Source organism: Microcebus murinus, chromosome 4, assembly GCF_040939455.1.
Source record: "Microcebus murinus isolate Inina chromosome 4, M.murinus_Inina_mat1.0, whole genome shotgun sequence".
Classification (NCBI taxonomy): Eukaryota; Metazoa; Chordata; class Mammalia; order Primates; family Cheirogaleidae; genus Microcebus; species Microcebus murinus.
In genome coordinates, this window is record NC_134107.1 from 60,969,513 (window position 1) to 61,091,408 (window position 121,896).

Sequence of the window (121,896 nt, forward strand, 5' to 3'; positions counted from 1 at the left end):
GTGGGAACAGTTGTGTGGCAATCCCAGGAGAGGTGATGGTGCTCAGAGCAGCATGACAGCAGGAGCCCTGCACACGTGGTTGGATTCTGGGTGTCTGCCGGAGGGAGAATAATAGGATTCTCTGATGAATTAAGGGTAGGTTGTGAGAGCAAGACAAGAGTCAAGGGTGACCCCAAGGTTTTGGCTGATCACCTAGAAGGACGGCATCGCCACTACCTGATGTGGGCATGTGTGCCTCAGACATCCAAGTGAAGGTGTCAGGCACACAGCTGGAGTGTGTGGTCTACACACTCCATATACCAGTCTAGGGTCTGGGAGAGGTCCAGAAACTTAGGGGTTTTGGGCAATACTTAAAGCCTTACCATTGGATGAGATTATCAAGGCCATGGTTGTTCCTGGAGAAGAGAAGGGGACCAAAGACTGAGCTCTGGGGCCCCTACATCAGGGGAGGAGGAAGAGCCAGCAACAAAGACTGAGCAGGATCCTCCAGGAATGATCCTCCCTAGAGGTGGGACAGCCACAGTGTGGTGTCCTGGAAGTCAAGTGAGGAAAGGTGCCCCAGGAGGGGCCGGCAGGCAGGTCAGATGCCACTGACTGGCAAGCGGGGGGGAAGACGGAGAATCGGCCACGGGATCTAGCACCATGGGGTTTCAGTGACCTTGGGAAGCAGCATTTCTGTGGGGTGACGAGGCAAAGCACGGTCAGGGTGGGCATAAGAGAGACAGGAGGAAGGACCTGAAGACAGACACAGACCACTCTTTGGGGGGAGTTTTGATGGAAAGGGAAGGAAGGCAAGAGGCCGGAGAGAAAAATAGGGTTTTTGTAAACTAGGAGGTGTGTGCTGATAGGAAAGATCTGGACGGGAGAGTGAGCGGGTTGTGGGAGTGATGTCGGGGCAGCTGGGGTGGGAGCAGTGTGGCTCCCCCCCCCAGGAGCACCACGGGAGGGAGGCGGGAGAGGGGGACACGGGACATAGACGCAGGGGCGTCGGTGGTGGAGCCTGTGCAGTCCATTTCCAGTTGTTTAACCCTTTGCACTCGCTTGCTTTTTTCTCGATTCCTTTATTCTACTCGGAATTTAATTTTTTAATTACCCCAGATTTTACAAAGCGCAGCAGTACAATAAAAAACTGGAGTTTCTTTTCATACAAACTTATTTATTTGAATTTCTTTATATTTCAAATTATTGATACATTCAAAGAGTAATTTTAACCTCTATAATTTTTGCTAACCGTGTGGAGTCACACTCGACATCTGAGTGCAAAGGGTTAACTTTCCTCAGTGAGTCAGGAAGCAAGGCCGAGAGCAGGGGCAGGGTGGGTGGGAGTCTGGGAGATGGGAGAGCAGGGTGTGGTTGTCTAGGAGGACGGGAGAGCCAGTGACCAGGGGCATCTGGTGTGACTGCATGGAAACGTGCAGACGCCTGTTGGTGGAGGTGATTAGGCACCAGCCCCTTCCCCAGGGCCTGTGGGGCTCTTCCCTGCTGGCGAGGGGCCAGGCAGCAGTGTGGACATCCGCCCCTGGGACTGATCGCCAGAGCTGCTGGCCGGGGCTGAGGGGAAGGAACATGCCTAGGAAGTCCCAGCCCTCCAGGACCAGATGTACATATTTAGGCAAAGCCACCCGCTCCCTGTTCCATATTGGAACAAAGTGTGTGTGGACCCGGGGGCGTTTAGCAACACCTCTTTGGGGTGGTCTCACAACGCCCCCTTATGCCAGGACCATGCTATGACACTATCACACGGTTAGAGCACTAGGAAGCCCATCTCCCTGGAGAGAGCCGGGGAGGGCTGCCTGTCTGTTTTCTTGTCTTTGGTTCCTGCTTTTTGGCAGAGCCTGCATTTCCTAGATTACTTTTAACATCTGTTCACTTGCTTCTAAAATAAAACAGGACAAGTTGGGCTCTGATGTTTCCTTTTTCTCTGAGGCGGTCTTCAGGGACGGCCTGGGCTCTGATCCAGGTGCCTGGCTGGTGCCTCCCGCTCCCACACGCACTGCGCATGGGTGGGCTTTGGTGCCCTGCCTGTCGCCGGCCAGACCCCCTCCCCTCACTGATCCTCTCTCGCCTGCAGCTCCTGGCCTGGCTCCTGGGGGCTGCCTGCACCCCAGGGCCCCATTGCTGAGCCCCCTGGGCTGAGGGCCCGGAACTACCGTCCTTGGATGGAGGAGGCACATGCTAAGCCCTGGGGTATCCAGGGACGTCCCTGCCTCTTACCTCCGTCAGTCCCGCCCCCATTGTCCCCTCCTCACACACCATGGAGGCTCACAGGATGCCATTTCTCAGGCTGGGGAAAGTCAGCAAATAGTACAGGGAGACGGAGCCACATCTCCTGAGCTCTTCTGGTATTCCCTGCCAGTTCCCCAGCATCCACGCCCTCCTCCTCCCGCAGCAATAGCACGCCTGGGTTTCCCCGGCTTATGGACCCTCCGAATAAAGAATACGTTTCACAGACTCTCTTGCAGCTCTCTGTGGCCCTGGGACTAAAGTCATGACGAATGGAAGGTCAGCAGAATTGCTGTGTACAACTTCTGGGATGTGACCTTTGGGAGACGGACATGCCCTTCTTTAGTCCTTCTTCCATCTGCTGCCTGGAACACAGATGTGATGCCGGGGCTCTGGCTGCCCTCGTGGTCTTTGGAGACAAGGGCCACACCCTAGGGATGGAGGAGCCTGAATGCCCGAGGACTCAACGTGGCAGAGCCCCCAGGGGCCATCTACGTCCAGACTTCTGTCTGAGTGAGAAGCAAACTCTCTTGTTTAAGCCACTGTAATTCTGGGGGTTTGTTACCACAACTGACCCTAATCCTAGGGTGATACCTCACTTTTCATGAGTTATCTCACTTTCATCCTCACAATAGTTCTGTCACGTGGATGTTACCTCATTTTAGACAGAGAAAAGGAAGCTCCGTGATTTTAAGCAAGTGGCCCAAGGCCACCCAGCCAGTGCAAGGCTGCAGTGGGCTGAGGCCCTGCTCTCTCTGTGATCCCCTGGGGTTGCACCCGGGCTGACCCACCTGTGTGTATGGGCCTGGGTTGACCAACAGCCTCTGGTCTCCTCGTGTGTCCTTCATCCAGGTACCAAAACATCTAATGAGCAGGAGGAGCTATTGCAGGTTCAGAGCTATTGCAGGGTGACTGGCTGCTGCTGTTTACCTCTGTTTTAGCACTGAAAGTCCCACATCCCTTATTCTTGGGCCAACCAAGACAGTCACCCTAGAGCTGTAGTCTAGCCAACCTGTCACTCCCCCTGTGGGCACCCAGACCCCAAGCCCTCACAACCTGCTGGTTTCCAGGCATTTGTGCCCTCTCCTCCCACAGCCCTGGGAGCCTATAGGCAATGGTTAGGGGCTGTGGCAGAGGCTAAGGCATTTAGGAAATGAGGTTCATCGTGCCAGCAAGAAGCAACAGCCCAATGACACCTTGATTTGACTTTCCAATGGCCTCCAAAGATAGCAGCCCCCATGCCCAGCTTGCCTCTTCTTTATCCGAACTCTCTGCATATCCTGTACCCCCCAAGAAAACAGAGGCCCTGCCTGCTGGGGCCTGAGGCAATTGGGCTGATCTGCGGGGCTGTCCATCCCACCTTCACTCAGGTGCCCGCAAGCACTTCCAGACTCTACCATAAGGCCCCTGCACTCAGGCTCATGCCACCCTCCACCCGTGTGACCTTGGCCAGGTGATTTCACCTTCTGAGCCTCAGTTTTCTCATCTGTAAAACAGGAATAATATCTGCCTCAGCAGTGGCTCATGCCTGCAGTCTCAGCTTCTTGGGAGGCTGAGGTAAGAGGATCACCTGAGCCCAGGAGTTCGAGGTATATTGAGCTATGTTTGTGCCACTGCACTGCAGCCTGGGTGACAGAGCAAGACCCCTGCCTCAGAAGATTGTAGCAAGAGTTACTGAGATAATGCACCATGAAGTTTGGCACAGGACTGGGGACAGAGCACTTGATGCAGGTTGTCATTGTTGCTGTTATTCTGTTGCTGCTCTTCTGTGCCAGGCAGCCCTCATGCTGATACCAGGGATCTGACAATAGAGAAGCCATTCAGGGACTCCTCAAGGAACTCACAATCTGATGGGGAAATGTGACACAAAGATAATTTTTAAAATAAAATAATTGGGCTGGGCATGGTGGCTCACATCTGTAATCCCAGCACTTTGGGAGGCCAAGGCAGGAGGATTGTTTGAGGCCAGGAGTTGGAGACCAGCCTGGACAACACATCAAGACCCCATCTCTTAAAAATTGGCAGGGCATGGGAGAGCACACCTGTGGTCCCAGCTATCCAGAAGGCTGAGGTAGGAGGATTGTTGAGCCCAAGAGTTCAAGGTTGCAGTAAGCTATGATGGTGCCACTGCACTCTAGTCCAGGCAACAGAGTGAGTCCCTGTTTCAAAAAATAAATAAATAAATAAATAGACAAATATTCTAATGGGGGAGTGAACGAGGTGTGGTGGGAGCAACAGGGAGGAGAGGAATGCTGCACAGCAGTCAGGGAGGTCGTCCTGGAGGAGGCAGAGCTTGAGTGGAGGCTCACAGAGAGTAGAATTTTGCCAGGTGGACCCAGGGGACTAGGGGAAGGAAGCCTCTTGCAACTCTCCAAGTCTAGGATTCTCCAGTTGTGTGTGGGAGGCAGGGATGAGGCTCTTCCCCTTGGCTGGCATCTCAGCAGGAGCTCTAGAGGCTGAGGACTGGAGGACAAGCTCCTTTCTTCCTACATGGAGTGTCAGCCCATCCGCTGCCCCTCCCAGACCTGGCGCGCCAGCCCCCGCCCATCACCCTTTGTGTTGAAAGGCTGTTTTGGAGAGCATTGTCATTGGGTCTGAGCTTCCCCTCCCTGCTTTAAGCCAAGTGAGGGGCAAGTCTTGACTTGGGGGGACTGGGGACCAGAACTGTCCCCACACACTGCAGAGTCTACAGGCCGCCTGGTGGTGTGATGGGGAGAGCCGGGCCACACCATGGTGCTCACACTGCCAGTCTGGACCAGACAGAGGGTGCCTAATTTTCTGGTGGCCCGGATGAGGGCCTGTGGAAGGAGCTGGGTGGGGAGGTGAGGGGATCGCAACAGAGGGGGAACTGCTGGAACCATGCCTGCAGGGAGAGGCTACAAACCAGAGTGGGCAGCCTTGTTTCTATCGGGGAAATCTAGGCGAGAAGTCCCCAGAAGAGGTTCCCTGAAAAATCTCTTAGAGAATCCTGGGGGGTTAGAGTCCACTTTGGACTCTGTCGTGTCCCAGAGGGTCCCCAGGCCAGGTTCCAACCGTTTCAGGCAAGGAGGGCCCTTTCTGCCCCGTGTCCCACTCTGCACTCCACCCATAGGTAGCAGCCAGGGACGGCCATGGCGGGAGAGCAAAGACATGGTCAGTGCCCCCTTGTTTCTGAGGTGAGCCCAGCCCCAGAGAAGGGTCTCCTATGATGGGTGAGATTTTGGAGTTTTAATATTACTTTGAACTGTACTTTAAAAAAATAAATGTATGGATGATTTCAAACATACACGAAATCAGATTAGTATAATGCACCCCCACTCAGTACTTAGTCTAATGGGTACTTAGTATGATGTACCCATCACTCAGCTTCAGCAACGGTCGGGTCACGTCAATCTTGTTCCATCTGTAATGGCAGCTACCAGTTGGATAAAAGCAGGGGTGAGGAGACACCCATTTGAGCAGGAGGGTGACATGGGTAGACATTTTTGGAACTTTATGTTACTGCGGAAAGTGGAATAGAAGGGGAGAGAACGGAGGCAGGAGACAGGGAGGAGACAGGGCCTGCAATGTGGGGAGAAGGATGAAGGTCCAACCCACGGGGCACGTGGAAGAGGGAGGCGCTGGGAAGACTCAGCGGCACCGCTCAGCTGCTGTAGGTCCCACCCTCCCCCTGTTGGGCTCTGGATCCCGAATGTCCCCAGTGAGGCTTTGCAAGGGTCCTTCCTAGGACCAGCTGCATTTCACAGGACCCAGTACAAGACGAAAACACAGGGCTCCTTGTGTAAAATTACTAAAAATTTCAAGATGGCAACAGCAGAGCATTAAATGAAGAGCAGAGTCCTTTTGCACAGAGCTGCCAGATTTAGAAAGAAAAAAAAATAGGAGATCAAGTTACAATTGAATGTCAGATAAACAATGAATTATTATTATTTTTTAGTTTAAGTATATCTCATGTGCTATTTTCAATAAAAATTTTCTTTTTTGAAAAATAACTTCTTATTTCTTTTTCCACTCTTAGGTAAATACTCCTTAAATTTTCCAGCAGGGGGAGGGTGGGACCTACAGTAGCTGAGCGGTGCCCCTGAGTCTTCCCAGCAACTAAAAGTCAAAGGTAACTGAGAATCTTGTATTTTATCTGGCAACTCTACCAGGTGAGTCTTGTCTCCTCCATTACTTGGTGCTCCTGGGAGTGGCTCAGGCTCAAGGTTCTCCTAGCAGGATGGTTCTCAACCACCAGCCTGCATCAGAAACACCTGCAAGGCCTGTTAAAACACAGATTGCTGGGCCCATCCCTGGAGTTTCTGATTCATGTCTAGGGTGGAGCCCAAGCACTTTTCATTTCTAAAACTCCTGCCTCCAGCGATCCTCCCGCCTCAGCCTCCCACAGTGCTAGGGTTACAGGCATGAGCCACCCCGCCCTGCCCAAGCACTTTCATCTCTTACAAGTTCCAAGGTGATGCTGATACTACCCATCTTGGAACCATACGCTGAGAATCACCGCCTGGCTTCCTCACCCTAGTGAGCCCATGACAGACACAGAAAAGCGTAGTGACCCAAAGTGGACACCAGAGGGCAGAAGCGCCCGCTAGTCCGGCTGTAGGACTCGACCACTCTCGCTGGGCTGGGCTCACACCTTTGCTCAGTGTTTGTTCTGTGCCTGACTACGCCCAGGGCCCTGGAGATGACAATGTCATGGGGTCAGAATCAGTCCCTGCCCTTGAGGGGCCCAGGGTATGGGAAGGGAGACAGATGTGTTAAGTGACAATCACAACTGGTGCTGAGATGAGGGAAGCACAGGGGCCGTGGGAGCCCCAGGAGTCTGGGGGTGGTCAGGGCAGGCTTCTTGCAGGAGCTGGTCGCCCAAACCATGTGTAGGAATCATCCGTATGGGGAGACAAGGGGGAAGGGCATTCTGGGCATGGGAATAGGCACGTACCAGGGCACACGGGCTGGAAAATGCCGGGTGAGCTCCAGGAGTGGTGCAGCGGTAGAGGAGAGAATTGGCGGTAGGGTAGCGGGTGAGGATGCCGGGGCCAGGAAGGGCTTTGACTCCAGGCTAGGGGCTTGGCTGGGTCCTGGGATTGCAGGAAGCCCCAGGAGGGTTTTAACTAGATGCTGTGCTGGAATGATCCCCCTGGCAACAGTGTGGAGGAGGAGAGACCAGGGGCAGGGAGGCTAGTGAGCAGATGGGTGCAGTGGTTAAAGAAAGAGACCAGGAGAAGCAACAGTGACAGCAGCCTCTCATTCCACCAATCTGCCATGCAGCTGTTCACCACACGCTTATATGGAACACCTTCTCTGAGCCACCCTGGGCTGGGTGCTGGGATTCCTTGGTGATCAAGATGGAGTTCCTGGGTGGCACAGGGATGCAGCCAGTTACAGCTGTGGGCCCTGAGGGGTGGGTACAAGAGATGCCAAGGAAACCACATGGCAAGGTCTGGGAAGAGTTGGGGTAGGATGGGGGGTGGAAGGCATCTCCCAGGAGAGCCCCTGACCTGGGCATCCTGACCTTGCAAACACAGATGCCTCATTCAGCCCTGCCCTGGTGCCTCCCGGCCACAGCCCACAGCTAACAATATGGCCATTGAAGGCTTTCTGCCACTGCCTGAGGTCCAGCTTTCCTGCTCCCATCCTCCCTCAGCCACACAATCCTGGCCTTCAGCGGGGAAGAAAGAGCAGGATTATACTCAGGTACCAGGGGCAGGACCTGCTCCTCCATCAGAGCCAGCCTGGCCCGGCCCAGGTGAGTGCCCAGGCAGGCACTTTTTCAAACACCCAGGGCTCTTGTTCTAAGCGTGTGAAGAGCCCAACAGCTAGAAGCAGAGGGATGCAGGAGATGACCTGAAATGCCAAGGGCATGCCGTGGTGGGGTTGTCCTGGACTTGCAGGGCTCCTGGAGCATACTGTGGACATTTGTCTACAGAGATGGCATTGGCCTCATGGCTGATGACTAAAATCAAGCCAACTGGAGCATCACTTTCAAGGCAGCTGAGCTTGCTGTTCCTAGAACATGCCTAGTTCATTCTAGCCTCAGGGCCTTTGCACATGCAGCTCCCTCTGCTTGAGATGCTCCCCTCCCACCATGAGGTCTTCATAGGCTGGCTTCTTTGGTAGGAAGAAGAATGGCTCCCCAAAGATGTCCACACCCTAATCCCTGAGCCTGTGGATGTGTTACCTTGCATGGTACAAGGAACGTTGCAGCTGTGATTAAATTATGAATCTCAAGATAGGGAAATTTTACTGGTGGCCCAGTGTCATCAGGAGGGTCCTTATAAGAGGGAGGCCGGGAGGCCAGAGTCAGAGAAAGAGAGATGTGATAGAAGCAGAAGTCAGGGAGAGAGGAAGATTGCAAGCTGCTGTGCTGCTGGTGTTGAAAGTGGGGGCGGGGGCCATGGGCCAAGGCATGCAGGTGACCCCAAGAAGCTGGAAAGAGAAGGAAGCAGATTTGCCCCTAGAGCCTCCAGAAGGAACTGCCAGCCCATTTAAGTCTTCTGACTTCCAGAGCCATGAGAATAAATATGCCTTGGTCATTGTCACAGTAGCCGTAGGAAATGAACAGCTTCTCACATTCAGGTCTCAGGCTACCTGGTGTAATGTAGTCCTCTCCCATCTCCTCCACCCGTGTTTGTTCCTTCCTAGCCCTTATTATTATCTGAAATGATCATATCTGCTTTGTGGTTTCCTGCCTGTCTCTCCTAGCCAGCATGCCAGGCTCCTGGAGGCCTGGTTTTGTTCACTCTTGTGTCCCAGCACCTAGAACAGCACCTGGCACATAGAAGGTTCTCAATAAATATTTGCTACATAAAAGAGAATGAAGGAGTAAATTCATGGTGGCTCATGACTGTAATCCAAGTGCTTTGGGAGGCCAAGATGGGAGGATCACTTGAGGCCAGGAGTTCAAGACCAGCCTGGGCACCTGTCACAGAATGTGAGCATGCACTGTCCAGTTTATAAGGCTGCTTCAAACCCAGTGTCGTTGTCTTTTTCTCCTCTTCTTCTTCTGTATTTGTCCCTCAGAACTACCTGTAAGACAGGGTGTTGAAAGGAATCACCATATCTCGCCACTTGCAGATAGGCACTGAGGCTTAGGGAGTGATTTGGGGGGTGGGTGGGACAGCTGGTGCCTCTCTAGCAAGGGTCACTGGGACCAGGGAGGTGCCTGAAGGCTCTGCCTGCTCCCCAAACCCTCCCAACTGTCCAGCCTCCCAGGCCTGTGCTGTGCCCTGCCCAGGTGCCCACCTTCCTCTCCTTGCCTTCCCTCGGGCCTGGGATGAGGAGGACAAGCAAGGCATTCACCTCGGGTGCAAATTTAAAGGGGCACCGAAAACCTCAGTAATCAAGATAAAGAATATTTCCACGTAACACTTTTTTTTTTTGAGACAGAGTCTCACTCTGTTGCCCAGGCTAGAGTGAGTGCCATGGCAACAGCCTAGCTCACAGCAACCTCAGACTCCTGGGCTCAAGCAATCCTCCTGCCTCAGCCTCCTGAGTAGCTGGGACTACAGGCACGCACCACCATGCTCGGCTAATTTTTTCTATAAATATTTTTAATTGGCCAATTAATTTCTTTCTATTTTTAGTAGAGATGGCGTCTCACTCTTGCTCAGGCTGGTTTTGAACTCCTGACCTCGAGCAATCTGCCCACCTCGGCCTCCCAGAGTGCTAAGATTACAGGCGTGAGCCACCGCGCCCGGTTTCCACGTAACACTTTTAAAAATCAAAGTTAATGCAAAAAAATATCAAAATTTAAATAAAGACTTCTTATTTTTCCTTTTGCCTTGGGCTCCGATAAGGCCGGACACAGCTCTGCCTTGCCGCTCCTGTCTGAGAATGGCCACGGGAATTGCAGGATGGCAACAGCGCAGCACTGGCCCACTCGGGAGGCCTGCGAGGCTGCACGGGCTGTACGTCCACGAAGCCCGCCCTGATCCTGCCTTTATTAAAGATTTTGATATTTTGTTCATCAGGGAAAATTTGCATTGAGTTTGGTTGTTTAAAATATTTCATGAAACGTTATTTATTGTGATTACTGAGGGATTGATGCTCCCGTTAATTGTGCCCCCAAGGCAAGTGCCTCTCCTACTCCCAGTCAGTCTTCTCTGCTTGGTGTGAACTTATGGACCTCCGGCAGCCTCCTCCAGGAAGTCTTCCCCGACCCCAAGCCCCGCACTGGCTCAGGTAGTTCTGGGCTTGGCTGCTTCCTCACCTCTGACACACTCCTGAGCACCTTGTGTGAGCCCCGTTGCTTAACGACAGGGGGTGAATTTGGTTTGCTTCTGTCTTCCCAGAACAGGGCCTGGCTCAGAGCAGTTGCCCAGAAAAAGTTGGTTTTGAGTGAAAATGAGTAGTCTGCCACTGGTTGGAATTGTGTGCCAACATGGTGTTTTGAGGGTCAAGTCCTTCTGTATCTGGAAAGGGTAAAGCCCCTACGGGGTAAACCCTTGAGCAAGGCTCCATCTCTGAAAACGCCCAGTGGTGGCAGAGCCAGCTCTGTGGGCGCTGGACCTGCTCATCCCCCAGCCCAGGGCCCCATGGCAGCCCAGCCCTACTCCAGGTGGCAGGGCAGGCATCTGGCATGACGTGGGGGTGGGCCAGCGCAGTGCACCTCTGATGGTGGCGCTGCCCCAGCCCACAGCCTGCAGTTGAGCCACTCACTCGCTGCGATACCTTGCTAAGCTCCCTCTCCTAGCCAAGCCCTGTGCTGGGGGCTCCTAACCCCAGGGACTCACAGTCCTGTTCCAATAACCTGGCTCCCTGCCTGTTCCTGGGGCAGCAATTGGTGTCTAGATTTGCACCTGCACAGACCCCTTCTGGCACTCAGGACTGCCCTTGCTGGTTTTCCAGGGACCCCGTGTCGGGAAGCTTGAGGAAGCTGCCTGTGGTTCCTGAGCCTCAGCCTATGGTCTGATCAGTCCCTTTAGCCCCCAGCTGTGTCCTGGGGCTCCCTCTAAACTGGCACCATTTGTGCAGCTCCCCTGCCTTTATTGCTCCCACACTTCACGGCCCCTGCCTATGGCCTGGGCAGGGGAACAAAGGAATCAGCTTTGGGCAGTGCCCAAAATGTGCCCAGAGTCCTTGGAGACACCGGTGCCAGCGTGAGTCACCTGACGCCCTCTCAGGCATGGCCCAGTGACTGCAGAGGACAGAGCCCCAGACCCCAAGCCAGGAGACTCGGCTTTAAACCTAGCTCTGTCGTTCCTGGCTGTCTGAGGCACAGTTTCCCCATCTGGAAACGGGATTGAAATGCCTACCTCCTGGCAGCATCAAGGGAATTCATAGAGGATGCGAGAACTCCCGGCACATAGTGGGGATCAGAACGTGCTAGTTCCCTTTCTGCAATGCTTGCTTTGGTGCTCAGACTGGTCAGCTGTGCCCCCTCGGGGGGCCTTCCCAATCCAGCCCCAGACTCCTAGTTCTTTTTGCCAACTCTCTGTCCCAGCTAAGAGATGGGGAAAGTGAGGCTCAAAGGGATCAGGGACTTTCCCAAAGTCACATTGCGTCAGAGGCCAAGTGCATACTGGAACCCAGGAACTGCCCTGAGGGCTGTGTGGATGCCCAGCTCCTCCCCACTCCCTTCCCCATCTGGCCCTGGGAATGCCGAGCCTGAGAGGATGTGTGTGCCCTGCCCCCATCACACATGCGCACGCACGCACACAGACAGACAGACAAACAGACACACACACACACACACACACACACACACACACACACAGAGGCTCTGGTGCTTCCATGAAAGGCGTGTTTCCCTCCTGAGTCAGAGCAGACCCAGAACAGACGGCCTTTGGGCTGGCTGGGCTGCAGTCCCAGAGCCCCAGCCTGCCCTGGGAGCCAGGCCCCCTCCCTGCTGGAACCTCTGGGCAGCGGCCAGCACAGCTGCATCCCCTCCGCAGGGCCCGCAATGATAGGCCCACGTTGCATCAGCCCGGCCTGTCTCTGTGCCGGCTCCAGCCCCAACAGCCAATGGGGCCCGGCCGAGTGTACAGACCCCAGCCCTGGCCCGGCCCACCCGCCACGGAATCAGTCTGCGCAGCCTGGTCCTCCCTCAGCATTCTCAGCAAGGGAGGGGGAGGGGACTGCTGCTCCATGGCATCCAGCATGGCCTTCCCTCTCTGCCCTGCCCCCGCCAGTGGCCCTGCCAGCTCAGCCTTGGTTTCCCGTCCTGGAGGGGCAAGGTCTCCCTTTTGCCTGCTGTGGGCCTATTTCTCCCCAGCCTCTGTTCTCAGGCGCTATACTTGCTCTGATCCACATCTCGCACCCTTGGTGTCTATCACTGTCCTGTGCCAGGACTCCCAGGTTGGCATCCCCAGACTGCCCTCTTCTGAGTGCCAGACGCATGGTGCTACAGCCTTCTGGATGTCTCCACCTGCAGACAGTGGAGCTCACCACCTTCCCCTCCAAGCTCATTGCCTTCCCCTAGCCTAGAGTCTCTGGCTCAGGAAAGGGACTGTCTGTCACCTGTTCGTGAGGCCAGACGCCAAAGACTCCTCCTTCCCTCCTTCTCCCAGGGCCTCCTTCCACCGCCACTGGGCCCGCTCCAGCCCCTGCCCGGTCCGGGCACCGGCACCTTGCTCTGGGTCACTGTGCAATTCTCTTCTTTAGCCTCCCTCTCTTACTCCCCACTCAGCAGGCAAGAGAACTCTTAAAAACACCAAGTCCCAAGTGGCTGGGACTACAAGTGGGGGCCATCACGCCTGGCTAATTTTTCTATTTTTAGTAGAGATAGGGTCTCACTCTTGCTCAGCCTAGTCCTGAACTCCTGGCCTCAAGCAATCCTCCCACCTCAGCCTCCCAGAGCGCTAGGATTACAGGCGTGAGCCACCCAGCCTGGCCTTAATAATACACATTCATTAAAAAAAATAAACCCAGGCTGGGCGAGGTGGCTCATGCCCGTAATCCTAGCACTCTGGGAGGCCAAGGCAGGAGGTTCGCTCAAGGTCAGGAGTTCGAAACCAGCCTGAACAAGAGCGAGACCCCCATCTCTACTAAAAATAGAAAGAAATTAATTGGCCAACTAGAAATTTATAGAAAAAATTAGCCGGGCATGGTGGCGCATGTCTGTAGCCCCAGCTACTGGGGAGGCTGAGGCAGGAGGATCTCTTGAGCCCAGGACTTTGAGGTTGCTGTGAGCTAGGCTGACGCCACGGCACTCTAGCCTAGGCAACAGAGTGAGACTCTGTCTCAAAAAGATAAAAATAAATAAAAATAACCCAAACCTCTTAACAGCAGAAATGTCTTAAAAATTAAGTGAAAATTACCCAAAAACCAGCGTGGACTTTTTGTTGAAATGTGAGCATCCTTCCAGATATCTATAGCTCTGCACATAGAATTTTCATTAATATGCTGTTTTATAACTGCTTTATTTTTTACCCAACAATCCATCAAGCTATTTTTCTCTGCCTGAAGGTTATAACAGCTTCCCCATTTTCGATGTTTTCCAATATTCCAGCTCTTGTTGACTTTGTCTCCAATTTCTTTTGCCATTACAAAGAAAGCTCTGATGAACGTTCTTCTGCATGTATCTATGCTCATAGTTTTAAAAGTCATTTCCTTAAGCTAAATTCCTAAAAATTGATTTTTTTCTCAAAAAGAACATACATAATTTCAAATACCAAAAGTGTGTGAATAGGTAATGTACATATATAGTCAAAAAATTCATAAGGGATGAAAGATAAGTCTCTCTCCGCACCTCTGGCTCCCATCCACTTCTTCCCCTGCCCTGCGACCAATGTTACCAGCTTCTCGTGTGACCTTCCCGAGTCGGTTTGGGTACACAAGCCATGGCAGCACACCACACATACGGCTCTTCACTCCGCACTTGCACTCTAAGAGCAAATCAGTATCAAGACATAAAGAACTTCCTTCCTTTTTGTTTTCTCCAGCTTCATGGTATTCCCACCTCCTACAGATAGACAGTTAGGTTGTTTCCAATTTTTGCTATTATAAACAATGTCGCAGGGAATTATTCAACAACACATTTTTAAAGCCTGCAGTGCAAACTGCCTTCTAGGAAGAGCGTACCAATTTCTCCTCCTGCCAGGAGTGTATATGAATCCTTCTTCCTGTTTAAAAATATTAATAAATCCCTCAGATCCTCTAGATCCTGCTCAAATCCCCCATTACAGAAAAGGAAACTGAGGTAAAGTGACCTTCCAAGGTTACTGATGAGTGGTGGCCAGGATGGGTCCCCACCCAGACTTCCCGACTCCCAGGCTAGGTTCTTCCCCGTTGCCAGGCTGCCATCACCTGTGCCTCCCCAGGGAGGGCCCACTGCAGCCCCTTTGCTAGCCTCGTGTACGTGCAAGGCCAGGTGTGCCGCGACCGACAGCACGGTGCTCAGAGGCGGCTTCTTCAGGTTAGGTAGGATTTGACCAACTGGTGAAGAGGTGAGCAGGGGTATGGAGTGGAGACTCTAACATCATTTAGGGCACACAAAGTCCTTTCCCATTCATTATTCTATCTGTGCTTCTCATCATCCCTATCTTACAGAGAGACACATAGCTAAGAAGTGGCAGAGCTGGGGCAGGATCCTGGGTCTCCTGACCCCCAAGTGAGAGCATTTTGCATTCCATAACACTGGGGGTGCCACACTGGGCTGAAGCACATTAGAGCTGGGGGTAGTCAGAGCTCAGGAGCACCTTCTCTGAGAGTCAGAGATGCTAAGACAGGGAGGACAGCCCTCTGGCCAACGTGGGCATGACGATTATCATGACGTCAGCAGCACCTGGGGGGGAGGAGAGTGAACAGGGGAAGGGAAATTGCAGGCAGCAGTGACTGGCCACCCTCCCAACCTGCAGCATTGGAGCCGGTCCCACGGGTTGCCAGAGGCCTGGGAGGGGGAGGCTGGAAGGAGGTAGGGAGCCTGTGCCTATGTACATGTAATGTCCAGCACACGCATGTGCGCCGTGTGTGCTGCATTTGGGTCGCTGGAGAGTTACACAGCCATATTGTACGTGGACTGCCCAAAGGGACTGCCCCTGAGTATCATGTGTGTGCACGCACAGCGGTGGGTAGACACACACGTGTGTATACATCGCGCCAATGGGCTGTGTCTCCTGGGTGTTGTGTCAGGCGTGTGAGTGAAGTCACTAGAGTCCTATGTGGCTTCCCACAGCGCCAGGACTGCAGAGGATGGGGGTTGGGGGCAGGGCTGCTCCTCCCCCACCCTCCAACGTGGCAGCATGCAGGACAGCCCTTTTGGATAGAAGGTTCTGAGAGAGAGAGAGAGAGAGAGAGATAGAGAGAATCAGAGATTGCAGAAGTCGTGTTTTCCTGACTCATGCCTTGGGGTGAGAGCACATTCTTGGCTCCTGGACAGCATCTCACAGAAGAGCTGCCGGAGGGAGGGGGCCAGCCCTGGACCGGTTGCCAGAGCCTTTCTGGGCCCCAGTTTTATCCCATGTAAAAAGAAGGAGGGACTTAAACCTTCTTCCAAATAATGTTCTATAATTAAAAGTGAGATCCTGTGAGGGTCCCCAGCACAGGGCTTGGCAACAGCAAAATGCCCCATAAATGTCACTGTCCTCTCCTCCACTCCCTCCTTGTTCATATGGCACAGACAGACCTGATTCCAATCCAGCACTGTGTGCCCTTGAACGTGCTGCTTAGTGTCCCTGATCCTCAGTTTCTTCATTCTAAAATTCCTACTTACCTGGAAGGACTAAATATGACCATAAATGTGACCATGCTGGGCACTGAAATCCCAGGCTAGTTTCCGTCCTAGGACTCTCTGGGGTGGGTACAGAGTGAATCTAGCTACTGGGGCTAGAAAGCTCTTTCTGCAGCGCCTGGCAGAATGGGCCTGCCTACCTGGCTGAGCTGGTTGGAGTGTGGTACTGGGGGAAGAGGGCTGGGATCCTGAGCATAGGCTGTGGCCCAGCTCCACCTCTGATATGCTGTGTGGCCTGGGGTAACATCCTGCCCCTCTCTGGGCCTCAGCTTTCCTCTCTGCAGAGTATGGATGCCATTGGACTTGGTGGTTTTCTATTTCCTGCTGCAGACCACACCTCTCAGGACCTAGAGGATTTCCAGCCAGGCTCCTGTAGCAGGGCAGCAGGACCACCTCCTGCAGGAAGCCAAGGCACTGGACCAATCCAGACGAGAAATGTTGGAGAGTTTCTCTGCACTTCAGAGCCTCCTCCCCCACCCCTCCAAAAGAGTGCTTTTTCCAAAAAGTGCAGCCTGGAATGTGGGGGAAGGGCCACGGCCAGCGCCAGGGCTGGGTTCAGCACTAAGAATAATGTGGCAGAGGCTCTTGAAATTTTTTTGCCGATCTTGGAAATTTAAAGGAGCCGTTGCCTTTCTTCCCTCAGGAAGGCCAGGCTTGGAGCACAGTAGACTCAGGCAGCCACATCCCGTCACTCACTTGCTGGCCATGTGTACCAAGTGCCTCCTCTGTGCCATACCCTGTGCTGGGAGCTGGGGACTGGGAGTGAGAAGGAAAAGGCCCTGCCCTTCCAAAGTCTCCAGTGACAATACAGGGTGATAACACAGAGATAAGGCAGATGATAGGCCAGGGAGGAGGCTTCTGACCCAGCCTGAGCGACAGCAGGCCCTTCAGACTCAGCCCCCTCCCCAGGCCTCTCTACTCTGACCTCCTAAGATTCCGGGCTTATCTAACAGCACTAGCCTTAGTTTACCCATTTGCAAAATGGGACAATAATAGAACTCTCAGCTTCCTGCCAAGGTGTTGGTGAGGCCTACGAGAGCTAGGAGATGTAAGAGCATGGAGGGAAGGATGCTTCTGTGGGATTTTGGCATCTGGACCTGTTAAAAGCCAAGGCAAACATCTCCATCCTGCCGGCCTTGATGCGTCTTTGCTTCTGCCCAGGCTGTTGGCTCACTGATCACGTTAGGAAGGAAGCCTAGGAGCCAATGTGGGGGTGTGGAGGCTGGAAAGTGGGGTCTGGCCTGGGACCCAGGAGGTGTCTTGGATAGAGGACCTATCCTTAAAAGCAATACACAGTTGAGGCAGGAGGAAGCACACAAGAACCAGGACGGCCACCACAAAGACCTGGACACCACTAGAAAGCTGGAAGATTTTTCTTTTTTTTTTTGAGACAGAGTCTCACTTTGTTGCCCAGGCTAGAGTGAGTGCTGTGGCGTCAGCCTAGCTCACAGCAACCTCAAACTCCTGGGCTCAAGTGATCCTCCTGCCTCAGCCTCCTGAGTAGCTGGGACTACAGGCATGCGCCACCATGCCCGGCTAATTTTTTCTATATATATTAGTTGGCCAACTAATTTATTTCTATTTATAGTAGAGACAGGGTCTCACTCTTGCTCAGGCTGGTTTCGAACTCCTGACCTTGAGCAATCCGCCCGTCTTAGCCTCCCAGAGTGCTAGGATTACAGGCCATGAGCCACCTCGCCCGACCACACTGGAAGATTTTGTTAATGATCAGACCTGTCCCAAAAAAGAACCCTGGGCTGCCTCTGAAGGAGGGAGCTCCCTGGTCTTAGACGGCCCTGGGTGTTGCCTTTGGGGATACTAAAGAGAGGACTTCTGCCCTGGGCTGCAGGCAGAAATCTATGACCTCTGAGATGTCTTGTAGCCCAGAGACTTCAATACTTTTATTCTAAGATCCTTTGACACTAAGATTTTAACATGCTAAGACACCTTAGTTGGATTCAAAGATTCCATGAGGGCTTTGAGTGTAAGATCATCATAGACTATAGTGATCGCTTTAAGATTCAAGTAATCTCTGATTCTTCGACACTGATTTGAAAAGTCTGAAGCTTTTGGAATCTACAATTTCCCAAAGTCCTTGTAATCAAAAGAATTTGAACAGCAGCACCCTGACCCAGACTGACAAGTTAGTCACCATCACTGAGGCCAGGGACTCAGATGATTGATGCATTTGCTGGGTGCTGGGATTCATTTGCTCCCCAAGCATGTACCAAGAAGAAAGATAATGTACAACACAGTTTGTTGACTGAATGAATGAATGGGTGAGTAAATAAGGTGTCTCTCTACTCTGTCCCTTCCTCTCCATATTGTGTATAACTGTTATCTATTATTTCACTATTGAAGAAGGTTTTGCCTCAGCCTCCCGAGTAGCTGGGACTACAGTCATGCGCCACCATGCCCGGCTAATTTTTTCTATAAATTTTTAGTTGGCCAATTAATTTCTTTCTATTTTTAGTAGAGACAGGTCTTGCTCTTGCTCAGGCTGGTTTTGAACCTCTGACCTTGAGTGATCCTCCTACCCCGGCTTTCCAGGGTGCTTGGATTACAGGAGTGAGCCACCGTGCTGGCCTTGAAGAAGGTTTGAAAGGATGTCCTAAGTGATTGGCCTTACTGAGCTGCCCACTAGCACGCGAATGCATAACCCTCAGAGTGTACATCCCTGAGGGCAAGGACTTTGTTCACTTCTCAAGGGGGTCCTCAGCACCTACAACAGCTGAACTCAGAGCTCAAGGAGCTATCAGTTGTGGAAGGGTGGGGTGGGAGACCTGGAGCCTGTGGGAGGGGACCCAGACAGGGAGGAGACCCAGTCAGGGAGGGGGCAAGGATGACCAAGGATTGAGAAAGGGAGAGAGAGAGATGAGAGGGAAGCAAGGAATACCTTAGCATCATATTTTACAGCCAAGGAAACCGAGGTCCAGAAAAGGAAAGCAACTTGCTGAGGGTCACACTGCACACTGCTGAGTGGAGAGCCGGGGTTTTCCTTCCTGTGCACCTCTCCCTGCCCAGCCAGACCACCTGATGCTCCCAGGAGTCTCTGCCTCTATCACTCCAAGTCTTGGGCTTTGCAGGTGGGGTCAGGTACTGGGTCTGGTCTGACTCCTCTCACTCTCCCCTCTGGCTGGGCTGTCACTAAGGTCGAGCTCGACTGAGGTTGCGGTTTTCAGGATGACCCCCACATGTAGAATGGCCATGCCGCCCAAAGTCTGACCACCTCCCCTGAGACGAAGGGAGGGGTCCAGGCTGAGGAGGGAGGTGTGTGTAGGAGGATTCAATTAAGTTTCAGCTCTGAAACTGGGGGTGTGTGGGGGAAGATCCACTCGTGGCCGAGCCCCTGCAGGGAAAGCGTGCCCCAAGTGATGTGCGGCGACCAGGAGTGGGCCGGCCAGTGCAGACAGCAGGGTCGAAGGGGGCTCCAGTCCTGGGGAGCGGGACCCTGGAGCCCGGTGTCCCCTCCAGCTCAGGGGTCCGAAGCCCAGCCCACCCAGGTCCACTCACCTCCAGGACCGCAAGGGTCCTGAGTCTCGGCGGAGGGAAAGGACGCCCGCGCTCGGGGACGCGCTGTCCGGGCGGGGGCTGCCCGGCGCCCGCAGCCGGCCGCTGAGGGCGGCAGTAGGACCCAGGGGCGGGGAGCGCCCGCGGAGGGAGGGGGCAGGGGCCGGGGAGATTTAGGGGAGGTCTCTGGCTTTTTTTGGCGGAGCTGGGGCGCCCTCCGGAAGCCTTTCCAACTTTCCAGAAGTTTCTCGGGACAGGCGGGAGGGGGTGGGGCCGCCATATATAGATCCCGGGAGCGGGCGGGCGAGCGGAGAGTGGAATCGGTTCGCGGCTCGAGAGCGACGGTCCCGTCCGGCGCCAGCCAGCGCGGCGCAGGTGAGGGGCGGGGGCGGCCCGCGGGGCGCCGCGCAATCGAGGGGTGTTCAGGGAGTGAGGGGGGCAGATGGCCCTCGGGAGGGGTTGCAGGCCCGGCCAGAGCACGCATACTGGAGTCCCTGGCACTTTGAGGGTTTGGGATGGAGAACCCAGGGCCAGCTGGTGACGGAAGGCTCCGGGGTCATCAGAGCCGGGGTGGGAGGGTGCAGGGTCCCCTAGACGCATGGGGCGGGTGGTGGTGGCAGTTAGGAGACAGTGGGGCTGGGGGCCAGGGAGGTGTAAGCAGACTCTGCAGAAGCAGAGGGAGACTGGGTCCGGGGCCTCTCCCAGCAGCCACAGGGAGGACAGGCCGGCTCTGCAGTTCCACGTGACTCCAGTTCTGGGGTTGAGGCCCAGGGGTCCGCAGCGAGTGATGGCCCAGCCTCCTCAGATGCCTCCCCTGGCTGAGTGGGGGCATCTGACCCTCCTGAAGGTGGAGTGGCTGGAAAGAAGGTGGAATAGCCTTGGCTCCTTGGGTGCACATACTTTGCGGGGTGTCACCAGCAGTGGCTGCTTTGCTGATCAGCAGCCTGCGGGGTAGATGAGGGTGGCCAGAGGAAAGACCTGAGCAACAGGCCTTCCTCCTCCTCCTCAAAAGCAGGGAGTGAGCAGCCACAGGGGTGCGTCTGCTGCGGGGGCTGATTAGAAGGATTTGACTCAGCCGCCCCTACTCTGTCCACTGCCCTCTGTCCGAGAGTAACTGCAGGGTTAAGGCCACTTCCAGAGGCTAGGTTCCCTGCCCCCAGCTTAGGGACATTCCTGAGGTGGCTGGAGGGAGGAAGGAGACTGAACGCACTTCCAGCCTGGCCCCATGTCTCGGCCCCTCCTCTTCCCCAGTTTCCGGCTGGTCCTTCTGAGCTGCAGGGCCCCGATGGAGGCCTGGGGAAAACGAGGGGGCTTCGGATCCCTGGGAGAGCAACTGGGGCCCCACCCTCCTGTCCTCACATTGTTCATGTACTTGTCCCCCATTCCTGCACCCTCCTTTGTCTCTGGCCACTGGGATTCCTGGCAGAGAATTTTTTGTGCTGGCTGTGTAACGGGAGCTTCTGAGAGGAAGGAGCCGGTGCCAGGAAGCCTGACCCCTGTTTATCCCTGAGGGACCGGGGGTGGCTCCCTGCCCTGGCCTCAGTCTCTCCCACTGTATAGGGAAGTGGTCAGTCTCCAAGGCCCCTGGAGATCTGGGACTGGCTGTGCCCCGTGCCAGGGGCAGTGTAGACAGGGTGCCCTGTGGGAGCTGGGCCTTCCAGGCCCTTCTCCACCTTCCCTCTGCCGGGTCCTATCCTCCTCACTGTTCTGTTTTCTTTCAGAATGAAAAAGGCAGGCATTGACCTCCCTCTGAGGCAGTTTCCAGGTACTTTAGACCCCCCTCAAGTGTTTGGGACCCCCAGCATCTCCTCCCCTTCCCGCTGGGTCCCAACTCAGTCTGGCTAGCCGTGGGCACAGCCCTGGCTAAGTGATCCCGTATTTTTCTTTGTGGGACTGTAAGTTGTCTAACTTGGCCCGGAGGGCTGGCATTTCTCTGTGGCGAGATGGGCGGGCTGCGGGAGGCTGGCTTGCCTGCAGTGACTTGCCTTCCTCTGCCCCTGCTGCTGGGTTAACGGTGGCCCTGCCCCCAGCACGCACCTCTGCAGAGCGAGATGGGGAATCTAAGCCCAGGAGGGCTCCTGGAGTCCCCTGGCAAACCCATGCACCCCTTGTGACCCGAACCCAGGCCTGTGTCCCAAGTGGAAGCCCTCTTCTGCTGGTAGGCAGAGGTAATTCAGGCTCCTGCCTGCCACGTCACCGGCTGCCTGAGGAGTCCCAAACTAGTCATTTGGAGCTTGCTTGAGAAGCCCCTCCCAGCTCTTTGAGGTTCTGGCTGGCTGGGGGTGGGGGCTGCGGAGATAGAGCCTGCCACGTGGCAGGGCCGGGAGCTGGGCTCTTCAGCTGCCTCCTCAGGGAGGGGACGCTGGTGGCCTCTGCGGTGATCTGAGCTCCAGCATCAGCAGTGGGGATCAGAGGTGGCCTTTAAGCAGGGTGGCCATGTGCCAGGGTGGCCTTGTGCCTGTTGTCCTGGCATAATAATTAGTAGCACCCATTTTACTCTCTTAAGTGTCCTTATTTGTGCAATAAATTATATGGTAACTCTGCCTTTGAGGCTCCAGTCCTGGCGGGGAAGGAGCCAGGGCTGGGAGGGAGGTGGCCTGGGGCTGAGATTTGCCCCTCCACTCATGCTTTAGGGTGAAACTCAGACCTCCTGCCCTGCCCACCCCTCCACCCCCCACTCCCATATTTGTGGCTCCAGTGGCCCTCCCTCCTCTCCTCTCCTCCCTCTCCTTGGACCCTTTGCACTCCTTTGCACTGCACTGGCCCCAAGGAGGGGGGCAGCCCAGGGAGGGAGGGAACCTGCCTGGTTTTCAGGGTGGCAGCAGTAGAATCTAACCCGAAATACAGTGCTCCCACAGGTAGCCAGAGTCTTGAGGGTCTTGCTCAAGGAGGACTGTGAGATGGGCTCTGCCAGAGCAGCAGGTTCCAGCCTCCACCAGGGTTCCTTCTGACCCTTCCCTGTGCCTGTCACCTGTCCCGTCATCTCCCATCCTGCAGCATGAAGGAGAGGGGAAAATGACCTGATGGGGGAGGGAGTTTGGAAATATCCCACGAACAGAGACTGTCCTTATTGGAGGCCCAGAGTGGGGCTTGTCCTGCGGTTCACTGCTGCTGCTACTGGGTTTGGGGAGGGGGCCCGAGGGTAACCCCGAAGCCGTGGAGCAGATGGCCTGTGTGGCAGGCTGTCAGATGGGAGAGCAGCATGGAATCTGATGTGGCTCCAGTTCCCTGGGAGGCGGAACACACATCTGGCTAGCCTTGCTGGTGGGGGACCGGGGCACTGCTCTGTTGAGCTGTGACTCACCCCCTTCCCTGGTATCCTGTCCTTGCTGCTATGTCAGGAACACCTCCCCATCCCCCACAGGATTGGTCCCAGGAGCTTTTGTTCCCAGGATTTCCCATCTGGTCCAGGGGCTGTGGGCGGATGGGCATGCCAAGTTCCTGCCCAGACAGAGGCCTGGACATGGAGACCTAGACCCTGCAGCTTGGAGAAGGGAGACTGAGGCTGGGTGAACACATAGGCATACACTGAAGGTCACCTTGGGGCAGCGGAGTGGAGCATCTGGGTTACCTCATTTAATGAGTGAACAAGCCGGTGACTCATTAACATGCCAGCACAGAATGAACGGCATGGGGGCGGAGCAGGCCATCCGCTGTGTCCACTATGTCCCTCAGGACATCCTTTGCCCAGGCACCTGGGCTTCCTGCAGACACTCAGCCCAGCTGCTGCTTTTTCTCACTGGAAAAACACCCCCAGGGTCATGTGAGATCAGGGCTGACCTCTGTATAAACTGAGCACCCCAGGTGTGGCCCAGTGGCCCTGTTTTGCCTTCATTCAAGAGGCCTATTATGTGCTAAGCACCGGGGATACCGTGGGGAAGCAGACTGGCTGGGCTTCCTGTCCTGGAGGCCACAGCCTGCTTAGGAGCAAGAATAAATACATAAAGAACACATAATAGGCCGGGCACAGTGGCTCACACCTGTAATCCTAGCACTCTGGGAGGCCGAGGTGGGTGGATTGCTCAAGGTCAGGAGTTCAAAACCAGCCTGGGCAAGAGTGAGACCCCCTCTCTACTAAAAATAGAAAGAAATTAATTGGCCAACTAAAAATTTATAGAAAAAATTAGCTGGGCATGGTGGCGCATGCCTGTAGTCCCAAGCTACTTGGGAGGCTGAGGCAGAAGGATTGCTTGAGCCCAGGAGTTTGAGGTTGCTGTGAGCTAGGCTGATGCCATGGCACTCACTCTAGCCTGGGCAACAGAGTGAGACTCTGTCTCAAAAAAAAAAAAAAAAAAAAAAAAAACCTTCTTCAATAGTGAAATATAACAGTTATACACAATATGGAGAGGAAGGGACAGAGTAGAGAGACACCTTATTTACTCACCCATTCATTCATTCAGTCAACAAACTGTCTTGTACATTATCTTTCTTCTTGGTACATGCTTGGGGAGCAAATGAATCCCAGCAAATGAATCCCAGCACCCAGCAAATGCATCAATCATCTGGGTCCCTGGCCTCAGTCAGTTATATGGGGTGGTGGCCTTTCTGGCCACCCCAGCCTGGTGGTGGTGACTAACTTCTCAGTCTGGGTCAGGGTGCTGCTGCTCAAATTCTTTTGATTACAAGGACCGTGGGAAATCGTAGATTCCAAAAGCTTCAGACTTTTCAAATCAGTGTCGAAGAATCAGAGATTACTTGAATCTTAAAGCGATCACTATAGTCTATGATGATCTTACACTCAAAGCCCTCATGGAATATTTGAATCCAACTAAGGTGTCTTAGCATGTTAAAATCTTAGTGTCAAAGGATCTTAGAATAAAAGTATTGAAGTCTCTGGGCTAGGCTGATGCCACGGCACTCTAGCCCGGGCAACAGAGTGAGCCTCTGTCTCAAAAAAAAAAAAAAAAAGAAGAAGACATAATAAATGTCAGCGTTAGCTATCCAGTGCAGGAGATCAAGGGTGGTCTGGCAGTGACTCGCTGGGAACCCAGCTTTGGATAGGGAGGTCAAAGAAGGTCTCTGAGAGGCTGGCAGCCCTGGGTCAGGTCTGGGCTTCCTGGACAGCAGGCTCTCCTGCTCCCATTGCCAGGGACTTGGTGGCAGCCTAGGGCCTCAAGGCCACCCTCTCTGTGCAGCCCTCACAGGTCCACTGTGGTGCACGAAACCCACCTCCCGGCCATGCACTCCCTGCCACTCCTCAGCGCCTTCTGCCTCCTGGCCCTGGCCCTGGCGGCCGAGGTGAAGAAACCTGCGGCCGCGGCTGCCCCTGGCACCTCGGAGAAGCTGAGCCCCAAAGCATCCACGCTGGCCGAGAGCAGCGCTGGCCTGGCCTTCAGCCTGTACCAGGCCATGGCCAAGGACCAGGCGGTGGAGAACATCCTGCTGTCACCTGTGGTCGTGGCCTCCTCGCTGGGGCTCGTGTCGCTGGGCGGCAAGGCGGCCACAGCGTCGCAGGCCAAGGCGGTGCTGAGCGCAGAGCAGCTGCGCGACGAGGAGGTGCACACGGGCCTGGGCGAGCTGCTGCGCTCGCTCAGCAACTCCACGGCGCGCAACGTGACCTGGAAGCTGGGCAGCCGCCTGTACGGGCCCAGCTCGGTGAGCTTCGCCGACGACTTCGTGCGCAGCAGCAAGCAGCACTACAACTGTGAGCACTCCAAGATCAACTTCCGCGACAAGCGCAGCGCGCTGCAGTCCATCAACGAGTGGGCCTCGCAGACCACCGACGGCAAGCTGCCCGAGGTCACCAAGGACGTGGAGCGCACCGACGGCGCCCTGCTCGTCAACGCCATGTTCTTCAAGCGTGAGTTGGGGGTGTAGACGTGGGACCTCCTCCCCCCCTTCCTCCTTCCCCCAGGAGCCCCCCACAAGAGTCAGGACAGCATTCCTTGTGCTCGATTCTTTTTATGCTCATAACAACCTGCAGAGGCAGGACTGTCACTAAACCCTCGTTATGTGCCAGAAACTGGACTCAGAGAAGCTGAGGCATGGACAGTGATGTGTCTAAAGGAATGGGACAGGGAGCCAAGCCCCCAGAGACTCCAGACCATGTGCTCCTACCAAATTTCATCCATCACAGTGCTACTGCGTGTATGCCTTGGAATGGATAAAATTTACACTATAAAGTTTAAAGTTAAACTTTGTCAGATAAACTATAAACTTTATCTGACAGATGAGGAAACTGAGGCTCCGAAAGTTTTACTAACCTGTCCAAAGTCACACAGTCAATAATTCAGACACCCTGCACCAGAGCTGGCCCTTAGTCACTGCGCTGCCTCTGAAGTGTGAACTGCCCCAATTACAGACGGTTCAGGCCGCGTTGTCCACCATACGGTAAGACCATGGGTCACCTAGGATGGCCAGAAAATTTAACAGTCAGTTCTGCCTCAGTAGTGAGCTGGAGAGAGGCCCCTAATCCTTACCTGGGGGTCAGGCAGTGTGGCCTTCATTGCACACGTGAGGAAACGGAGGCTCAGCTAGGAGGGGGCAGCACCAGGCCTCGGGCCAGACGCGTCTGTTGGATTGCAGATTAGATTTAGGGTTCGTATTTTGTTAGTGTTTGTGAGTACCTATGTGGATACTACTGTTCTCACAGTTTGCTGTGACGATGGGGTGACCCTCATTTTCCAAATGGGACCAAGCTAGGACAGTGGCTAAGCCCGGAGGGAACACAGGTCTGGTTGTGAGTAGGGGCAGCGCTCAGGCCACTGTCATACATTAATTTTTTGGTTATTTTCTGGCCACAGAGACAGAACTTGCAGACAGGAACGAAGGGTGGTCGTGGGACACTCCCTGCCAGGGCACAGAGCCCCTCAGTTACTGGCTGGGGTAGAAGCCCAGCTCAGCGTGTTTCCCAAGTACCTGTCAAGCACCAGGGCAGGGGCTGGACACGGAGGTGTCTGAGCTGAGAGCGGAATTAATTCTCTGTCATGTGGGAGCAGCCAGATACCACATCCTCAGATAGCCTGTCCTGGGGCCAAGGCCTCCCACCCCAAAGCAGGGACCATGTACTCTGTGGGCTGGGTGCTCGGGGAAGGTGGCTGCCACTGTGCCCCAAAAATGAAACAAAGGCCGATGGCGGGATACATGCAGGCCGTGCAGTTGGGGGTGGCCGTGCAGTTGGGGGCGGCCGTGGGCTGTGATTGTGTCAGGGGGACACGTGTCTCTGACCCTGTGTTCTGTTCCCCCACAGCACACTGGGACGAGAGGTTCCACCACAAGATGGTGGACAACCGCGGCTTCATGGTGACGCGTTCCTATACCGTGGGCGTCATGATGATGCACAGGACAGGTAGGCGGGTGCCCTGCAAGCAGGGGCTCAAGGCAGGGGTCCCAGGGTGCTCAGGGTCTGCCCGCCCCCACCCCGCAGCCTGCCCAGCGCCCTCTCTGCCCGCCTCCCAGGCCTCTACAACTACTATGATGACGAGAAGGAAAAGCTGCAAATCGTGGAGATGCCCCTGGCCCACAAGCTCTCCAGCCTCATCATCCTCATGCCTCACCACGTGGAGCCCCTCGAGCGCCTGGAAAAGCTGCTGACCAAGGAGCAGCTGAAGGCCTGGATGGGGAAGATGCAGAAGAAGGCCGTCGCCATCTCACTGCCCAAGGGTGTGGTGGAGGTGACCCACGACCTGCAGGTGAGGGGTGGCCCAACTCGGGCGCCTGCAGGAGTTGGGGGAGGGGGAGGTGCTCGGGGCACCCATCTACCAGTTCAGCAGGTCTGTCCTGAGCCCCTCTGGGTGTCCAGGCAGTGCTGGGCTCTGCTGTGGGGTGGGGTGGGGAGGAGGCGTGGCCCTGCCCTCGGGAAGGTGGTGACAATACCAGCAGCTGAGTATTCCTGACCGCTTGCCGGGTGCCAGGCATTCTTCCAAGCACTTTATGTGTATTTTACTCTTCAAATCCTCAAAGCAACTTTCTTAAGTTGTTAGACTTTAAGATAAAGATAGACTTTATCTTACAGATGAGGAAACTGAGGCTCAGGAAGGTTAACTAACCCTTCCAAATTCATACAACCAGTAATTCAGACATCCTGCACCAGACCTGCCCCTTAGTCACTGCACTGCCTTTGAAGTGTGAAGTACCTCAGTTATAGATTGTTCAAGCCGGATTATCCACCATACAATAATAAGACTAGTAATCATGGGTCACCTAGGATGGCCAGAAACTTAACACCCATGGTCAAGACCACCCAGGGTGGTGGGCAGAGGCTTGGAGAGAAGCAATGACTCCCTGAGGTCCCCTTGGCTCATAAGTGGTAGGCTGCAATTAGACTTCAAGGTGGAAACATGGTGGCCTTTTTGTCAAACAGGAGAGAGAGGTTGCTGGCTTACCCAAATAAGGAAACTTCCATTCATTCTTACCTTGGATGCCAGAAATGGTTCCTTGGCGGGCTGCTCACTCACAGGATAAACTCAGACTTGCTGCCAAGAGAGCTTGGAGACAGAAAGCTTAAAATGATATGGGGCTTAGGCTCCAGAACAGAGACGAGTGGGGCTTGTACTGGTCTGTGTTTTAGACACTGGGAGTTTCTGGAAAGGGATCATCCCCATCTCCCTCCTGGGCCTGGCCCCGATCCTTCTCTCCCGTTTCTCCTGCATCTGGAAGCTCGGTAGAGCCACAGTCAGCCAGTCCATGGGGTAAATTGAGCCAGGAAATTTGAAGTGGATGACTTGTGCAAGGCCACTGGGACTGGAGTAGCTGTGCCTACCTGGAATGCCTGTCCTAGGACCCTGTGAGTCCCAGGACCGTAGGCCTAGTGCCCGTTAGGCATGCTGGGAAGGCAGACTGTCCTGTGGAAGTCTGGGGCCTAAAGAAATCTGGTCCTTTCCTGGCGTCTGTCCTGCACTGACAGCCACGGAGAGCCCTGGACGGGGCCCTGCCTTCAGGGAGCTCCCAGCCAGGTGGGAGAGACAGACAGGGCCAGGCTGAGAGGCAGGGAGATCCAGGGATGCTGAGACCCAGGGGAGGCACCACTCCCTTGTGGGCTAGGGAAGGCTTCCTGGAAGAAGCGGTGTCGGAAGAATCCCAATGGGAGAGGGGAGAGCCGTCTAGGATGCACGTAGCTCAGCGAGGCTGTCTGAGAGCAGGGTGGGGCATGCCAAGGGATGTGGCTGGAGGCAATGGCGTAGGCACAGGTCACTTATTAAAGAGCTTGTATGTAGCTTCCGAGAGCTGTGCAGAGCCATGGAAAGGGGTGTGTGTGTATGTGTTTTAACTTTTTACATGGAGCATTGTAAAAATATATTAAAAATAGAGAGCTCAGTATAATGAGCCCCCAAGTACCCATCACCCAGGTTCAGGCATGATCAGCTCATGGTGAATGGTGATTCGCCTACACCCGTTCCTCCCACAACAGATTGTTTTGAAGCAAACCTCAGGCACCGTATCACTCTGCAAAGATTTTAAGCCCCAGAGCGATGCGGACACAGGTGTCCTTAGATCAGTCCTTCTCAAACTTGAGCGTGCTGGCAATCACCTGGGCGGTTGTTGGAAAGGCTCTGGCTGCAGAAATTCTGATTCGGCAGTTCTGAGCTTTGGGGCCGGGGTCAGGCAAGCTCCCGGCGGTGCCACACTTTGGGAAGCACTGCTCGGGATTGCTGGGCAGCGCTGGGGCTCAGTTCTGACTTGTTTCTCTGAGTCTCGGTTTCCTCATCTGTGCCGTGGTCATTAGAGGCCCTTGAAGGCTTATAGAGAGGATTGAGGTGCCCAGAGCCGAGCCTGGCACATGGACAGTGGCCAGGGCAGGATTGTCTCCTCTCCGAGGAGCAGTCAGGTGGAGCGGGTAGAGGGTGAGGTGCAGGAGCCTGGTGTGCTGAGGCCTCACCTGGCACCCGTCTGGTCCCACAGAAACACCTGGCTGGGCTGGGCCTGACTGAGGCCATTGATAAGAACAAGGCAGACTTGTCGCGCATGTCAGGCAAGAAGGACCTGTACCTGGCCAGCGTGTTCCACGCCACCGCCTTCGAGTGGGACACAGAGGGCAACCCCTTCGACCAGGACATCTACGGGCGCGAGGAGCTGCGCAGCCCCAAGCTGTTCTACGCCGACCACCCCTTCATCTTCCTGGTGCGAGACACCCAGAGTGGCTCCCTGCTGTTCATCGGGCGCCTGGTCCGGCCCAAGGGCGACAAGATGCGAGACGAGTTGTAGGGCCCAGGGCGGGCGTGGGATGGCAGGAGGCAGCTGAAGGCTCCTGAGACATCATGGGTGCTACTGGGGAGGGGGGTCAGCTGAGGCACCAGCCTTGGGTATTCCATGGGGTGGGGGTGGAGAAACAGACTAGGGTTCCCGTGTGTATGAGCAGCCCTTCCCAGCTAAAATTCACTCCACTGGGCCGTGGCCCCCAGAGATCGTGATGCTGAGCTGGGAGATTCCACAGCCCGTGGGACCTGGGCAGTCGTCGTCCTGCCTGCCCTCCAAGTCCTAGGTCAAGCCGCCTCAGTCGGTGTTCATATTTATAGCCACGGAGCTTCTCGGCTGTGAGAGGGATCCGAGCTGGGGGTTCAGCCCGGCCTCTTCCGACACTGCCGCCACCTCAGCCCCCTCCCCGGCTCTACCCAACCTCTCACAACCTCCCTCAACCACAAAACTAGGTGCTGCAGCCCCGGGGACCAGGCACCCCGGAGTGACCCTGGCCCCGTGAGGGGGATCGGGGAGAGCTCACGGCAGGGGCTCCAGGGCAGACTCTGCTCAAGAAGCATCGCATCAGACATCACGGGGGCGAACTTTTGTTTTTTCCTTTTTTAGTTTTCCAAAGATGGGGAGGGAAGGGGGAAACATGAGCCTTTGTTGCTGTCAAATTGAGAACATATTTGTACAATTTTTTTCAATAAAATTTTTTCCAAGGAAATTCGTTGGAGCATGGAAAAAGATTGGCTCAGGAGATTCACATGTCATTCTTCCCAGAGGACAAGGTCTCCTGTTAAGCCAGGATTGCTACTGACAGCCCATATCGGGCCCTGACTCGAGGCACTATGCAGACAGCGTCGTGGGGCAGGACTGCTCTGTGCTAACGCTGGTGGCCCTGGAGAGGTGTGGCTGCAGGGCCCGAAGGACCGCGCTGGCCCTGGAGCCCAGGGTGTCCCTGTCCTGCTGTGCAGGGCCCCAGTCTTCCGCTCCCTAGCCTTTCCTTGCCAGCTGACCTCATTCCACATCCAGGGCTTCCTGACTTTGAGCCCTGCTGTGGAAGGAAGGAGCAGTGGGGATCCTTGCTCTCAGGTGGCCGGATGTGGCAGGTTTGTAGCAGGGAGGAGGAGGCCCCACCATAGACCGCAGGCTGGGTGCCTCTTGTGGTCCTGCCGCCGTGCCTCGGAGGCAGAGGAGTAGAGGAAACCGGGTTTGAGCCCCATCTCTGCTGTCTGCCAGCTGTCTGGCCTTAAGAAGGTCACTTCCTCTCTCTGGGCACCTCTCTAGCTTTCCAGAAGTTGGTAGTCCAGGAAGGGACCCCTTACCTGGCTAGGCAACCCGGTAGAGTCCGCCAAGACTCTGGGCCGCAGGAGGGCCAGGTGAATCACTCCCCTTCTTACCACAACGGAGTTTTAGCAAAACTGTTCAGAGTCCCAGTCCCCGGTCTGGACTCAATAATTTAGATCTCTACCCTCAAGGGGCTTCATCTAGGGGCGGAGACTTAGGAACAGTGACAAGTATGCTCAGTACTTGCTGTGTTTCAGTCACCTAGATCGTTCCATTCCTGGCATGCCATGCCTGTTCCCCTGTCTCAGGGCCTTTGCACTAGCTGTCCTTTCTGCCTGGCAAGCACTTCTAGATCTTTGCAGGGCAACTGTTTGTCATCTAGGACTCAGCTCAAATGTCATCTGCTGAGAGAAGCCTTCCCTGACCACCCAACATAGTCAGCCCCCTCCCACCCCAGTTTCTCTACCACATTTTCTCACTCTACTAACTCCTTAGCACTGTGAAATGCCCACTTCTGGCACACGTTCTCTGTCTCACCTGCTAGAATGGGGACTCCATGAGAATAAGGGCTGTGTCTGCTCATTGCTGGGTGTCCTGCACCTAGATTCGGCACCGTGCATTCATAAGGCACTAAATACAGATTTACTGAGCAAGTGAAAGGCCTGTTCTAGAAGGGCACTGGGGTCTGGAGCTTTGGGAATCCAGAGGAGGAAGCCCTGACTGTCTGGGAAAACCAAGGAAGGCTCCCAGGTGGCAGTGACATGGGCTGTTTAAGGGTGAGTCGTCATTTCTTGATGAGAATAATGCTTTTAGCAGCACCAGCCGGTGCTACTTTTGGGTTTTATTCCTACTGTATGCCAAATACTCCATATGTATAATTTTATCCAAGCCTCATAAGAGTGTGGCTGGGTAGGGATTAGCCTCATTCTACAGGTGAGATAACTGAGGCTGAGAGAGGTTAAGTGACCTGCCTGAGCCCCACAGCCAGTGGGGCCAAGCTGGGATTTGATCCTGCTCAGTTGGGTGGCTGTTCCTGCCTCCAGGTCACACAGGAAGAGCCGGCGAGGCGCTGACGGCGGCTACTAGCGCAGTGCGAGACTCGAGACTCGCACACTGTCTAGTTTCGTCTCCGTCCTGCAACAGCCCCGTCACGTGGGGAGTCATCATCGTTCCGGTGCCGCTCACACTAGAACCCAGGCCTCCTGCCCCTGACATCCAGCCTGCGACAGCCCCCCAACAGGAGTGAACGCGCAATAAAATAAGCCAGGCCTGTGGGCCTTGAGGCCGCATGCCGCGGCCCTGGCCCGTGTGCAGAGTGCAAAGAGGTCGTGCTCCCCCACCACGGTGAGGGCTGGAGTGCAGGTGGAGGGTGGCGGTGCAGGTGGCAGAGGCCAGTGGGTTAGGCATGGGGCGGGGACTAGAGGCTGGTCCGGTCAGTGCTTGCGCCCCCAGCGGCTCGCCCCTGCCCTGGGTGGAGCTTTCCTGCCGCCTAGAGGCCATTGGAGGGATCGCCCTGTTCCCACCATGGTACTTGTTCGAGTCTCAGGGACATGGCGAGCCTGTTGCATTGGGAAGGGCCCAGATGTGGGGGTGAGTGGGGAAGATGGGGATTAACGAATGCTCGTTCAAAGGAAGCAATCCAGTGGGTGCCGCGATGCTGAGCAGCAGAGGCGTTGGAGTCTGACAGACCTGACAGGAGTTCCAGCTCTGCCACTCCCTAGCTGTGTGACCTTAGGCCAATTACTTAACTTCTCTGAGCTTCGGTTTCCTCAGCAGTAAGGTGGGAAGGGTAACAGCACTCACCTCATAAGGTTGTGGTAAAAGTTAAATGCGGTAACCACGGTACTTGGCTACTAACCGGAGAAGGTGGTCGTTCCAGAGCACACGGCAGCGCTGGACTCCAGCCCACGTTGCTGCGACTTTAAAGTCGGATTCTTTCCATCATGCCTCTGTGCCTTGGGTTCGGGCTGGGCCGAAGTGTCGGGGGGACACTCCTGGAAGAAGGGGCTAGAGGGAAACAGCAGGGTGGCAGAGCGGGAAAGAGGCTTTCCAGATGCGGGGAACAGCTGGAACAGAGGTGTGGCAGTTGGGGTGGGCAGGGTAGCTCAGAGCGCAGTGAGGGGCTGGCGGGGAGTGAGGAGGCAAGAGACCGAGGGTCGAATGGCTACAAGGAAGGCTGGGGTGCGGGTGAGGGGCAGGCCCCAGGGTAAGGCACATGGCGGTCAGGGAGCATTTGTAGGAGGAGAGCAGATGACTGTCACCATTCACCCCTCTGAGTTTCCGCTCCCCCACCGCCTGCCCCTGCAGCCACAGCTTCTCACCTCCCCCTTCTCTTTTGCTCATGGGTCTCCTCTGCTTGGTCTCATGCCTCTCCCATCTCTGCCTGTCAGCCCCTGCTCACTCTTCCAGGCCTGTCTCAAAGGTCACCACCTCCCCAGGGAACCTGGGCCGGTAGGCGTGACTTCCTCCCTGTCCCACCGCTCTGTGGGAGCATCTCTGACAGCAGGGCTGCGTTTTCCCTGCAGGCGCTCCTGGTGACACTTGATCCTTCAAGCACCTTCCTGCCATCTCTCCTCCCTTTCCTCCCCCACACTGAACTCTCCAGTGTCTCGTGTGTGGGGGAGCGCCAGGTTCATGGGCCCAGGCTCCCCCCCAACTCCAGCAAGAAGGAGAAAGTGTTTTTGTACTTAAGATTCACGTGCTGAGCAGTAGAAAGCTCTTTTACTTTCCCTTTTTCCATGTCGTTCCTCCCCTTCCCCACTCTTGGTGTAAGCCAGAGATCCCAAACGCAGGGGAAGGAGAGGGGATGGGACAGTGCGGGGCTACATCACATGATTTCATAAGACATGAGTCTGATGCTGTCGTCACCAAATTACGCTGCCAGTTTGTCAGTGGATTCACAGCACTGCTGGGTTTCGGGTGGAAATTAGCACACTGATGTCAGGGTGAGGGTGCGACAGGGGACATACAGGAGGATCGGGGTGAGTCAGAGTGCCCCAGCCCTACCCCACGGAGCCTCCTTGCCTCGAAGCAGTCCCTGCTCCTTTGCCTGATGAGGCTACTGCCGCCTTGCCTGAGGACCTTGAAATGACCTTGCGTTGCGAGTTACCCTGCGAGTGTTTTGGTGTTTGTTGCTGAGTAACAAGCCACTGCACACTTAGTGGCTTAACACACAATTTATTCTTTTCACAGTTCTGTGGGTTCGCCAGCCTTGTCTGTGTTCGCTTGGAAGGGGGTGGCTGGGGTGCTGGGCCTCTCTGTCTATGAGGTCCTTCACCCTGGCTTCTTTAAGACATGGTGGCCTCAGCGTTCTGGGAGGATGAAGACAGGAGCTAAGCCTGTGAACCTGGTGTCTGTCACTTGCATCATGTCACTTACAACACATTCTACTGGTTGAAGCGAGGCACAAGGCCAGCCCAGATTCAAGGTATGAGAGCTAGACTCCACCTCTAGTTTGCTGCCAGGAGCAGCAAATCACTGTGGGCATGTTTCAATCTGCCACTGAGGGGAGGCCAGCTCTCCCCGTGCCCCACTTTTGCATTTGCAGCCCACACTGGGGTTAGTTTTTTCTCTGCCGCAGGGGACTAACTCCTGAGTCAGGTCTTAGAGGATGCTGTACACACATCAGAAGAATTTCAAGATTTTGCTAATTTTTATTCATGTCAGCAAAAATCCAGATAATATCTATGGGAATGTTTTCTGTGAGTGCTAGTCTAAGGATAGAGGAATCTCTTTTTCACTGGGCTGAGTTTATTAACATGGGTGCATTTCCCTAAGATTCTAGATTCATGTGCCGGTTTGAGTAGCCAGGAGTGATTTCGTTTGCTTAGCTGGTTGACTAAAACCTGGATTCAAACAAGGCCTCTGCTCATTGGAGTTGAGAAGCCAGAAGTTCCTTGCTTTATATATAGGAGAAGGAACCCAAAGGCTCAGGGTGGGAGGAAGTTGATGTGGATTTGCCCTGGTGACCCCCTGGAAGACACCCCGTTCACACCTGGATGCCTGGAAGGCACCCAGAAACACAGCAGTGAGGGAGCACCTTTGAAACCCGCTGCAGTGCTCGTCCCCTGCAGGCCAGGTGTGCTGGTGGGAGGTGCCGCCATGGAAACAGGCCCCATGATTTTAGCGGAAATGATGGGCTCTCAGGGGAGCAGAGGACAAGCAGCAGCCCATGATCACCAGGACATCAGACCTCAAGTGGTATCGATGCATCTGGCCCGCAAATGTCTATAGCAAAGGCCAGTGGATCAGGGGCCAAATAGGACCAAAGGGCCCAAACAGATGGGTAGCCCTGGAGATCCTCCTTAATCTCTGCAACAGAAACAACCAAACAAAACGACAAACAAACAAAAACCCTCCAGGTCTGGCAAGTAAAAGCCTGCCTTCAGCCACCATGAAAGAGATCTCGGGCTCTGACCGAAAGTCCCTTGAATGAAAGACCCTTCCAAAAGGCCCCTCCAACAGCGCCACGGAGACACACTACGTCATCCTTTCAGCCTTCTACAAAGGGCCGTGGGTCATTTGCCAGCTGCGCTCTGTGAAAGGAAAATATCCACACTTTCCTGGGATTAGTGGGTGTTGACTCTAAAGTTCATTCCCGAGGACGCAGAAGCTGCTGTGTAGAGGCTCAGGTGGGTCAGGTCGTCATTGGAGCTTTGACTCAAGTCCAGGTGTGGCGAACCCAGTGGGACCTGGACTCTTCCTGCAGGTATGTGTCTAGTTTCATGGTGCATGGTTGGAATTTACAGACAGAATTCACACATGAGTCTCCAGACCTGTGGAATACGGGGTGTTATGGTTGAAAGGACCAAGTGGAAGCCCCTCCGTCTACTTCTTACTACCAAAATAATAAACTCAAAGTAATGCTGTGACTCTAGAGGAATCACAGAAATCTGTGCCGCCATCAAAGACTTGAAAGGTACAGGAGTGATCTCTGTTCCATCCCAATTAACTCACCTATCTGGTCTGTGCAGAAGGTGCAGGTCTTGAAGAATGACAGGGCATTTTCCGAAGCTTACTCAGGTGATGAGTTCAGCTGCAGATGCTATTTATTTATTTATTTATTTTGAGACAGAGTCTCACTTTGTTGCTCAGGCTAGAGTGAGTGCCATGGTGTCAGCCTAGCTCACAGCAACCTCAAACTCCTGGGCTCAAGCGATCCTACTGCCTCAGCCTCCCGAGTAGCTGGGACTACAGGCATACGCCACCATGCTGGGCTAATTTTTTCTATATATATTAGTTGGCCAATTAATTTCTTTCTATTTATAGTAGAGACAGGGTCTCGCTCTTGCTCAGGCTGGTTTTGAACTCCTGACCTTGAGCAATCCGCCCGCCTCGGCCTCCCAGAGTGCTAGGATTACAGGCATGAGCCACCATGCCTGGCCTGCAGATGCTATTTATACAGCATATATAAAGGCTGTGGCCTTTATATGGGAACTACAAGTTTTTGTTTGGTCATACTTGGTGTGAAACTATTTATCTGGTAATTTTATTTTATTTTCCTCTATAGAAAGCCCCAGTAGCAGTTTTCTCTCTCTTGGCAGGGATAGCAGTACACTTTTTTAATCCCGTCTTGAAACTCGTCAAGTCTCTGGTTCTCTGTTACAACTTAGTCTACATGGATTTTGATCATCCTCCCATAGCACAGGCCAGCATACTTGTCCACTACATTGATTACTTTCTGTTGCTAGCACTGAGAGAGTGGGATGCCTTGATAAAACACAAACATGTTTGAGAATGGGAAATAAATCTGTGAGAACACAGGGGCCTGCTGTTAATACCTGAGTTAAGTTTCTGAGTGTTCGGTGGTCTGGATCATGCCAGGAAAGACTTTGCAAAGAGAAAAACAACTTGCTGGGCTTTCTACCTCTCACTGGTAATAAGAAGTACAGCACTTGGGCTTCTATGTATTTTGGAGGCAACATATATCACATTTTGGTGTGCTTCTCTGGTCGATTTACCCCACACTCTTGCTGGGTAAACTCATACTCTCTCGGGGCCTCACATACCTTGTCTGGGCTGGTGAGGCCCACATTCCAGTGAGCCCAGACCCTGTTCCCAGGCTCAGACCAGCATGTCCAGGAGTCTCCCAGACACCTCTCCCTGGCTGTCCCACAGGCATCTCTCGCTCACCACGTACTGAGTTCATTCTCCTGCCCAAACCAGCTGTTTCCTGTATTCCCATTCATCCACTCAGCAATAAATGTCTGCTCATATTTATTAGATACCAATAAGTGTGTAAGAAAAAAATTCAAGATTTTGGAAGAAGCAAAAGAAATGACTGCTACATGAAAAAGATGGACAACAGCAAGTGCTGGTGAGTATGTGGAGAAACTGGAACCCCCAGACATTGCTGGCGGGACTGTAAAATGATGGAGCTCTGGCCCACCCAGAACCAGCACCAAGCCCATAGAGGACATTAGATGTTACACTGGTGGCCTGAGGGGGCAGGGGATTAAAGTGTAGGTGCTCTGATAGATGAGTGGTAGCGTGGCCTGGCTTGGGGATTGGAGGTGTGCAGGAAAGGAGGGAGTGGGGGCTGGCTTGCAGGGCCTCTGAGGGAGGGCTCAGAAGAGGACGGCTGCAGGGTGCCTGGGCAAACTGGGCACAGATCCCACAAACTGGGCAGGCTTTGGGAGCTCCTAGCCAAGCTTGGTGCAGAGTGCCCCCCTGTCTGGCTGCCAGTGTGAGTGGGGCCCAGAGAGAAAGAAGGCTTCAGGTGGTCCAGATCGAAGGGCAAGCAGCTCTGCCACGTGGCCCTGGAGACCCAGCAGAACCAAAGGTGATTCTGTCTGCAGCAGATGGGGAGGGTGTTTTGAACACATGGCAAATCCGGGTAGAAGAATCACAATGGAGTATGTAGGATTTAGGGGCAAAGCTGAGTGCTCCTTGGCAAGCAATTTTCCTCCTTTTGAAGAAGAGCTTCGGACTCAGCACTGGGCCTAGCTGAGAGTGGGAGGCATCAGGGACTATGAAACTAATTACTGACTGTTACACACAATGTGCTCTTTTCTCAGGGATACTTGGGGTCTATGTGCTCAGTTATTGCTAAACATGTTGTCAGTGAATCATGCATTGGGTATGAAGCATGCTCCATTTCTCCCCTTTCTTATCCCTCATTCCCTGGGATTGGGCTTCTGTTTCTTCCACACCAGAGAGTCTGCAACTGCCAAGGTGCATGATCTCTTTATTACTACTGCAATGGACACTTTAAGAGAACTTACTTTATACGTAGGAAAAATTCCCAACATACATGAAAGTTAAAAGAACTTCTGTGTACCCATCACGAAACTTCAAGATGTATTGACGTCTTGCCCATTTTGTTCAATGGACGTTCTAGATCCACGCCGTAGGGAAGCCCCTCATGGTCTCTGATCCTGTTGACCACATCTTCCTCGATGTCTTCTCCATGGTGACATTCTTTTCTAGTTTTCCTCCAACTCTGCTGCTCCATGCCTCCTTCTGCTGCCTGTCCCTTAAATGTTGGTGCTTCCCAGCACTCTGTCCTGCGCTTCCCACACTCTTGCTGGGTAAACTCATACTCTCGCGGGGCCTCACATACCTTGTCTGGGCTGGTGAGGCCCACATTCCAGTGAGCCCAGACCCTGTTCCCAGGCTCAGACCAGCATGTCCAGGAGTCCCCCAGACACCTCTCCCTGGCTGTCCCACAGGCATCTCTCGCTCACCATGTACTGAGTTCATTCTCCTGCCCAAACCAGCTGTTTCCTGTATTCCCATTCATCCACTCAGCAATAAATGTCTGCTCATATTTATTAGATACCAATAAGTGTGTAAGAAAAAAATTCAAGATTTTGGAAGAAGCAAAAGAAATGACTGCTACATGAAAAAGATGGACAACAGCAAGTGTTGGTGAGTATGTGGAGAAACTGGAACCCCCAGACATTGCTGGCGGGACTGTAAAATGATGGAGCTCTGGCCCACCCAGAACCAGCACCAAGCCCATAGAGGACATTAGATGTTACACTGGTGGCCTGAGGGGGCAGGGGATTAAAGTGTAGGTGCTCTGATAGATGAGTGGTAGCGTGGCCTGACTTGGGGATTGGAGGTGTGCAGGAAAGGAGGGAGTGGGGGCTGGCTTGCAGGGCCTCTGAGGGAGGGCTCAGAAGAGGACGGCTGCAGGGTGCCTGGGCAAACTGGGCACAGATCTCACAAACTGGGCAGGCTTTGGGAGCTCCTAGCCAAGCTTGGTGCAGAGTGCCCCCCTCGCTTGGGCTAGCGTAGCCACAGTGATCACCTCTGTGTGTCCTCTCAGGTTGTCCTGAGCCTCCTGGAATTGTGACCAGCCTCAGAGACAGGGTGAGGTATTGGGAAAATGACAAATACCAGATATCCTGCCAACCCTGGCAATGAGAGGAGGCAGCTCCAGTTGTAGTAATGTGGTTTATCAAAATAAAGACCCACAGCATTTCTTAGCGCCATGCTGTGATTCACATACAGAATTACAGATTGTGATAGGGGTGAGGTAAGAAGGGGTGGCCACAGAGAGAGAGAACAGGGGGCAGATTCTCTATGTAGCAGGAATAGTGGACAGGTCTTAGTGCTGGATTGAAAGTAGAGGGTGGGAGATTGGTGCCAGGTTTCTAGCTGACAACTGTGTCAACCAGAGTACATTGCCCACACCCTTCCTAGACAATGCACCCACCCCACGAGGAAGACTCCTGAAGGTGTCAATCCAGTCCGACCTGGTTCCTGTCCCCTACCCACAAGGATGGCCTCCTGGCTCCCCCTCAATGTGTCATAAGGTGCGGAGGCAGCACAGGGCCCTCTAAGGGTGTCAAGGGAGGGGGTCATTGTGTGAGAAAAGGAGTAACATCGTGGCCTTTCTCTGGATAAGCCACCAGGGGCTCAGCAAGGCCTCGGCCCAGCTCCCAAGGAGGGTCTCCTGGCCCAGCCTCCACGTGGTGCCAGCCTTCGCCAGGGTGGGTGGGCAGAGGGCAGGGGCCAGGACCTCTTTTGCCCACCTGAGGTGGGGCACTGTCCTGCCCACGAGCCTGACCCCGACGACTCGGGGTCTGGAGGGTGGGCAGGCAGCACGGGCAGTGGGCAGTGGAGCCTGGGCAGGGCAGGGTTGAGCCTGCGGGCGAGAAGGTGTGCAGGGTCAGGGCCGGGAGAGTGGAGACACCCTCCTGAGCCTTGGCATCTTTGGGACAGGATTCTTGGGGCCGATTTTCCCCTGGGTGGGGAGCAGGGAGCCTTCCCTTGCAATGACCCTATCTCCCCACCCTCCCCAAGTCCTCCCCTCGGTGCCAGGGCCCCAGAAAGGGCGCCCTTTGCTCCCAGACAATGGAGCGGTCCTCTCCTTCCAGAGGCCAGCTGCATCCCCTCGTTTTGCTCGGCCCCTCCTCCCCAGGGGAAGGCAGGGCTGGAGGCCAGGGTCGCCAGGGAGGGCTGGGAAACGACTGCGGCAGGGAGGAGCAGGGCCGGCAGTGAAGTCTGCATGCAAGAAGGGCCAAGAGCGCATTTCCCGCCTTTCCCTGCCCCAGCTCCTCGCCTCCTTTTTCTGCGGCGGACAGCGGGGCTGGACAGAGGGGTTACTGCCAGCAGCTCACCCCTGAGCTGAGGTTTCTGCCTCCGACCTCCCCTACTGTCAGGAGGGTTTACAAATGGAGCTATAGAGGGCGCTGGTGCTGGGCTCCTGGCAGAAGCTGCCATATCTCGGGGCCACCTAGTCCTCATCTGCCCTCAGCCAGCCTTCCGCATTGTCTCCTTATCCAGTGCCTCCTGGCACCATGGGCCCCTGCTTCCTCTTTCCAGCTCTGGGCCAGCCCCTCTCAGCGTCCTCTGTGCACTTCTCTTCTTAAAAGGCTCCCTAGCTTGGAACTGGGTCCATTTCTCTTTTGTGTATCTCTGAGGGAGCTCAGCTTCCCCTGTGTGGGGCCTCAGTGACCCTCCTGCACGCCCACCCCCAAGGCAGCTCACTCCCAGACCTTGTTTCCAGCCCGCTCTCTTCAGAGGTCAAGCCCTGGTAGCCAGTGGCCTCCCAGACATCTGCCCCTGGCTGTCTCCGAGGCCCTCAGGGAACCTTGTTCTGCATCTCAGAGATGGCACTATGGTCTGCTTGGCCTGATCAAGGGTGTCATGGGACCTGTGGGGGTCAGAGGAAGAACTGAGAAGAGGAGGAGATGGCCACGTGCAACACTCCTGTAGCCTCCATGTGTGTCTATCAGACCTCATGTGGCAGCAAGCTCTGAGGGCTGCTTCCGTGTTGGGCCAGGAAGAAACCTCCCAGTGCATGTGTATAGAGGTGGCTTCTGGGGCCAGAAAACCCTAGTGCTGTTGGGAATGGGGTGAGGAGGCAGGCTTGGGGCCAGCTGGATGGAGAAGGCTGGCTCAGAAAACTGGGCTATTTGGGAGTCATCAGTGTTGTACCTCCTGTGATAAATTTTCTCTAAGAACCGAGCTAAGCTCCTTTAAGAGAAGCCCTTTCAAAAAAAAGTTCTTTTTGGCCGGGTGCGGTGGTAGCTCACGCCTATAATCCTAGCACTCTGGGACGCCAGAGGATTGCTTGAGGTCAGGAGTTCGAGACCAGCCTGAGCAAGAGCAAGACCCCTTCTCTACTAAAAATAGAAAGAAATTAATTAGCCAACTAAAAATATAGGATTACTTGAGCCCAGGAGTTTGAGGTCGCTGTGAGCAAGGCTGACACCACGGCACTTGAGCATGGGCAACAGAGTGAGACCCTGTCTCCAAAATAAATAAATAAATAAAGTTCTTTAAAAGGGGTAGGAAAGTTTCTTGGGAGCCAGCAATGGTGGGGGGCAACAGGTAGAGCCCTGCATCCCCAGCTCCCTGAGGGTTCTGGCCTTTAAAAGGGAGGCTGCCCTGTGGCCTTGTGGCCCATACCAGTGGGACTCTGGCAGGACCCACCTCTGACCAAGGCTGCACTTCAGGCCTGCGGCCAGCTCCCAGCCTTCTTCCCCATGGCCCGGCTGCGGTTCTTCCTCACAGCCCATAAGGCTTAGCCCCGCTCTCTCCCTGATGTCCTGGGATTCAGAAATGGCTCCCCCTGCCTCGTCCCAGCTTTCTGCCTCAGAGACCTGCCACATACCCTTGGTTGAGTCCTAATGCCGGCCAGGTTCGTTCATTTAGGGACTTTCAGAGGGGGCCTTTGCCCTTGTCTGCTCCTGCCTGGGCCGTCTGGAGCCTGTCGGGGCTCTGTAGCCACTTTCTCTGGGAAGCCCGCCTGGCTGCCCTGGCAGGGTGTACTCACAAAGCCAGGTCTTTACTTGTCCCAGGGCCTCATTCCACACCACACTTTATTGTCCTAAACTGGGATTCCTCACCACAGTGACCCCTGTGCCCAGCACTGAGCCTGGAACAAAGTGGGTGTTCAGGCAAAGCCTGCTGTGTGTGTGAATGAATGGGGACTCCAGGGATTTTTGGAAGCTCCCGGCTGAGCTGTCATGGATGCTGGATGAGGCTCAGCAGACGTTAGGTTCTGCAGTGTTCCAAGACTTATGACCAGAGGCCTGGTTTTCTCAAGAAGTTTGACCTCTGGATGAACTTTAAGACAGCTCTTGGCAAACAACTGTCACCCAGAATTACCCTTGGCCACCTGGGTCACTGCTCTTGTTTCTTCTGCAGCCTTCATCTCTGCCCCACTCAGGGCTCAGCCTGCTGGGCTTTCATGGGATCCGACCCTTGCCCTGTCCCGCCCACCTTCCCGATGGGGTCCTGTTCTCAGTCTCCTGGCATTGCCTGCCCACTCCCATGTCGTGCTGACAACTCCCAGGAACTGGGCATTTCTTGGACTCCTCTGGTCCCCATGGGTGAAAGCAGAGCCTGGCACACCACTTTCAGTGTACATGGCATGCACACATATGCCCCCACCCCCGAGCCAGAGAGAGACACTGCTAAGCAGGGGACCACATTTATTAGACTCCAGCAAGACTACGGTACACGTTTCATGCAGATTAAATATGTGCCTTCACCTCCCCTGGGAGGGTAGCACTTTCACCGCCAGCTCCTTCATTGGCATGTCAAGAGTGCGTGTCATGGGGAACCCTCAATATATTCTGCATGGGGGACGGTTGGGATCATGACTGGGGGTGGAGGTGAGACAGTGGGCAGCTGAGGGCCCCTGGGACCTTGAGTCTTCAGAGGTTCAGGGACCACAGGACCTTGGTCCTTTGCTGGTGCTGGCACCAGGGAATCTTGATCTTTCAGAGGCACTGGGATTACAGGGACTTGATTCTTCACAGGCTCAGGGACCACAGGACCTTGATTCTTTGAAAGCTCTGGAACCAGGGGACCCTGATCCTTGACCAGTGCTGGGAGAGCGGGGCCTTGATTCTTCACAGGCTCAGAGACCACAGGACCTTGACTCTTTACAGAACCATGAACCTTCAGATGCTCTGGGGCCACTACACCTGGATCCTTGACCAGCTCTGGAGCCCCTAAACCTCGATTCTTTGCAGGCTCAGAGACCACGGGACCTTCATTCTTTATAGGTGCTATGACAATGGCACTTTGATCCTTCAGATGCTCTGGGACCACAGGACCTTGATCCTTGACAGATGCTGAGACCATGGGGTCTGGATCCTTAACAGGTGCTGGGACCACAGGAACTTGATTCTTGACAGGCTCAGGGACCGCAGGACCTTGATCCTTCAGAGACTCTGGTACCACAGAACTTTGATCCTTAACTCTTGCTAGAACCATGGGACTTTGGTTCCTTAGAGTTTCTGGGATCAAGGGACCTTGGTCTTTGACGGGTGCTGAGATTACAGAACCTTTATTCTTTAAAGGCTCCGGGACCACAGGATCTTGATCCTTGACTGGTACTGGGATCATGGGACCTAGATCCTTCAGAGGCCCAGCGACCACAGAACCTTGATCCTTTGGAGGTCCCAGGACCGTGGGGCCTTGATCCTTTGGAGGCTCTTGGACCACAGGACCTTGACCTTTCTGAAGGCCTGAGACCACAGGACCTTGATCCTTGTCTGGCTCTGTGGCTACAGGACCTCGATTCTTACTGGAATCACTGGCAGGTTGGACCAGGCTCCTGCAAAGGAGAGAGAGGTGGTCACTGTGAGGGTAGAGCTCAGGCCAGGGATGGGGCGGAGCACAGATTGCCTGATAAGTCTTGGCCCAGGGGAGCCTGGACCAGGTAGCTCTTGCTGGAGAGCCAGGAGAGTCTGATTTCTATGTTCTTGGTACAGACGTGGGGTGAGGTGAGGGGCAGGCTCAGGAATCGGTCATTCAACGTGCTTGCCAATTGATTATAACCTGCACATGGCACAGGGGTGGTGCCCTGGTGACAATGGCAGTACTGTAGCTGGGCTCAGACTCGGCCAGTGGGCATCCCAGCAGCCTGTCCACCCCACACTCCATCTAGCCCTTACTTTTTCCTCCAGGACCATGGGGCCCATCCTGGGAGCCCCATCCTAGCTGTCCACTCAGATGACGCTACAGGCCAGGGGGCTCTTTCCTTGTTGTCATGGCCTCCCGAGGTTCATCTCCTTCCCTGACCCTCTTTTTAAGGGCTGACTGCAGGGAGGGGCAAGGGGTACATGGCATACCAAGAGAGGGGGCAGTGGGAATTTCCCTCTCCCTCTTCCCTGCAAGGGGAAAAAGCGTTTTTGTCACTAGCATTGTATAGAATGGCCAGCACATGGTGATAATAAAATGCAGACTGCCTTCTAGATTTATTATTGCTTTGAAATTCTCTATAGACAGCGCCCCTCATTATTGCCCGCACCACTCCCACTGCCCCCACCCTTGGTAGGTGACTGTCTGGGACTCCCCATTTAGGCAGCGATGAGGCCTTGGTCCCCTCACTCCATCTCTATTTCCAGTTCCTTCTACTCTCCTTGCCCCTTTTTGCCCCCACTAACTCCAAGGCTCCTGGGCTTATTTCCAGGCAGCCAAGAGTCCCAGCCTGTCACCAGAATCCTCAAGGGCTGCTCCAGCTGCCTAACTGCAGCCGTCCTCCCCATTCCCCGGCCCGACCACAGGTGGAGAGCATGTGACAATGCTGACACCCGAGGGCAAACATTGCCACAGTCGGACCTGGCCCGTCTGGGTTTAGAGTGCACACCCCTTCCTTGCAGGCCAGGTTCAAAGTCGCCGCTCAGGAGGGGTGTTGCTCAGCCAGCGTCATGACCTACAGCACATGCTGCTTTCCAAATCACTTCTTTTCATAGCTCATTTCTGCAACACAGCAGCCCTGTGAAGCACACGGGAAGGATTTTATTAGCCCTGCTTGTCTGATGACAAAAGGAGGCCCTTAGAGGGCGGATGACGTAGAAAGTGAGGGGACCCACACGGCCTAGTCTGTGTCTTTCCACTCCTAGAGCCCATGCTCTTCCGCCTGTAGTCCTGGCACATAGTAGGTGCTCAGTACAAGGTAGCTGTTGCTATTACTCTTGCACTTGTGGCAACGCAGTCTTTCAGCATTTTACCAGGTACTGTCAGGCTTTTAGAGGAATATGTCTCATATGCTTCTTAAAGCTGCTTGGGTAAGACCTCTACTTGATAACACTTGTTTAGCTCAGCATAGCTTAATCTTGCTGGGCCTCAAGCTTGCCATCTGTTGACTGGGTATAATGATATTTACTCAGAAATTTATGATGTTTAGAGGTCACATATGCAGAGCACCTTGTACTATGGTATTATTAGGTAGTATTACGATTATTTTTCTATTTACTTAGAAATAAAATTACACATATTTGGACTGTTTTTATTCTGCTATGTCATCCTGATGCAGAAGCCTTTGATTGCATTTAGCACCTGGATAGCACAGTGGCACAGGCAGCCTGTCCGTCAGCCCCCTTGCTGGCGGGAGAGGGCCAGGGCGGCTCTCTGGCTCAGCACAGCTGAGCCAGACATGGAGCAGACACGGAGCACAGCTGCTCTGGCCAGACGGACGCAGCCGGCTGCCGTCAGCAGGACCTAGTGTTTGAGGAGAGAGCTAGGCGAGGCCATGAGAAGCATGCAGAATCCAAAGATGGCATTAAACACCTCCAGCCATTGGTGGCTGGCCAGAGAGGGAAAATAAAAACCCAATTCAGAATAGAGTCTAGCAGGAAATTGATTAGATATGTCTTCTCTGGTCCTGAGGTGACCTGGGTGGGGTCATCCTGATGGGGCGATCTGGCTGAGGGGGGCAAAAGGTGCTTAACCAATCTCAGGCTTTGGGCTGCAGAATCGGCCCCTTGGCAGGACATGAACTCAGAGTCCTTGCAGGCCTGGCCATCATAAAGGCCAGCCAGGCTTCCCTGGCTTTGTGCAGCCTTGGCCCCCAGGCCACGCCCCAAGTCTCTGTTTAATGAGCCCCTCAGTCAGCTGTGAGCTAACCCCAAATTTGTGTGCATACATAACCTCATATTGCTTCAGTTAGTAAACTTCTTTCTTTAGTGGGTAAATGTCTTTAATCATGGGGGAGGGGTAGAATTAAGATTAGAAATGATGAATTAAATCAAACCCAAAGTATTACCTTTTTAGAGTATTAAGTTTGGGAAAAATCTACATAGATTTAGTTCAAAAGTATTTGTAATATTTTGGCCAGGCGTGGTGGCTCACACCTGTAATCCTAGCACTCTGGGAGGCCGAAGTGGGTGGATCGTTTGAACTCAGGAGTTCAAGACCAGCCTGAGCAACCCTGTCTCTACTAAAAATAGAAAGAAATTAACTGAACAACTAAAAATACATAGAAAAATTAGCTGGGCATGGTGGCACATGCATGTAGTGCCGGCTACTCAGGAGGTTGAGGCAGGAGGATTGCTTGAGCCCAGGAGTTTGAGGTTGCTGTGAGCTAGGCTGATGCCATAGCACTTACTTTAGCCTGGGCAACAGAGTGTGACTCCGTCTTCAAAAAAAAAAAGTATTAGGATAATTTAGCATATTAGAATATCTAAAAAATTATCTTTGTTATTCCAATATAAAATGTGTAATGAAATAATTTAGACAAGATTTAAAGTAGAAAATATGAGAAAGTTCTACAAATTTTATTAATAATGATGGAATTTTTATGACAATCTGAGTCACCGTATTTTTAAGCTTAATTTATTTTAAACTACTTATAATTTAATTTAAATTATGTAAGAAAATTAAGTTAGGAAATCCTCCTTAAAAGAGATTGTTAAATTTCACTAGATTTTTTTATATTATTGCTTTTATCAATTAAGCATTCACTTTTAAAACCAAAGCAGCCTGGATGGTTTTTCTATGCACAAAACATTCCTCAAGAGCTTCATGAAACCCTCATTGACACTGACTAGTTGTCACTTGGTCCCACAGTTCCCTGCATCTCCCCATCTGCAAAATGCCCCACCACCTCCAAGAAGGATGGTGGGGGCCGCACTCCCCATGTGTCCATGTGTATGAGGCAAAGCTACCCCGTCATGGAAGAAGTCAGGCATGGCTTGGGGAGCAGGAACAAGCTGCACTCAACCCCACTCAGGCCACAGGCCAGCTGTCCTTGGGCATGGCCCAACCTGTACAACCGAATCTGGTGCCCTGGGCCAGCTGCAAATCTTCTCAAGATAGCATATGACACAGGCCCCTGCCACCTCCCAGCCTGTGTGCCCAGAAAGCACTAACCTCTCAGAAACTAGAATGACCTGCTGGATTTATCTTGGCTTCTGTGCTGCTTATTGTCTGAGAGGTCTTGGGCAATTGCTCAACCACAATAGACCTCAGTTTCCCCACCTGTAAAATGGGGATAACAATATAAATGTCAAGGACTTATGACAGGATTGGAGGATCCCGTTAGGCAGGGATCTGAAATCATAGTTCTTGATATTTGTAGAGTTCTTGGGTGTATTACACAAATAAGTCCTTTACTGTAATAACTGTAATAACAGTTTACTAAATGCTCACAGCTTCGTTACTTTGTCTCTCTCGACCCTCACGACAGCCCTGGGACCCCACTCTTGCACTGGTCTGTCGTGCTGCTTTACATGCTCCCGGTGCTGGTCTTTGCTTCACCCCCTTTTGCCCTTCAAAGCGCTGCCTGTCCTTGAAGGCTGAGCTCAGCACCACTTCCGCAAAGGTCTTGATGCCTGCGTCTCTCCACACTGGCTTCATGCACGCCCCCCTGCAGCGCCATTTCAGTCTCTCACAAACACAGGTATCTCAGTCACTGTCAGATTCCTCGTTAGACGGTGAGCTCCCTAAAAGCAGGAGCCATCCTCCTCACCTGTAGCCCTAATGCCCAGCACATGTCTGGAACAAAGAGGCCAAACAGAAAGATTTACAAATTACTGCTGCTCACACCTGGTTCCTCCTCTGTTCCACGGCCCCAGCCAGAAACGCAGAGTGGCATTTGATACCACGCTCTCCCTCAAACACGCACCCAAACCAAGCCCCGTCTATTGCAGCTTCTAACGTTTCTCTCTTGAATATTCCCACGTCTTTCCTTCCCTCTTCCCTTACCACCTGCTATGGCATCATCTCTCTGGGCCACTGTCACAGCCTCCTACCTGGCAGCCCCTATTCCCTCTATTCTTCCTCTCCTCCAATCCATTGTTCATGCAGAAATCAGAATGCTCTTTTAACAAAACAAACTTTATCCCATCCCTTCCCTGCTTACAAGCCCTAAATGGCTTCTCCTTGCACTAAGAGTAAAGAATAAAATCCGTTACTGGGCCCCACCTAGCTGGCCAGCCCGCTAGCCTGCCCCGCCCTGGACCCTCCCTGGCTTTGTGTCCCCAGCACCTCCCTGCCCCGGGGCTTCACTCTGTTCCTTCAGCATGCTCAGCTCCTTCCCTTTTTACAGCTTCTTCACATTCTATTATCTGCTCCTAGAATAGTCTCTTGTTCTCCATTCACCTGGCTAGTGCCTCCTCAGCCTGCCTCTCCCAGCTCCCTGGGGCATTGCCTGGGGAAAGGCCTCCCTGACCCCACAGTCAGGGCCAGCCCCTGCTACAGGACCTCCTAGTCTCTGGCACCTTCTTTCCTTTCCCTTATCTCAGCTAATCACTTGCATTCTTTTGCATTAATGTTTTCCCTACTAGACCGAAGTGTTCAGAGGGCAGGGACCAGGCAGTTTTGCACATTATTGTATCCTCTGTACCTAAAACAGTGTCTCCCCCAGGCTAGGCCTTGTTGAATGAAGGAATAATTGAGAGCTTTTTCTGTGCCAGGCTCTGTCCTATTTGCAAAACTCAATGTTCCACAGTTACATGAGACACACTAAGTCTTAGACACTTCATTTTCTGCCTTTCCTCCTGTTTCCATGGAGACAGGCAATGCCTCCTAAGTGCACACGCACTGGCATTGCTTCCATGCTTCATAGAATCTGGACGCAGGGTTACTGAGCCCTGTTCTTGACTAACTGGAGAAAGGACTTCATTCCCTCCCACTGATTCCTGTCCTTGCACACAATTCTAATGCAATAATCCACCCAGCTGTTTATTTTTCTTCCTAGATTGTCTCAAAGCAGCCCAGAGCTGGGGCAATGCTCCTGGCATAGAGCCCTGTTCAGAAATCAGGGAACCTGTGGACCCTGTCCTTGAGTCCCCTGCCTTCCCATATTTTCTGAGCAATAATTATGTGCCAGGCTTGGTGCTGGATGTTTCAACATGGGTGATTTCACATGATATAAAAGCAACCTGCTGGAGAGAAAGCACACTGACTGGGCTTGAATGCTGACTCCACCCTTGCTAGCCAGGGGATGGCATCTTGGCCCTGAGTCTCCAGGCCCCAGTTTCCTTATCTATAAAAGGGGGCTCCCACAGCCTACCTTCTAGGGAGGATTAGCTTGTGGGAATGCGCATGGCATGACCCCTGACAGACAGGTGATATTTGGTAATGTTAGTTCTAAAGAGGGCTCAGTGATCTGGTCCAACTGTCTTGCTCCAAGATGGGAAACTAGGCCCAGAGAGGGTGAGCGACTCTGCCACAGCCACATAGCTAATGGATAGCAGGTCCAGGACTAAGACGGGGGCCTCTCAACCATCCCATCAGTGTGGGGGCTGAAGGGGTGGAGCAAACTCGCTTGGAGCACAGATGGCAGGAGAGGGGAGCAAGGCGCAGGCTGATGGTGCCGAGGGGGCCCCGGCAGGAGGGGACAGCAGACAGCGATGTCACTGCTCTGTTCCCTTCCTCCCTGCGTCCAAGGGCTGTACACCAGCCCACAATTCTTGGATACAAACAAAGCTCCTAACAGTGATGGGAAATGCGGCTGCCCAAGGGGGATTGCCAAGGAAACCACCTTTGAAAGGCTCATTATTCTTACGAAGAATCTGCAGGAAACAAGGAGTTCTCAAAACAAGAACGCTAACAAGAACGCTCGCTCTGCCTCTGCCCCACAGGACTCTGTAGTAGCCTCAATTTTAGCAATTATCATGTTGTTTGGTAATTATCTGCCTCTCCTGCTAGACCGAGGGGCCGTGTTTTGTTCATCTTTGCATCCAAGTACCTAGCGCAGCGTCTGGCTTGTAGAGTACCTGGCACATGTCTGTGGGAGTAACTCGTGGCTGGTGTGTGGCTTTTTCTCTTTATTCTCTTTTATCCATTCATTGGACAAAACCTACTGAGCCCCTGTTCTGTTAGGCTCTGTGCTGGACCCTGACTTGAGGAGCCCCTAGTGTGGAGCAGGAGGCAGACCTATAAACACACTCCATGAACACAATGCCACCCGCCATGGGCAGGCACCACCGCCAGCCCAGGCCCCATGAAAGCACAATTCCACAGAACCAAATCGGAAGTGCGCAGGGCTGGAGGGACAGACCTGATGGGGCATGGGTCTCCTGGACCTGCACGGCCATCTCCCTGCCGGCTGGCTGCCCAGCCGCTGCCCTGTCCACCTAGGAAAGTGAGACCCACAGAACTGAAAGCCATTCTGCAGGTGTGACCTCGAAACAGGACACCTTCTCTGCCCCAGAGTCTATACCTCCATTGATCAGCTGCTCTTGCTGTCTCTCAGGCACACCAGGGCTGGCTGCCAGAACACTTCTCCCCATCTGCCTAGGAAACCCTTTCACAGTGACTGAAGATTCAACTCCAGAGCCTCCTCAGTGAAGCCACCTCTGACCCCCCACCTCCTTCTTCTGTGTTCCCACAGCCCCCGGTGGCCCCTCGCAGCAGGGGGTGCACCTCCCCCTCACATCAGATTGGGCCGTTTTGTAGCTGCCTCTCTAGACTCGGCTCTTTGAGTGCAGGGACCATGTCTGCTTCATCTGTTTCCCTCCTGCCCCTCTCCCTACCCTTCTCTCTCTGCCTCTCCCCACCCTCTGCTTCCTTCCTGGCTTCCACAAACATTTAGTAAATGCCTACTGTGTGCCACGTCACTGGCTACGGTGGAGAACCAGGGAGCTCTAGCACGGGGCTGGCACGCAGCAGGAGGCCCACCTTCCAAATGAGGAGTTTTCCAGTAGCTCGCACAAGATCAAATTCTAACCACCACATTTACTTGACATATAAATGTTTCCCTGTTTTCAACTGCCTTAGCATCTTTTTTGGTCTCCCTCAAATTATAACATCTCTTTAACATTTTCTAAGAGGACTTTACATACAACACGGCATTTGATTCTCACAACTGGAATCAGCCAGGCAGATAGGGATGGTCCTCACTTCCACCTTTCAGAAAGGGGCCAAGGCAATGCCAGGACCTTAACTGAGGAGCTCCTTCCTGTCTACACCATCCCTCATGGCTGTGCCTTCAAATATAGAGACTCCAAAGTTGTCGGCAGACACCTGAACTGGGTTGGGCTTGAGATGACCCTGACTGGTTCTGGCTGGAGCAGGTGCCTTCTGCGGGTCCCAGCTCAGAGCTCCCAGCCGCGTCTCCTGAGAGAGTCGCTCCCATGGCCCCAGCCCCCACAACCTGCCTGGCCAGCCCCCGTTTCCCTCAGCCTTTCCTGTGTCCACTGTACGAGGACCCCCTCAGGTGTACCTCCTGGGATTCAGCAGGATCTGGCAAAGAACAGTGGCATCTGGCCTAAGAGTGCTCATCTACGTTCACACCTGTAAGCCCCACCTGTGTGGCTGCCGGTCGGTCCACCAGCCCAGGGCCACACAGTCCACCCAGATGCGGCCCATGACCACAGAGAAAGCAGCTCAGACCAGCAAGGAAAGACACAGCCACCACAAGGCTTGATTCTGGGTATGGGGGCGGGGAGTGAGTTGTGCTGATCAAACTCAGCCTCTGTGACCTCCCTGTGACTCATTTCCACAGGCAGAGCATGTAGAATCATTGATGGCTTCAGTGCAAGCAAGGGACAGAATGAGGAGACTGTTTCAGGAGAACGCACGTCTTTACAACAGGAACCCTAGAGCTGGTTCCAAATACTGGACGAGGAATGGGTTTTTGAGTCACCCAAACCTGGGCTCAAATCCTGGCTCACCGTACAAGTCATGTGATTTTGTTACTCAATCACTGAGTTTTGATTTCTTTATGTATAAATGGAGATGATACCTATAGACTTTCTAACCTTATTGTGAAGATTAAATGAGACCAAGTGTGTAAAGGCCAAACAAACATTCATTCCCTTCCCTGAGTTGGCTGTGCCAACTCTGCATGTTACAAAGGCCAAACCAGAGACCCGGGGCAGGTTCCTAGTTCAGATCTTTCTCCACCACGCTGGGCTCCTTCCAGGCAGGGAAAATGGTTGTACTAGGTGGCTAGGTGATTTTGCTTTTCTGCCAGGTTCATTTATTTTTGCCATTGTTAAATATCTTTCTAGATTTGACCTGATAAGATCTGAACAATTCCTAGTTGTATAAGAAATATTTTTTAAAGCATCCTTGGTTGTTTTAATACCGGGAAGGCGAAGTCAAAGGCACAGCTGATTGTCCCAGTGGGCTGCCAGGAATCTGATAATCCTGCTAATGACCCTTTTTGAAATGTAAAGTGCTGGATTAAAGCAGCCAGACAAAAATGGCTCAGTTCTTGTCTAAGTCTGTGCTCCTGGGAACTTGCAAATCAATTTTTGTCCACTCCCAACCCCCATCTAAAGCAAAGGATAGGATCTCGAGCAATTAATCAAAATGGCTTCATGTGTCCAGAGGGAATCACTTCAAATGAATGTGTAATTGCAGAAATGGAATCTGCACCAGGTGATTTATAGGGTGTGCTCAGGGAGGAGGGGCCGATGAAGGGCTGAGGAAGGAGAGGAGGGCAGCAGGAGCCCTCACCAGATGGCCTTAATCTCAGGCCATTGTGTGGCAGGGGGAATGGGTTTAGCTCCTGTCGCTCCAACCACTACACTGTTTGGGACCAACGACAGTTACGTAACTGGGACGTGGTGGTCAGCAAAAGCACCATGAAATGAACTGCTGACAAGGGCGCTCCCCTGTCCAGCTCACAGAGGACCCCTGCATGTGTCCCCACGGGGCTGTCACAGCCGTCCTGTGAATCAGAAGCAGGTATCCGTTGCTGTCAGAGCTCTTACCATCTGCTATCCCAAACTCCGGAAGTAAACGTTCGGAAAACCCATTATCCCTCCTTGCTGGCCAAACCTCTTACTTCCTGAATTCGGGAAACAAATACATTTGAAGAGTGATGCACACTTGTATTCTCTTTGAGGCTTAAAGGAATTAAGAGACTGAGCCAAAGTCACATGGCTAGTAAATAGTATAGCTTGGATTTAGAGCCAGGCCTGTTGCTTAGAACTAGACGTGCCTATGGCATGCCACGGGTGGGGGCTGCCTTTCTATTATGCTAGAATTAAGAGCTTTGCACTGAGCCAGGGTGGGATTAGCCAACCTCTTAAGCTTGCCCTGTAACCAAGAGCCCATGAGTTTATAATGTTAGGACTATTTAGCAAAAAAGAACAGAGATACGCTGGCCTGAACAGAGGCTGGCCATTATAAAACCAGCCATTGACTGCTCTTTGCTGTTGCCATGAATTCTCTTAAAACCACCCCATTCACATGAGCAAGGATAGTTGTTGGGCAGAATAAAGCCTTGTGGAGGAATCACAGCGAATGTGGAGGCAGACGGTAAATATTATCACTCACTCACTCACTCCCTCACTCTCTCACTGTTCATTCAACAAACACTTTAGAAGACACTCTGTGGCATGCGTTGGGCCAGGAGCTAGGACTATAAAGATGAACAGAAGGACCTGGGCCTTGCCCTGGGGGAGAACAGACTGGTGGGGGGAACACACACATGAGCAGATAACACAGTACACGTGGCAAGTTCCATCATGAAGACACAGGGAGCTTCTTACCCAGCCTGGGAGGTGCAGGAAGGGCTTCCTGGAGCTGTCCCCTGAGCAGAGTCTTGAAGGATGAGTTAGCCAGGTGGAGAAGCAGGAGAAGGGCATTCTGGGCAGGTGGGGCAGCGTGGGTAAAGGCATGGAGGTGAGAAGCAGCATGGTGCACTGAGGGAACAATAAGCTTCTGCCACGAGGAGCCCGAGATGGTTTAAAGCAGGGTGTGACATGGTCAGATTCACGGAGTAAAGATCCCTCTAGCAGCTTAAACCAGTAGCAGTGGTGGTAACTAATTTGTCACAGCATCTGAACCTCCCCTGGCCCCAGATAAGAGGTCTGGAGCCGTCTGTTAAGATAGTTATATACAATATCAAGTTAACAAGTGATTGAGGCCCCCCACTTATATGAGGACGAGAGCCAGAAATTTAAGCTCCATTCTACTGGTAGAAGTAAAATGCACAAAATGGTGGTCTCTGATCCAACGCTTCAGGTACTGGATTGATTGATCTCGGAATCTCCAGTACCGAGTATATTCCTTATGAAGGAAAAATCTGTTGCACCATTCTGAATTTAATACCCACACATTTCAGGCACCCAATCAGTTAATTTAGTACTCAAAGAAAACTGTGTATTTGGTTGTGATGATTGGTCAGTATAGTCAAGATGTTTGTGCCAATTGTGTGAAGACACAATGCCATTCTTATTTTCCCTGGATTGGTAACTGGGTCCCGAGATGGAAAGAGGGTACTAGGTGAGCCTGCTGGGGGCTCTGCGAAGGCCCAGCCAAGGTGTGGCACTGTCAGGTTTGGGTTAGTTTTCGTTAGGACTCCCACTTGTCTGAAACCTGATTCATTTCAGGCCACCCAGTCTCCTTCAGGTGACGGAGAGACAGTCCAGGCCGTGGAGCAGGAGCCTGGGCTCCAGTGCCTCCTCCGTCGGTTTTCCAAGCCTGACCAGGCTGGCCAGGTGCCCTCCTCTTTGAGCTTCCCTTTCTTATCTGTCACCTGGGGCAAACACCTGCACCACAACCCTGGGAGGGTTCAGTGGAACGACACAGAAAGAAATGCCAAGATTGTAAGCAATCAATCCATAAATAAAAATTGTAAGAAAATTCTTATTTAGGTTCATGGACTCAAAGTAATTCAATAGCTGGAATTTTTTAAGAGTGATCTTCTCAAGAGTGTTTGCCTCAAAAAACTTCATAGATTATGGATAGTTAACTATGTATCTATCTATCAGAAAGAAAGTGAACACATATCTTTCAAGTGCTATACAAGGAGGGAAAGGGCCCGAAATGATGTGTTTGGTGTCTGCGATGAGTTGCCTACAACTATCATGTCATTTCATCCTCACTCTGCTCCTCTGAGTTGGGTATTTGTGTCTCCATTTTCAGAGGAGGACACCAAGGCTCCAAGAGGTTAATGAAACACACAGGTTGCCCAGCAGCCTGATTTCTAGCCATGAACCTTATAAACGCTTAAGTGCACTGCCAGTGTGAACAGTTCTCATGGTAAATAATAAAACATGTAACGGTGGGAATTCTAGTCCTCCCTGTTGTCACAGGTATTCCAGGATGGTCTCGGTGCTGTGAGGACACATGCACCAGATGGCAATGGGATGGGGGGTTTGCACCACATGCCTGGTTCTGCAAGGGTGGAGTCTAGGGCGGAGTCGATTCCATTCACTCGAGACAGCTGCCTCTCCTGTCTCAGTGGCCTCGGCTGCCCCAGATGCTGGCCTCAAGTAGGGCTGGGGTGGAGCCTTGCTTTAACGCAGATGGTCCACAGGCTGCATCCTAGACGAAACTTTTTTATACCTGTGGTCCTGAAAATGTGAACTGCTTTAAGACATATTTGCAGTAAAAGGGCCTTGGAACCACTGTGACATGCTAACAGAGTCTACAGCCCTTGTGAGATGGGCCTTGACACTTCCCAAATCTATGAGAAGCAGGTTATAAACTTTTAAACCCTAGTGGGGAAAAAAAAGGGGGGAAAGAGTTTCATTAAGAACACACAAACTTTAAGGAAGAATGAAAATACTTTTAGAACTAATTCAGCAACAACAGCCCATTTCAAAAAGAGAAGGCTGGTTTAATTTTGCTTGCTGTTTGAGGGAGGCAATGTGAGTGGCTTGCAGGGTTGCTTCCCGGGGCTCCGGGCAGCAACAGTCGCAGCAGGAACGGCAGGTGTATGCCCCTCTGTGGGAGCCCTGATCCGGTGGGCAGCACAGATGGAACCAATAAGGCTCCCCCTTCTCACCCTCTCTCTGCGCCTGAGCGGGCCCCACCTCCTCTCATTCTCCTGGGTTATTCTCTGTGTCTTCATATGTGTGTTTTCTGTGACTTTTCTCCCTGTGCCTGTTTCTGGCTCTGTATTTCTCTCCTTTCTTACCACCTCTTCCAATTCTTGTTTTGCCTCTCTCCCTTAACTGATCAAAAGAGAGTGAATAATATATATTTACATATTTGTTTTATTTATTGAACAGTTATTGTGCCCCATATGAAAGTAGACAGATGGGTGGGATGTTTTCTACTCATTTGGAAAACAAATACATAGTGGTTTTTTAATTACATGAATCTTAATCGATTCCTAACACTGCTTCCCCACCCCCAATAAACCCTGAGAAATCAGGGCCCACGCTAGGGCTCCTAGCTTAGAGCAAGAGGGGATCCGCAGTGTGCCCGATGCCCGGGCGAGGGGGAGCAGCATGAAGGGGGGGGCATGCAGGGTTGGGTGCAGTCTGGGCATGTGGAATGGAGGCCCTTTAGCAACCGCCCAGTCGCGTGGCACCAGCCCTCTCCACCACTGAGCTCTGCCACTCTCCAGCCTTTGCCTTGACCCTCCCCGAGTGAACTGCCTCCTGGAACCCGGCTCAGTTCACCTGGGGAACACCTACCCATCTGCTGATGCCCTCCCTGATCCACGAAAAGGGCTAGAATGGACTCCTCCTTCACACCCCACTGCGATCAGAGGCGGGGTCTCAGGCACCCTGGTTTCCCTAGTGCCCAGCATAGTGCCTGGCACATAATAGGTATTCAATCAACATATGTTGGAAAAATGAAGAGTAGAAGATCTCTTGTCTCCCTCTTTACTGGAAGGATAACAAAGTGGGCAAACTTGGCCTCAGCTCTCAGGTCCCACCCGGTTCCCATACTTTCCCATGCCTGGATCCGCTCACCTGCTGCAGGCCGCCCCTCACCTGCACAGCCCTCCCACTTCCCACAGCTCCCTCTGCCAGTCTGTGATCATCACCCCCCCCACCCCCCCTCCGTCCACAAGAACTCTATCCTTCATCTGCATTCCCAACTACCTGGTTTGTTGTCACCTCATTTGGGCCTCTCTTACGGCTGTTTAAGCACCCCATGTTAGGCACACACGCGACTATCACCCCCAGAACCCACACAGTGCACCAGCCCCACCCACCCCGAGGGTGGGACTTCCAAAATGACCATAGATTAAACAAGTGAAGTGAAGGCATCTCTGCCATCCCTTGGGAGGAGAAAAAGCCAGAACCAACAGTCCTGCCGGCAGACAGGAAGGGACAGGGAGCCAGACCCCGGCCTCCCGGAGTGGCAAGGCGGTGCCGAGTGCAGGCTGTCACTCTTCCCGGCAACATGGGATCAAAATGTTACACTACCTTGTTGGCCAGTGCGTCTCCCGGTCCATCTTCGCCTTTCCCAACACTTAGCTCTGACTGCTTGCAATTAGAATCTGGGAGGCAATCTAAAAGAGGCAAGCTGCTGCATTATGGAGACCCCAGGAAAACTGCAGGGCACAGCTCATCTTGTGGAGAGTGGCTCAAATGGCAAAGGTTGGTTCCTTCACCTACTCAGCTGGGCCTCACCAAGGAAATAAGATCAAGAAAGTGGTGTTTGTCTTTAGCATTTATTTATAATTGGAAAAATCGTTTGTTGGTTTGTTTTTCTGAGCAAGCACAGACCACAAGCACGTCACAATCAATTGGCTATACAGGAATATTTTTGTCATTCTCTTACTAACAGCAGGAATGAAATAGCACCAAGAGAGGTGTGCGCTACAGGTTTACATAGACAATCTGTGGTATGCAACAAAACCCAGGCCACAAAATCGTAATTAGACACTTCCTGTCTGCCTTGGGCAGGCAAAGCTGTGTGGGCTGAAGGGGAGTGAGGCAGAGAACAGAGCTGGGGGAAGCCAACGCACAGCTCCAGGGGCCACTTTTGCAGGCAGGGGAACAGCGGGGAAGCTCCGGCCCCAGCGCTGTCGCCAAGGGAGCATGGGGAAGCCATGGGGAAATACACGGAAACGGGCGGGACGGGTCTTGGAAGCTTGGTCACCTTCAGAAAGGCAACATCAAAACACTGCTTGTGGAACCAAAATAAGTTTCGTTCAGTACGTTAAGGATACAGAACGAGACTGGCTGAGTTTTATTTGTAAACAGTAGAAATCGAAGGACGTTTCTTGTCAATGAAGTGACACATTCAAGAGTCAAAGTAAACCACAAACTGGGTTTTCTCAGTGGGTGTGTTAAAAAGAAGGGATGCTGACAGGTTGGAAAAGACATCATTCAGGTCATCAAAAACCGCAGGCAGGGCAGGGTGGGAAATCTAGTCCCTGGGGCTGCAAGGGGGGTGGAAAAGCCGTGCGGCCCTCATGGCAGGCTACGATTTGGGCAACACCAACTTGACTCAGTCACAGGGATCCTTCTGGCTGTGTGGCTATGCAGACAGATTCATTCATACTGCCCACCACGTCTAGCACAGTGCCTGGCACACGGCACTCATTAAGTGAATGCCGAATGAATGATTCCTTGTGCACTGTAAACTGATTTGCTTGATCTGCAAAAAATGTATGGTTATTCTACAGAGAAATCCAAATTGTGGCTAACATCAACATGTCTGACTAATGTCAAATCTTGAGAGAATGGACAAACATTGGCAGATTCTCTGGATACAGTTAGGATCATGTTGGTAGGGTTCTCTGGTACACGTTAACATTAGCTGGCCAGTAGCTTGAATCAGTACTGAGATCTACCGTGTTTCCCTGAAAATAAGACCTACCCATAAAATAAGCCCTAGCAGGATTTCTAAGCATTTGCACAATATAAGCCCTACCCCGAAAATAAGACCTAGTGATGGGCTTGGCTACACAGCGTATTTGCACAACCTGTAAGAAGACGAGCAGCCCTTCTCATCTGCCCCATGAGAACTCTAATTGCTCGACATGAGAGATTGAGGCCAATGGTTCTAAAGGAAATAGAGTCGCAAGAAATTCAGGATGGAATTCGGGGTTTGGAGAGTTATAATAATGTTCCAGAAGAACACGATTTAACTATATTTGAATAAATGTAGATTGTTGTACCGTACTTAAAAAAAATAACACATCCCCTGAAAATAAGCCCTAGGGTGTCTTCTTGAGGAATAATAAACATAAGACCTTGTCTTATTTTCGGGGAAACATGGTACTCTAGTCATTTCCAGATAGGCATTCAAAAGTTGTGATTCATAAACATGAGACTTGCTAGCATTTCCTGTCTTCTTCCATACTTCTCCTCCCTCACAGCTTCATACCCTGAGAAAGAAAGGAAGGTTGCAGTGGGCCTGACCGAGCACTTCATTTCTAGTCTCCCTGTTCTGTTACTAATGGCCCGTGTCGCCATACGCTGAATTAATTGGCAAAAGACTTCTCAATCAGCCCACGGTGACAAACCAAATGGTGCAAACAGAGACCTTGCTGCCTGAACGGTCAGATAAGAGAGAGCTTGTGGAGGCTCCACTTCCTCCAAATCGGAAGGATCTAAAGGGACTCTTGAGGTCAGGAACTGTGAGACCTGCACTCTTCCCCACTTTCATTACAAAAGAAAAGAATGCCTGAGCACAGGCTTGGTGCTGTTCGGCCACCCAGCAGTTTCAGAATGCTGGGCACAGTAAAGACTTTAAGGACAGAAGAAATAAAGTGTGCTGAGCAATATACACATCTGCATTTGCAAATATAATTTCTCCGGTAGACATTTTGGGTTCCCTCACAAGCACTGGGGGTCTTACCACGACAACTCCCCCACTAATTCCTACAACACAACTTAGCACAGCTAAGGTGGCACTTGCCACCCCTGGGGGCTTTGGCCACATAGACACGAGACACAGAATACACTGAGAGCTGCTTTTATGCATTAATGAGGTCAAAGACGCTTGCCAGTCACTTAGCAGGGCACTCTCCTAGTCTGCAGTAAGTCACAGAAAGTCCCCTGCCCTGCCCTCGGCACCCCTGTCCTCTCCGAGGAGCAGAGCAGCAGCAGGGCAGGAAGGGAGAGCAAACATCGCCACACTTGCCACTACGTCTACATGCCCCTTGGGCTTCTCAGAAACGGAAAGCCACACCCTAAATACACTATCCCTACACCTTCAACAGTCTTCCTCAGCCACCTTTAACCAGCTGCTCGGCAAAATCAGCAGCAGTGGACAGGCAGTAAACAGAGGGACATCTCCTCATTTTTGTGACCTTCCTAGGACATCTGGAACACACCTAAAACACCAAACCCTTTTTCCACCCCTGGCCTAGTTTTAGTTATCAGGGGCATATCTGTTACTCAGCACGGCCACTGATAGGAAACTAAACACAGGCACACATTCCTAACAGAAGATTCTATGAAAAGATTACTTAACAGACACAACTCCATTTTATTGACATTAAGGCCAAGGTTGGTTTTTTTGTTTTTCATATTTCCACACATTTTGTCATCTGCTGCAGCCCAAGCTGAGCTTCTCTAGCACATGATAATTTTCCGAATTTTGGAAAAGAACACATTTACCTAAAGCTCAAAATCGATCAGTGACACAGGCCTTGGGGAACAGTAGGAGGAGACCCTGCAGACACTTCCAGGCACTACCGGGAGATTTGCTTCCCAGCCAGCTCAGAGTTGCCTCCCGCTGGGTCTGGCCTGCCTCCCTTGTCAGCATGGGGTCACACTGACAGGGGAGGGCACAGCCAGCGGGCAGAGCTTCCTGGTGTTCCTGGGGCTGGTGGCCTGGTGGCCTGGATGCCTGGGCCACCCTCAGGAGGAGGCATGCCACTCGATCTGTGAAGCAGGATCCCTCCATTAAAAAAAAAAAAACCAAACCAAAGAGCTCCTGGAACACTCAGGACCAAGGCAGATGAGAAGCCTCTAATTAATTTTGTGGCCTTTTTTCGTTTGTTGGTTAAAAAGAGAGAGAGAGGGAGAGAGAGAGAAGAGTAAAAGGAAAGTGCGGTGAAATTTACTCTTTCGCCTCAGCCAGTTTATTGTTCATCTCTTTGCTTTGCTCCTTGTCATCGGGTTTGGCGGCACTGGGGCCCTCTGCGCTCTTTTTCTTGGCGGCCTGGCCCGACACCGCCTGCTTGTCTTTGGCCTTCCTCAGAGGCTTATGGCTCGCTGAGGTCTTTTTTGGTTTGGAACTCTGAACACTAGGTTTCTCCACCTGCACGGAGAGACAGACAGACCGCAAATACAGAAACACAAAAGGGAGTGGGAGAGAGAATTTAGAGAGGAGACATTATTAATTAAAAATAACGGGAATGGGAGTTTGGCACTGATGGAGCACAGTGTTTAAAGTATTTCCAGTGACACCGGGGCATTTGGCTTCTTCTGTCTGAGCTCACTCACTGCTCAGTCACGTTGGCAACGTTCACTGGCCACACGGGTTCCCTTCCCCGGCCAGTCCTTCCCCTGGAGCCCCCCAGAGGAAAGTGGGCTCTGCCGCTATTCTGCAATATCTGATGGCCCTGCCTGCGGGAAGTCTAGACCTCATCACCTTGTTCAACTCGGGCAAAGGCATATGATTTGCTTTAGTCAGTGAAATGTAAGATGTGACATGGGTCACCTCCAGGCAGAAGATTCCAGAGTCAGTCTGTGCTTCCCACTGCTCTCTTTTCCTCTGCCACAGAGAGAGGCTTCGCCATCACTCTGAGCCCCAGACGGAAGAGGCAACGAGGAGTAGAGCAGCAGCCGACTTATGGTGGACATGGATTAATAAGTGAACCTCTGTTGACATAAGATGCAGAGATTCTGGGCTGGTTTCTTACTACAGCCCCAGCTGGCCTTGCCCTGTTTCCGTCCTCTAGGATGGTGTGCCGGGGGGTCTCCAGCCTCAGCTAGGCCCTCTGTTCCTCTCTGGCTGGCTCCCTGGCTGTTTCCCCCAGGGCAGCTGTTCTAAGCCCACTCCACTCTCTCTCAGCTCTCCCCTCTAGCTCTGCCCCTCATTCTAAGTAGATGGCCTCACCCCCACTTCCTTAGAGAAATCTGTAGCCACTGGGCACGATTCCTCAGTATGGCCCCTGTCCATGTCTAGATCTGATTTCCACAATATTCCATCCGTCCTCCCCTAAACCTTCTTTTGCCCCCATGCCAATCCCATGTCCCAGGCCCCCTAATCTGTGGATAGACAGAGCTGACATTGGGCCTCACAGGCTAGCTTGTTCGCTCACTGAGGGCCAGTGGTTTTCAGTCCCCCCTGATCTGTAATAAGGTAACCAACGGTCCTGGTTTGCCTGGAACTGAGAGGCTTCCTGGAACATGAAACTTTCAGTGCTAAAACTGGAAGAGCCCCAGGTAAACTGGGTCGGTTAGTTACCTTACCCATAAACTGGCCCTGGGCCAAATAGGAAATTCCAGTCAAGGGCAAGACTTTAGGACAAAAGCAAATAAGAGGCTAATTAGGTTTCAGAGCTGTTGAGGTTCTCACTTTCTCCTATTATCATAGGAGAGAGGATATGTGCACAGTTCCATGGGTCTGACGTCAGAGAGTAAGCTGGGCTGCTTGGCACATATGGTCCTGGCTTCTCTGGCTATAGCTCCAAGGTGCTTCTCCCGCGTGTGAACCCATGCTGAGGTGCAAGTAAGGCAGGGTAGTGTTATCACAGGAAAACCCGAGTCCACTTTCACACACTGTTTTAGTAACAAATTATTGGGAACAGATCTTGCCGCTGATGCAGCAGCTGGTGGATGGTGTTTCTCCAGGAAGGTGACAGAGGGCAGGCACTCTTCAAGGACTGGGGAGGGAAGAAAGGGCCCAGTGGCTGAGCCAGGCTGAGGTGGGCTGGGTGGGAAGGAAGCTGGGCAAGGGGCCCGCAGTGCTGGGTGGGCCTTCGGGGGCAGAAGCACAGCTATGTTGTTAAGACAAGGGGATTTAGGGCCCAGGTGAGATTCTTCTGCCACTCTTTTTCTGGACTTCTCAAAATCAGAAGCCAGTTCTCTGGAAGTCTGCCAGCCTTTAAGCTGTTTTTATTCAGGTAATGCTCCCTTTTAACAAATTCCCTTTGAATTTAGCAAAGCTTTTTGTTGAAGAGGCCCCTGGGTCTCAGTGTGCTGAAGAGGAACCCAGGGATTCATTAAAAGGAGCCCTGGGGGGCTGGGCCAGAGTTGGCAGTAGGCCACCCCCATGCTTCACTGCGGCTAACCTTCCAGTCCGCACAGCGCTGATGGGCTCTCGCAAGGCCTGGCTCACCTTTGGGGGCTCCTTGAAAGGCTCGCTGTAGAGGCTGCGTATTCTTCTGCGGTCGGTGACCTTGTTGTCAGCTGCTGTTGGCTTGTTGGCCTCTCCTTTGAACTGGGCACTATAGCTGGTCTCGTGGGCCATCTTATCATCTGGGGGCTTGTACTGGGATTTGGCTTTTATCGGTTTCACAGGCTTGATGTCCGTCCAGGCTTTGAATTCATTCCTGTCAAGTCAAAGAAAGCAAAAGTGATGTGAAACATCCAGCACTATTGCCTGGCAATAGTGCTCCTAACACAGGGCCGCGAACACAGCGAGCTCACAATCAGCGCTTGTGGCACTGAAGTGTGGCTGGAGGGTCAGCTTCTCTTTCCTCATGAACAGGGCAAGCTTTCCTTCTTGCAAAGTTGACCCAGGTTGTGGCAACAGCAGTAGTGCCTTGGAGAAAGAGCTCAGGCTCCCCGGTCCACACCGTGTGGTCCTGGGCAGGCAATTCTAAACTTCGGGCCTCGTTTTCCCACTCTCTAAAATAAGGCTGAATAAACCCAACCCATTCAATCATTCGTGAGTTCAACAGATATTGAATGTCTGCTATGTGCAAGGTTAAAGAGTTGTGAGATTAAATGAGATAATACATTAGGCATACGCACTGCCTGATATATTGTGGTCTATCAACAAACGCCAATTCCCTTCCCCTGCTTTTTCATAATGAAGAACTTTTGTTGTCCAGAATCCTTAAGGATAATTCCTCCCTTTAAATAGCAGAGAGCTTGCTTCTTATAGTGCTAGAACTTTAACAATCTTAATCACTTTAGACGAACATCCTTGTCTAAATGTTTGTAGATCTGGAGCAAAATGTACTGAATATAATTTGGTTATCACAACCAGGACTAGTGTTGGGATATGTATGTGTAGGAGAGTCTTTTTATTATTATTATTGAGACAGAGTCTCCTCTGTTGCTGCAGCTAGAGTGCCATGGTGTCATCATAGCTCACAGCAAACTCAAACTCCTGTGCTCCAGTGATTCTCCTGCCTCAGCCTCCCGAGTAGCTGGGACTTACAGGTGGATGCCACTAAGCCCAGCTAATTTTTTCTGTTTTTTGTAGAAATGGGGTCTCACTCTTGCTCAGGCTGGTCTCAAACTCTTGACCTCAAAGGATCCTCCCAGACTGCTAGGATTATAGGTGTGAGCACACCAGGCCAGGAGAGTCTTGTTGTGCTTTGGTGTGAATGGCTATTGGTCCTTACCCTGAATGATTCTCATCTACTACTTTTTTGAGTCAACGTGTCAGTTTTCTTGTTCTCAGCAATCCCTCTCTGGGTTTCTCATCAGCTGTTTCTGAGAGTGGGGAGCGTAGAGGAGGAGCTCCTATCCCAGCCCAGGAGTAGGGGCTGGTTTCTGGAGTGCAGTCAGAGACAATAACAGAGAGTTGGCCAGAGAGTGGGGACTGGGTTCAAGGCAGATTGAGTAACACATACAGAGGCTCACAAGTGGCAGGGCCCCTGTGGGACCAGCAGGCAGTTCGGGTGGCTGGGTTCATGTTTAGTGGGGAGGGCACAAGAGGCTAGACAGACCACGGAGGTCCTACCAGCCACGCTGAGGGGATGTCTGCAGTGTAACAAGGAGCTGCCAAATGATTCCCAGCTAAGCATGAGTGAGGCCTGATTAGTTTTAGAGAGGAGAATGTTGGTGTAAATGATAGACAGAAGGGGAGAGTGGAAGCGGGAGGCCAGGCAGGAGGCTGTGCAGTGAGGCAGGGGGAAACCAGGACAGTGACAGTGGGGGTGGAGAAAAGGGCACTGGCTCAAGAGGGAGAATGGATAGGACTTCAAAGCTCATGAGCTGTGGGAGGCAAGGGCCAGGGAAAGTTGGGGGGACTCCAGGACTTTGGCTAGTGGTGCCACCCACTGAGATGGGGAGCCTGAGGGGACAATAGGATTTGGGACAAGAGTTGAGACCCTCTTGATCCTGTTACTACTGGCATCCCACGCACCCTGGCAGCAAGGCTGCTTTTGGATCCTTTCTTCACCTCTCCTCCTCCCTTCTCTACCTTCTCCAGGTTCAATCAGATTTCCTGACCTGACTTCTGAACCATTTTGGCTCCACATACAGGCCTAGGGCTGGCCCAGGGTACATGTGGGACTCTGGCCACCACTACCTGCCGAAGGCTCCAGGCCCTCCCTCCTTCCTCCTACCCTTCAGAACCAAAGCCTTGCCTGTTAGATTGGCTCCCAATACCTGGGCCTGGGTCTCCCAGTGCCAAACCAGTAACAGCCTGGCTCCCTAACATACGATGGCAGAAACCTGGATTCTCTGTCCTACCCTCACCTGTTTCCAGAATTAGGACTGAGATAGGCATACAATGTCCCTAAGCATTCTTTCTGGGTCACCTTTTGCAGGCCAGACTCTGCGGCCTTCTGCATCTCTGCAGCGGCCCCTGTAGGCTGGGAAGTGTCTCACTTAGAAACATTATCTGTGGGATGTGTCCCTGTGGGAAAAGTTTGGTAACCCTTGATCTTGAACAACTCTGGTACTTCGTCTTCATATGAGACCTTATTAATGAGCTCCATAGTAGGTTCACTGTAATCATGATAGATTTAGGTTTAAGCCCAAATTCCATTTCTCTGAACTCTCCATAAAACCTCCTATGGTCACATGCAACAACTATCATATGTCATAAAAATAAAATTAGCTACCATTCATTAGTTGCCTTGTATAACCTGGAGGGTTTTTTTTTTTGGCTGTTTTTGTTTTTGTATATTCTCTATAACCCTTACAACAATTTTGAGAAGGAGGTAGTATTATATCTCTTTTATAAAGGAGGTAACCGAGGCTCAGAGAGGTTAAGTGGCTTGCATAAGGCCACACAGCTGGCAAGCAAGGCAGTTGGGATCTGAGCTCAGAGCAGTCAGGCCCCACAGCTCCCCACTGCACTTCAGCAATGAGCTAAAGCTGCAGTGTGCTCCGCCTGTCCTCACGGGGGGTGCCAGTGCAGGGGTCCAGCCTGCTGTCTGCGATGCTGTGGAGGGTTATAGGACACAGAGTGGACCGGATGACCCTGAGATGCTTGACTGACAGCAGTACGGGTCGGTCATGTCCAGTGCCTCTTGCCAGGGGTTCATGGTCCCCTGTAATATGATCTCCCCTTCCTTTGCAACCATATTTTTGCTTGATCATTCATTTATTCACTCATTCCTTTGGCATGTGGCAAACACCAGCCATGAGCATGGCATGTGGCCCACAGGGATGTATAAGCCATGGTTGAGGTGTCTACAGTCTTCTGAGTCAGGAGCTGACCATGTATAACCCTAAGAAAAGATGGAATGAATAAAATGGGACCAAGTTCAGAGAGAAAGAGGGAAAAGAATGCTTAATTCTGACAGGGGTGAGGTCTTGGGAAAAGAGCATTGAAGGATGTAGACAGAGAAGTGGATGAAGCGAACTTAGGCACCAGTCTGAATGGGGGTGGCAGGTTCAGAGAGCAGGTGAACTGGTCGGGGTAGGGGCTCAGGGTGCAGGAAGGTGGGGTCTTGGAAAGGTATACAAGGTGAGTAGGCTGGGTAGGGGCTGAGGCCAGGCTGTACAGAGCCTGGAATGCCAGTTTTGCATGCATGTGGTAGGCCTGGGAGGCACTGAAAGTTTCTAGCAAGGCAGCACTGTTCTCCATCGATGGAGCCCTCCTCCTATCAGACTGCCCCACTTTCAATTATTCTTTAAGGGCTCTCTTCTTCCAGGAACTTCTCCTGGGTTACTCAGCCCAAAGTTTTCCATCTCTTGGTTCCTGGCCCTTTTACTGTACTGGCCAACTTGGTGGCCACTGTGCAGTTTCATGCTGTTCTTCGGTTCTTTCATGAGTCCATTTTGTGTCTCTTAAGGGATAAAATGCTTAATAGAAAATTCATCATAGAATCCTACTTTTGAGTCCAGTCTCAGTTGCATGGCTGCAAAGGATATCCTGGATCAGACCTCAGGTTCGGGGTGGAGCTGCACTAGGACCCCAATCCCCAGCGGTCCCACCAGCTCTTCCCACGCTCAGGCTGCCACTCAGGGCCACACTCTGTATCTTCCTTACATTCTTCACAGGATTTAAGGGCTTGGAATTCAGTGGGCAGTTAATGCAAGTAGCGACTGTCTGATTTCATTTCTGGTCAGCTCATGTCACCTCCTTCTGGGCCTTTCCCTCCATATGCGACAGGCACTTGCTCCTAGGTGGCAAAGGAATATCTGAGTCCAAAGCCCTGCCCCTCCAACCATCTCACACTTGGCAGTGGGTGTGTAACCCAAGCTTCCTTGGGGTCCCTCAAGCTCATGGCCACTTTGGCTCGTGACAGCAATCACAAGCAAGCACTTCCCCTCTGCCAGTTTGGGTGTACCCCACAGTGAGGCTCTGGGCACACTGGGAGGGCCCCACATGTGCAGGCTGCTAGCCCTCCCAGAGATGTTCCTCGTGTCACGGCTTCTTTTGTGTCATGAAGTGTGTAAGTCACAGGGACAGGATGACCTCCAACTGTATCACCGAAGGCCACTGTCCCCTCACAACGGATCTACTGGTGAAACCTGTTATTTGAGACTTGATGCTTAACTTATCTCCTACACCATCCCCGTGGGAACAGAGGAGGGTCTGTGACTATGAGGTCCCCCCGTGGGTGGGTAAACTGCAGACGAGTAGGCTCAATTAATATATTTTGATCTGGGTTTAAAGGACTCCTGTATGGCTCATTTGTGCTGGGAAAATCTATGGGGAGAAGGCTGGGCTGGCCTCCAATGCCCTACCAAGGAATGGCAGAGCCAGGCCCAGTTTGAGCTATTTCATGGAGACTTGGTGGGCAAGGTTTTTGGGTGTTAATGCCCCAGAACCTTTGAAGAGCTGCACAGTCACATTCAGAGCAGCTGATTAAGCAGGACTTTGGGATCTTGCTGGCCAGGCCAAGTTTTCAAAGTAGTCAACAAACACTGTACCTTCAACCCCTCCTGTCCAGTCTCTCTGTCCTGCCTCACTTGGGGCCTTGATACCTCCCCCTCCCTGGACCACGCCATCAGAGTCACGGCATCAGAATCCTGATCCCGTCTCCTTACTTCTGATTTATCTGGCACAAGCACAGGATAAATATTCCACCAGGCCAGCTGAGAGCATGCTGCTTCCCAACTAAAATACTCCAACAGATTCCAATTTCCTTCAGTAAGGAGTCCAAAGTTCATCTTCCCAGTTTCCACATGCTATGATTCCTCAGGATGACATGCAGGGCCCTGTGACTTGGCCCCAAGTTACCTTTTCAGCCTTATTTCTTTATCTTCATCAGTCATTTCATAAGCATTTTCTGTGTGCCAGGCACTGCATGACGCTCTTTCAATGCATTACCTTAGGTGATCCTCACAAAAACCCTTTGCAACTGGCACTTTCACATTTTGCTGATGACAACACTGGCCCATGCTGCCCTTCCCCAAACACACACTGCGTTTCTCTACCACTGAGATTTTTGCTCATGCTGCTCCCACGTCTGGCACATTCTCTTTTCCACAGCTCCCCAGCTGAATTAGCATGTTCTTCTCTGCCCTGCCTCTCTCTGCAGTGCTCACTGTGCTCTGCTTTACAGCGACCTACCTGTGCGGGTAATTTTCTTCCCTGCCAGACGCTGCAATCACTGAGAATAGGACTGTCCTTTTGCATCCATATAACCCTCACTGTGTCTAGGACAGGGATGTGGACTGCAGCTTCCACCTCCCCTGGGCTCCCCCCGCCAGGGAGGGGACATACAGAGTTGTACCACAGCACCTCGTGGCATTCATGTCACTTTCCAGAATATGTTCACAAATTCTTTGATACTCCTACCTTAGGTGGAACTTAATTCCCTTCTCTTGAATGTGATTGGATTTGGTGCCTCACTTCTAACAAACAGAAGATAGTGGAAGTGATAGTGTGCAACTTCTGACAGTGGGCCATTAAAGGCATCGCAGCCTCCTCCTTGTTCTCCCTCTGGGATCTCTCTCTCGGGGGCCACAAGCTGCCATGTCATGAGGACACTCAAGGAGCCTCTGTGGACAGGCCTATGTGGGAGGAACTGAGGCCCCCTGCTAAAAGCTGTGCAGTGAGCAATCTTAAAAGTGAATCCTAGGCCCAGGAAAACCTTCACATGACTTCATGAGGGACTCTGAGCTATTAATAGAACCGCCAAGCTAAGCTATTCCTGGATCTCTGACCCTCAGAAACTATACGAGATAATAAATATTTACTGTTTCAAGCTGCTAAGTTTCGGAGTAATCTATGACATAGCAACAGATTCTAATACAAACCCCAATCAGAAATTTCTCTTCCCATCAAAAAGGTTTTAAAACACTCTTGCTTCACCTCAGCAAGGCAGAAAACACCAGTGTGAGCAGAGGACAGAAATTCAAGTTCCCGGCAGAGCTGCAGCACCAAGGTAATGGAGAGAGGTCATGCTCTGGACATAAGAAAGCAAAAGTGAACAGTCTGCAGCCGTCATTAGAAGGGAGCAAAGCCTCCTACGCAGCCAGGCTGATAAAGATGCACTTGCCTTGGGGCCGGGTCATAAACGGAAATCAAGAAACACAGGCCATCACAGGAGAAAATGATGTCCCAGAGCACATAACATATGTGCAGCTCAGGGAAGGTCAGACAGAGGTTAAATAGGTTGAGGGTCAGTGCAGTAGCTCATGTCTGTTATCCTAGCACTTTGGGAGGCCAAGGCGAGAGGATCACTTGAGGTCAGGAATTCAAGACCAGCCTGAGCAAGAGCAAGACCCCTGTCTCTACTAAAAAGAGAAAAATTAGCTGGGTGTGGTGGCATACGCCTGTAGTCCCAGGTACTTGGGAGGCTCAGGCAGGAGGATCATTTGAGCCTTAGGAGTTTGAGGCTGCAGTGAGCTATGATGACGCCACTGCAGTGTAGCCAGGGCGACAGAGTGAGATCCTGTTTCAAAAAAAAAAAAAAAAGGTGAGAAAAAGCATAGAGCCTGTGCTGGAACACAGACGGTGGGATCCTAAAAAGAGAACGAGTTCTGGAATGAGATACACCTGGGCTGTATCCCAGCCATAACCTGAGGACCAGGTCTCACCTGCTCTGAACATTGGGGAACTCATTTGTGAAGGATTTGCACGAGGCCTACTCACAGGAATGATGTAGGGGTTAAATGAGAAATAATGTAAAGCAGTTCTTTAGTTCAAGAGGACCTGGATATTCATATCACAATTATAAAGCCAATGGTAGATATCTGTATAATAAATGTATTTGGTTTTCATTATAGAGCTGTTTATTCAAGAAAAATCATTGTATATCTTCTGTTCCAGGCATAGAGCCAGAAATGCAATGTGAAGAGGCAGGTGCAGCTCCTGCTGCCAGAGACCCTGTTGTCAGGTGGGAAGATATAAACAATTACACAGATAATCAAACTTCTGTGATAGCTATTGCTATATTTCTGACCACTGCAGTCAACATTATGGTGTCCAGAGTGGGAAAATTTTAGGCAGCAGCTTCCAGCACCAAGCTTATTTTCTGAGTGCATTTCCAGTTAGACTCCAACAAAGTAGCATTCAATGAATATCTGATTAAGAGAATCTCCAATACTGAGTACCTACTATAAACAGATGTTCCCTTTTTTAGGCCTTGTCCCATTTAAGCACATTTGCATGCAGTAATTCAGGGAAGATATTGAAAGAGCAATTACAGAGGGAAGACTGAGGACAGCCAAACACCAGACACTGAAGAAGCCCCGGTCCCAGAAGGAGGAGGAGGGGAGGAAGGAGGAGAGGCAGCAGGAACAGGGGGAGAGGGTTTGGCCTGGGAAAGAAAGAGCTGTAAAAGAACAGAATGGAGGCCGTGATTTCTTTTCTAATTTAAAAAACACTGACATTTATAAGAACCAATGAAATAGAATTACGCAGGGAACAAGTTCTACGGCTGTGAAGAATATATACAAACGTTAATTTGTACAAATCACTTCTTGACAAAAATGGAGACTTAGAAAAATGGATTACTGCCAACTATGATCTATAAAATTCCATTTCTCTTTCCATAAGGGAAAAATTTTATTTATTATGTGTCTAAGTTTTTACTTATTATTTATCATGTGTCTAAATCCTTGGGAAATAAAATTCTTTCCCTATCCTCTTTACAAAAATAATTCCCAACATTCTTCAACTGCTTCATGAAGGAAGAACACTGTGCTTTTAAGTATTAATGGTCTTAAATCTTCCTACAGAGTTTCAGAGGTAATTTATGTCGTCATGGAAACATGTTGAATCTCTGTTCAAAAATCTTGTCTACAGTTGTTATTATTACACTGTTCTCGAAGAAGGGAAGCAGTCTCCTTCATGAACTCTGATGGAGGCAGTCAGTGAATGCTGCCAGTTGCCAAGCTATTGTCAGGATGTGGCTGAGGAAGCAGAAGCTGTAGACTGAAAAGAAAAAACATCCCAGAGCCTATTGCAAGTGGCTTAGAGAGCCTTTTCTGTCCTTTTAAAGGGTAGTGGAAGATTGCTTCCTCCCGGCCAGAAATGACTGGGTCAAGGTTAAGGTCTATATACATAGGTATATGTCTGCATGCATTTTTCTTTTGTGTGAAAGAGAGAAAAAAAGTATCATATAGAGAATGTCAGTATTCTGATCATTTAGGATCATTTTTCTTTACTAATACCCAATAAGCACGTGTATGCCATGTATGATGGTTTTCTAAAATGAGGAAAGCACATACTTGGACAAAAAAAGGTCAATATAAAGAAAAGTCTGAAGCTAATCTGACAGAAAATTAATGGAAAAGAATCCTCCCTTTCTCTTACATAGAAAGATCTGATATGGATAACAGCTGGCAATGACAGGTGTCATGGCTTGGGTCTTTGCATTAAGTAAATGGCTCATTCTGCATGTAGCTGCCATCAAAGTCTAGTCATAGGTGGCACACAGCTCCTGAGCCCCCATGTACCTGGGAAACAGTGTCTCGCACAAAGCCCATATGCCCAATATGAACAGAATCATGACAATGGATAGTTAAAAACTAAACCTGTCAGTTCAATTCTACACAAATTAATGTAGGCTTCAGTATTTATTAGGAACTGCAGGAAGAAAAAGGTTCAAAATAAGAAGACTGCAGTTGTCAGAGGTGGAGGATAAAAGTAGGGAAGTATGGTAGTTAAGACTAGTATGCTAACAAATATACCTCAAGTAGAAACTAATAAGAGATAGATGAGAGGTCATAAAGTTACAAGAAAATCACCCCCCCCCCCCACATCATGCCCCCATCACTGTCTGGGTTTGTAAGTCCTAGGAATGCTGACGTGGCATCAGGAATGCCACAGACCATAGAATTATCCAGTTGAGATCGAGGAGGGAAGGCTACGCTCTTGCTTAGTCAGGTCCCCAGTGATCTGTGTCCAGCCTTGCAGAAAGATGGATGATAGGAAATAGGAATGTTGAGAGTGTGCTCCGAAATGAGGGAGAGAGTGCTGTCTCCTTCTGGGGCCACACTCCTGGAAGACGACCTACAAAAAGTACCAAGGACACAGTATGGTACATCTAGTGAAGTACTCAATAAATCTAAGTTTCCTTATTCTTTGTGTGTGTGTGTGTGTGTGTGTGTGTGTGTGTGTGTGTATGTGTGTGTATGTGTGTGTGTGTGTGTGTGTATAGAAAGTACTCATGTTTTTTGAACAAGTAAAGTTGGTACTAAAAATAACATCATTTTATGACTTCTTGAGAAGCAAACTGGATTAACTTTATGTCAATAAATTTGACAATATAGATGAAATGGGCAAATTCTTAACAAGATGCAAATTATAAAAACTGACCCAAGAATAAAGAGAAAATCTGAATAAATCTATATCAAGTAAAGAAACTGAATTAGTAATTTAAAATCTTCACAAACAAAGTCCAGCCCCAGATGGCTTCACTGGTCAAACATTAAGGAAAAAATAAATACCAATCCTAACAACCTCTTTTATAAAATAAAGGAAGAGGGAATACTTCCCAACTGATTTTAAGGGGCCACTATTGTCCTGATACCCTGATACCAAGCCAGTCAAAGACTATCAAAAGAAAAGAAAACTACAGGTCAATATTTTTCATGAACACAGATGCGAGAACTCTCAAAATATTAGCAAATCACATCTAACAACATATAAAAAGATTTAAACACCATGACCGAGCGAGGTTTATCTCAGGAGTACTAAGTTAGTTTAACATTCCAAATCAATTAAACGTAAGATACTATATAAACAGAATGAAAAGAACAGAAACCATATGATCATCTTAATAGTCATAGAAAAAACTATGTGACAAAAGCTTATATCCTCTCGTGATAAAAAGAAATCTCATTGAACTAGGAATAGAAAGGAACTTCCTCAACCTAATACAGGATATCTGTATCTAATAGAGGCTAATTGTTGTTACCTTACAATTGACATAATACTCTATGGTGAAGACTGAATGCTTTCCCCCAAGATCAGGAACAAAGCAAGGATGTCCACTCTCATCATTTCTATTCAACATCATACCGGATGTCATAGCCAGTATAATAAGCAAGAAAAGAAATTAAAGGCATACAGATTTAAAAAGAAAGTAGCAAAACTGTCTTTATTGGCATATAATATGACCTTTCATCTAGAAGATGTTCAGAATCTAAAGAAAAGCTACTAGAAAAAATGACCGAGTTTAGCAAGATTGCTAAATACTAGATTAATATACAAACATCAATTGTATGTCTATATATTAATGATAGAAAAATGAGAAAATAAAAAATTTAAAAATCCATATGATACAGATTTTATGGATATCCGTTTGAAAAGAAAATGAATCTCAGCTATTACTTTACGCCATACACAAAAGTTAATTAAAAATGGACTATAGATCTAAATGGAAACCCTAAAACCATAAAACTTCTAGAAGAAAACGTAGGAGAAAATCTTTGTGACCTTGGGGTAGGCAAAGATTTCTTAGATAAGACATACAACACAAAAACAACAAAAGGAAAGAAATGATAAATTCAACTTCATCAAAATTAAACACTTTTATTCTTCAAAAGATATCATTAAGACAATGTAAAGGCAAGTCATAGTCCAAGAGAAAATATTTGCAAAACATATGTCTGATAAAGGATTTGTACCCATAATATATAAAGATCCCTTAACATTCAATAACAACAAGACAACAACTCAATTTAAAAATGGGAAAAATATTACTAAACACTTTACCAAAGAAGATATATAATGGCAGATAAACACATGAAAAGATGCTCAACACTATTAGTAATTAGGAAAATACAAATAAAACCACAGTAAGATACCACTACATATCTACTAAAATGGCTAATATGAAGAACAGTGACAATACAAAATGTTGCCCAAGATGTGGAACAACTAGATCTCTCATACATTGCTGATGGGTATGTAAAATGGTACAGCCACTTTGGAAAAAAAATTTTTTAAGTTAACCATACACTTACCATATAACCTAGCAATTCTACTCCTAAGTACCAAAGAGAAATGAAAACATACATCTGTAAACAACTTGTACATGAATGTTAATAATAGCATTATTCATGGTAGCCAAAAAGCTGAAAACAAGCCAAATATCCATCAACTAATGAGTGAATAAACAAAATGGGTATATCATATAATGGAATACTACCTAATAAAAAGAAATGAGCCAGCCGGGCACGGTGGCTCACGCCTGTAATCCGAGCACTCTGGGAGGCTGAGGCGGAAGGATCGCTCAAGATCAGGAGTTTGAAACCAGCCTGAGTAAGAGCGAGATCCTGTCACTACTAAAAATAGAAATAAATTAATTGTCCAGTTAAAAATATATAGAGAATAAACTAGCCGGGCATGGTGGTGCATGCCTGTAGTCCCAGCTACTCAGGAGGCTGAGGCAGGAGGATCACTTGAGCCCAGGAGTTTGAGGTTGCTGTGAGCTAGGCTGATGCCACAGCACGCTAGGCTGATGCCACAGCACTCTGGCCTGTGCAACACAGTGAGACTCTGTCTCAAAAAAAAAAAAAAAAATTTTAAAAAGCTAATATGGATGAATCTTAAAAACATCATGCTAAATGAAAGAAGCCTAACAGAAAATAACGTATTGTATGATTCCATTTATATGAAATTTCTAGAAAAGGCAAACTATAGAAACAGAAAGATCAGTAGTTGTCTAGGCCTGGGAGTGAGAGGGAGGATTCTAAAACTATCTTTGTAGGGATGGTTGCACCAATATATAAATTTACTAAATTTCATCAAAATATACACTTAAAAGCAGCTAGTTTTATATTATGTAAATTAAACCTCAATAAAGCTGTCTAAAATTCCAGCTGGAATGTCCCCTTCCCTGACACCCCTCCCTTTGCAAGGAGGTGCTCTCTGCCTCCTTTGATGCCCTGGGCCTTCTTTGTACCAGCTTCTTTGTCTGATTTCTCATGCTGTGTTCTTCCATATTGTTTCCAAGCCCATCTGTGGGGCCCAGGAGGGCAGATGTGGCATTTCACCCATCTCTGTGTCCTGGGTGCCTGGTTCGGAGGTTGGCACATTTCAACACGAATTTAATCAGTGTTGCTGAACAAATGAATAAACACCTCTGTCTTTGTTGTTTTAATTGTAAGAGTGACATATAACAATTACAGTTAGTTGTCTATTTCTCTTTTTCTTATTAATTTGTAAGAATTCTCTGTATTTGAGATAAAAATAAAGTAATTCCTTGTGATTACATTTCCCAGTTTGTCTTTTGCTTTATATCTCTACATAAGTTTTAAATTTGTATGTGGCCTAATCTATCTTTTCCTTTGCCATATGTGCTCCCGCGGTTAAGCTCTAAAAGTCCTTCCCTAATCCACAATCATGTAAATATTTATGCATAATTTCTTCTTTGCACATTTATGTTTAATTAACATTGAAATCTTTAAGCCATTGGGGATTATTGCAATTTTAATGTAGTCTGGCAAAGGAGAAAAATCATAACGGTACCTACCATTGGCAAAGATGTGGGGACAGTGTAGCCTGGTCCAGCACAGTGGGGCACCACAGGGGGCCACACAAAGTATCTGGTACATCATGAGTGCTCAATGACTATTCGTTATATATCTGAATTAATGAATGAAGGCTTTAACATTGCCAGACCAAAGGATAGCGATACGAAATGCTTCATTCACTAACCCATATATTCAACAAATATTAGTACTAAGTGGATAAGAAAGCATTTTTTCATCTATTGCAAATTCTTGATTATCATTATGCATGAAGTCTGCACAGTTTTCCTTTGGAAATATTAATGAATTCTGATACTCTGGGATATGACTAAATCTCAAAAATTAGTAAATAATATTGAGTCTAAAAATACTGAATAAGTGATCCCCATGGTGCCACTTTTGTTGCATTTTGTGTCACTCTTGTTTCTTGTTGCTGATGAGTCACTGCGAGTGCGCCCCCTTAGGCCCGCCCTGGCTGCCCACACTGCTGCATCTGAGGGGCTCTGGGGCACATTAGAGAAAGCGCAGCCTGGCTATAGGGTGTGGGCAGTCTGGTGAGCAAATATGGGCTTCGTTTATTCAGGCACAATTAACCTCTCAATATCTTTCTCTCTTTTTCGCATTGCAATTTTACTTTCAGCAAGTTTTTCAGCAACCTGCTAGCTCTAAGAGAAGTAAGAGACATACTCAGAGGTGTCAGAGTCTGAAAAAAAGTGAGACAATTTTTCAGGCCATGAAATCCAGAGAGGTTTCCTCAAAAATAAGATGTAAGATCTCACCATGAAGCTGTAGCACAAAACTCAGTTAGTCATCTGTCTGGGCCGGCACCCAGGGTGACAGTGATTTGGTGTGGCTGACACCTTTAGAGACCAGTTGCTCAGGGGCAGCAGAAGGGCCACAGCCGCATGGTTTCCTTAGTCCAGCACTTACAGCACATACAGCACCATGGTAGCACTTACATGCACTTGCTCTTTCGCCTTCAGTGCAGCTGGGGAAGGCCAGAGGCCCTCAGAGAGGTGCAAGGTGTCACAGTCAGTCAGGGACAGATTGGAACCCAGGCCTGTCCATTTCCACATCTCCAGCTATATAAGTTGCCCTGCAGAAGCTTAACACACTTTCATGAGTCTGTGGTTGCATGGCCTGCCCTTGCCTTGAATTTTTTTTCTTTCCTTTTGTACAGGGGAAACTGCTACTTTAAGATGCAACTCAAATACAGGCAAGGAAAGCAGTAAAGAGAAAGAGACTAAAGACAAGCCAGCACAATGTATGGACCCATCAGGAGAAGGTCTGGTGTTCATTAGAAAGACACGTATCAGCTGCACATCAAGTCCCTCCCTAAGTCTTCTGGCTCACATTCCACCGGGCAGCAAACACTTAACCAAACACATACCTTGCACAAAGAGTGCTCAGCCAACATTTTAAATATTATTTCATGCCTCTGAGCCTCTGCTGGCTATTCTGCTCAATATGCATTGAGGACATATCCTTGAGTACCACAAAGATATGAACTGGGCTTTAAGAGAGCTCAGCTGAGTGGGGCAGTAGCCTTGCCAAAGACAGACAACGATGCACACCAAGCCTGACCGGAGCAAGCCCTCTGGAGTTCAAGGGCCTTGCAGAGGAATCTGAGTAGGGGTTTTCAGGCAGAGAAGGGGAGGCACTGATACTCCTGCAATCCTTCACTCCTCTGAGCCTTCCAGAGGTATTCACAGGAAGAAAATCATCTCCACGAACTTATCAACACAGCCTGGTGTTGTCTTTAGACGCATTTCCCGGGCAGCCTGGAACAGCAGGTCCCAGCCGGTCGTGTCATGAGCATTCAGCTGGGCAAACAAAGCCCTTCAAAACACCTAGTCTTTGGGGGAAGGCAATTAATATTTCAAAGGAAGTCTCCTTCACATGATTTCCCCGCATTCTTTGTCAGCTGTGCAGGTCATCAGGCTGGCGTCCTGCGACTGATGGGGAGAGGAGAGGAGAGGATGCCGGGGCCTACAGTGTGCCAGATGCTTCACAAAAACATGCCCTCACCCCTGATCCCCAGGGCCATGCCATTTCTCTAATAAATGAGAAAACCAAGGCTCAGAGAGATGCTTGATTTGCTCAAGGGCATGTAGCTAGCAAACTGGAGGACCAGAAATCTAATTCAAGAGTGAATGACTAAGATCTGACATTTTCCTATTATTCTATATTAACAATTTTCTGAATAGAAAACAAAAAAACTCTTCATTTTAAAAATTTAAATATCAAAATAAAATTTGGTGCCTAATCACATGTGCAAATTATACTGCTAGAAGAGAGGCACACTTCTGGCCATGGTGGAGCATTCCCAGCTGAATGCTCAGATGATATGCTCTGCCCGATTAAACCACCTCTGCTAATTCCACATCTGGAAGATCAAGGCCAGACAGCAGTTCCAGTCCAGCATGGCCCACCTCTCTAGGCCCAATGCCTCCCACTCTTGTTCCCTGAGCAGCCTATCCACAGCCCTGCACACCTCTGGTCTTTGCTTACACCGTTCCCTCTTTCTAGAATGCTTTCCCAGTCCCCATGCTCTTTGCTTGCCCACTGAAATGTCACCTCTGTGAGCCACTGCTGACCCCTAAACAGGTTGAGGACTCTCACCCCGGCTCCCACAGTACATCCCACTCTGCTGCAGCCACCTCTAGATGAGCCTATATCCTCCTAGCGGACAGGAGCTGCATCTGGGTCTCCAGAGCCCAGCCCAGGGCCAGCACAGAGCAGGCACTCAGAAAAGGCTTGCTGAGTGAGCCCGACTGCATGGGCATCACAGAGTAGCAGAGCTGGACAGGCACCTGCAGACTCTCACCTTATTCCATAGCTGAGTTATATGAAGTGCACTGAAGGCAAACAAGGTGGAGAGGTGAGCTGGGGCCATGCACTGGAGCTCGGACTTGATTCCGGAAGCGGCAGTAGCCACTCAAGACCTGGGAGCAGAGGAACCACATGATGATGTGGCCTGAGAGGTACTTCATATGGGTGACTCAGGCCACTTGGGGACAATGAAAGCCTGGGGCTAGGAAGAGACTGGAGGCTGCAGATTCATTGTGCTTTATTTAATGATGACCTGAATTACAAACTTAGTGCCAAGTCTGCTAATCAATTATTTAATTCATTTATTGAGTGTCTATAGCAATTATAAGATGGCTACCCTTTGCTGAGTGCCTACTGCATACCAGGCAGTTGGCATTCATTATTTAATTTAATCCTCAAAGCTACCTTTTAAAATGGATGCTATTGCTTCCCATTTTATGGATGAGGGATCTAAGCTCAGAAAGGTGAAATTACTTGTCTACGACCTCAGAAAGACTCTGATCCAGGCACTGTTTTAGCACCTGGGGAGAAAAGGTAAGGAGCTCACAGTCTAGGGAGGGGTGGAGGAGAAAAACAAATGGTTTGAGTCTGGCATGGGGTGTGCCATGACCCAGAGAACATAGGGAGCGGAAAAGGCCCGATCGAGGCCTGTTACCACAGGCGATGGATGAAGTCTTACTGTGACGGGTGACAGAAAAAAATGCATTACACGTTGAAAACAGGCCCACCGTCCTATTACTTGTCTTTTCTCTTTTGGGAGCAAAGCCAAACTGCATAGAAGCTAACAAGAAACAAATGAAAGCGAGGGGGAAACATGCAGAGCGTCGTTGCACAAGATTCGAAAATCATCTTCACGGTTATGATCGTTTAACACAGACGCGCCTGCATGTGATTTCCCAACAATGGGATCGTCCCATCTTTCTGCCTCCGGAAACTCTGTGCCATTAGGGGAGCCCCAGGGGTCCTGGAAGAGAGATGGCTGACGGTCTAGCAGCAGCTGGCCTCGAACAGGCCCACCACTTAATTAGGTTCCTGTGAAGGACAGTGTATGGAGGTAAACCAATTATCGGGAGCGCGGGGACAGGGCACCGGGTGCGGGCTGCGGGAGAGCCAGCACCCCAGGGCTGCACTGGCTGTGCTTGCCTGTACGTCCACATTTGTACACGTCTATGTGTGTGTGTGCTCTGGCCAAACAGTAAGAGGAGGGAGGGTCGGTAACAGAAGGACATGAAAATGAGGGGTCCTTCCCCGTTAGAAATTGATTTGCTTTGAGATTAATCATGCTAATGGGGGTGATCATGAAAGCAGCTGACATACAGAGAACACTCTTTGTGCCACGAAATGCAGGAGGTACATGTATGCATTATCTCACTTCATCTTCACAGAGAACCCGTGAGGTGGGCACTATTATTATCATTCCCATTTTATAGACCAGGAAACAGGAACTGAAGGGGTTAAATGTCTTGACCTTGGACAGCAGTAAGTGGCGATGTTGGGATTAAACAAGAATAGGACACTTAATAGCCATGTCCCAGGGATGAAATGGAAGAATCAGCTGAGGCACCGAGGTAATGCCATGTTCCAAAGTGAGACACAAGATCACAAGGCAGGCTTTTCGAAGCAAAGGCTGAGAGTCACAGGGGGAGAGACACTGGTGGGAGCTCTGTGCGGTGTGAAGGGCACTGAAATCAAGAGAGAGGCTCAGGGACACCTGGATTTGGGGGCTGTGCTGGGCCAGCAGCTGACTCATCTGAGAAATGTAAGGGGTCAGGAGGTGGCTGGCTAGCTGGCCCCGGAGCAGAGTGAGGGGGAAATGGCTGTGTTGGGGGAAGCTGGTACTCTGTTTGTGGGGGTGAAGAATGCAGGGACCGTTTTCCTGGACCTGATGGGGTCAAGGGCCAACTCCAGCAGCAAGCAGATCTCACCAAAAAGAAGCTGGAGGGCCTGCAGGATTCTCAGGGGTGAGGAGCGAGTATGGAACCAGCCAGAGGGATTCACATTTGCCAAGGGACCTGTAGGATGAGATCCTCAGTGATGGGTGGGGGCCTCTAAAGAACCCAGCAAAGTACCCATAAGAGAGTTCACCTGAAACACCTGCTGGCCGAGAGCACCCATCACCGTGACCACACTAGTCCAAGCAAGAACTCTCCTGTTCCCCTCACCTCCCCACTCTCGCCCCTGAATGCCAACCCTGGAAAGGGCAGGAGCTTGGAGAAGGGAGTAGGACGGCGGTAGAAGCCCAATGTAGGCGTCTCCTCTGAAGCAGGCCAGAGCAGCTAGAGGGAGAAAAGAATTAACTTTAAATAGACTATTTTGGTCCAACATTACAGGGGACTGGACATTTTAATGATTGGAGCACTTTTATTTACTGACATCTGCCAATTTTGAGACTTGCCCAGACATTATACAAGTTACAAGATTTGTCCAAAATTTCATGCAATGGTAGGGGAAGACTTTGCCCCATAGAATAAATATGAAGACATGGTGGGAGGCAAAAATAAAGTCACCTTGCCATTATGTCCTGTGAGTTGCATTTGTTCAATGTAAAGTTAGATTTACAATCAATGAAAACTTAACTGTGTGCCAGAAGCTTTAATAATGTATTTGCATGCTTGCTATAATTTAATCCCAAACCAACCCTTCAAGACTGAAGTTGTTACTCCTATTTTACAGATTAGAGCATGGAGGCTCAGAGAGGTAAAGTGACCTCAGAGAGGTAAAATCACAGAGCAGGCCAGTGGCAGTGGCAGGACGCCAATTCACAAGGACAAAAAGCCTGGGACTTTTTACAGTGTTTGCTTGAGACTCCAGCAGGTCAAACTGCACCAACAAAAGTGGTTCCTATTTTTTGACTATTACAGGGGACTGAACATTTAAATGACTGGAGGACTTCTATCTACTGACATTTACCAATTGTGAGACTTGCCCAGATGGAACTTGCCCTTCCTAGGATGGGAGCTTTTCTGACATCCTTAGTACATTTTTTTCTGAATTAATTCTGCTCTCATGCATTCAATAAATATTTCACTACAACAGATAAAAGGCTTCTGCTCTAAATATGGACACAAAATGTATTCCTTTATTTTGAGACCACAGGGATTGGAAAAAGTTTACCCGACAGCTGTCATCTCGATTGCTTGTCAAAGGGTTAATGTAAACTGCAGCAGTCCTAGCAAACAACTACATCTAGATGTGAATGCGAGTTTGTAAAGCAAGGCTGTAGATACAATGGCAGGCGGTGGTGATGGTATTATTTGGAGGGAGCTGTCATTTAGGGACAGTGAGGGCACAATGGCGAGGAGAGTGTTAGCTGAGGGGGGAAAGATTCAGGGAAGAGAAAATAGAAAGGCAGTGAGCCTAGGTCTTGTTGACATAGGAGCAAAAGTCTCGATTCCTTTTCATGAGACGCACACTGAATTCTAATCTCTTCCTAATATCCACAGCAATAAGCTGCTATCTAGAGCAGGGATAAGATCAGGACCTGCCTTAGAGAAGAATGCTTGAAAAACACACTCGGATATCTAATCTGTACAGAGTGATGTGAGTGTGTGCGCATGTGCTGCTGTAACCATCATCACTACCACTGTCTTCACTGTGGTCCTCTGAGCTTTCCATCTCCACCTTCTCCCTGAAATCCATCTGCCTGAGGCGGAGAACCGGCACCTGACTCCTGGGCTTAAACCCCTCCCACCTTCGCTAGTAACTTCTAGGGTCTGTCTGGTTTGTGTATCAGGGTAATACCTTATAGAATGAGTTGTGAAGTGTTCTTTCCTTTTCTATTTTGTGGAAGAGTGTGTGATAAATCCGTATTAATTTTTCTTTGAATGTTTGATGCAAATCACCTGCTTGTTTGTTTTTGTAACCCATTGCTCATGGCACACAGGTGATGTTCATTAAAGGATATTGAGTTAAAATGAACCTGTTTCCACAATTTTGTATCTTCTTTTTGTCTTTTCTGGAGTCTTGCTGTCTAATATAATTTTGTTTCTTATCTGGTATTATTTATCATCAATATTTTACTTAAGTTTGTAATAATAAAAGAGAGATTTTTATTTGATATATCATAGAATATTACAAAAGTCCAGACTGTAGGTCAAATTTCAGACTATTTATACCAGGACTCAAATTTTATAGTTGTGACCTACTAGTCAGCCCTAAAAATAAATTCCCTCAAATTTCTCCCGGCGACAGGTAAAATTCATTCAGCTAAGCCCTACACTGAGTTCCAGCTTCCTATCTGTAGTCTTCCTAAACTCCTTATTTATTAAAAGAATCCACAACTGTGTTTTAAATACAAAATGCTTAATTTACAAAGGCTTGAAAAAAGGTAGTGATTTTATTTTTATTTTTTTTATTTATAAATTATCAGTGTACACAAATCAGTGAGGTAGTGATTTTAAATGTTTCATTAATAACAAGGATTTATTACCTTTTAGAAACAACTATTATTAAACTTTGAGTGCCAGACATATCAGATAATTTGTTAATAATCAAAATTCCACTGTTCCTACCTGGAGTGAAGCTCTGGCATCTGTATTTTAACAGGGTCCTTGGTGATTCTAATGCAATTGATCAGAGGAACATACTTCGAGAGACACCACTTTAAAGTTGTCATGACTATGTGGATAAAAGGTGACAAAGACAATAGTGTCTGTAAAGTATCTGGCACACCACCTGGCTCAAGGCTGCATGCTGTGGGTGCCAGTGTAAGCAGTATAATTTAAATTATCTTGAAGAAGGTTTCATCTGGGTAAAAACTTAACTGTTGGTAGGACTGCAGGCAGATCTAGGTATTCTTGGTCACTCTCCTACAATCTCCACTCATTTTCAACAAAAACAACAAAGCAAGGCCTATCAGAAGGAGCTTGGGTTTACCAGCTGTGTAACTTCAAGGCCACTGTGTGGCCTTTCTAAACCTCAGCTTCCTCATCTGTAAAATAGGGATAATGCCATCTACCTTGCTGTGTCAGTGTGAGGATTTGTGGAAACACAGTAGAAGTTTTTTTTTCTGAACTTCCCTTTGCCCTTTGCCTAACCCTCTCCCACGCCCCTCCTCCAGATGGCATCATTTAACACAAGGCCAGCAGGAGATGGCACAAATGCACTTGCATCGCTGCAATGGTGGATGGCTGTCAAATGGCTGTCCTGGCTAATAAAACTCAAACATGAAAAGGGGAGAAAAAGAGGCAGATTCAAAGGATGGTGATTAGAGGATCAGGTGCTTGCTTCTGAACACAAAGCTTAACATGAGAGCAGCGAAATTCAATTGAAGGAGAGCATGCTTACATCTTCAGGTGCTTTGATATATTTAAGGGGAGACAGGAGGGAATATCAAGGTCAGGTCTAAAAGGAGAACAATAAAAAGTGATCATTTCTGCTGTCCCAGGAGATAGGCACTGGGTGTCCAATTATGTTACTTAGATGGAATGATCCAATTTCATCCAGCAAATACTACCCGTGAAGGCGTTTCTGGTGTATTTTGCTGGCATAGACACCAAGTGTGTGAGTGTGAATTTCTAGCAATGACCTCAGTGAGCACCATATAGACATCCCTTACTTTAAATCCATTAATTTAATAAACAGAGAGTCTAAAATTATGAGTCTCTTTTGATTCCTTTTATATCCATTTCCTACTAGGGCTTTGGGATTCAAATGATTAGCTCTGTGATGTTGGGGGGAAGGTACTCTATAAGCTTTATTCTATTGCCAGGAAAATGGGGAAGAGAGAGTGCCTTGCCCAAGGTCACCTAGCTAGTAAGTGGTAGAATTGAAGCCAGGTCGAGCTTCCCCTGTGTTCTCATCTATTCCAACTCTGGACATGCCTCCAAGGCCACCAAGTTAGGGGGGCAAGATCTCTTTTTCAGATGTTCTTCTGCATCTTTCCATGTCCAGCCATCTGAGATTATAATCCCAGAGAGAAAATTAAATGTCTATATAATTCTCTGTAATGCTTGTGCAAAAGTGTGTAAAGAAATGGTCTCCGAAAAAGCAGTTACAGGTGTACTGCATGAACTATTCTGCATGCTTCCCTAATTCTCGAATGTAAGTTAACATATCCATCTTCCTCCCTCCTTTCTCACAGAATAAATATCCTTCAGTTACCACTACTTCTGAATTTTATGATTCTATAATCTACTGGTTTCTAACTGTCCACTACTCAAAGAAGATAGATACAAGGACCTAAGGACAAGGGGTGTCCCTAACTTCAGATAAAGGGTAAGGCTCTTCTGGACTAGAAAGAGTGGGAAAGGAGTGGTAAGAAGTTATTAACAATCAGGATTGTTAAGACTGGGTAATGTTGTAGAAATTAGAGTCATCCAGCCATTCATCCATCCAACCTGCCAGCAGTTCCTATATCCCTAGAATTTTAGAGCTGGTAGACAAACTAGAGATAATTTAACCCAATATGTTAATTTTACAGATGGGAAAATGAGGAGGAGGGAAGGGAATAACTCCATAAAGTCACATAGCAACCAGTGGCAGAGCCGGAACCAGCACTCCAGCCTCTCAATTCCTGGTCCAGTTTTTTTTTTCACCAGAATAGATGGATTATATTAAAGGATTATTATTATCATTATTATTATTATTGAGACACAGTCTTGCTCTGTTGCCTAGGCTAGTGTGCTGTGGTGTAAGCCTAGCTCACAGCAACCTCAAACTCCTGGGCTCAAGCAATCCTTCTGCCTCAGCCTCCCGAGTAGCTGGGACTACAGGCATGTGCCACCATGCCCGGCTAATTTTTTCTATATAGATTTTTAGTTGTCCAGCTAATTTCTTTCTATTTTTAGTAGAGACGAGGTCTCGCCCTTGCTCAGGATGGTCTCGAACTCCTGAGCTCAAACGATCCACATGCCTCAGCCTCCCGGACTGCTAGGATTACAGGCGTGAGCCACTGCGCCTAGCCATAAAGTGATTATTTTAAAGTTACTAATAGTATATTATTATTAAAAACAATAGATAATATCTCCACAAAACCTAACAGTTTGTAACCTACCTTTATATAAGTATTTCATTTGAATTACCATGTATAGGATATTAGAAAATTTTCTATTAAGTATGTCCTCCAAATTTCTTGGGTTTGCTTATAAATCTCCATCCCATGGGACTTACGAAGGCAAATGATCTTTCTAACACGTCCACATGCCTTTTGTTCTTTAGGCTAATCCTCATATAACTTGAAATTAAATCTCAAGTTTGGCAGATACTCTGAGCAAACTTATGATTTTTCCATCAGTAAGTATTTAATGAGGAATCACTGAATGAGTGATGCTCCATACTTCACTCATTCATTTACTCAACATATATTAACCTAGGTGCCGTGGATAAGACATCGGGATACAAAGCAGTACAGAAGAGACACAGCCCCTGCTCTCTTCCAGAGCAGCCACGTACATTCCAGTGAAGGGAGATGGACTAGAAACCAGAAAGCAGTTCTACAGTGTCAGGTGGTGGTAAATTCTGACAAGAACAGTGAAGGTGACAGAGTCACGTGTGCTTTTGCTCGTATGCGTGCGTGTTCGCGTGCGCGTGTGTATTGTGTTACTTAGGGTCAAGGACAGCCTTTCTGATCAAGTGACTTTGAGCAGAGACCTGGAGGAAGTGAGCCTTGTGCAGGTGTGTGGGGAAGAGTACTCCAGGCAGGCTGCAGAGCCCTGAGGCAGGAGGCGTGCCAGAGAATGCTGAGGAGGCAGGGAGGCTGGCTGGGAACTAACAGGGCCAGGGGAGCAGGAGATGAGGTCAGAGAGGGGAGGGCAGCTGGGCAGGGCCTTGTACATGAGAGTGAGGGATTTGGTTTCATTCTCTGTGAGACGGGGAGCCACTGGAGGACGTAAGCAGGCCCGATCTAGCTCTGAGTGGCATGATTTGACTCTCAATTGAGGTCTGCCCCAGCTGCTGCATTCAGAACGGATACTATTCGGGCAAGGAAGACCAGTTAGGAGACTACTTCAGCAATCCAGATGAGAGATTGCGGTGGGGTAGCTGTGTCCCGATCACCAGGCTTGGCAGAAGGGACTCTTTGTAGAGATACTTGCTGAATGACTGAAGAGCATTACACAGGAAGTAGTAAAAAGTGCTAAGGGCAAATAAATGAGAAAATTTATGCTACCTATGGAAGTGTAGGCAGTAGCAAAAATGTCAAAGAAGATACGAGTTTCATGTTTATGAAATGAATTCACCAAATAGGGGAAACTTTTCTTTTTCTGAGCAGTTTAAGAGCTATTTATTACAACTTTATTTGTCTGTAATCTGGTAGCTATAAAGAGACGCCCCTTTTATTATTCTTTCATTGAGCTTTCTCACACCAAATTGCTAATGAGGTAATTACCAACATAATAATTGCTGTATAATTACTAGGGGGGTGGGAAGGAAAATGCAGAGCAAAGCAAGCAGCCAGGATTTTGGTTGTTCTGTCAGAGATCTCGTAATAATTATCTCTGCAAAAGTCAGTAAACTGGAAGTTTATTAGCTCATAAAACGGGAGCTATGTCACTGGGGTACTGTAAACGTAATTGGGTAGGAGGGAAAGGAGCAGGCTCTTCACTTCCCCTGGGGACCCAAGTCTCCGCAGAGCAGCCCGTGTGGGAAGTAAGAGCCTCTCTCAGCAGAGTGGCCTGACATCCTCGTCACACCTCGCGTCCTGTGAAACCTTGGGCGAGTGACTGAACACGTCTGAGCTTAAAGTGAAATGGGAAAAATGTACCTGCTGGGTCTGCTGTGAGGATTAAAAATGTGAACACCAAGGTAAAGCAAGTGGCCTCCCGTGCTGACTCCATGTTAGTCTCCATAAGCCCTTCAGTCACCACCAGGTCACATGGTGCCTGTTGCCCAAAAGCCCAGTTAGGCAAGGCCAATAGGCTCGGCAATTTTTCAATAATTTATACCCATATATTTTCCTATGAAACTGCCAGTTAGTCTTCAGTTCATATTTTTCAAAATTTAGGGAAAAAATGGAAACCCATGGGGATGGTTAAGGAATTTGAAATTACACAGTGGCATTACTGTGATTTGAGCCTCCTCACAGTCTGAGGACTTGTTTCCTTGGCTTCATTCCCCTCTGAGCGTATCAGAACATCTGTAAGGTTAGCCTCCCCTAGCAGCTGGCTTGGACAGCCAGAGCTGCAGGACGCAGGGCTTTGGGGAGGTAGCTTTATTGTTGTCCGTGTGTCTGACATCGAGCTTGGCTGATGCCACATAGGGCAGGCAACCCAAACATAGATCTTGTTTGAGGAGCTTACGTAGGCCGGGCGTGGTGGCTCATGCTTGTAATCCTAGCACTCTGGGAGGCTGAGGCGGGTGGATCATTTGAGCTCAGGAGTTTGAGACCAGCCTGAGCAAGAGCGAGACCCCGTCTCTATTAAAAATAGAAATAAATTAGCTGGACAACTAAAAATATATAGAAAAATTTAGCCAGGAATGGTGGTGCATGCCTGTAGTCCCAGCTACTCGGGAGGCTGAGGCAGAAGGACTGCTTGAGCCCAGGAGTTTGAGGTTGCTGTGAGCAAGGCTGATGCCACGGCAATGTAGCCTGGGCAACAGAGTGAGACTCTGTCTCAAAAAAAAAGGAGCTTGCGTGTATAAGATGCTGAAGCACAGTAAAGGCTACAATTGTAATAAGTACATAAAAATCTCCTTACATAAATGTAGTGTTTTACCCTTTAGATTCTAGAATACACCTAGCATTGTTTTCTCCACGCTGGTCTCCAAAGTTTGTGTTCCTAAGAATAACCTAGGCTGGGAGTGAGGGGCACGTCAAAATGCAGATTCCCGGGCTGACCCTTACAGTCTGATTCTGGGCTCCAGGAAGCTGCACTTTGAACAAGCACTTCAGGTGATTCTGATGCAGGTCCACGGGCTGTACACATTGAGAGAAACACTGAGATGTTTAGTTGGTCTGCCCAGAAACCCTGGGATATAAACGGAATAACACGGTTCAGAAGGTTTAAGGAATTTGCTCAGGTGGGCAACTTGCCAATGAGTGGTGGAAGTGGGCTCCTACCCCATGCCTGCCCTGCTGAAAATCATTTCTTCCATTAAGCCCATGCCAGGACAAGTAGTCTTAAAATAATCTCTTCCTCTTAACACACAAAGTATGCTTCCCTTTGTTTCTTGTGCTTTCCACATCATACAATGCTAACGTTAAGCACCTGCCTTGCCTCTGTGTTAAAGGTGTCTTTTTATTCTGATGTTTTGACATCTGGCCCCTTACTGATCCTCCAGGGAAACTGTCCCCACCACCAGGCCAGGGCTAGCCAGTAAACAACTAGAGACAGTAAACAACTTGCCCCTGAGGACGCCTTTCATATGCAAACCAGCCAATCCAATGCCCTTCCCTAGCCACCTCCTTTATCAGGCTCTCACACTCGGGCCACTATCCCCCTGTCCTAATCACCCCAGGGCCAGGTGCCTGACAACTGTTACCCCTAGGTGTAGGGGGTAATAGCCCCTATTACTCCAGAGCCCACGGAAACTATTCAAACTAGCACTCCTAAACCCGCTTAGCCTGCCTTACCCATTCCTTCCTGCAAAAGCACAATAAAGCCTCCTGCCCACATTCCAACCCCCCCACTCCTTCTGCCTCCTGACCCATGGGGCCCTGTTGTGGTGTGGTATTCCCCTTGGGAACCAACTATCTTTTATTTATTTATTTTTTTAGGGAGGGAGTCTCACAATGTTGCTCAGGCTGGCCATGAACTCTTGGGCTCAACAAACGTGAGCCACCATGCCTGGCCAAACTATCTTTTCAATGGCAGTTGTCTCCTGATCTGTTGGCTACACCATATATCAATAGAAATGAAACCTACACTTTAAAATAGGCTCCCATACTAAATCTAGAAGCAACCTGAGGACAAACTCTTTCTCCTTTTCAAACAGCTCTTAGATTAACTCCGTGTTTTGTTCACTGCAAGTGTTAAAAAAGCATTTGTTGAATTAATTTAAAAAGTCAAGAAGCTTAAATGAAACCTTCTATCAATGATTTTGTTCACTTTTGGGGTTAGAACTTTTTTTTTTTTTTTTTTGAGACAGGGTCTTGCTGTTGCCCAGGCTGGAGGAGTGAGTGGCATGATCATAGCTCACAGTAACCTGAATTTCCTGGGCTCAAGTGATCCCCCACCTCAGCCTCCCAAATAGCTGGAACTACAGGCAGGTACCACTGTGCCCACTATTTTTTTTTTTTTGGTAGAGACAGGGTCCTGCTATGTTGCCCAGGATGATTTTGAATTCCTGGCCTAAAGCAATCCCTTGCCTGGGCCTCCCAAAGTGCTAGGATTACAAGTATGTAAACTAAAATAAAATTTTAAGGCTCATCCTCCCCACCAGCTGACTAAATGGACCCCCTTGTGGTCAAAGGAATATCCTAAAACTAAACTGCCTGCCAGGAGGAAGGAGGTCAGACAGGCCTTATCATGCCCCCCTCCCTTCTTGGAGACATCCTTTGTAACCCATTAACAGACCTAAGGATATGCAAGACAATCCTCCAAGTCTTCAATTTACACAACAAATCTATGTCCCCTGGCTTATCTCTGATAACAGCTCCTTATGTCAAAACATTTCAAGCTTCATGTCTTTAACCAATTACAAGCCAAAGAATCTTTAAACCCACCCATAACCTGTAAGCTCCCCCCTTTGAGATGTCCCACCTTTTTGGGCCAAACCAATATATGCCTCCCACATATTGATTTATGACTTTACCTGTAACCCCTGTCTCCCTGAAATGTATAAAACCAAACTGTAACCTAACCACATCAAGTCCACTAGCTCAAGGCCTCTTGGCAGTGGCTCCGGGTCATGGTCCTCAAATTTGGCTCAAAATAAACCTCTTTAAAATTATTTTACAAAGATTGGCTTTTTTCTGTTGACAGATCTGAAGCATAGTGCAAGGACTGAGATTAGAATTTCTAAATCAGTTTTCAAACTGCTCCCAAATGTGCATTGTTTTTCTCAAGCAAAAATGTAAAAATGGCTCTCCACCATGTGGGGGCACAGCGAGAAGGCACCGCCTAGGAACCAGGAAGCAGGCCCTCACCAGACACTGGATCTACTGGCACCCTGATATTGGACTTTCCAGCCTTCAGAACTATGAGAAATAAATTTCTGTTGTTTGTAATCCAAAAAAAAAAAAAAGTAAAATTGAATAGCAGACCATATGGAGTGGTTATCACTGGCTTCTTTGAATTGTGCAAGAAAAGTAGTTACTGACACAAGTAGAAAAGGACACAGTCCTTGCTTTCTAGTTTGCGATGAAAACAGACAGTATTGACCCATAAAGAAACATTCAAAAGAGTAGAAACACATGCAATAAAACAAACCTAGGCATTTATAATGTCTTGAATGGGCCGACTTTGCAGTATTTCTGTGTGATGGGATGTGAAACATATGATCAGCTGGAGCTGGAGGCTGTTTGGTGAGAGAGATGGGAGCACTAAGCCAGGAGTCTAAAAAGACCTAGATTCAATTCCCTATTCTGAAACCTACCTCTGTGTGCCACCCGACAAACCACAAACCCAGCTATCAGCCTCAGATGTCACACCTGTAAAGTGGGAGGGTAGATAGATTACTTATAAAATTCCTACCTGTCGCCAAACTATCAGTGGACCAAAATTATGGCTTTGGATGGAGCTGTTTCTTAAGGAAGGAAGTGGGAAAGAAGTAAATAGAGGGAGGGAGGGAGAGAGGGAGGGAGAGAGGGAGGGAGGGAGGGAGAGAGGGAGGGAGGGAGGGAGAGAAGCAAGGAAAGAAGGAAGGAAGGAAGGAAGGAAGGAAGGAAGGAAGGAAGGAAGGAAGGAAGGAAGGAAGGAAGGAAGGAAGGAAGGAAGGAAGGAAGGGAAGGAAGGAAAGGAAAAATGATATTCATTGTGGTGTTTTGAATTAACAGTGGTGAAAAACTGCAAACAAGTGAAATGTTCACTAATAGGGGAATAGTTAAATAAAATGAGCTATATCCATGTGGTAGAATAGTATGCAATTATTTAAATGGTGTAAATAAAGAGTTTGTCATGCCTTGGGAAAAATACAAGAATACTGAAGTGGCCTTACTGGGCCCTGATTTGCCCAGTGATCTGCTGAGCTCTCCTCTGTCACTTCTAGCCTGTCCAGTGGCTCTCCTGGTGGCCGTTATTACCCCCAAGAAGTGTCCTGCTCCAGATCATACAGAACCAGATGAGCTGATCAGAAAAAGGACTGGTCTTGCCCATGAATCAATCTGAGAAACATTCTGCTCAAAATGGCGTCTTGATCTCCCTATAGGCAGTGCCCGTTTTCTCCTTGAACATGACTGGCCAGCTGGGGCCACTGGGTGCTCTTCACCAGCGTCCCTAACTGTTACCCCGCAGTGCTCTTGGGCTCACGGGAACAATGAGATCTCTGGTTGCTTTACCAGTAAATAAGGAGAAATGACCCAAATACACACTTCTTGCTCAATTATGTCACATTCCAAAGCCAATACAGTATTTTAAATCTTAATGCTCTTTTCAAAAACATCTAAGCAAAACAATTAATTGCCCATTCCTTTCCCCCTGTTGGAAGTGTTTTTTTCTTTATGCACAAGGCTTCATCAAAACTGCTTAAACACACAAGAAATACCCCATTCAGAAACTGGTGAGATGACTAAAATGGGTGCTGCTGGCTAAGACTCACCATAGGATTCACTGAGGAATATCCATTTTGGACCAGTCTGTCATTCTGGCCTCAACCATTAGCCAGGCTGGTATGGAACGCAAACGCAGGAGCCATCCCGCTCCCATTCCCATGCTTTTTCCTCAAAGCTAAATGCCTGACGCAAAATAACTTTTTAGGAAAAAAGAATACAGAATTGGAAATGCATGATTCAAGACTCATAAAAAATACGCATAGAAAAAAAAGATGAACCAACAAAGTTGAAGCATCTGCTTGTGAGTGCTAGGATTTGAGGTAATTAAATTTTTCTTTTCAAAATATAAACAAAGTTTTTCTTCTTTTCCTCCTCCGTACTTACTAAATATCCTATTAAGGGAGGGAGGAATGAGGGGAGGGTGTGGAATGGGGAGAGAGAGAGAAATTACTAAATTACTGTTCAAATTGCTTAAAGCGAGCCTCCCGGGCACAGCTGTGCAGTCACTGGAGCTGTCTGGAGGTTTCCTCCGGGTGCCCAAACGCTAGCGCGGCTGTGCCCGCGCCCCGCCCTGGCTCTCACAGCTGATTGCCTCCCACTCCACTGAACGCACACGAGTCTGTCACTGTCGGTTCCACTTGATTTCCATTCTCCCCTCTGGCTAGCAGCCACGGAATCCTCTTGGCAACCTCCACCCTGGTTCCCATGGATACCCCGACTCCCAGACAAGCGGCTCCTACAGCAGATGGCAGCCGGCACTGGGGGCGGGGAATAGGCTGAGGGGACATCTGAGTTATCCAGCGCCCTGCATCCTTCCGTTCACCCCTCCCCCAACACACCACACACACACACACACACACACACACACACACACACACACGTCCTTCCCTAGATCATGCTTAGTTCTGGCCTTGATGAGGCCATGCGGTTTCAAACATCACAAATATTACAACAAGAATCGCTAGCATTTGTGCAGTGCCTCTTGTCTGCCAGATGATGCCCTATATGCTTTGCATAAAGAGTGAAGGAAATAACTTACTAGGAGAGTTCAAGGAGTTTAGTTTTTCTGACCCAATTCAAACAGGACTGTTTGGGGCCAAGTCTTTCTTGAATTAACATGGACTGTTGGTATGCATAATAATAAAAATTGCAAAAGCATAGTGAAATTTCAGTTTCCTGGCCCCAACCTTAGAAATTCTGATTTAGAAGGTCTGGGGTAAGACCCAGGAGTCTGGGTGGGGCCCAGGATTCTGCATTGTAAACAAGTAGTCTGTGTGATTCCAATGCAGGTGGTCTGGACCAGTGGTCTCCAACTTTTTGGCACCAGGGACTGGTTTCATGGAAGACAATTTTTCCATGGACGCATGTGGCGGAGGTGGATCTGAGGTGGTGATTTGAGCAATGGGGAGCGGCTGTAAATACAGAGGAAGCTTCGCCCTCTCGCCTACTGCTCACCTCCTGCTGTACAGCACCCACTTCCTAAGTTTCATGGAAGACAATTTTTCCACAGATGGGGGTTGGGGGCGCCGCAGAGCTCTGTGGCCTGGTCCCTAACAGGCTGCAGACCAGTACTGGTCCTTGGCCCAGGGTTTGGGGACCACAGGTCTGGACCGCTTGAGGGAAAGCTTGCTCTAGCTTGGGAATTCTCAGACTTTAGAATGCCCATGGGGTCTTGTTAAAATGCAGTCTGACCCAGGACGTCAGGGCAGGACCTGAGATTCTGCATTTTTGATAAGCTCCCAGATGAGGCTAATGGACCACACTTTGAGCAGCAAGAACCAAGACGGTCAGCCTCCCATAGGCTGTTTCATACAACACTTGCCAGCCAATGAGGTAAGCTAAAGGATTTAGCAATTGTTCAATAATTGGTTCAGAGAGAGTACAGATCACTGACCCCACTTCCTGCCAGTGCACTCCACAAGCAGGACTGTCTCCAACAGCGCCCAGATTTGCAGTCACATCTCTGCCATTCCTGGCAAGAAGTCTATGTCCAGACATCCCATACTATCCTGTTTCCTGTGCGTGGCTTCTCACACCCCAAGCCTTTGCACACTCTGCTCAGTTGTTTTGAATGCACTGCCTTGTCCACTCTACCTCCATTACCCAGCACCTTTATGTGTGCACCACAGCATTAGTGCGTGCCCCGCCTCCACCCCTGGCCCTCTCCAGACCTCACCACGCAGTTCCCAGACAGGTCTCTTGGAATGCAAATCCAGTCACTCACTCACTGTCATCCTGTGGTTTCCTACAGCTTTCATGATTTAGCCCTGCCTAATTCTCTAGTCTCTTATCCCACCTTCTACCCACGTTATTTGGAAGGCCCAAGATGCACCTTTTCTCCTTCTGTTCATTCCCTCTGCCTGAGATGCCTCCCTGCACTTTACCTGGCAGACTTCTACTCAACCGTCAGAACCCCGCTCAAACATGAGTCCTTCAGGGAGCTTTCTCCAGTCTCCATGTCTATTTCAGATGCCAGTGGTGTGCTGGAGCCAGCTCACAATGGCTTGAGAGAGCCAACTGCTAAATTTTCTGGAATTTTTGTGAGCCAGTTATTAAACACAACCATTATAAAAAATTAAATAAATATTAAATAAATTATATTAAAAATTAAGATAACAAATGCTCCACACTCCTCTCTTCTTACTTCTTTTACCATATTTGACTATTAGCTATGTTTTCAGAGGACCCATCCAAGGGTGTGAATCATGTCTTCAGTTATTAGCTGTGTGACACTGGGCAAGGGATTCAGCCTCTTTGAGCCTCAGATAACAATACCTATCTAACAGAGTTGTGAAGACTAGATATAAAGTATGCAAAGCTGTTGCCATTTTTTCTACTACCACGACAACTACTATTGCTAATAGTTAATATTTATGATACTTTTATTATGCATCAGGTACTAATCCAAGCAGTTTATACAGTAATTCATTTGATCCTAAAAATAATTTTTCATGGTAAATGCCATTATGATTTCCATTTTATAAATGAGAAAACTAGATTTAAAAAGTTAGCAACCTGCACAAAACCAGAGGTATTAAGTCACAGAGCCCAGGTTCAATCCAGATGTGCCTAATACCAAAGTTTACCAATATATTGTATTTCCTCATCCACTACAATAGTCTATGACAAAAGCTTTGCAATGTTGTATTGGTATTCCTAGACGGTGATATAAGATAAAATTGAAGAAATCAGAGGAAGAAAGGTTGCAAAGGCAGAGACAATATTGTCATTATTTGCAGATAATATGATCATTTACATAGAAAATCCAAGAAAGAAAATTTGATTGACCAAGCTAAGTTCCTCTCTCCCTGTAAAAGTCTGTAGAAATATAGACCTGTAGAAATACTGCATAAAATAAGTACAATAAAATAAAAATCTTTTTTTACATTCAGAGGTGAGCTCAAAAGAAAGAAAGAGGACCTTCAGTTGCCCAAAACAAAGGCATTCCTGAGTCCGAGCAGGAAGCCTGAGACGTGATTCCATTGCTGCTCCATGCTGGACTACAGACTCAGCTCCCATGGCAAGACACGGGGAAGAGACCCGCCTTCTGCAGTTTAGAAAGTGGGAACTGGAAGTCCTGCATAAAGCAGGCCACAAAGGCTGCCCCACTGTGTAAGGGAGTTGCTGGTTCAGGGAAGTATAAGGATGCCCCTTTCTGGTTAGGGGTCTGGGTGGAGGAGGGGATCTGCCACAGTCCATCTGTACCCTAAGCGAGAGTCACACATGGGTGTGGAATCCCTGTGTGCAGTACCTGCAGAATATAGAGTTTCCAAGATGAGGAATTAAGGTAAAAATGAACCAGTGAAACCCTGAAACACCCCTCAGGAACTAAAGCACAATTGCTCCAAAGGGCCATTTTTACAATCCACAATAAAACCTTAAAGCCACATGAGAAAATGATCTGCCATGAGGATTAGCATCCAAAAACTTGAGATGATATCATGACCTAAAGGAGACTATAAAATAAATATAAATGTATTTAAAATGTTTAAAGACTTTAAAAAAGAAAAAGAAATCATAATGAAACAATAGGAGACAATGAAATAAGAATACCAATATTTGAAAAATCAAATAGAACTTCTAGAAATGCAACATCATAGAAATGAAAAAGTCAGTGAATGAAGTAAATACCACATTTGAGAAAATTGGTGATAGTTTGACATAAGTACCCAGAAAGAAACACAAAGAGATAAGATATCTGAAAAATAAGGAGGAAAGATTATGTAGAAGGAATGACTATAGTAGACTTACAGGCAAAACCAATGGCCAGCATACAATGGAATGATATCTTCAAAGTGTTACTGTCTACCTCAGCTAAATTCTCTCTAAAAGCATGAGATAAAGATACTTCAGAAAAGGACACACTTTCAGAAGGCAGGAGTAGGATTCAAGAAATAATGGTGAGCAAAGTATTAGTAAATATGAGAGCAAGTTTAAATAAGCATTGGTTAAAAATTTTATTACTAATTATTTTTAAATTGAGTACTTATAAAACAAAGATGAGCTAAAACATAACACAACAAGAATATGTAAGTTGGCAAGAAGTAGAGCTTGATTAACTTGTCAGATGTACAGATTGAAAAATAAGGATAGCCACTAAAAAACAAACCACCTGACCCAAACAACAACAAAGTAGAATGTGTAACTTCTACATAGAAGGAAGCACAGAAAAATGTAATCAATTCAATAGAAGAGAGAAATGGATCAAAGAAGGAGCAAAGGAAAATCATGATAAATAGAAAAACCCAAGAGAATCAGAGGAGGAAATATTAGAATTAATAAGAGAGTTCAGCAAGTTTACAGGCAAAAGATAAATATACATCAGTCAATACTGCTCCTATACACCACCAATAACCAATTAGAAAAGATAACAGAAAGAAAATCTTATTAACAATCATAACAAAATCTAGAAAAAAGACCTTTTTGGGCTGGGCGTGGTGCCTCACACCCGTAATCCTAGTAGTCAGGGAGGCTGAGGCGGGAGGATCACCTGAGCCCAGTAGTTTGAGGTTGCTGTGAGCTAGGCTGACACCATGGTACTCTAGCCTAGGCAACAGAGTAAGACTCTGTCTCAAAAAAAAAAAAATCTTTTTGAAGGATATAAAAGAAGATCTGAATAAATGGAATGACATATCTTCTTTATGCATAGAAAGACTCAGTATTATACAGATGTTAATCCTCAGATTCATCTATAAATTTAACCCAAGTCCAACCAGAATCTATATAGTATTTTTCGTAGTACTTGAAAACTACATCCAAAATAAATATGAAAGGATGTTTGAAAAAGACTAAGACAATTCTGAAAAAGAACAAGCAAGAGGAAGACGTGTCCTGTTAAAAACCTAAACGTATTATAAGACTATAACAAGTAGCTAAGCCTGGCATTTGTTTAGGAATAGACAAACAGATCAATGCAACAAAATAGAGAGCCCAGAAACCTATCTACACAAATGAGGTAACTTGCTATATGATAGAGGAAACATTTTAAATCAAAGGAAAAAGAATGACAAACAAATAATGAGTTTGGGATAATTGCCTTTCTACATATAAGAACATGAAATTGTATCCTCTTTCACTATACACAAAAAATAAATTCTAGATGTATTACAAATATAAATGTGAAAAATAAACCTTAAAACTATCAGAAGAAAGTAGTACCTTTATCACTTTGGTATAGTAAAGTATTTCTTAAATTAGGAATGAAAAACAAACCATAAAGGCAAGGACTAACCACACTGAATACATTAAAATGCAAAAATTCTGCATGACAAAAGACACTATAAACAAAGGTTAAAGTAAAGATAAGCCACAGAAAAAAGATAAACTAGAATCAATGTAGATAAATAAGACAAAGATAATACCCTAATAAGATAATGGGTATAGGAAATGAATATGCAATTTGAAGAAGGGGAAATGCAAATTGTCAATAAACACATGGAAAGTTTCTTAATTTCACTGAAAATCAGAGAAATATGAATTAAACAATACATTTCAATACCATGAAATTGGCAACATTTTAAAAATCTGACGTTACAAGAAAAAGTGTACTTTTTATACAATATTAGCTGAAGCATAAATGGGTCCAGCCAGTAAAAAGAGCAATTTTCCAATTTTTAGTAAAATGTATATAATCCAACACCTGACAATTTCACTTCTTACCCTTTAACATATTCACAGAGAGACATGTATAAGGACATTCACTAATGCATTATTTGTGATAATAACGAATTAGGAAAACCAAAATACAAATAGAGAAATAAGTAGTATGTGATATATTCATATGATGGCAGATTATATGGCCATTTACAAAGAATGATTTGTATATGTGTGGGTATTTATGTATATGTGTTTGTATTTTTTCAAGATATATAATGTTCAGTGAGAAAACCAAAGTCACAGAATGATACACAGTATAGAATGCCATGTGAGAAAACACACATAGAGCAATGCCTTACATAGTTCTGGCTAAAGAGGTAAATATGCCCAAGTCGTAACAGTGGTGACCTCCCAGGAGGTGAGGAGAGAAGCAGAATGGGTCTGAGTCTAGTGAGCAAAAAATAACTTTACCTGAAAAAAAAAAATTTCAATACAAAAAATGCTGGAAAAAAATACTAGAGGCAAATATGATAAAATGTTAATATTTAAAATTCTGGACAGTGAGAATATGTGTGATTTACTGTTCTTTGTAGTGTACCTTTTAAAGTTCTTAAAAAATGAGAAAATAGAGAAAACGCTTTGAAGATTTCCTGGACAAGGTGCCATCAGATATTTAGAAGGGAATGAGAGCAGTATCGAGTGGATGAAACTGGATCTTGGCCACGAGCTCCCCTTTCATTGCCATCAGACTTTCAGATGACAGTCATGCTAGCTCCCTCCTCCACCCTGTGTCCTCTCCTTCAGAATGAGAGCGTGCTTGGGCGTCATGCACCAAGGTCTTTAGCACTAAGAAGGACTTCAGAGGGGATTGGGCCAATCCTCTCCCTCCTCGGCGACGGATAAGGAGAATGAAGCAGGTAAAAGGAGAGGCTCGTCCAGGGGCACAGGAGGCGGAGCCAGCGCCAACACTCATCTTCAACCCTCAGGCGCTGCCCAGATGCCACCTCCTCAGATGACTGCTCCAACCCCTGGTCCAAGTTAGCCTGGCGGCTCCCACTGAATGCTCTGATAGCACCTTGTACTTCCCCCACCAAGAATTTATCACAGCTGTATTTAATCATTAGTTATTGATTACATGCTGGACACCTTATCTACTGTGTTTCCCCGAAAATAAGACAGGGTCTTATATTTATTTTTCCTCAAGAAGACACCCTAGGGCTTATTTTCAGGGAATGTGTTATTTTTTTTAAAGCACGGTACAACAATCTACATTTCTTCAAATATAGCTAAGTCGTCTTCTTCTGGAACATCATCATAACTCTCCAACCCCCGAATTCCATCCTGAATTTCTTGCAACTCTATTTTCTTTAGAACCATTGGCCACAGTCTCTCATGCCGAGCAATAGAGCTCTCATGGGGCAGATGAGAAGGGCTGCTCGTCTTCTTTACTGATCCTTGACGAAATGCATGGGTTGTGCAGATATGTTGTGTAGTCATGTCCATCACTAGGTCTTATTTTTGGGGTAGGGCTTATATTGTGCAAATGCTTAGAAATCCTGCTAGGGCTTATTTTATGGGTAGGTCTTATTTTCGGGGAAACACGGTATCATTAACTGTTCATTTCACATGAACCCTGTCATTGGTCTTGTTCATGGCTATAATCCAAGAACTTAGTTCAGAGCCTATTCCCTGAGTGATTGCTCTCTAGGAGTTTAGACTGGGGTGTGTTCTGCTTTCATGCACACTTATGAGTATTAGTATTTAGAAATTACAACTGCAAGGACCTAACTGTTTACAAAACATGCTCACATCCTATAACTTAGGACATATATAATATTGTCCTGTTTTCTGGAGAAAGAAATTGAGGCTGAGAGACTTGAAATAACTTTACTAAGGTCACACAAATAGTAAATGAAGAGACTGGAATCTGAGCTAAGGTTTTCTGATTGATTGGCTGCACCATGGCTACCAGATCATAGCTATGATTATTACTAATGATTCCCTCATGTTCCTCACTTTTCCTTCAGAACACTTCCCATTCCATCACCAACACCTAGCCCTAAAGACCTTTCTTTTTTTTTTTTTTTTTTTGAGACAGAGTCTCACTTTGTTATCCAGGCTAGAGTGAGTGCTGTGATGTCAGCCTAGCTCACAGCAACCTCAAACTCCTGGGCTCAAGCAATCCTGCTGCCTCAGCCTCCCAAGTAGCTGGGACTACAGGCATCCACCACCATGCCCGGCTAATTTTTCCTATATATGTTAGTTGGCCAATTAATTTCTTTCTATTTATAGTAGAGACGGGGTCTCACTCTTGCTCAGGCTGGTTTCGAACTCCTGACCTCTAGCAATCCACCCGCCTTGTCCTCCCAGAGTGCTAGGATTACAGGCGTGAGCCACCGTGCCAGGCCGCCTAAAGACCTTTCTTATTTTAAAAGCATTCATGCTTCTGCTACTACATCCTCTCCCCCTCTTCTGCCACAACCACAAGCATCATCATCGTCATCATCTTCATCATCATATTTGTCCCTGTTATGGAAATAGGAGCTGACACAGAGTAAATCAGGATGTTCCAAACCTTGGACCTCACAGTCACATTCCCAGAGCCTAGCTCAGTATCTTGTTCATAGGAAGAGCTCAACAAATATGAATTGAATTAATCAATGACTCATACAGTCTGCCAAGGGCTTGCAAAGAATTACCTTCTTGCAAATGCAGTTTGGATTAGGACTACTATGATGTGCTAAAAGGCTCCCCAGAGAATGGTGTTGTTATGCTGGATTTTTAGCAGTTAGAATCACCAAGCCTCTCTCCAATTCACAGCCTGCCTTTGGCCAACTCTGGAGAATTGCTGGATCAGGGCTTCTCAAGGTACAGCTCTCTTTTGTGCTATTTTTGGGTGGTAGATCCTAGGCGTGTTGATTATCTCCCTGTATACATTTAAATGTCACTTATTTCTTGTCTATTTTTCTTTTAAATCCTTGTTCCAGCTCCCAGGGGAAGCTGGGCCATAGCAAACTGGCCACACAAACTGGCCATAGCACCCAGTGACCAATAATATTTCACAATAGTGACTCTTCGTACCTTGTATTCTTGGTTGCTATGAGAGATTCGTTGGTTATCCACTATATAGTAAGACAAAGAGACTCTTACATGCACATCAGCTTCCCACTGCTTTGCAGTTGTAAGTAAACAAGAGAAGGACTATGTCACTTTCAAAGAATAACTGATGTGCTTATTAGTAAGGCACAGTCAAACCAAGTATTCTCGTGCATGCTGTTCAGCTGGTTATTTGCTACTTAAACACAGAATCTGAAACTTGGCAGCACAGTATTCTGTCCTCACTTACATATTTCAGAGATTGGCAAACTATGGTTCATGAGCTATATCCAACTCTACCTGTTTTGTTCAGCTGTGAGCTAAGAATGGTTTTTGTAGATGAATGTTTGCAATTAATTTGATGAAAGGGAACACTAACTTTGAACCCTGATTTAGCACGTTACCACCCTAAAATTTTTTTTCTCATTAGCAGACCTGTATTATAAAAGATTATATTCAATTATTTGTTATTATATTTTGAATTTCAGCAATGAAAATTTTGGGGAAAATTTGCTTTTCTCTCTTGTTATATAAGTAACTACATCACAACCTTAATTTTGCATCTTGGCCTGCAAAGCCTAAAATATTTACCATCTGTCCCTTTACAAGAAGTTTGCCAGCCACTGGTCTAGACTAACTCATCTCCTGCTGCATCACTCCTGTGCTTGGAACTCTTGTCATATCTGGATATCTGTGGTCCTCCTTATGCACATCTAGCTCTCCATACCCCAGCTGCCCCTTCCACTGGTACATGTCACCTCCCTGCCTGCCTGATGTTTTGCGTACTGAAATCACACTGTTCCTTCTAGGTCCAGCTCAGATGCTACCCTCCTTTTTGAAGTCTTCTCTGATCTTTCAAGTCAGAACTGATAATGTTCTTCTGCTCAGAGAGCATGTGACATCTTATAAAACATAATTCACTTTGCTATAGTTAGGAGTTCACAACCACAGCTATCTTCCCTCCTAGACTGCAAGTGTCTCCTGGGCAGGAAGTTACATATCTACAGTAGGAGATTGACAAATGTCTGTTGAATGGGTGAATAACTGACTGCTGCACTAACAGGAAATAAAGAAATAAATAACGAAAGCTAGCCCGACTCCTGTTGGAAGGGTGATCTAAACACTAAACTGAGTTCTGGCTTTTGTTTCTACCAGTGACTTACGTATTTGCCCAACCTCAGGAACAAGTGTCCTCTGCATAGCAAAACTGTGATAAAAGGATTGTATACTGACACACATACTACAATAAATGTTTTTGTTATAAAAATGCTGCAAATAAATCCTTAGACACCTTGACATGACTATCTTCTCACATCATCAGGCGGCTGGGCACAGGGCTGCACATGGGCAGAAATACTCTCACTGCCATTCCTACTCTTTATCCTCCGTTTACTTTTCTTTCCCACTCCTATTACATCCATGACTCCTCATTTCCTCTCTCCCTATACCCTGAAGCAGAATCTCAGCATGTGAACTGCATATTTAATCCAGTGGCTCACTAAATCCACAAGGGAGATTTGGTCATTGGGAAGCTCTGAGAAGAATGGCAATGGGCCTATTCACTCGCTTAGAGTTATTCTTCAGACATTGGTTGAACTCTCTTCTGTGCAAAAGGGATAAAAGGACAAGACCACCCGGCATGGCAGCTCGCACCTATAATTCTAGCACTTTTGGAGGCCAAGGTGGGAGGATGGCTTGAGGCCAGGAGTTCGACACCAGCCTGAGCAAGTGAGACCCCATCTCTACACACACACACACACACACACACACACACACACACACACAAGAAAACAGAAAAAGTAAAGAAAGAAAAATTAGCTGGGCATGGTAGCACCCACCTGTAGTCCCAGCTACCAGGGAGGCTGAGGCAGGAGGATTGCTGAGCCCAGAAGTCTGAGGTTGCAGTGAGCTTTGATGACACCACTGCACCCTAGCCGTGGCAGCAGAGTAAGACCTTGTCTCCTCTGCCAAAACAAAAACAAAAAACAAGGCCCACCCAGGCTCTGCCCATAAGGATATCAGGCTATCAGGCTAAATGGATTTTCTTGTATATCCCTGAAAAGTCATGTTAAATATACCAAATCCTTGGGAGGAGCCCTCGGGGTCCCTGAGATTTGAGGGACACTGGCATAATGCTGTCAGAAAGGCACAGATACTTGGCTAGGAAGTCCAAGGGGGAAAGAAAATTCTATCCCGAGTTTGTTCACAATTAACCCATTGTCTGATTGATGGCACCTAGGTGCCACCCAAAATCCAAACTTTGGTAAAAATTATATAACATCACATTAGTAAGCACAGAAACATCCATTTTCAGAGCAAATTTAGACTTGTTATTTTCCAATTGCTTTCATTAAGATTCTAATTTTATAATTTCTATTTGATGCATGCAATGTTTTTGTGTATACACAATAGCAAAAGCTGGGCCTCTCCATACAATTCAGATTTGCACAGATAGATTATAACATGGTGACTCAGAGATGCTTGCTGGACTAAAGAGTACTCATAGAAAATCTCTGATCTGAGCATTTAATGGTTCTTTTCCCAGAAATTCAGAATTTGCACAAACAGAAGGGCGAAAGGATCTCTCTATATTTGCGAAGTAGTACTCAACCCACTAGGGACAATGATGAAGACAGTTGCCACTTATTAAATGCTTACTATAGGCCAGGCACTATGCTAAGCACCATACATATACCTTTCGTTCATTTTTTCAATGAATATCTATTAAGTATCTATTAAATACCATACACGAAGCTAGATGGTAAGTGTACAACGGCAAATAAAACAGGTAAGAGAGTGACAGACCTAATGGAATGTTAAGTCTTTCAACAACCTTGAAAGGTAGGTATTAGTGGTTCTATTTTACCACTTAGGAAACAAAATCAGAGAAGAGAGGTTAAGCAACTTTCCCCAAATCATTTAGTTAATATGTATGAGCAGAACTTGAAACCGAAGTCCCAAATAAAGCCAGACACCTGAGGGGAGCAGGCATTATAATTAAGTATTGTACTTTTAAATGGCCTTCTGCATTCTTATCTCATTGTTAAAGACCTCTAGAAAGGAATCTAGGGTTCCTAATCTTCTTCCTTCCCAACGGAACTAACTCCTATGCTTTCCACACAGCGCACAGGTACACCCCTCTCCAGGAAGTGGTCTGTGACTCAGAGTCAGACCTTTGTTCCACATCCTCTCAATACCTTGGGCATCTTTCCATTATTGTACTTCCTCTATTACTACAATTTTTAATATGCTTTTCTCTCACTAGACCAGGAGCTCCTTTAGCTATGTGTAATTCATCTCTCTACCCCCGGGTCCTAACATATCGCCTCACACAAGATGCCATCGATGTTTCCTGAATAAATAAAGGAAAGACTCTCACTGGTAACCTGCTCCACTTTGTTATTTCAATCGTCATAATAAATGCGGCCAGCACCTGCTGCGATGAGCATGCACTGTGTGCAAGCATTAACTCCCTCCATCTTCATCACTTTAGCAAGCACAGAAATGATCTCCGATTCATCAGTGAGAAAAATCAAAGCTTTCCCAAGATTACACAGATTTTAAGTTAAAGAGGAGTGACTCAAATCAAATCTTAGTGGTCACTGAGTTCTTCACAGGGCACCAGGACAGCTCCCAGTACTCTTAAAACCATCCCTTCCACCGATCTTCCAAGAGCATTAACCAGCCCCTGTTGTGCCCCTGGAGAGCTCTGGCCCCTGATTTTAACCCTCACCAGGGCCTGCCTGGTACTTTAGACACAGTCGTCCTTGCATCCATATTATCTTCCTCGAAAGACGGCCCTCTCCTGCAAGCAGGATCATGTGTTCTTCACCCGCAGTCCTCATATTCCATAGTCCCAGCCTCCCTGTGCTCTTAAGATGCTGTCTGAACATGGAATAAAAATAATTTAGGCCCACTGGGTTATTATTATGGAATTAGAATCAAATAAATCCAACCTAATTCCCTGCTTTTATAGTATAAGCCTCTTTCTCAATGCACTAAAAGCCCTGAGGATAGGAAGGATTTAGGAAGAAGATAGGAGACGGGAAGGAGGGACAATTATGAGCAAAATCCAGCAGTAGCTATGTGTGGGGCTTGTGAGAGCCCAGCTCAGGCTATGATTTGAGAACCCTCTGGAAAAAAAGCATCAGGTGCGTGCAGGCAGCAGTGGGCAAAAAGGCTGGAAGCACCAGATAGGCCAGATTCTGAGAGGCCTTGACTGCAGGCCAAGGCGCCTGGGTCTTGCCTTGGAGGGAAAGGGACTCCATGGAGAGTTTAGGACAAGGATTGATGAGACCACTCACACCCTGGCCCCTCACCGCAGAGACAAGCTTGCTGAGGAGGAGGAGGGCATGGGCTTAGGAGAGTGGGGGCCAGAAAGTCAGCATAAAGCTAGGGGTCGGCAGCAGCCCTCCCATGTTGGGTTGGGCGAACATGAGGGGACCTGGCAGGGATCTGCCTGAGCTGCACAAGCAAGACACAGCTGTGGGCTAGAACAAGGAGAACCAGGTTCCCAGGCCAGCTCAGCCACTGACTGGGTATGTGACCCCAGTCCCCAGACCTCCCTAACTCTGTTCTTCATCTGTAAACATAAATACGTTTACCTTAAGAGGTCATTACGAAGTCTGTATAAAGAGATATGTTAAAGCAGTTGGCACAGAGCGAATGCTCAGCAGATGAGGTTGAAACTCAATTATATCTCTGTTCTCTCTAACATTCAGCCCTTTAGCATCCTGCCATTGTCTGTCTACCTTTTGCCTAATTATTACGAGTCAGTAGCGAACAATCCTTAAGGGATAGGAGGTTTACGAAAATGCACTATGCACTCTAGGGTATGGCGCCATGTGGGCCAACCGTTTGAAGCCTCTGTACAAAATGGCCAGCGACCACAAGGGGGCAGTGTTTCGGGGAAGCGCCTGTGGTGGGTTTTGCGGCCTGAGGCTTGGGCGCGATTATCCCACCGACAGATGTTACACCAGGCTGAGTCCTGCGAAAGCCTCTTTGTTCAGTTTGAAAACAAATACACGTCCACAGTGGGCCCGGCTAGGCTAAGGGAGGGGCAGCGAGGAGGACTCTTACTTAACACACTCGCGGGGCAGCTCCTGTGTGTAAGGTACAAGGCCAGACGCAGGGGCGCGGGGGCGGAGGCCGCGGTGGGGCCTGTGCTCTCACTCTTGCTTTCCAGTGGGGGCGGCCAGCGCACACGTCAGCCGGTCCGTTCCCGAGACGTCGGCGACACTTTCCGGGCACTGGCCTCAACATTCTTTTCTTCTCACCCTCGTTATCCCCCACCCACCCTAACACCCATGAGCTCAATTCCCACCAGCAGGCTGTGATGTCCACATCTTTCTCTCTGTTCTGCCCTTTCTCCTGAGCATCAAACCACGGCTCCATTTAGTTCGCTTGTATTTTGTTTTTCTTTTTTTGCTGAGGTATATAACACACATAGAATAAAGTCCATGAGTCTCTATAGCTGTCATGTATAAATAAACCCACGCAACCGCCACTCATATGAAGTGATGTAACATTTCCAACACCTCAGAAGATTCCCTTGAGCTCCTTCTGAGCCAATTACCCACCACCCCAGGGTCACCCCTATTGTAACTTCCAACACCATCAATTACTTTGCCTGTTTTTGAACTTCATGTAAATGAAATTATGCTGTAAGTGCACTTGTGTCTGGTTTCTTTTGCTCATCGTTGTATCTGTGAGAAATATCCCCATTATTGAGTGTCACAGTGATTTGTTCTTTGTCATTGCTATATAACAGTGACTCCCAACTGGGAGCAATTTTGTCCCCCGACCAGGGGCTTTAGGCAATGTCTGGAGACACTTTTGATTGCTACAACTCAGGGCAGGGAGGGATGGGACATACTGCTGGCATGGAGTGGGTAGATGCCCTGCAATGCACAGGACAGGCCCTCACAACAAAGAATTATCTGGGTCCAAAATGTCAATAATTGAGAAACCCTGTGTATTAATCTCCTGTAGCTACTGTAACATATTACCACAAACTGAATGGCACACAAATTTATCATCTTACAGTTCTATAATTCAGAAGTCCAGAGTGGGTTTCGCTGGAGGCTCTTTGGGAGAATCCATTTCCTTGCCTTTTCCAGCTTCTCAGAGGCTGCCTGCATTCCTAGGCACGTTTCCCCTTCCATATGCAGAGCCAGCTGTGGCCAGCCAAGCCTTCATCACATGGCATCACTCTGACAGTGACTCCTGTCTTCCTCTTGCACTTATGCACACTGCACCCACCTGGCTCATCCAGGCTACTCTCCCATCTCAAGATTTATAACTTAATGACATCTGCACAGTCCCTTTTGCCATGTAAGATAACATATTCACAGGTTCTTAGAATTAGGATTTGGACATCTTTGAGGCAGGGCATTATTCTGCCTTTTACACCCTGCTAGATACTATTCTGCTGTATGAATATACCACAATTTACATATCCTATTGTTGATGGACATTTGGGCTGTTTTAGTTTTCAGCTATTATTAATAATGCTGCTATAAACATTCCTGTACCAGTCATCTGCACTCATTTCTGGTAGATACTCAAGAAGGGAATTGCTGGGTCATAGGGTAAACATGTGTTTAATCTGAATCAATAATATTAAAGACTTTATAAAGTGATCGTACCAATTTAACCCTTTGCACTCAGATGTGGAGTATGACTCGACATGGTTAGTAAAAATTATAGAGATTAAAATTACTCTTTGGATGTATCAATAATTTGAAATATAAAAAATCCAAATAAATAAGTTTGTATGAAAAGAAACTCCAGTTTTTTATTCTACTGCCGTGCTTTGTAAAATCTGGGGTATTTAAAAAATTAAATCCCTAGTAGAATAAAGGAATCGAGAAAAAAGCAACGATTGCAAAGGGTTAAACCCTTACCAGCAATGTGAGTTTCCAGTTTCATTTTGTACTGAACATCTCCATGTAGACCTTCCAAAGACAACTCAAACTTAAGTTATCCAAAATTGTGCTATCCAGCTCAGTGAAGGATACCACTGTTCCCCCGGACATGCAAAGCACGAAATCTGGGAAATAGTCTAGACCCTTCCCTCTCCCTTTCTGCCTACAGTTAGCCACTACATCATTTTATTCTATATCAGCAGCATCTGTTTACATTCTTCCCTTGCTGGAGATATTTATCATCTCTCACTAAGACCATAGTTTCCTCCCTGGACTCTGTGCTCCCAGCCTAATCCACCCTCTGTCCCCTGTCATCCAGTCTTCCCACTGTTGTCAAAATCTAAAATCTAACCCTCATTCTCCTCTATGCTGGCCCCAGCTTACTTCCCCAGTCTGCCCCTCACCATTCTATCCTCATGCAATGATACCGCCAAGTTCTGCCTGCACACTACTGCTTACGATTACTCTGTCTATACTTTTACTCAAACTGATCCATTCTACATTTAATGCCCACTCATCCTTCAAGGCTCAGACTACTAGTCACCCTCTCTACTGAAGCCTTTTCCAACAGCCCTCAAATCGGGCAGACTTAACCCTTCTCTTCTCTGTGCTCCACCGTGCCCTGCACAGACTTTTTATCAGGGCACCTATAACTCTTTAGCACATTTGTCTCTGCCTAATAAACATCCTGATAGCAAGGACTTTGTCTTCCCAGGATTTAGTTCAGGGCCTGACATATAGCAGATACAAATAGATGTTTTCTGGATTGAAATCGAATCGAGACAGCACATGTTAATATGAGATTGAGGAAGTGTCGAGTGTAGGGAAAGACTAGTGTAGACAAAGTCTGCTTTTGATGGTCTTAAAACCTAGCAGCACACGAGAGGCCCGTGGGTCCTAAGTGCTGACATGGAAGTAACAGCATGGTTACTGCAGGGCTGCTGTAAAGATTACAGAAGGAAACGTATCTGAAGTTCCTGGCCTTCTGACAGGCACATAGTAGGCACTCAAATAGCTACTATTATTATTATTTCTAATGGTGAAACTAGAGAGTTTTTAGTTTGCTGATTCCAGCCCATCTTTAAGTTATCTTCATTCAGCAGAGAATTAGAAGCTCACCTGCCTACATTAACACAGTTGACACAATTTGTAAAGCCAAAGCTGCATTACAGAGATGGCCCCTTAATCCTAACGAACATTTGTTGGATTATTTTAGTATTGTATATGGGACATTGAATGATTCTTAGTAAGTGTGGATGTAGAACTATCACTGGCTTGATTTTTTTTAAAAGTTCATATATGCGTTAGATGCAATTTTTCCCTAGGAGAGCAATCAAGAATTAATTGCATGTATCTTATCTTCTTTGTGAGTTAGTCTCAGTCAACATTATATCTCTGAGATTTATCTTTAACTGCATCAGGTCAATCCATGATCGAACAAAATGCCTTTCTTACAGTAGTCTTCAGTAAAAATTTCCAAATAGGCACAATATCTTTTTCATGGATGTCCCTTCTGCTGACAGTACCCCAAATACTTGTATAGCCCAAGGCTTCATGTTCTGATGGCTAATTTTATCTACTCCCTCTCCAAGGATGATTTAACTTCTTTCCATGGCCTTAATAAGCACACAAGCTGATTGTTTACAATTCTATATGTACAGCCCAGACCTCTCCCCAAGTTTCAGATCCATTTACTCAACTGAAACCCTTGAACACCTCTTGTCATGTATCACATAAACGATTCAAATTCCATATCCTAAAAAGTAAGTTCAACTTCCACTTCTGACTTTTTGTCCTCTATATTCCCTGCTCTGGTGACTAGCACCACTAACCAGTTACCCAAAGCAGAAACACAAGATTCATCCTGGATCCCCTTCCTTGCATTTCAATTGGTCATTTAGATCAGCTGCTTCGTGCCTATACTATGTCACAAATCTCCAGTCCTACGGCCACAGTTAAGGGGCTTTGCCATTCTCTCAATCACTTCGAGAGCCTCCTGACTGGCTTCTTTTCTCTAATACCTCCCAAGTCCCTCAGCTAGAGGGAGCTTTATCAAATTATGTCGTTCCCTTGCTTAGATTCCTTCAGTGACACGGTTGTCTATAAGAGCGAATCCAAATCCCTTAGGTAGGGACGCAAGGCTAACCTGGCCTATGCCTACCTCTCAGAGCATAAAAAGAAAAGGAATAGTAAAAATAAGAGTAAAATTGGCTGAAAAAGGATGCTCAACGAAATAAAAATTTTATGCTTTGAAAAGACTAAAAAACAAAACATACCCCAACAAGACAAATTCTGAAAAACTAGAGAAGGCATAAATTAATATTAGGTATGAAAAAGGGGCTATAACTACAGATAAGTAGAGATTGTTTTTAAATTCACAAGATAATGATATGGTCAATTTTGTCAATAAATTCCAAAGTTAGAAGAAATATAAAATTTCCAGAAAAAATTAAATTGGCTCAAGAAGATATATAAAACCTGAATAAATGAAACACTAAGACATCAAATTGGCAGTAAAAAGAAAAATCCATAAAAAACACATCAGGTCCAGAAAGTTTTGTAAGAGAATCTTATCAGATATTTAAGAAGTTCTTCTTATATGAAGTGTTTCAAGCAACTAAAGAAGGGGGAATCTACTTATCTAATTTTATAGGCATAACCTTGATCCCAATATTATAGAAGACCAATATATGAAAGGAAAAATTATAGACCAATTTAATTTGTGAATATATATGCAAATATTTCAAATAAAAAATAGCAAACCAAATTAAGCATAATACAATATATTTTTATCTAAGGAAGGTTTATCCCAGGAATGCAAAGATGGTTCAATATCAGAAAAAACTGTCAACAGATAAAAAAGGAAAGGAAAACCGTATGATCATCTTGGTTGATGCAGAGAAAGCATTCAATAAAATTCAACACCCACCCTCATTTTTAGAAACTACTAGCAAACTAGGATAAAGAGAAGTTTCTTAACCTGATCTCATAAAAACATAAAGCAAATCTCATACTTAATCATAAAACTTTAGAAACATTCCCATGTCCCAAAACAAAGATGTCTGTTATCACCTACTATTCAAAACTATACCAAATGTCCTAATCAATACAGCAACACACAAAAAACAAGACATATAAATATTAGAAAGGAAGACACTAAATTGCTATTTGCTAAAAACATACATTATCTCCACAATCCAAGAGAGTCTACAGACAAAGCTAATTAGGGAGTATGGTAACATTCTTGAATACAAGATTAACACATAAAAAGTAATGTATATAAGCAATAATAAATTAAATAATGCAATAAAATAAACTCACAATAGGAATAATAATTATAAGATATATTAATAATAGCTTAGAAAAAAAGAAAATATTAATAAGATAGTATGGCATTAGCTCAAACTAATGGAGTAGAACAGAGAGCCCAGAAATAATATCTAAGGATATGTGACCCTTATTTGATAAAGGAGATATCATAAATTAGTAGGGAAAAGTTAAACTTTTTTAAAAAGTTAAATTTTTTTTTTTTTTTTTTTTGAGACAGAGTCTCACTTGTTGCCCAGGCTAGAGTGAGTGCCGTGGCGTCAGCCTAGCTCACAGCAACCTCAAACTCCTGGGCTCAAGCAATCCTCCTGCCTCAGCCTCCCGAGTAGCTGGGACTACAGGCATGCACCATCATGCCCGGCTAATTTTTTCTATATATATTAGTTGGCCAATTAATTTCTTTCTATTTATAGTAGAGACGAGGTCTCGCTCTTGCTCAGGCTGGTTTCAAACTCCTGACCTCAAGCAATCCGCCCGTCTCGGCCTCCCAGAAAGCTAGGATTATAAGCGTGAGCCACCGCGCCCGGCCAAAAAGTTAAATTTTTAAAATGATTCTCCATACAGGGGGAAAATGTAATCCCTACATCATTCCATACATAAAGATAAAAACCAGTTAGGTTATTAAAGATTTAAATATAGAAATAAAATTTTAAACTATATGCATGTAATTTTGTGGAGAAAATTACAACATATAAGTGAAAAACATAAAACTTAAATAAATGGCAAGCTTTACCATGTTTATATATGGAAAAACTCAATACCTTCAAGATGGCAAATCTCCCCAAGTATTTTTTTTCCCAAGTAAAGCCAGCCTTCATCTGCATCAAAATTTATCTAGAGTGCTTGTTGAAAAATAGATTTTTTTAGGCTCCATTTTAAACCTACTATATCAACATGTCTGGGAATGTGGCCCAGGAACCTGCATTTTGGAAAGCTTTCCAGGTGATTTCTTTGTGTACTAAATTTTGAGAACCAGCCTTATGGAAGTAGGTTATAATCTGAGTTGCATATTAGCATCACCTGAGATAGCTTTAAAAATTCAGATGTCCAGGCTACATCCAGAACAATTAAATCAGATTTTCTGGGCAAAGCACCTATATATTTGCCTTTTAAAAGTTCACCAGTGGCCGGCCATGGTGGCTCACACCTGTAATCCTAGCGCTCTGGGAGGCCAAGGCGGGAGGACCGCTCAAGGTCAGGAGTTCGAAACCAGCCTGAACAAAAGCAAGACCCCATCTCTACTAAAAATAGAAATAAATTAATTGGCCAACTAAAAATACATAGAAAAAATTAGCCGGGCATGGTGGCACATGCCTGTAGTTCCAGCTCCCCGGGAGGCTGAGGCAAAAGGATTGCTTGAGCCCAGGAGTTTGAGGTTGCTGTGAACTGGGCTGATGCCACAGCACTCACTCTAGCCCGGGCAACAGAGTGAGACTCTGTCTCAAAAAAAAAAAAAAAAAAAATGTTCACCAGTGATTCCAATGCACAGCCAACATTATGGACTACTGCCCTAGGTGAAGGTGCATCCAGAGTCAGGTCTACAAAGTTTGCTTCCCTTCCCCATTTGAACATTTACTTCTAGTGCTAACCTAATAAGATGTGGACTTAATCTTGGAAGGAATTTCCTTACATCACGATTATAACTTATTCTTTTGGTATCTCTACTGCCCTGTCTGGTATACAGCAGGGGCTTAGTGGTCATTTTCTGAAATAAATACAAATAAATGAAACTGAATGAATCAATATGTAGGTAAATTTTTAATTTCCCCAAGCCCTAAAAATTCCATTGAGTTCAACAAATATATATGGCACCTAGGCACAATGTTAAGCTGTGAGAGGTACAGAAATAAACAAAATACAACTCTTCTCTTCATGTGTTCATGATATCATAGGGGAGGTAGATATGGACAAAAGTATTTTATAATCAAGCAAAAAATGATTAGAGTTCAGAAAGTAAAAAGGGAATAGAAGAAAAATTAATTCTGAATGGCAGGACCAAGGAAGGCATTGCTGTAGACTCAGTGTCCGAGGTTACCCTTGAAGTATTGCTGGGACTTACTCAGCAGGAAATTAGGAAAATGGGCGGTTGGGGCATAGGACAATTCTGCACAGCATAAGCTAAGTCGGAAAGACCCTCCTCTGACCTTCATGCAAGGCCGCAGGGCAGATATTAAAGGTTCCTTTTCTTTCTGACTTCCTTGTTATTGCTCTCATTTTTCAAGTACTTTGCCTCTGGTTTATTAATTCTACCTCCTGGTGCCTCACCTGATTTCTTCTAGGAAAAGCTTCTCATTAGCATTTCTTCTATAGGGAGCACCTGCTACCCTATCCATCCCTATTATCAGATGGCCAGGGCAATGGGGTTGACTGGCAGAGGAATTTTAATCCCTTCCCTATGACTCATCTATTTTCTAATTGAGAACGCGCCAGGTCTAAAGTCACAAATGGTTTCCCAGTGCAATTCATCCTTAACATTAAAAATGGAAATAAAGATATGCTTGTCAATTTTATAATATCATCTATGTAAAATTAATGTATTAAAAATTAATCAACCTCATGATTGTGAATAATTCTAAAGATATCTCCGATACCACTTGAATGCAAAAATCCCAGGCTAGTATGAATGGATTATGAATTAGATGAACTGTTTTCTTTGTTTTTTTTGAGATAGTGTCTTGCTCTGTTGGATCCAGCTAGAGTGCAGTGGCATCATCATAGCTCACTGCAACTTCAACCTCTCAAACACCTAGCCTCAAGCGATCCTTCTGCCTCAGCCTCCTGAGTAGCTGGGACTACAGACATGCACCACCACACCCAGCTAATTTTTCTATTTTTTGTAGAGACGAGGGCTTCTCACTGTTGCTCAGGCTGGTCTCAAATTCTTGGCCTCAAGAGATCCTCCCACCTCTGCCTACCAGAGTGCTAGGATGACAGGTATGAGCCACTGCACCCAGCCACAGATGAACTATTGAATAGGGAAGTTTTCTCAAAGCCATAGTGTTATCGGATATCTTATGTATATTGTGGGGGGAAATCAATTAGCATGTGTAGGATTCTGAATGTTGAATATATTAATATATTTTACATTACATAACAATATATTAAGCTGATGGATATGTGTCTTTCTCTAAGTGAATTGCTCATTTTGATGTCATGTGACAGATGTCATTTGTAAAGTCCATGAGATGAACCAGTCACTATGATATAAACATGCCATGATTTATGTAGAGTGGCAGAAGAAAAAGGTTTGTAAAATCAAATCATCATTGAAATGGACCCCAACTTGGCTTCTAAGGTGACATAAAGCTCATCTACAGTGGACATGGGGCATACTTAAATTCAGGAGCTAAGCTGGGCGCGGTGGCTCTCGCCTGTAATCCTAGCACTCTGGGAGGCTGAGGCGGGTGGATTGCTCGAGGTCAGGAGTTCGAAACCAGCCTGAGCAAGAGTGAGACCCCGTCTCTATTATAAACAGAAAGAAATTAATTGGCCAACTAATATACATAGAAAAACATAGCCGGGCATGGTGGCGCATGCCTGTAGTCCCAGCTACTCGGGAGGCTGAGGCAGGAGGATTGCTTGAGCCCAGGAGTTTGAGGTTGCTGTGAGCTAGGCTGACGCCACGGCACTCACTCTAGCCTGGGAAAACAAAGTGAGACTCTGTCTCAAAAAAGAAAAAAATTCAGGAGATATCCAGAATCATAGCAAGGAAAAGAGTGTGAGACAGTAGGGAAGGAAAAATCAATGTTCTGAACAAGGCTATAATTACCAAGCATTTTCTCTTTACAGTGTATTTTTTTTTTTGGAGACAGAGTCTTGCTCTGTTGCCTGTGCTAGAGTACAGTGGCATCATCATAGCTCACTGCAACCTCAAACTCCTGGGCTCAAGCAATCCTCCTGCCTCAGCCTCCCAAGTGGCTGGAACTACAGGTGTGAACCAGCATGCACAGCTAATTTTTTCTATTTTTGGTAGAGATTGGGTCTCACTCTTGCTCAGACTGCTTTGAACTCCTGACCACAAGCAACCTCCTGCCTCAGCCTCCCAGAGTGCTAGGATTACAGGCATGAGCCACCACACCTGGCCTGCAGTGCATTTAACTTATTGAACATCTTATTTCTTCATATCTACTTTCACCCAAGGTACATTGCCCTATTATTTGTTAATTTCTTTTTCTGGAACAAAAAATAATGTTAAATTTTACATCATATTTGTCATGCACTTAAACTGTCCATTAAATAAATTGATGTTTCTTAGCAAAACTCATTATCTTAATGTTCAAAACCCTTCTGATTATATGGAAATGGTACTACTGGCCCCAACTTCATAGATACAATTAAATTTTACAGAAGACCTGAATTCAAAAAATTTTGTTTTAGGTGTTCAAAGATTTTGGGGGGCAAGATTGATAGAATTCTGATAGTTGCTAAAAATAACCATTCTCATCAGCTGTGAAAGCGTAGCATTCTTCCACCCAATCCAATCATTTCCAGTATGTGCATAATTCAAACTGTGAAGCATGACATGCTCACTGCATAGTTAAGTTGTTGTTATATCACCTTAAAATTTTGTTGAACCCAAAATCTGGAGTGAGTTATATCTGAAAGATGTGGTCATTCCTTGTCTAGATAGACAAGGAATCACCCCTGAACAAAGCAAGTCCTGCCAACTTGGAAACATAAACAGAATAGGATCACTCAAGGAGGCTTAAGAATCTGAAATCTCTCTTGATTGGCATTGACTATATGGAGGTGAGGAGAGATAGCTCCTACCTGGTGGGTGATAAGGTTCCACCCACCAGAGGGTGATAGAATGGGAGTAGAAAGAAAAACAGGCCAGGCCAGGAATCTGTGATGTTGGGCCAATCTTAGGGTTCTCGGGGAAGGAAGATCAAGAAATGAAGTAGGGCCTTGTAAACAAGAACCAGAAAACTACATCTTGTTTTTTACGCCTCCTGCTTCTTTGCTTCCTCTTTTCTTTTGATCCTCCTTTGGTGGCAGCATAAAAATATGGTGAAAATTCCACCTCCCTGTGGCTACCCAAGGAAAAGGATATGTGTCCTTGCTTGACACAGACCTTTAAAAGGAAGTAGTGTGCTCCTGGGGGGCCAGTGTGGTTGTGATAGCAATAAACCAAGACAGAGATGTCAAGCAGGAAATGGAATTCAAGAAGATGGGAAATGCTGGGCTGGTAGGCAGATTTTGCCTTAACAAGAGAGGATGTTCACATACGCTAGTCCTTCCTCAGTATATGAGGGAGTGCTTGTCATGTTCACTGGAAAAGCACATTAGTCTGACATGAGGCTACATACAGGATCTTGGCCAAGGACACTAACTCTGCATTCCTCCCCCGCCCACCACCACCCCCTCCTGCAGAAAGGAGGCAACTAACTGGCTGTGGCATTGATTAAGCCACATTTTGAACACTTCTAGCTCAATTACTAATCATACACATCTTCCTCCCCAGAGACTCCAAACCCAATGTTGCATGTTCCGGGTCAACCGTGATCTGCTAGCTACGTGCTATTGATTGAAACATAAGGGCAGGATTGACCACCAGCTAAACATTCAGAAATATATATTGGATGGATGAAGGGCAAGCAAGCAGACTGGAAAGGCGAGGCTGTAGGCAGGGAAAATACAGGAAAGAGAGAGTGACAGATAGATTTCCATGCTTAAAGGCATTCATTTACAAGGAATTGAATGTACTAAAGAGAGAGCTCTTTGTGGTGAGAGAATGATAAGAACATCTGGAGAACATGAAGGAAAGGAGAGAGAAAGGAGATGCTTCAATGGGAATAAGGCTGGAAGCATGTAGAAAATGGAAATCAGAATAATGAGGCATTGTGTAGAAGGTAGGAATGGAACCTGAGACATACAGGTCACCACCACCATGTGCCAGGCATGAACTGTTCTCCTGAATCAGCTCATTTAATCGTCACAATGTCTAGTACAGTGCTTGGCATATATTGTAGTAGGTAGTCAAAAATATGTTGAATATTGAATATTAAATCAATAAATGAATAATCCTAAGAGGTATCTATTATCCATTATATCTTGCAGATAACAATCTGAGACCCCAAAAGGTTAAGAGACTTGCCCAATGTGTCACAGTTTGTAAGAAGCAGAAGGAAAATGACTTCAAATCCCCAGTGGAAGGAAGGGTGATTTGTAAGGATTCTTCAGGCAATCTAGAAAAGGTGGTGGTGCTTGGGCATTCCCAGGGACTGGGCGAGGGGCGGAAGAGTGAAGGGCCAAGTGAAGTGGGCTGGGGAGGAGGGGAGCGGTCACTTGAAAAGACTTCTTCTAGAAGGATGAAGACCCTGCGGGAAGGCACCAAGGCGGCTAGGTGACAGCTTAGCCAACAAGGGGCAGCACCCCCAGTGCAGCGTGGGGGGGCAGGATGGAAGCACAGCCTGTGTGGAAATTGCAAAGGGTCTCAGTCGGGCAGGCAGGGATCTGAGGTGGGGCAGTGATGGAGAAAAGGTGGCTAAAGTGGTAAAGTCAAAGGGCTGGGCAGGCTGGGATGGATAACAGCGTTCACATAGGTGCGGGCAGAAGAGAAGTCTGCGATGGGAGGTTGCCTGGGATGCGGCTGCGGAGAGGGTGTGGTCTGGGACTGAACGGGAGGCGGAATGTGAGGCCTGCGCGGGGGCGAATGAGCCCTGGGCAGTCCGCGGGAGAGGGCACCTGTGACTAGTTCCGTCGCGCGGCTCACCTGTAGGAGCTGCCCACCGCACTCGCCGCCTCCTCTCGGATTTGCCGGTTGAGGGCGTCCGCCGCTGCGCGCCCCTTGCCACTCTCCGGGCCGGTGGCCTGGACCTGGGCCTGGGCGGTGGGCACCGGCGTCTGCTCTTGCCCCAGCCCCTCAGCGCGTCGCACCATCCAGGGGGGGCCGGCCTTCCTGCGTGTGTCGCGCTCGTCCCCACCAGACGCCTTTCCAGCCGCTGGGCCACCAGCTCCGACCTGGGCCTGGGCCTCGGGCACCGGCGTCTGGTCTTGCCCCAGCCCCTCGGCGCGTCGCACCATCCAGGGGGGGCCGGCCTTCCTGCGTGTGTCGTGCTCGTCCCCACCAGACGCCTTTCCAGCCGCTGGGCCACCAGCTCCGACCTGGGCCTGGGCCTCGGGTACGGGCGTCTGCTCTTGCCCCAGCCCCTCGGCGCGTCGCACCATCCAGGGGGGGCCGGCCTTCCTGCGTGTGTCGCGCTCGTCGCCACCAGACGCCTTACCGGCCGCTGGGCCTCCAGCTCCGACCTGGGCCTGGGCCTGGGCGGTGGGCACCAGCGTCTGGTCTTGCCCCAGCCCCTCGGCGCGTCGCACCATCCAGGGGGGGCCGGCCTTCCTGCGTGTGTCGCGCTCGTCACCACCAGACGCCTTTCCGGCCGCTGGGCCTCCAGCTCCGACCTGGGCCTGGGCCTCGGCCTCGGGCACCGGCGTCTGGTCTTGCCCCAGCCCCTCGGCGCGTCGCACCATCCAGGGGGGGCCGGCCTTCCTGCGTGTGTCGCGCTCGTCCCCACCAGAGGCCTTTCCAGCCGCTGGGCCACCAGCTCCGACCTGGGCCTGGGCCTCGGGCACCGGCGTCTGCTCTTGCCCCAGCCCCTCGGCGCGTCGCACCATCCAGGGGGGGCCGGCCTTCCTGCGTGTGTCGCGCTCGTCCCCACCAGACGCCTTTCCGGCCGCTGGGCCTCCAGCTCCGACCTGGGCCTGGGCCTCGGGCACCGGCATCTGCTCTTGCCCCAGCCCCTCGGCGCGTCGCACCATCCAGGGGGGGCCGGCCTTCCTGCGTGTGTCGCGCTCGTCGCCACCAGACGCCTTTCCGGCTGCCGGGCCACCAGCTCCGCCAGGAGCCGCCTCCTGCTCCGGGGCCTCAGCGGCGGCCTGCACTAACCAGCGCTCCTGGCTCTGCGGCCGGCGCCTGGGAGCGCTGAAAATAGGCGCCGAAGCCTGGGAGGACGCTGGAATCTGCATGGGCTTGGGGATCCACGGGTGGTCCCCGCGGCGCGGCAGTGGCCAGGCACGGAAATCCTTCTGGTACTGGGTCTCGCGCTCGAAGGGTGCGTCAGAGGGCTGGTACTCGCTGCGCGGCCGGCAGCTGGGCTCCGGCCGCTGCACCTTCCAGGCGCGGTAGTCCTGCCGCATCACCGAGTCCGCGGGGCCCGCGCCGGAGGTGGAGCCGGAGACCACGCCTGGGCCCGGCCCACTCCGGCCCGGGGCAGCGGCCGCCTCGCGTTCGCCGCTAGGCCCGGGCGCCGGCCCTGTTGCCCGGGCAACTGCATCCAACTGGCCCTGGGCCGGCTGCGTCTCTATGGCAACCGCGCGCGCCGAGGGGGGTGCGAGAGCCGGCTGCGCAGGCTGCTGCGGCGGCGGCGGTGGCTGCGGCGGGGCGCCGGGGTGCTCCGTGGCCTCTGAGTACTTGGTGAAAACCAGCGGCACGGCGATGTCTGCCTTGTCCAGCTGGTTCCAGAAGCGGGCGATGCAGCAGGCCCGTGTGATGCACGGCCACGCCATGGTGCTGGCTGCAAAGCTGGCCCTCCCTCTTTCTTTCTGTGGTTCCAAAGCAAGTCTCTAATCTTCCTTCAGCCTCCGACCCCGACCGCCCAGTGCGGTTCCCACCGTTTTCTCCCACCACCGATAGCCTGAGCTACTCCGCCCTCCTCCCCCGGAGAGCACCTGGGAAAGCTATCGCTAGAATAGTCTGTAAAGTCCCTTGATTACCGGCTATCGGCAGCCTGGGAGCGCAGTCTGCAGCTGACGCCGAAGGGCGAGAGGCACGGCGTCCCCGAGTCCCCGGCGAGGCTGTCTGGGACGCGCCCCTCCCTGCGGCTGCGGTGGCGCGCAGACCCCGGCCGAGCTAGGAGAGGCGAGGGGAGGTGGCAGCAGGCTTAAGCCATGGCGCAGAGGAGGGGCCGGGCGGTGTGGCCACGGGATCCGCGGACCCAGCTCGATTCTCCTTCCTTCCGGGTGTCTGGTCGCAGCCGGCTACCTAGCAGAGCCCGGAGGTCCTCACTGCCAGAGGAGACCAAGCATTGCTGCCTCCGCCGCTGCCCTCGATGATGCCGCAGCTTCTGCCGCCGCCGCGTCTGCTGCTGGGAAGGGGCCCCACCCTATTCTGCAGCTCTGGGTCTCCGCCGCTGACGACGATGATGCTGCAGCCCCTGCCGCCGCCGCCGCCGCCTCTGCTGCAGGGAAGCGGCCCCACCCTTTGCTGCCGCTCAGCGGGGGGGGGGGGGAACAATCCAGGGAAGACGCTGAGAGAAAGCGCGCTGCAGAAAAAAAATCACCTGCTGTCGTCAGCGCGCGCTGCTGGGAGCTCGCCCTCTCTCCTTCCCCTCCTCCCTCCACTCGGGCAGCTCCTCCCTCCTCTGCTCCCGGGCAGCAGCGGAATCTGGGGCCTTGGTGGGTTCAAGTCCCAAACTCGTGACTACTTGATGTCCTTGCGCTGGGCGCTTCGCTCCAGGAGCCTGAGGCTCCTCTTTTGTAAAATAGGGCCAGTCATTGCGGGGGAGGGGTGCAATTAAATTTAAAAATATGGAGGAAACTCCCAATGAAATGTCTGTCCCAGAATATATGCTTTCAAAGAGGGAGCTGCTGTTATTGGTCAAAGTCACCAGGCTGTGTCTGAGCCCGGTTTGGCTGGCTGCTAATTCAAGCACCTGCCAGTCTTACTCACAGACCTTGCTCAAATGTGTGGGAATGGGAGGCCCAAGGCTGTTCGTT

The 121,896-nt window shown here is 48.8% G+C and overlaps 2 protein-coding genes across 3 annotated transcripts; one reads left to right on the forward strand and one right to left on the reverse strand.

Moving 5' to 3' along the window:
- Positions 1-19,596: 19,596 nt before the first annotated feature.
- Positions 19,597-30,221, forward strand: SERPINH1 (serpin family H member 1). 2 transcript variants are annotated; one of them, XM_012745067.3, is made up of 6 exons: positions 19,608-19,753; positions 21,100-21,143; positions 24,514-25,178; positions 26,568-26,666; positions 26,777-27,009; positions 29,219-30,221. In XM_012745067.3, exons 3-6 carry the CDS (start codon positions 24,557-24,559, stop codon positions 29,519-29,521), a joined length of 1,257 nt encoding a protein of 418 aa, XP_012600521.2. In that variant the 5' UTR covers positions 19,608-19,753; positions 21,100-21,143; positions 24,514-24,556; the 3' UTR covers positions 29,522-30,221. The 2 variants fall into 2 exon arrangements, with proteins under 2 accessions (XP_020142202.1, XP_012600521.2); XM_020286613.2 differs by lacking the exon at positions 21,100-21,143 and having other exon boundaries at positions 19,597-19,753.
- Positions 30,222-41,395: 11,174 nt separating this feature from the next.
- On the reverse strand, positions 41,396-121,695 carry MAP6 (microtubule associated protein 6). Its single transcript, XM_076002320.1, has 4 exons — positions 118,898-121,695; positions 63,368-63,581; positions 61,146-61,342; positions 41,396-43,808 (listed from the first exon to the last, which is right to left on the reverse strand). Exons 1-4 carry the CDS (start codon positions 120,685-120,687, stop codon positions 42,797-42,799), a joined length of 3,213 nt encoding a protein of 1,070 aa, XP_075858435.1. The 5' UTR covers positions 120,688-121,695; the 3' UTR covers positions 41,396-42,796.
- Between the last annotated feature and the right edge of the window lie 201 nt (positions 121,696-121,896).

Bases quoted from the DNA above. Each gene is read 5' to 3' on its own strand.
- SERPINH1 (XM_020286613.2), top strand. From the start codon at position 24,557: ATGCACTCCCTGCCACTCCTCAGCGCCTTCTGCCTCCTGGCCCTGGCC. The intron at 25,179-26,567 runs GTGAGTTGGGGG...GTTCCCCCACAG, and splicing joins CAACGCCATGTTCTTCAAGC to CACACTGGGACGAGAGGTTC. The intron at 26,667-26,776 runs GTAGGCGGGTGC...CCCGCCTCCCAG, and splicing joins CATGATGATGCACAGGACAG to GCCTCTACAACTACTATGAT.
- MAP6 (XM_076002320.1), bottom strand. From the start codon at position 120,687: ATGGCGTGGCCGTGCATCACACGGGCCTGCTGCATCGCCCGCTTCTGG. The intron at 61,343-63,367 runs GTGAGCCAGGCC...CTCTCCGTGCAG, and splicing joins CTTTCAAGGAGCCCCCAAAG to GTGGAGAAACCTAGTGTTCA. The intron at 43,809-61,145 runs GTAAATTTCACC...TCTCCTTTGCAG, and splicing joins AAACTGGCTGAGGCGAAAGA to GAGCCTGGTCCAACCTGCCA.